We start from the raw sequence: 139,064 nt of genomic DNA on the forward strand, positions 1-139,064 counted from the left end.
ACTGCAGTTAGTGATTGTGAGAGGAAAGATCTTGTAAAAATAACACAGAATCAGGAAACAACAACTCAATCATTGCAAGATGACACAAAGAAAGATAATTTAAGAGTGATAGGTGTAGGTGTAGAAGCAGGGGTCAACACAAAAGAAATTAAAAGGATATTCACAGAAGTAATAGAAGAAAACTTCCCAGACATGGGAAATGGATCTGCCATGCAGATAAGTGAGGCATATAGAACTCCAACTAGCCATAAGCAAAGTAAATCTATACCCAGACATATAATAATCAAGATCCCAGAAATTCAGCACAAGAATAGAATATGAAAAGCCATTAGAGAAAAGAGACCGATCACCTATAAAGGAAAACCAATCAGAATCACAGCAGATTTAGCAACACAAATCAAGTCAAGAAGAGTTTGGACTGAAGTGTTTCAAACCCTAAAAGAAAACAACGTCCAACCCAGACTGATCTACCCTGAAAAACTATCTTTCAAAATTGATGGAAAAATAAGATACTTCCATGATAAAGAACAACTGAAGGAATTCATGACTACCAAACCAACCCTACAAAGAGTGCTAAAGGATATGCTAGAGAGAAATAGATGACTATGGTTCCAGGAAGAGCAGCAGAGGAGGATCACCAAACAAGACAAGTAGTTGAATGAAGAGGAAAAGTGCAGAGCCAAGAACAGGAGGATAGCAGGGCAGAGACAAATCAAAGTATGCCTGTTGTAACCATGAAAGTAGATGGCCTCAGGTCAGCAATAAAAAGAAACACAATGAGAGTGGATCAAGAAACAAGAACCATCAATACACTGTATACAAGAAACACATTTAACTGGAAAGGAAATGCAGACAGAAAACCAATGAGAGAAAACAATTATTCCATGTGATAGAAGACCAAAAAATATAATAAGGCAAGAGTAACTTGCCCATCAACCATAGAATGGATACGAAAGATATGGTATTTTCATGCAGTGGAAAACTACCCAGCTATAAAGGAATAGTCTCAAGGCTCCTGTAGGTAAATGGACACCACTGGAGATCATGTCCATGATAAAACAGTTCAAATTCATATGGGTGAACTCTAGCATAAAAAACAGAAGGAGTTAATGGGGTCCAAAAGCAAAATAGTTACTGTAAGAGCAAACGGGAAGAAATACCTAGGAGGGAAAGGTTAAAACTACTGATAATTTCTTATTGTCTTATCTTGAACTCTTGCATTGTTTACACAATTTTGTTAGGTTTGGCTTTGTTCTGTCTTATTTTGTTAGATTTTATACTGTCAGATGGTAGGGGCAGGTATTTTGAATATAATGAGATATATTATGGTAATCATAGTTTCCTATTATATTGCTTTGAAGTCTTATAATGCTTTCATTCATTTGTTTAATTGGTTTTATTCTGTTCTGTTTGATTTTATTATGTATGATGGTGTGTTGAAGGAAACAAGACATTATGGTAGCCATTGATGATTTACTATCATCTTGTTTTGAAGTCCTACCATGCTTTTGTTCTTCTATTTTGATTGGTTGCATCCGGTTGCAGTTTATTTGATTTTATTATGTGTGATGATATAGACAAATTTTTTTGAGGAAAATGAGATACTATAGTAGCCATTGGTCATTTCCTGTTATTTGGTTTTGAAGGCCTTTAATGCTTTCATTCTTTTGAATGGTTTTATACTATATTGTTATGTTTGATATTAATGTGTATGAAGATATGCTCAACTATTTCGAAGAAAAGTAGCTACTGTTGCTGTCCAGTTGTTTTGTTGTGAAAAGCTCTGTTGCTTGCATTGTTCTGTTCTGATTTGCTTTGTTCTGTTCTCTTTTGTTATATTCTCTTTAAAATAAAAACTAAAATAAATAAATAAATGAGAGAAAGAAAGAAAGAAAAAAGAGAAAGACAAAGAGAAAGAGAGAAAAAATAGTTGGCTTCGATCTGGAGGCACATATATATTATCCCAGCACTAGAAGCTGAAGCAGAAGGATCACTGTGATTTCCAGGCCAGCAACTTAGTGCATTTAAGTGCAGCCCACACTATAAAAAGGAGATCCTGTTTCAAAATATGAGAGGGAAGGGGTGGTGTGTGTGTGTGTGTGTGTGTGTGTGTGTGCGCACGCGCAGAAAATAGCTAACTTGGAAGAGAACTTTGTGGGTGTTCATCTTGGTAGGGCCAATTCTTCAGTTTTTCCCCCATCATTATGTTTTCTGAGACAGAGTTACACTAAACTGTCCTTGAACTGGCTGTGTAGCCCAGGCTGATCTTGAACTCAAGATCTTCTCTCCTCAGCCTGGGATTACATATGTGTGACACTACAGCCAGCAGGTCATTTATTTATTTTTTGAATGGAAAAAAAAGGCTTTGAGTCTGCGTCTTGGTGTACAAGGGCTTTTATAGTAAGGAAGAGAAGGAAGAGAGGATATAGTGAGTGTTTTAGCATTCCCTTCTATCTCCTTTTGGCTACTTTCTGAATGGAAAGAAAGCCTGACCCTAACCTACTGGAGCATCTGCATAGGGTATTTAGCAGAGCTAAGGAGAGGATGGGGTAGTGGTTGCATCCTCCCTGTGCCTGCGGAAGTTAGGAAAAGTGGCTTGTCTCTAAGAAGGAAGAATTTAATGTTTCTTCTGGTTTTTTGGTTTTGATTTTTTTTTTCTTTTTGGTACCAGGGATCAAACTCACAGCCTTGTGCTTGTCAGGCAGGTGCTTACACCGATAAGCTAAACTCCCAGCCCTACATTTAGTTTGTTGAGACAGGGTCTCACTAGGTAGTTCAGACTGACCTTGAACATGCAGCAATCCTCCTGCCTCAGCCTCCTGAGTGCGAGGACTATAGGCATATATTACCAAGAATTTAACTTTTAAAATTCCATTTTGCCCAGCCAGTTAAAATCTCTGCAGCTCCAGACCTATCCCAGTTTCCAATTCTATTGGCATACTTAGAGTTGTCTGAGCTGGTTCATCTACTTCACACTGCTATTTTGAGGCTTAAATAAGATAAAGTATGTGAAAACACAAAGCCTATGATGGGTTCTCAATTTTTAGTTTCCCCTTGTTTACACAGCAATTTTTTTCTCTGAGCCACACATTATTTGCTTTTATTTAAAAATAGCCAGGTATGGTGGCACTTACCTGTAATCCTAACACTTGGGAGGCTGAGGCAGGAACATCACCATAAGTTCAAGTCCAGCCTAGAGTACATAATGAGTTCAAGGTCACCCTGAACTACACAGTGAGATATTGTCTCAAAAAACGAAAAGTCAAGCATGGTAGCACATGCCTGTAATTCCCGCTTGCCTGTAACCCCAACACTCAGCAGGCTGAGGCAGGCAGGTCACTGAGAGTTTGAGACCAGCATGAGCTACATAGTGAGATTAAGGCCAATTTGAACTACATGGGAAGACCCTGTCTCAAACAACAAAACAAAACAAAACAAAATGTATTAAGAATTGAACCCACAATCTCATACATGCAAGGCAATCACTCTTATCACTGAGCTACATCCCAAACCCTTTTCTTTTTTTTTCCTAGCACCCATGACAGTGTTAATAAATACTTTTACTTAGTCCTCTTTTTGATTCTTTTTTTTTTGTCTTTTTCCTTTTTATCGGTACTGGCGATCAAACTCATGACTGCCTGCTTCCAAGGCAGGCGCTTATGCCGCTGAGCTAAATCCCCAGCCCCCCCAACCCTTTTCATTTATTAATTTTTATTTTGAGACCGGGTCTTACTAAATTGCCTTGATGGGGCTGAAATTGCAACTTGCAATCTCTATCAGTTTCCCTTAGTGCTGAGATTATAGGTGTACCCAGCTTAAGAAGGCTATTCTTTTTGTCATGTTTCTTTTGATGTGTTATTTTTAATTTTAAAATTTGTGTAGTACATGTTTGCAGTACATAATGACTGTACATTCTTTTTTTTTTTTTTTTGGTACCAGGGATCGAATTTACGACCTCGTGCTTGCCAGGCAGAAACATGCCACTGAGCTAATTCCCCGGCTGTACATTCTTTTTTGAGGACATGTGCCTCCTTTTATTTACATTTTAAGACTAATATCAGAATCACATATCCTTATACCTATTTTCTTTTGTTGACTTCACCTAAACTTAAATGTATGATTTACTTAAAAACTGCAAACAAATATTTATCATATCTGTTACATGTAACACACAGGAACAACTTTTGACAGAAAGTCAACCCCTCCAACTTTTTTTTCTTTTGAGACAGGATCTCACTATGCAGTTCAGGCTGGCCTTGGGCTCACTTTGTAGCCCCAGATGGTCTCGAATTTGCAGTGATCCTCCTGCCTCAGCTTCCCAAGTGCTGGGATTATGGATGTGCACCACCATACCCAGCAGCCAACATTTTTTATTATAAATACAGTTATCAAAACAACGCTGAACATATTTTTGATACTACTAGTAGTCAGCACTCACACTGCCTCAAAAACTAACACAATTTGTGTCAATATTTATTCACTGTACCTGCTACTTTGAACGATTTCAAACTGCAGCTCTTTCACTAAGCAAGATGGATAAGCATGCCATTTCTGTCTTTCCTTTTTGAGATTTTACTTTTCAGAAACACAAACGTTACCACTGACATCTGACAATTCTTCCTGTTCTTTCATCTTGTAAACCTGAATTCTACTTGGAGTACTCCAGGTTCATGTTTAAATGACAGAGCCTTAACAAGAGAAAGAAAAATTATGCCACATTTTTCCTCTTGATAACCTGAAAACATAATGGGTAAACATATATTAAATATATTCCTACAAATGTCCAGGTCATGTTTATCAACTGGAACTCTTTTACTTCATGTATGGGTATTTTGCATTGTGCTATGTAATCAAGACCTTGGTATGAATAGAAGGTTGTTGATTTAAGACCAGTTTGAGATCCACTAAAACTAATTGTTGTATGTATGCTTGGCCTTCTGCTGGTTTTTTCTAGACATCATTAGATATCTTAGCTCTTCAAGTACGACTTTAATGCTATTTGAATCTTGCCATTTTGCTAAAACTGGTATGCTGCATACATCCACCATTCTACTGGAATTACTTATTCCATTCACATTAATTTTTGTTATAAAACTAACGGATGGAGGAGCTTCTGATTGTTTAGAAGCACCTTCTACTTTCAGGCTATATAGTCTGTTTTCATAATTTGTCCTTGATGGCCCAATAATCATGCCTATCCATCTTGTAAATGCCCTATTTCATCATCTTCAAGGCCCAATCTAACCATACCATCACCTACTCCTTTTTGTCTTTCTTTAAGTTCTTCCCACAAGCAAAAATGACCAGGAACTTTAACTCCTGTGGAGACCACCATCTTCTCTTGCAGCCCAACACAGCAGCCTGAATGCTGACTGTGCATTCATAATGCAGTTCATTCATTGTGGGGAGTTGGTACATGTACATAGTATATCTTAATTCTTTTTACTTCCCCTTTCCCCTTTCTTCCCCCTCACCCTAAAGGAGGCTATTCTTTTTTTTTTCTCAAATTCATTTTATTTCAAGGAGAAAAAGAAAGAAGAAAAAAATTTCAAACATGTCAATCAGGGGGCAACAATGGTACATATATTGCATATTGTCATCCCTAAATCATTCACCCAGGGCACAAGACAACCTCATTCAATTGTCCAAACAATACTGGCACAAATATCTCTTCAGCGAGCTCAGAGAAATCAGTAGTTCAACTCTTAACTATTTTTTTTTCAAGAAAATATAAAAAATTTAAACTATCTAAACTATTTTTACATACATGTACATACACATATGTTGTTTCTTTTAGCTTCTCACACTAGTGAGACAATATGATGTTTACACTGTGTCTTATTTTTTTCACTAATGAGTGTGGTCTCAAGTTGCAGCCAATTACCTATAGAAGTCTCCAGTTTATACTTCATTATGATTGAGTAGGACTCCATTGTATAAATATTCCACATCTTGCCTGTAATTCCAGCACTCAGGAGGCTAAGGCAGGAAGATCCTTGCAAGTCCAAGATCAGCTTGGGCTACAAAGTGAGTTCAAGGCCAGCCTCAATTGCATAGAGAAATCTTGTCTCAAAAAGACAAAAAAAAAAAAAAAAAACGAAACCAAAACAAAAAAAGCCCATCTTTTTTTAATTCATTCCTCAATCAATGAGCATTTAGGTTATTTCCAAGATCTGGCTATTACAAACTGTGCTGCTATAGACATGGGTGCACGTATATTGCTTGGGTATGATGCTTTTAATTCCTTTGGGAAGACACCCAGAAGAGGAATAGTTGGGTTGAATGGGGCCTCTAATCCTAGTTTTCTGAAGAATCTACACATTGGTTTCTACAGTGGTGTACCAGTCTGCATTTCCACCAACAGTGGAGATGGGTTCCTTTTCCCCACAGTCCCTCCAGCATTTGATATTGCTTGATTTTTTTATAATAGCCATTCTTTTTTTTTCTTGAATGTCCTCAAACTGAAATAATAGCCATTCTTTTGGGGGTGAGGTGAAATCTCACTGTTTTAATTTGCATCTCTTGAATGACTAGTGACATTGAACATTTTTTCATATATTTATTTGCTGTTTGTATTTCTTCATCTGAAAAGTGTGTATTCTTCTTAGATTCCCATATTTGGATTGGGTCTTTAAATATAAGAGGACTGATTTTTTTAACTCTTTTTATGTTCCTCAATGTAATCCTTTGAGGTATAGCTGGCCAACATTTTCTCCCACATTGTGGGTTGTCTCCTTACTATGTTGGTAGTTTCATTTGCTATGCAAAAGCTTTTCAATAGAATGAGATCTCATTTGTTCATTCTTTGTGATAGTTCCTGCAAAATCCAGATTTTGTTTAGGAAGCTTTTGCCTACACCACTGCCTTCAAGAGTTTTACCTATTCTGTCTTCCAGCAGGTTTAATGTTTCTGTTTTAATATTGAGTTCTTTAATCCATTCTGAATTTAGCTTAGTACATAGTGAAAGATATGGGTCCATTTTTAATCTTCAGCATGTGTAGAGCCAGTTTTTTCAGCACCACTTATTAAAGAGGCTATCTTTCTTCCAGTGAATGTGTTTGGCACCTTTGTCAAAGATAAGGTGGCTTAGTGTGTCTGGAGTTGTTTCTGCATTTTCTAATCTATTCCATTGATCTTCATGTCTGCATTTTTGTCAGTAACACACTGTTGTTGTTTTTTTTTCATCACAGTAGCTTTATAGTATAATTTAAGTCAGGGATTGTTATGCTCCCTATTTTGTCTTTGTTGTGCAGGATTGCCTTTGCTATTCTAGGTTTCTTCTGGTTCCAGATGAGTTTTAGGATTGTTTTCTTTCTGTGAGATATCCTATTGGAGTTTTGATTGGAATTGCACTGAATCTATGTAACAGTTTTGGAATGATACTCTACATAGAGCCATTTTCACTACACTGGTTCTTCCTATCCAAGAGCATGGGATATCTGTCCATTTTCTTGTCATTTTGAGACAGGGTTTCACTATGTGGTTCAGGTTGGCCTTGAGCTCACTTTGCATCCCAGGCTGTTCTTGAACTCACAGCAATCGTCCTGCATGCTGGGATTGCAGGCATGTACCACCATGCCCAGCTATCTCTCCATTTTCTAATATCCTCTTCAATCTCCTTTTTCAGAGTACTATAGTTTTCAAAGAGGTCTTTTACTTCTTTTGTTAGATTGATTCCTAGGTATTTCACTTACTTGGATGCTCTTGTAAAAGGTATTGTTTTCCTGATTTCTCTCTCAGTGAGTTTGTTATTTGTGCACAGGAAGGCCGTTGTAACAAGCTATGTTACTGAATTTGCTTATTATATCTAGAAGTCTTTTGGTGGAGTTTTTGTGGTTTTTCTATGTAGAGTATCATGTTATCTACAAGTAACGATAGTTTAACTTCTTCCTTCCCTATCTTAATTCCTTTTATTTCTTTCTCTTGTCTAATTACTCCAGCTAAAGTTTCCAGGATTATGTTGAATAAGCGTGAGACAGTGAACATCCTTGTCTTGTTCCTGATTTTACAGTGAAAGCTTTCAGTATTTGTCCATTTAGTATGATACTGGGTGTTAGTTTGTCGTAGATGATTTTTATCAAATTGAGATAAAGACCATCTATTGTAATTTTCTGTAAGGTTTTTATCATGAATGGATGTTGGATTCATTTTTATTTTAGATTTTAAAATAAAGTGTAAAAATCCTTTAAAAAAACCTAAATGATGACTGAAAAGCCAGGCGTGTTGGCATATATGGCTGTATCTTCAACACTCAGGAGGCTGAGGAGGAGGATCATGGCAAGTTTAAGTCCAATAGTGAGCTCAAGGCCAGCCTGAACTACATAGTGAGACCCTGTTTCAAAAAACTTTTTTTAAAGGGCCAGGCATATAACTCTGTGGTAGAGTGCCTGCCTAGCATAGGTGAAGCCCTAGGTTCAACCCCTAGTACCTCAAAAACACAAACAAGCCCTACATAGTGGCATATACCTATAATCCCAGTACAGAATCTCTGTGAGTTCGAGGCCAGCCTGGCTACAATTAATTCAACACCATCCTGAACTAAATAGCAAGACCCTCTCTCCAAAAAAAAAGGAATAAAAAAAAGAAGAAAAAAGGCAAATGTATAGCTCTGAAATAAAAATTTTTGCTGTGAAGAAACAGAGAAACAAAAAATTGAGAGCCTGTTATGGACTTTGTGCTTGATACAAAAACAAAGAAAAGAAAGGAAAGAAAAAAAGAAAAGAAAAGTGGCTGGTGAGCAAATACCGTGGAGTGCTCGCCTGGGGAGCTGAATTATACTTCAGACTTCTTTTAGTCAAGGTGGAAGGCTCACTGATCAGAATTTGCTGTATGTGGGGAGAGAGCTACCCCTACTGGTCTTACATGTGAAGCAAAGTTTGAAGCTTTTCATTTATGCAGTATTTGTTTTGCCTGTGGTGTGGTCCTAATGTAGGCTAGTAAGACAACAAGGTATAGAATATATCTATTTCCCCAAATTTCCAAGGTGAGAAAATAACTCTCATTTTTTTTCTGTAACCAAATATATCTATTTATCCCCTTTCCTCTGTCTTCTGACACTAGAAAAAGTTAATACTATAGGGATTGGGTCTGAAACTAGGGTGGTTGGGACCAGAGATATGGCTCATTAATACAGATGCTGCTTTCTAAGTGCAAGGTCCTGAGTTTGATTCCAAAAACAAAACAAAACAAAAAACCCCACAATCCCAAGTACTTCTAAATAATAAGATATAAATAAATAAAAATACAAAATGAAATTAGGGTAGTAATTAAAACTGTAAAGAAAATAGAGTATTTTTGGTTCTAGAGTATTTTTGGTTCGGTGATATATTGATATAGTGTTAATAGGGGGTTATACCTCCTCTTTAGCAATACTGGGAATGGAACCCAGGGCCTTTATTTTAGATTTTGAGATAAGGTCTTTTTAAGTTGCTAAATTGCCCAGGCTGGACTTGAACTTACAATCCTTTTGCCTCCGCTTCCCAAAGCTATGGGACAACAGGTGTGCTCCACCATGTGTGGCACAAATGTATTTATTGTAGATCATCTCTTACTTGAAATACTTGATTAATAAAATGTGAGTGGTGTTATAATTTTACTCATATAAAATGTAAGCCCCTAATTTGCCTATCATTGTAACAATATTAGAGAATTTTTGCCTTTCCTGAATAATAGATTACTAGAACAACTAAGAAATCAAGGGCTGGGGATGTTGCTCAGCAGTAGACTATTTACCTAGCATGTATGAGACCCTGGAGAAAATTTCCAACACCAAAAAATACTGCCTGTGTGACAGAAACTAGTAAATATTTCACATGCTTTTTAAAAAATTTAACCCCCACGTTGAAAACTTACAAAGTTCCCAGGCTTAGGAAGAAAGAGGACGAGGACTGGTTTTTGACTTCAAGCACTCTGACTTCAGAGCCTTGATTCTTAACCACTTCTCTGTACAGCAGACTCTGACTTGTCTAACTTCCTCTGTAGTATTAAGCCACTGTTTTGCAAGAAGGGATATTCATTTGCTGAGCCTATAGCCACAGACTCAAAGTAAGAGTGTCATGTTTCTTTGTTTCAACCTTGGAAATCTTTCTCTCTCTCTCTCTCTCTCTCTCTCTCTCTCTCTCTCTCTCTCTATCTCTATCTCTCTATCTCTCTCTCTCCCCTTTTACTACTTTGACAGGGAACATATATACTTCTCTGTCTCGCACTGTCTCTCTCTGTGTCTCTGTCTCTCTCTCTTTCCTTCCTTCCTCCCTCCCTCCCTTCCTTCCTTCCTTCCTTCCTTCCTTCTTTCTTCCTTCCTTCCTTCCATCCTTCATCTTTTTGGTCTTTTTGAGACAGAGTCTCATTGTGTAGTTCAGGCTGGCCTTGATCTCCCTTTGTAGCCCACGCTGGCCTCAAACTCGCAGCAATTCTTCTGCCTTAGACTCCTAAGTGCTCGGATTTCAGGTATGCACCACCACCTTGGGCTGTATTTTTATATCTTTTTGATTCAGGTTTGCTAATTCATATACATCTAGGAATCTGTCTATTTTGTCTGTGTTTTCCATCCTAGTAGAATACAGATTCTCAAAGTAGGAATAAATGATCTTCTGAGTTTCTGTAGGAATTCTTATGATTTCAAATTTTCAATCCTTTCTTCATTTTTAATGAGCTTTGTTAGGGAGGTGTCAATTTTACTTAATATTTCAAAGAACCAACTCTTTGATTTACTGATTCTTTGTATTTTTTCTTGGTCTCCATTACATTAATTTCTGCTCTGATCTTTATAATTTCCTCTGACATATCAGCTCTGTGCTTGACTTACTCTCCTTTTTCAAGAAGCTTGAAGTTCAATATTGTTTATTTGAGCTCACAGTTCTCTTAATATGGGAATTCAGCACTATAAATTTCCCTTGAAGGACTGTTTTCATTGTGTGCCATATGTTCCAATATATTGTATTGGCATGATTATTTAGTTGCAGAAGTTGTCTAATTTCTTCCTTAATTTCATCTGTGACCCACTGTTTGTTCAGCACATGTTACTTAATTCACGTGCTTATGAAGTTCTTGGGGTTTCTTTGCACTTGATTTCCAATTTCACTGCACTATGGTCTGATAATATGCACGGGATAATTTCAGTTCCTTTGCATTTACTTAAGCATATTCTATGAGCTAGTATGTGATCTGTTTTGGAGAACATCCCATGTGCAGCTGAAAGGAATGTGTATCCTGATGTTGTGGGGTGCACTATGTCCATTAGTTTGAAAGTTTGATTCAGTTCTGATATATGTTTGTTGATTTTCTGTCTGGTTGATGTATTTGTCACAGTGGAGTATTGAAGTCCTCCATTACAATCATATAAGTGCTTATTTGATTTTTCATGTCCGTTAATACTCGTTTCATACAGTTGGGTTTACTGCTCATTGGTGCATATGTATTTATGAGTATTATCTCTTCCTCTTGGATTGTTCCCTTTCAAGGATATAGTGACCTTTTTTGTCTCTCTTAATCAGCCTTGGTTTGAAATCTACTTGGTCTGCAAATAGAATAGCTATCCCTGCTCATTTTCCAGGTTATCATTGCTGAAATACTGTTTTCCACTCTTTGGCTTTCAGTCTATGAATTTCTTTTTGAATTCAATGCATTTCTTGTATGCAGCATATTATTAGACCTTGCTTCTTGATCCATTCTGCCACTCTGTGTCTTTTGATTGGTGAATCAGGATCATTTAAATTGATATGTATTGTTATATGATTGTTATAACTGATATGTATTGACTCACCCTTATTGTGTTATTTTCCTATTGTTGGTTCCCTTTTGCCCCCTCTGTTCAGTTCACTGCCTTGCCTGGTGGATTCATTCTGTTGGGGCTCATGGAGTTGTAACCCTTTTCTACCTCTTTCTAGAGTATCCTTCAGAACATTTTGGAACATTTGTTGTCTTGTGGTTTGCTGTTCATGAATTTCCTCAGGTGTTCTTCTTCATGGATGTATCTTATTTCTCCATCAATTTTGAAAGATGGTTTTTCAGAGTACATCAATCTAGGTTGGAGGTTGTTTTGTTTAAGGACTTGAAATACTTCACTCTGAGCTCTCTTTGGCTTGAGGGTTGTGTTATGAAGTCTATTATGATTCTTATGGGCTTTCCTTTATACATGATTTGTTTCTTTAACAGCTTTAAATATTCTGTTCTTGTGTTGGGGGATTTCTGGAATCTTGACTATAATAGTCAATAAATATCCCTTGGTGTAGATTTTTGTTTTTGATCATGTCTATTTGGATAGGTGCCTCATTTATCTGTGTGTCAAATTCCTTTTCCTTGCTTGGGAAGTTTTCTGGTATGACTTGTGACAGATTTTTTATGTTATTTGTGCTATCTCCTGCTTTTTCATTGACTCCAGTCAATCTTATGTTACTCTTCTTTGCATCATCTAGCAGCTGCTGGATTGATCTCTCATTGTCCCTTGCTATTCTTAAGAAATCTTTCTTTTCTTGATCACTAACCACAATCCTGTCTTGGGTATCTGAGATTCTATCCTCACATTGGCTCATTCTGCCGTGCATCCCTTCATTGGAACTTTTAATCTGTTGGATATCTGAATCTATTTCATGGATTCCATTTTTTCCTATGTTGGGCATTCATGATTTCCATCATTTTCCTAAGCACCTCTATTTTTAAATCTATATCTGCTCTAGTTCCTAAGCATGTCTTTTACTATGATCACCATCTCTGTAGTTATCTGAGAGATTACTTCCAATTTGATTTTTTTCTAGAGCCTCATTTATCTGCTTTGTTACTTCTGCTGTTTCCACTTCTGAGAGTCCAGGTGGGTGGCTTTCAAATTATTCCACCTCATTGCCCCCTGGGTTTTCCTATGGTGAGCTGAAAGTCTGGGTTGCAAGTTGCTTAAGTGTCTTGTCATTTTGTGCCTTTCTTTTTTTTTTTTTTTTTTAGTTAGTTTCTGGGTAGATGCTTATGAATTGCTTATTGCAGGTAGCTGTATTCCTAGTATTTAGAACTCTTAGGAAATGACTACTTCTGAGAGATGTCTTCCAGGTGTAGCTGACTTTTGTGTTTTGACTATATTGCAAGATCCTATGTCTTGAATTTACTGGGAATGAGGACTTTTTGCCTATTTGGCCTAACCCCTATTTCTTTGGCACTGGCCTATAATATTTTTAATGACCCCTAGGCAGTGTCTTACTTTGTGCTTTTTTTAAAAAAACAGGGTCTCTTTGTGTATTGCAAGCTGGCATTGAACTTGGTTATGTAGCCCAGGCTGGCAGACATCCTGCCTTAGCCTCCTAAGTGTTGGGATTATAGCCATTCACCATGATGCCCAGCCTCTTAGGCAATCTCAATCTTGGCATTCCAGGAAGAACACTTGATTACAATAATTATGTCACCTTGGTTAAAGTAGTGCAGTCAGCAATAATAATAGCATCCATCACAGCCCAGAGAATGGCAAACTGTGGTAACTATTAATTTGTCACCTTCAACCACATGAACTACATTTATGGTTTTATAACAAATTCTAAAACTGACCAGAAAATCATATATAGTAAATATGTCCTCAGGTGGTGATTCTACTCTCAGGAGAGAAAATTTCAAAAGGATTAAGTAGGAAAAAAGAGAAATAGAAGAAGAAAAAGAGATTAGAATCAAGGCTGCAAGACAAAAGAAGATTATATAAACTTTCAGGACAAGACAGGAGGGAAAGAGGAAAGGAGGAAATATAATTAAGAACAGAACAGAAGAGCCAAGTGTGGTGGCACACATTTATAATCTAGCACTCCTAAGGCTGAGGCAGGAGGACTACCTCAACTTTGAAAGCAGGCTGGGTTACATAATAAATTCAATGCCAGCCTAAACTGTATAGTGAGAACCTGTCTAAAATACAAAAACAAGGACAACAAAAAGAATAGAAGAATAACAATGTTTTCACCTCCCATTATACCAATGTTTTTAAAATTGGTTACTACTTACTGAATACCTGCAATACGTTAGCACCTTCAATACAGTATAGTATATCCAGAGTTTATGATGATTTAACATACATATCTATGTATATAAATGGTTTTTAGTTTTTCTGGGCTCAGGGCCACTTTTCAGAATCTAATGATAGTTTTAGATAATCTTTTCCAAAAAATTGACTTACGCACATATATATGGTATTGTACATGATCTCAGAGGAGGCTTCTGGAACCTACTGAAGCCTCTTCCCTAGAAGTCCACAAACTTCAAAGTAAGAATTTTTGTGCTATCTGGGTATGGTAGCACGTGCTTGTAATTCCAGTACTTGGGAGGCCAAGGCAGGAGGATCACCACAACTTCTAGGCCAGCCTGGTCTACATATTAATTTGAAGGCTGGTCTAAACTACATGGCAAGACCCTATCTCAAAAAAAGAGGATTCTTGTGCTGTATAACCTTTCCTAGCTGAGTCTTATAGGGTGTTAGGAAGACAAGTAGTATGGGAGGTATCTGGCCACTTTCCTCAAGAGAAATATCTGTAAATCATTGGCTCATTGGCTCCCTAAATTAACCAAGTATCATTGAACATTATTTCTCTCTTGTATATAGGACTACATGGGAAGAATTCAGGTGATCAAATTTGTGGTTGTAGGATATAGGGCTGTGTAGGTAATAACTGCCTTGCATTTGGTTATACAACAATTACCTTTTCTGAGGAGTATATCCCCATTGTCTTTGACAACTCTAGTGCTCAGACATCTGTGGATTGCCAAATCATTATCCTCAGTCTGTGGGATACTGATGGCCAAGGAACACTGTCCTACTGTAAGACCAACATTTTTTTCATTTGTTTTTACAGTGGCAACCCATCCTATTAGGCCAGTGTGAGGCATAAGGTGCATCCAGAGGTCTCCCACCCTTGCTCTAACGTATGTGTTCTGCTGGTAGACATCAAGAGGAACCTGCAGAATGTCTCTGAGACAGTAAAGAAGCTGAAGGATCAGAGCTTAGTGCCTAGTCCTCAATGAGGCACTTCTCTGACTAAGCAGGTAGGAGTTGTGAAGTATCTGTAATGCTTAACTCTGAAGCATGATGGTATGTTCAGGCTGTGCTTCACTCTGCCACAATGAACACGAAGAAATTTGTCATCTTATAGGTTTTGGGTGGTACTTGTGACTCCAACTAAAGAGTATAAAGGGAGATTCCTTTGACATCAGTTGACAGTGCCAACATGAGGCATTTGACTTTTCCCTTAGAAACCTTAGACTACTGGTTATTCCTTTTTTGGAGAAATGAGAACAGACTAGTTTGTACATGGCTGTTTTGATCTGAACCTTTTTGAGGAATTGTGAATGTGTGTGTGAGAGATATGGAGAGAGAGAGAGAGAGAGAGAGAGAGAGAGAGAGAGAGAGAGAGAGAGAGAAAGAGACAGAGAGATGTCCCCTGTCAAAATAGTAAGAAGAGGTGCCACTAAGTGCTGTCAGTGCTGTTCTTTCCTCTCAGGCCATGATTGAGTAGAGCAAGCTATACTCTTTTTAGGTGTTTGTCTGTTTTCAAATCAGTTTGGCTTTCTCTGCTGTATTAACCATCAAGCAAGTGCGTCACCAAAGGACAAGATCAAATTATTGCCTTACGTGGGTGTGGTGACATACACCTCTGATTCTAGCACTCAGGAGGCTGAGGCAGGAGGATCACCAGGGGTTCAAGGCCGGCCTGGACTACATATGAGACCTTGTCTCAACAAAACAAAACAACACAAAACACCCAAATCATTGCTTTAAAGTCTTTCTTTTCTTTTTCCTGGGTTTTTTTTTTTTTTTTGAGGCAGGGTCTCACTGTGCAATTCCAGCTGGCCTTGGACTCACTTTGAGTTTAGGCTGGCCTTGAACCCAAGTGATCCTCCTGCTAGAGCCTCTTGAGTGCTGGGATTACAGGCTATTGCCTTAAACTTTCTGAATACTAATTTCTTTTTGTTAGGGAAGGTTGCTGGGAATCAAATACATGGCTTTGCTCACACCAAGTGCTCTACTACTGAGCTGTATCCCCAGTCCCTTTTTTGTGCTCTTTTTAAAAAATATCAGTCATAGCTTTAATGCATACTTCGTTTTTTTGTTTGTTTGTTTTCTTGTGTTTTTGAGACAGGGTGTTGCTATGCAATTTGGGCTGGCCTTGAACTCACTTTGTAGCCCAGGCTGGCCTCAAATTTGCAACAATCCTTTTGCCTCAGCCTCCCACATGCTAGGATTATAGGTGTGCACCACCACAGCTGGCTCCTTTTTCTTATTCTTCAGATGACAGATTTTTGTAAAAACAGTGTTATGGTTTGTATCTGGATGTTTCCCTCAAAACCTCATGCTGTCATGAGGGGATGTAAGCTTTTCTGAGGCAGCTGAATCTAGAGTTTGTGATTGGTTCGTTGTCTAGCACTGGGGTTGGGGTATGAATGCTATAGCCTCCCTAGGGCAGGTAGCCTGCATACAATATAAGGGAGGAAAATTATATTGGAAGTTCCTCCCACTTTTTGCTCTTGTTACTTTGCTCTCTTCTACCATCATGAACAGTTGGTTGCCCTTCAGCTAGGCCGCCCTGCCTTGGAGCCAGCTGAGTATGGACTGAAACCTCTACAGACTGTGAGCTAAATAAATCTTTCCCTCTTTAACTTTGAGTGTTGGGTATTTTGTCTCAGCGATGAGAAAAATGACTAAAACAAATGGCGGACTTCCGGGAGAACATGGCGGACAGATAGCAGCAGCTACGGAGGCTCTCTGAAACACCCAGCTTAGAATTCAGGAATGGTGCTGAGTAAGGAATCATAAGCAAGAGGAGATATGCCCCGGTGACCCAAGAAAGAACTGGGCTGAGAGAAACCAACTGGGAATGCAATCCTGGTGCTATAACAGGAACAGATAAAGCCTCAGCATGGAAGCTGGAGCCCGCCCCATTGGAAGCTGCAATTTGGGTTTCCTGCCGCTGCCACTGCATCTGCATCGGCTCGGCAGGGAGAGAGACGCCCAGGAGTTCTGAGAACGGGAATTGGTGAATGGAGTTGATAGCGGGACGGACGGGGAGCCGTGCATCCACCTCCGGTGAGTGAGGGAAAACTGGGTCTCTTCCACGGTCTAGGAGACTCCAACAGAGGACATTCTGGGACCGGGCAGACTTGCGGGAACAGGGCACTGCAGTGACTTCAGTCACCAATCCCCCTCTCAAGCGGGATTGGTGAGCAGTGCCTAGCCCACGTGACGCTGCTGGCTGAGACCCAGTAGGCTAGCACAGCCCAGGTCCCAGCTCCTGAAGGTGACCTGGAGAGGTGGGCCCCGCATACGCTGCCTGGTCTGCAACTTCCTGGTGTGCTGCAGTGGGCGGGAACACCTAACCGGCGCAATTCAATTAGACTGTGACTGACAGGGAAGGAAGTTGGGCCTCCGATATATGCTTGCATATATAAGGAACAAAGAATATGGGAAGAGGCAGCAAAAAAAAAAGGGTCCTCAGCCCCCAATCCTGAGAAAGAGGCAACAGCAGACATAGCACCAATAGACATAAAGCACTATCTTGAGAACCTCATAGACAAGTTCAGGAATGAAGTTATTAATGACCTGAAGCTAGACATAAGCAGAATAGTTAGAGAAATGCTAAGCACCACCCAAGAAAAAACGGATTGTGGAATGGAAGAACAGAAAAAGAGGGGATAATTGTTTAATGGAGAAAATAGAGAAAGCACAGAATACGTGAAGCAAGTTCAAAGAGAATACCAGGAAACTAAAAACTCTATCAAAAACTGGCATAACAGCTTGAAAGAAACTAAGGGCAGATTATCTGAACTGGAGGGCAGATTTGTAATGTGGGAGCATGAAATGAAAAACTTCTTAAAAATAACAAGAAACAAACAGCAATAATGCAAAGACAAGAAGATGATAAGAGGGTCTATAACTTAAGAATTAAGAACATAAAAGAAGTAGAGACACAAACAAATGAACTACAAAAGCTACTCACAGAAATAATCCAGGAGAATTTTCCTAATTTAGCAAAAGGTAAAGATACTCAGTTGTATGAAGCATACAGGACCCCAGCCACCTACAACCCAAACAGAGCAACACCCAGGCATATAATAATTAAAATTCCAGAAATCCAATACAAGAATAGAATACTAAAAGCCGTCAGAGACAAGAAACAGATCACTCACAAGGGAACACCCATCAGAATTACAGCAGACTTCTCGGCACAAACCATCAAATCACGAAGAGCGTGGGGGGAAATAATTCAAGCTTTGAAAGATAATAATCTCCAGCCAAGATTGATATATCCTGCACAACTATCCCTGGAAATTGATGGAAAAACAAGGTGCTTCCAGGATAAAGAGGAACTAGGGGAATATGCAACCACCAATTCAACTCTACAGAGAATACTGCAGGATATTCTAAAAAAGTAAAATACGAAGAATCCAGAAATAGTGGCAGAGAGGCCACAATGAATGGAGCAGAAAACAAAATGAAGAAGACAAACTGACAACTAATGACAGAAAAAGAGCTCAACAGAAATGAGGCAGAGAAGATTAGATGATAGGAATAGCTATTTTGGAGAAAATGACGTCTTAAGAGGTAATACTGATTTAGTATCATCTTGTTTTGAAGTCTCATCAAGCTTTTGTTTTTCTGTCTCCATTGGTCTAAACAGGTGGTATCTTATTGGATTTTATTATATATGATAGTATGAGCAAAACCTTTTATAGACAAGGAGATTATACAGAAACCATTGTTTATTTTCTGTTAGTTGATTCTAAATACCCTGTAATACTGTCATTCTCTTGAATGGCTTTACATTGTTTTGATATATTTGATGCTACAGTATACGAAGTTACGCTCAAAGATTTCAAGGAAAGAGACAATATGGTAACTGCTTTTATGTCGGGATAATCTTGTGGTGAAACACTATATTGCTTAAATGGTTATGTTTTGATCTGCGCTGATTTGCTGTTATGCCCTCTTTTATCTCAATCTCCATTTTATTATTTACTTTTTTTTCCTTTTAATTAAGGGAAAAATAAAAAATAGCAGGATATATTATAGTAACCCACTTTGACTTTCCATTATCTTGATTTAAAGTCCTGTATTGCTCTCACCATCTTGTTTTGACTGATGTTCCTCTATTCTGTTTTGCTTGATAGTACCAGGTTCAAAAGTTTAGGCAACAGCTGTGCAGATAGTGGGATTCCTTATGACGCCCATTCTGGTTGACTATTATCTACTTTTGAAGACCTATAATGTCTCCAATGTTTTGGTTTTGTTGGTTTTGTTCTTTACTGTTTTGTTCAATTTTATTATAACTAATGATATAGGCAATTCTATTAGAGATAGCAGGAGGCATTATGGTAACCATTGTTGATCACCTAGTATTATGCTTTTACATTATCTATTATGTCCACCCTTCTGATTTGACTGACTGTTCTGTTACGTCACATTTGGTTTTACTCTCTTCCAAAAAAGTAATAAGAACTGTGGGAGCAACAAAACCCAAAATGTGTAATTGTCATTGTATAAAAGAGAGGAAAAGAAAGTGCTCTAAACGATATAACTGCATGTATATTTAAGTGTATAAGATAGATAATGATATTACTGAGTTTTGTTGGATCACTGAACGGAACTGTTTGCAGTCTCACTGTTGGAATGTCCACTTTGAAAACTTTAATTTTGTAACTTAAACAATTGTTTCTGAGATGACAAAATGTAATCCATTAACTAGTGATTTCCTACTGTTTATTTTTTCTGAAATTCTGTATAACTTGTACCCTTTCTCTGCTTTTTTTTTTATCTTTTTCTCCTTAAATAAAATAAAAAAAAAACGAATGGCTATACAGTTTTTCCACAGTTGTGTGAGATAGATGTTGTTTAAAAGAGTTTTGTGGTTACATAAACTCAGAAAACAGCAATTTAAGTAAAATTGATCAGGTTCCTTTACAGCAGGCCTGTTTTGTTTTGGTTTTTGATACAAGGTCTTGCTATGTAGTCCAGGCTGGCCTTAAACTCACAGTGATCTTCCTGTGAGTGTGAGTGCTGGAATTACAGGCATGTGCCACCACGTTGCCCGGCTCCCTCTCATGCTTTTGAAACAAATGTTTATCAGTCATGGATGGACTTGTTATTGCTGCTTCAAGAGGTAGATTTGGCATTTAGTCACGATTGTGCATTGGAGGTGAGGTCCTACAGTGTGCTCTATTAGATTCTTCTAGCATCACGGACTTGGTGACATGGAATTATTGATTCACAGAAAAGTTGTGTCTGAGGGGCTGGGGATTTAGCTCAGAGGCATAAGCGCCTGCCTTGCAATTCACAGTTTTGAGTTCAATCCCTAGTACCAAAAGCAAAGCAAAACAAAACAAAAAAGTCGTATCTGAGTTTTTCCTTTTTCCTCTGAGCCACTTCCTGATTTAAGAACAGCTAATTCAAAACTAACCCCCTGACTTCCGGGAGAACATGGCGGACAGATAACAGCAACTACCGGAGGCTCTCTGAAAAACTAGGCTCAGAAGCCAGATATGGTGCAGACTAAAGAGACATAAGCAGGTGGAGTTATGCTCTGCTGACTCAGGAACGAATTGGGCTGAGAGAAACCAACTTGGAATGCAGTCCTGGTGCTAAAACAGGAACAGAAAAGTCTCGCTGCTGAGGCTGGACCCTGCGCCATTGGAAGCCGCGATTTGGGTTTCCCGCCGCGCAGTGGCTGGCTGCCTCTACATCGGCTCGGCAAGGAGAGAGACGCGCGGAAACTCTGAGAACGGGAGTCTGTGAACGGAGTCGAAAACAGGACGGGCAGGGAGGCATGTTCTGACTTGTGGCAAGGTGAGTGAGAGAAACTGACACTCCACCACAGTTTGACTCCAGCGGACTTTCTGGGCCCGAGCAGTCCTGCGGGAGCAGGGCGCAGTGGAGACTCCAGCCACACATTCCCCTCTCGGGCGGGATTGGTGAAAAGTGCCTGGCCTGCGTGACGCTGCCGGCAGACCCAGTAGGCTGGCCCAAACCAGATCCCAGAGCCTGACGGAGGCCGGGAGGGGCAGGCCCCCGCGTAGGCTGCCTGGTGCACAGCGGTGAGTGGGAACACCTAACCGGGGCAATTCAATCAGGCTGTGGCTGACAGGGAGAGAAGCTGGGCCTCTCATATAAGCTTGCATATATAAGGAACAGAGAATATGGGAAGAGGCAGCAACAAGAAAGGCTCCTCGGCCCCCAATTCTGAGAAACAGGCAATAGCAGACACCGCACCATTACACATAAGGCACCATATAGAGAGCCTCATAGACCAATTCAGGAATGAAGTTATCAACGACCTGAAGCTAGAAGTATGCAAAATAGTTAGAGAAATGCTAAGCCCCACCCAAGAAAAAACAGATGGTGGAATGGAAGAACAGAAAAAGAGGGGAGAATTGTTTGATGGAGAAAACAGGGAAAGCATAGAATACGTGAAGCAGGTTCAAAGGGACTACCAAGAAACTAAGAAGTCTATCGAAGACTGGCATAACAGCTTGAAAGAAACTAATGACAGACTATCTGAACTGGAGGGCAGAATTGTAATATGGGAGAATGAAATGAAAAACTTCTTAAAAATAACAAAGAAACAAACAGCAATAATACAAAGACAAGAAGATGATAAGAGGATCCATAACTTAAGGATTAAGAACATAAAAGAAGAAGTAGGGACACAAACAAATGAACTACAAAAGCTACTCACAGAAATAATCCAGGAGAATTTTCCTAATTTAGCAAAAGGTAAAGATACTCAGATGTATGAGGCATACAGGACCCCAGCTACCTACAACCCTAACAGAGCAACACCCAGGCATATCATAATAAAAATTCCAGAAATTCAATACAAGAACAGAATATTAAAAGCTGTCAGAGACAAGAAACAGATCACTTACAAGGGAACACCCATCAGAATTACAGCAGATTTCTCTGCACAAACCATCAAATCACGAAGAGCGTGGGGGGAAATAATTCAAGCTTTGAAAGATAATAATCTCCAGCCAAGATTGAGATATCCTGCACAACTGTCCCTGGAAATTGATGGAAAAACAAGGTGCTTCCAGGATAAAGAGGAACTGGGGGAATTTGCAACCACCAGTTCAACTCTACAGAGAGTATTGCAGGATATTTTAAAAAAAGAAAAATACAAAGAATCCAGAAATAGTGGAGGCCACAACTAATGGAGCAGAGAACAAAGTGAAGACAAACTGACAGCTACTGACAGAATAAGAGCTCAACAGAAATGAGGCAGAGAAGATTGGATGATAGGAACAGCTATTTTGGAGAAAATGACATCTTAATAGGTAATACTGATTTAGATCATCTAGTTTTGAAGTCTCATCTAGCTTTTGTCCTTCTGTCTCCAATGGTCTAAATAGGTTGTATCTTACTGGATTTTATTATGTACGATAGTATAAGCAAAAACCTTTTAAAGACAAGGAGATTATACAGAAACCATTATTCATTTTCTGTTAGTCGATTCTAAATACTCTGTAATGCTGTCATTCTCTTAAATGGTTTTACATTGTTTTGATATACTTAATGCTACAGTATACGAAGTTGTACTCAAGGATTTCAAGGAAAGAGACAATATGGTAACTACTTTTAGGTCAGGATTATCTGGTGGTGAAACACTATTCTGCTTAAATGGTTATGTTTTGATCTGTGCTGTTTCGTTGTTATGCCCTCTTTTATCTCAATCTCCACTCCATTATTTACTTTTTTAATACTTTTTAAATTTTTATCCTTTTAATTAAAGGAAAAAAAAATAACAGGATATATTATAGTAACCCACTTTGACTTTCCATTACCTCGATTTAAAGCCCTGTATTACTCTCACCATCTGGTTTTTAACTGATGTTCCCCTATTCTGTTTTGCTGGATAGTATTAGGTTCGAAAATTTAGCCATCAGCTGTGAAGATAATGACATTCATTATAACACCCATTCTCGTTGACTTTTATCTACTTTTGAAGACCTACAATGTCTCCAATGGTTTGGTTTTGTCGGTTTTGTTCTTTACTGTTTTGTTCAATTGTATTATAACTAATGGTATAGGCAATTCTATTAGAGATAGCGGGAGGCATTATGGTAACCATTGTTGGTCACCTTGTATTATGTTTTCACATTATCTATTATGTCCACTCTTTTGACTTGACCGATTCTGTTCTGTTATGTCACATTTGGTTTTATTCTTTTCCAAAAAAGTAATAAGAACCGTGAGAGCAATGAAACCCAAAATGTGTAATAGTCATTGTACAAAAGAGAGGAAAAGAAAGTGCTCTAAACTATATAACTGCATGTATATTTAAGTGTATAAGATAGAATATGATATCACAGAGTTTTATTGGATCATTGAACAGAACTGTTTGCAGTATCATTGATGGAATGTCCACTTTACAAGCTTTAATTTTGTGACTTGAACAATTATTTCTAAGATGACAATATGTAATCCATTAACTAGTAATTTCCTACTGTTCATTTTTTTTCTGCAAATCTGTATAACTTGTACCCTTTCTCTGCTTTTTTTTTTCTTTTCTCCTTAAATAAAATTTAAAAAAAAATTAAAAAAAAACAAAAAAAAACTAACCCCCTAAATAAAATAAACTGTCCTGTCAGTGATTGTCTGGGAATTCTTTGCTTTCCTCAGAGCATCTTCTGCCTCTTATTGTGCTTAGCTGTTCTGAGTCTGTGATGGCTGCCTTGCTCACTTTCTGGTCTTCCTTCCTCAGTACAACTTCCTGTTTATTCAGCCCTGTGTGCCTTTTGACTGTTCCAACTCCCGTAAGTGCTCCAAGTATTGGAACATGTTGGACCTCTAGAGCCAGACCCTTGTGATGACAAAGGACTTCTACTTTTGATAGAGTTGCTCAGTTTGCCATCTCTGAGTGGTACTACTCTGTGTTCTCCATGTGATAGTTTTGACTTTCCTTTGACATGGAAGGAAAACTTCTTTACCTGGCAAATGTGGATAACACCACTGTGTACACATCTTCCTATCCTGCCAAATAGCAGTAGGTTTTTGAGAATAGGGGAATGGAAGCTAAAGAGATGCCATTCCTTCCCCTTTGCAATGGGTGAAATACCTGTACTGTGGTTTACTCTGTGGTAATTTCTCTATTGATCTTTGATAAAACAGGTCAGAGTGGCCTCAGGCTAAGAAATAACCTGAATGGGGTTGACAAATAAAATATATAATGCTGTGATGAATTTGAACTCAAAAACATTTTTTCAGTACTGGTCTCTAAATTCTAAGGAGTTGTAGAACGAGGGGTGTTGATCTTGTCTAACCAGGGTTTTGTTTTGACTGATCTAAAGGAGACATAGGAATATTGGGGTTTATCTTTCAAAGAAATGTAATCTTTTGATAGTCTGAAAAAGAAGGCAAGGACATATGAGATATTAGCCCACAACAACAATGAATCATGTGACAGACAAGAATTTTAATGTCTATTATAGGCAGAAAAATGAGGATTTTTTTTTAACAGGTTGTTTCAGGGAACCAGGATTTTGCCAGTTATTAAAGCTTGTGGCAGAGCCTGACATTATAATGATTTGTGAGTATACATCATGTAATTAGAGGACACATTTGTAGAATTGTCAGAAATGTGCACACAACATTTTTTGATAATGGCACACATTTTACCTTGTATTGTTATATTTAGGGCCATTTGATTTTATAGAATGGCATCTACTTATTTATTTACTTTTTTTACAATGACTTTTTTAAAAAGGTACTTATTTTTATCATTTTTGTTTTTGAATTTAATAATTAAATATCTTCTGAGTATAGTAACTTTATGTGCCATATTATAATTTGAAGTCTTATTTGTGGAATAAAGATAGTGGCCAGATAATTATATCAATGGACAACAGATATAGTCTATGTCTCAAGACCAAGAGGTTAGCTGATCTATGGCTTTAACTTAGTACCCTTGGACCTCTGTATATCTCTGTTTTTGTTTCCATTTGGTTTTTGAGACAGAGTCTTGCTATATAATGCAAACTGGCCTTGAATTCACTGTGATCCTCCTGCCTCAGCCTCCCTAGCCTTTATTTATTTATTTTTTTAGTTGCTAGAGGCAAGATATCAGCAGTATATATGTTCAGACTGATCTTGAACTCCCAGCTATCCTCTTTAGCACTCATCAATTTAGGAAACAGTGTTAATGCCTGTATAGGCTTATTACCCAATGTATAAATGAATTTTAATTATATAATAACAAAATGTTTGTTTACTTAAAGTCAATAGATGTAGATTAAGTTTTAACTGGCAGGACCAAAATTTTACAGGACCAAATTTAAAGAGTCGTTAAAATATTTGACCACTCTGTTTAATATTTAGATATATATTATATAAAAGAGAGCACTTATTAGTTTTTTGTATGTATTAAACTTACATAGTCTTAACTCTGTATAAACTTCAAACTAGAAAAAAATTTAAAGCTTAGAATCACAGCATATTTTTAATGTATCTTTAGTTTTAGATATACAGATTGTCATAAGCTAAATTGTTTATTGAACCAATTATAAACTGATTGAAAACATTTTACAAGCCAAAACTTAATCTTTAGCTCTTAAAACAATTTAAGTAACCAAAAGCCTAACAATGAAAAACATACACAAAAAACTTAGTAAAGTATATAACTTTTGCTTTTTTAGTTTTATAAATTTAACCAAGGGTACTTTAATATTTTATGAAAACCTTATTGTTTTAAGACATAGAAAGCTTAACTTTTTAATTATAGCTAACTTAAGTATATTTTAACATTCTTTTTTGTTTTGTGCTCCTACTGTCTCACTCCCCAACCTGTTTGTCCTAGGATTTAGCTTCATATCCTGGTTCTCACTAATGACAAGCCTGCCCGGGCTACATTAGCAGTAAGACCGTGTCTCAAAACAAAACACAGTAAATAATTAAGCTCCTATTATGTTACAGGCATTACTGCACTTGGACTGGAGTTGTAAAAAACACATCATTCGGGGCTGGGGATTTAGCTCAGCGGCATAAGCACCAGCCTTGCAAGCAGGCATTCGTGAGTTCAATCCCCGGTAAAAAGACAAAAAAGCAGAGAAAAACACATCATTCAATGTTGCTTCCTCTTCCAGTTATTCTAGTAGAGTAGCTTTCCTGTTACAAAAAAATTAACATGGTGGGGTGTGGTGATACTTGCCCATAATCGCAGGACTCTGGGAGGCTGAGATTTGAGTATTGCAAATTCAAGGCTGGGCTGAGCAATTTGGTGTGATCCTGTCTCAAAGAATAAAAAAGGGCTAGGGTGTAGCCCAACCTAAAGGGCCTAGGTTCAATCCCTAGTACTGTTACTGGGTAGCTCCTTCTAAAAATAGCTCGCCTATTAAATGTTACCGTTTTGTGTTGCTCACCTCTCTCTGGAATTAGGTTATAGGTTCTTCTTGTCTAGAACAAAGAATTGAACAAAATGAGCCAAAAGCAGTGCAAAGTTTATTTGAAAAATACACCTCTGTAATTTCAGCACTTTGGGAGGCTGAGACTGGAGGATCTCTGAATTCAAGGCCAGTCTGGACTACATAGTGAGTTCAAGCCCAACGTGAACTACAGTTAGACTCTGTCTCAAAAAAAAAAAAAAAGTAAAAATGCAGAGTGAAGGAGAAACTGGCTCTGCAGAGCTATTTTGGGTTGAGTAAATAGGAAAAAGCAAGGTAAGAGAATACCTTGTAGAAAGCAGAGTAAGCTATCCTGGAAAGTCATAAGAGCAAGCTCTTTGTAGCATCCCTGTCTTTTATGCAGTGCAAATCTCAAGGAAACTTTAACAACTTCTATATTCGCGTCCTAAGAGGCAGTGCTGGGATCCCACGCCTCAGGCTGAAGTCAAGTCTCTGTCATCCTATTGAAAACCTGCTGGAATTCTCGCCAGAAGTCCATGTACAGAGCTTTGGGAACTGTTCTGTGCACATGTCCAGGATCTTGTAATTAACTGTGTTCCTCTACTTCCCCAGCCAGTTTTTTTGTAGCCTATTCTCCTACATCAGTACTACAATAAGTAAATAAAAACAAAAATTGACTAATTAATTCCAGGTGGTAACTATATACAGTGCTGGGGCACTATTTGTTTAGGTACTGGAAACTGAACCTAGGCCTTCACACTGAGCTATATCCCTAGATCCTGGTTTTATTTTATTTTATTTCTTCCTTATTTTATTTTGAGATACAGTCTTGATTGCTTAAGCTGAATTTGAATTTGTGATTTTCTTTGCTTCAGACTCTCAGAGTGCTGGGATTGCAGGCATGCACCACCACAAAAGGCTTCTGGGGTACTATTAAATGCTCTAGTAAGAAGGACCAAAATCTCTTTATTTATTTTGGTTTTCTGAGACAGTGTCTCACTGTGTAGCCCAGGTTGATCTTGAACTCTCAATCCTCCTCCCTCAGTGTCCCAAGTGCTGGGATTACAAGCGTGTACCACCATGGCTGGCCAAAACCATGTTTTCCTTTAAATCAAAATTTTTGGTCTGGGGATGTAGTTTGGTGGTACAGTACTTGACTAGCATGAGGCCCTGAGTTCAATCTCCAGTACTCCCAAAAGAAAAAAAAAGGCATTGGAGCTGGCAGTGTAGCTCAGTTGTTGAGCATGTGTTTAACAGGTACAAGGCCCTGAACCACAAAAACAAACAAACCCTAACACTATCAAAGTATAATTTACATATTATAAAATTAACTAGTTTCAAGCATACAGTTTAATTTTTAGTAAACTTACTCAGACATTATCAAATTGCAGATTGATTGATTGATTTTGTTTTTTGAGACAGGGTCTCACTATGTAGTTCAACTTGGCCTCAAAATCACAGCAGTCCTCCTGCCTCAGCCTCGAGTGTTGGGATTATAGGTATGTTACCACACTCAGCCAAATGGCAATTATGGAATATTTCTATCACTCCAAAGATACCTCATGTGGTTAATTCCCATTCCTATCCACTGCAAGCCCTAAAAATTTTTCTGACTTTTACATGTCTTTTCTGGATATTTCATATATATAGAATTCATACAGTATTTGGTCTTTGGTAACTTACTTTGTTTAGTGTAATGTTTCCAAAGTTCATCCATTTTATGTCACAGATCATTACTTAATTACTTTTTACTGCTAAAAATATTCCATTGTACAGATAAACCATATTTGCTTATTGGTTTACTAGATGAGGGTTTACTAGGTTCAGTTTCCAGTACCTGTGCTTTTTTTGTGATACTGGGGATTGAGCCCAGGGCCCTTGCACTAAAGTAATCCTCCTTTTTTATTTTGAGACAGTCTTAGTAAATCAGGAAGTTATCCTAGTGGGACTCTAACTTGCAATCCTCCTCCCTTAGCCTCCCAAAATGAAGTCCTGGGTCACCTGGTTCCTCTTTTTTTTAATATGGTTCCTCTTTTGATTATTAAAAATAACACTGCTATAAGCCTTTGTGTATAAGGTATTTTAGGGATGTGTTTTTAATTCTCTTGGATAGAGAACCAGGAGTGCAATTGCTGGGTCATATGGTAAATTTATTTATTTATTTATTCATAATGCCAGGGTTTGAACTCATGGCCTCGAGCTTGCCAGGCAGGCGTTTATGCCACTGAGCTAAACCCCCGGTGGTAAATTTATATAAAATCATGTGTGTTTGTTTTTGTTTCTGGGGACTAAACTCAGGGTCAGTATATACTGTGCACTACCACTGAGCTATACTCCCAACTATGGTTTTTTTCTTTTATTAACTTAATTTTATTGATACCTTTAATTTTTGTCTTCTTGAGACAAGGTTTTACTCTGCAGTTCAGATTGGCCTTCAACTCACTTTGTAGTCTAGGGTGGCCTCGAACTTACAGTGATCCTCTTGCCTCAGCCTTGAGAATTCTAGGATTACAGGCATGCATCACCAAGTCCAGTTATTGGTACATTTCAGATATACATAATGACAACATTCATCATTGAGAATTTGTACCAGTACATGATGACTTTTGCTGCTTTTTTTCTCATTCTCTTCCCAACCACATTTTTCTTTTGAGACAAGATCTCACTGCAGTTCAGGGTGGGCTTCAACATACTATGTAGCCCAGGCTGGCCTCAAACTTACTGTTATCCTCTTGCCTCAACCTCCCACGTTCTGGGATTACAGGCATGTGCTACCATGCCTCATTTAAAACCATGTTTTGGGCCAAACTTTGTATCTTTACTATTAATAGTATCTAAATTCCTCCTTCCTTATCCTGGAAACCTTCATCTACTTCTGCTTTTTCACAAGGGCAAGTAGCCAAGAGGCAAAATAGTATATTAAATAACTATTAGAATATATATATATATATATATATATATATATATATATATATATAATTTGAGACAGGGTTTTGCTAAGTAGTTTAGGCTGGCCTTGAACTTGTGGCAATTCTCCTGCTCAGCCTCCTGAATGCTGGGATTACAAGTATACACAACCATACCCAGCTAGAAGGTATTATAGGCAGCTAAATTAGATAAAAATTAATAATACAGTTAGAAAGAGACTGAGCTGTCAAGAAAGTCAGTGAAAGGTAAACTGTGACTTCAGGTACATCTGAAGAAGGCAAAACCTTGAGATTAAAGTCACCAGATTTGCATACTTCCTTAAAGGATGAATGGAAATTTGAGATTATACTGTAATTGGTATCAACCTTTTGGGATTCATTCTTCAATTTCAGGAGCTATAATCTCAGCACATCTGACATCTTGCAAGTTGGGAACTGTATTTCTCTTATACCAAAGTACACTTAATCATATTCCAGGGGCCAGGGATATAGCCTAGTGGCATAGTGCCTGGCAAGTGCAAGGTCCTGAGTTTGATTCCCAGTACTGGAAAAAAAAAAACCATATTCCAGTAGCTGAGGCTATAACTCAGAGTGATTGCCCAGCATTCATGAGGCTCAGGGTTCAATCCCTAGTACTGTAGGGAAAAAATTCCATTTTGTGACTTTGTTTTAAATATTAGAATAGCAAGAGTATTCTAATGACTATTCATTTCTATAGTGCAGCATTTCAACTACTTATACAAGTTTTGGCAGAATAATTTCTGGCCTAGAAATGTGACTACTGTCCCATTTTTTGAAAGTTGGCTCAGAATTAAACTTCTGGCTATGTGTAGTGGACAACATCTGTAATCTCAGAATTTGGGAGGCTGAGGCAGGAGGATCCCTTGAATTTGAGGCTAACTGGGGCCATAAAATGAGTTCAAAAATAATAAATAAAATAAAATGAGTTCAAGTCCAGCCTAAACTACAAAGTGAGACCCTGTCTCATCCCCCTAAAAAAACTAAAACCAAAAAAATTCTTTTATATGAGAAATCCAAAATATATAAATAACATAAATAACAAAATAAAAAGTTAAAATAAAACAGAGAAATGGACTTTCTGTAAACTGAAAAGTCATCTAGAAATGGGGGAGGGAGGGGAACAGAAGGGAAAGTAAAAAGGAGTAAGATGGATGTATATATGTACCAATTCCTCAGATGAACATATTCATTATGTATTACAAATGTGTTAAAAAAAAAGATGTGCTTGCAAATAGAACATAGTATTGTGCCTTGTATATCTTGAATTGGGTATGGTCTTTTAAAATTTTTATTTTTAGGTGGGCATGGTGGCATATGCCTGTAATCCCATTGCTTAAGAGACTGAGGCAGGAAGATTGCCAGGAGTTCAAGGCTAGCCTGGGCTAACTAGTGAGTTCAAACCCAGCCTGAACTATACTGTGAGATTCTACCTCAAAAATTTTATTTCACTATATATATATATATATATATATATATATATATATAGCACATAACAGATCTTAATTCTTTTATGTCCCCTCCCCTCCCTTAATAGAATATAGTCTAAGGACAAAAACTTCAAAGAACTCCTGAACTTCCTTGGGTTTATTGTTGCAATGGTATTGGTCTGTAATTTTATTTTTTTTTTGAAACAGTGTCTCACTGTGTTGTTTAGGCTGTCCTTGAACTCACTATGTAGCCCAGGCTTGCCTCAAACACATGGTGATCTTCCTGCTTCAGCCTCCAGAGGTCTGGGATTATAGGCATGTGATCCTGTAACTTTGAAACAGTAAGTATATTCATTTTGGTAACCAATGTTTTTATTGTATGAGAAGCAAATGAACTTAGACACAATACTCAACAAGATGCTATCAAACAGAATGCAATAATTATCGAAAAGAGCATACATCATGACCAAGTAGGCATCATCCAGGGATACAAAAATGGTTCAAATACACAAATCAATAAATATAACAATCACATAAGCTGAAGGACAAAAATTACACCATCATCTCAATAGATAACAGAAAAAAATCTTTGACAAAATCCAACTTCCATTCACAATAACAGCCCTGAAGAAAATCAGTTTGTTTTATTTTATTCTGTTTTTAGAAAATAGGTTTAAAAATCACTTAATCTGATAAAAGCCATTTACTACAAATCTACTGCCAATATCACATTAAATGGGGGGAAAACTGAGTTTTTCCTTTAATATTAGAAACAAGAGAAGAATGTTTATTTTCACCACTCATGTTCATTATAGTACTAGACACATTAGCTAGAAGAGATAAAAAGGATACATACAGGAAAGGATGAAGTCAAATTATCATTATTTGCAGATGACATGATCCTTTACACAGAAGACCCAAAAAATTCCACCAAAAGAGTCCTAGAATTAATAACCAAATTCAGCAGTGTAGCAGGATACAAAATTAATACACAAAAATCAATAGCATTCCTGTATACCAATAATGAACTGAGAAAGAAATTGGGTATCATGGTAATGCTTGCTTCCAGGAATGAATTTGGGAGTATTGCTTCCCTTTCAATTTCATTAAAGAGCTTAAGAAGTAGCAGTATTAGATCTTCTCTAAATTTCTTGTAGAATTCAATAGTAAATACATCATGAGAAAGAAATTTGTAATATATCATGAAAAACTAAAAATTAAGAATTAAACTGGGCATGGTGGTGTTGTCTGTAATCCTGGCACTCAGGAGGCTGAGACATGAAGCTTACTGTGAGTTTGACGCCAGCCTGGGCTGCATAGTGAGTTCAAGTTCAGTCTGAACTACATAGAGAGACCTTGTCTCAAAAAAATTGGAGAGATATCTCTTGTCATTGGATAGGCAGAATAAATACTGTCAAAATGGCCAAAATACCAAAACTAATAGATTTAATGTAGTCTCAGTTAAAATATCACAGCATTCCTTACAGAACAAGAAAATATTGTCCTAAAATTTATATGGAACCACAATAGTAAAAGTAATCCTGGGCAACAAAAACAAAGCAGAAGGCGTCACAATTCCAGATTTGAAGTTATATTACAAAGAGTCAGTAATAAAAACAGCATAGGGCTGGGGATTTAGCACTTGCCTTGCAAGTAGGCGGTCATGAGTTCGATCCCTGGTACCGATAAAAATGAAAAAGACAAAAAAAAAAAAAACCCAGCATGGTACTGATACAAAAACAGATATGTACATCAATAAAACAGAATAGAAGATGAATAAATAACCCCAGAAACATTTAGCCACCTGATTTTTACAAAGGATCACACTGGAGGAAATATAACTTCTTTAGTAAATAGTGCTGGAAAAACTGGTTAGACACTTGTAGAAGATGAAATCTAGACCCATATCTATCACCAGGAACCAAAATAAAATCAAAATAGATCAAAGATTTGAATATTAAAATAGAAACACTTAATTTTCTGGAAGAAAAAATAGGTAAATATCTTTAAGACAGAGGCACAGGAAAGGACTTTGTTTTTGTTTTTGATCCTGAGACAGGGTCTATGTGGTTCAAATTGACCTTGAACTCACTGTGGTGCCTAAGCTTGGAATTGAACTCAATGAGATCCTCCTGCCTCAGCTTCCTAAATTTTGGGATTACAGGCTTGTACCATCATGCCTAGCCATAAAAGGACTTTTTCAGAACCCCACCACACAAAGAAATAGATAGCATTGGGAATCAATAAATTGAATTATATCAAATTAAAAAGTTTCTGTACAGGAAAGGAAAACTAGAATGAGGAGAATATCTATAGAAAAAGTTTTTTCTAGCTACTCCTCTGCCAGAGGAATAATATATAAAACTTACAAAAAATTAAAACATCAGACCCCTCCCAAAATAAAAGACCCAATTTAAAAAACAGGCAACTGACTAGATACTTTCAGAAGTACAAATGGCCAGCTGTGTGTGATGGTGTACCCCTGTAATCCTGGCACTTGGGAGGCAGAGGCAGGAGGATCACCGAGAGGTAAAGTCCAGTCTGGGCCACACAGTGAATTCAAGGCCAGTCTGAACCACACACTAAGACCCCCCCCCCCACAAAAAAAGCCAGTTATAAAACATGTTCAAAGTGTCTGGCTATCAGGAAAATGCAAGTTAAAACAACACTGAGATTCCATCTTATTCCAGAATGGATATCATCAAAAAATCAAACAGTAACACTGTTAAGGAGCTGGGGGTCACCCTTCCACATTATTGGTGGGAATGTAAACTGGTACAATCACTATGCAAATTGTATGGAGATTCCTCAAAAACTTAAAAATAGAAATTCCATTTGACCCATCTATTCCTCTTCTAAGTATCTTCCCAAAAGTGTTAAAGATATATACCATAGTGATATATGCACACCCATGTTTATTGCAGCACAGTTCAGAATAGCTAAGTCATGGAAATGGCCTATACGTGCATCAAGAGATGAATGGATAAAGAAAATGTGGTATTTATACATAATAGACAACTACTCTGCCACTCTTAAGAATATATTTGAGTAATTTTTAGGAAAATAGATTTACCTTGCAATCATAATATTAAGTTAAATAAATCGGACACAGAAGCTTGAACATCATACAACTTCCCATATGAGAAACCCAAAGTACAAATCCATAAAAACAAAATAAAAGACACCAGGGAACCAGGAGATAGATCTTTCAAAATGGGAAGGGGATCTAGTGGCAGAGGGAGAAAAGAAAGGGAATAAAATGAATTAAGAGGTTAGAAATTAAGATGTTAAGAATTAATAAGTACATGTATCTATTCCCTAAGATAAATATAACTATTATGTACTGCAAACAAAAAAAGAAACAGTAAACCAGGTATGGTAGTGCATGCCTGTAATCCCAGCACTTGGGAGGCTGAGGCAAGAGGACTGCTTGATTTCGAGGCCAGCCTGAGATAAACAGTGAGACTTTGTCTCAAAAAAAAAAATGAATGGAAAAAGCAGAATACTAATATGAAGTAGAGGCCAGGTGTGGTGGCACACACTTGTAATCTCAGCACTCTTGAGGCTGAGGCAGGAAGATCTTTGCAAGTTTGAGACCAGCCTGGGCTACAAAATGAGTTCAAGGCCAGTATCAACTGCATAGCAAGATCCTGTCTCAAAAAAAGACAAAAAAAAAAAAAAAAAAAAAAACCCACAAATATGAAGTAGGGAAAGATGAGAAAAAACTGCAGTGTTGGAACTAATGGTAGGAAAAAAGCCTCACTTATTTAAACTCTCCACTGAAAAGGCCTACCAGCAGTGATACTCCCAGATCTTAGTCTCTCTCTCACTTATTCTCTCCCCGCCCCCCAGTCCTGGGGATTTAACCCAAGGCTGTTATTGTGAGCTACATCTCAGCCCACCCCTCTTTTAAATTTTGAGACAGAGTCTCCTTAATTTGCTAAGAGGACTGTTCTGGGCTCATCCTGTCTCAGTCTCCTAGTGTGCTGGTATCACATGTGTGCACTATCATGCCTGGTCTGGATCTTAGTTTCTGAACCCCACTGCCCACTAAAAAAGAGCTGGGCTCCTTGAAAAAAATGGGTATCAGTTCCAAAGCAGGAATACACAGAGAAAACTTGGTACATCATATGCCAAAAGCCAGGGAGATGCTCAAAGATTAATGATCAGGTCAAAAGCACACAGGAAAGCTGGGTGCGGTGGTATGCATGTGGAACCCCATCAGTTGGAAGGCAGAAGAATCACTTTGAGGCCAGCCTGGGCTACATAGTGATTTCGTTCAAAGCCAGCCTGAACTACATAGCATGATCCTGTCTCAAAAACAAAAGGTAAAAGACAGAAAACAACATACACATCCCACTCCCACACACTAAAACTAGTGTGAAGTGGTTCCTGTTGGGAAAATTTAGAACATCTGGAGCATCAAAATAACAATGGTGCTATGTTGTAAGATAAGAAAAATACAAGAAAGGAGGTAACACAAAAGTTCTTTACTGAGTAATTCCAATTAATACAAATAAATTTAGAAAGATTTAGGAATTAGGAAAATCACCCTTTTGCACTCTCATCAATAAATATGGAAATCTCTGGGTGTGTTATGGAAACAGACTATTTAGATAATGTCAAAAGGCACTCATAGATTGTTTATTAATTACAAAACCTGGAAATGTACCTTGGCAATGGAGAAATCTGGCAGTCACCACTGTATGATCTAAATATAGAATCGCCTATATTGGGACAATTTGATATTGTGTCTTCTTATGACTGATAAAGTATTTAACCTTAACCCATTTGAAGAAAGAAAAAAAGCCATATTTAGAACATGGAATGTTTTCAAGAAAATCTGCCTGGATTCTTTTTAAAAAATTATATAATGCAAAATAATATAAAATACAAAATAAAACAAAAGGCTTGATGAATTCTGAACTTTAGTTAATCATCCCTTTAGGGGGATGATTAAGTTCAATGCATTACTACTGAATGTATACTGGGTTGAGTAAGATGTAAAATGCCCCCAATTAATGAAACTGGGGAAATTAAATATTTACTACGTTAAATAATATCAACTTAATTTTTAAGATGTGATAAGGGTTCATGTAGTAAGATATCCATTTTAGGAGTTAAGAACCATGTTACTCCATGTATTATTTATTGTAACTGTTCTACTAACCTGTTTTGAAACAGTTTTTTTTTTCCTCTTTAAAAGAAAAAAAAAAGAACCATATTGCTGAGTGTGTTGGTGCACACGCCTGTTATCTCAGCATGCAGGAAGGTGAAGCAAAAGGATCCTGGTGAATTTGAGGTCAGGATGGGTGGGGGTACATAGTGACTTCAAGACCAGCTTGTATTACCTTTTAAAAAAAAATTTTTTTTTGAGACAAGGTCTCGCTTTTCTGGGCTGGCCTCCAACTCCCTGAGTTCTTCCTTCTTCAGCCTCCTAAGTGCTGTGATTTACAGACATGCAGCACCAAGCCTGGCTCAGCCTGTATTACGTACTAAAGACCTTGTAAAGAAGGAAGAAAGAGGGAGGGAGGGAAGGAGGGATAGAGGTAAGGAAGGAAGGAGAAAGACACTATGATGTTTGTAGCCTCCCTCTTTTGTCTTGGTGGTGTGGTTATCCTACTACACAGTCCCTCATACGTGCTGAGCAAGTGTTCTACCAATGTTCTAAATCCTAACCCTGTAACGCATTTTCATACGGTTTAAGGGAAAAAAAAAAAACCAAAAAAATGTTAACCATCACGAATCTAAAGAGAAGAGCAGTTATTGATTTTACTAATCTTTCACTGAAATAAAATGCTGGTAGCACATGCCTCAAATCCTAGCACTCTGGGAGCCTGAGACAGGAAGATAACAAAATCCAGCTTAATATGAGCGATTCTGTTAGAAGCTGAAATAAAAAATGAGTGTTAGGGCTGGGGATTTAGCTCAGCGGCATTAAGCGCCTGCCTTGCAAGCTCATGGTCGTGAGTTCGATCCCCAGTACCAATTTTAAAAAAAATGGGTGTGGCAGACATGGCAGCGCACACCTGTAATCCCAGCACTTGGCAGGCTGAGACCAGGAGAACCACCGCGAGTTCAAGGCCAGCTTGGAATACATAGTGAGTTTAAGGCCAGCCTGACCTATAAAGGGAGGCACTATCTCAAACTTCCTCCCCCGCCCAAAAAATGGTGTGCATAAGTTCAGTACAAATGCCAGGGTTCAATGGGTCGGGGCGCAAAACGTTGGGGGAAAAATCTATTACTATCGGGAAATACCACTTCGTAACAAGTGATTTGCAACGAAGACAGCTTTGGCACAGTTAAGCTGCCTGCACAACTTAAACTTAGGTTGCCCTTTGAGAAGAAGTGATGAATCCGCAGACAACACAAACGAAAATAGTAATAGACCTAGTCCCCCAAACCGCGGTAGCGCGGAAACCCGCGGGTTCCAGGCATAGCCACGTGACTCCAGCCTTTCCTTCTGATTGGAACGCTGACAGGCAGTTCAAGAGGTGGGATCGAACTTTCTTGACCAATCGCTTTTCAGCTGTTCAGCCTCCTGATCGCATATGGCCCAATCAAAAGCGGTTAGTAAAGTAGTGACACCAATAGTATGTTCTCGTAGGGTAGCCGGTCTTTCCGTTGATGCCTTACTATTCAACTTCCGGTAGGGGCGTGTCAGGTTAAGTAATTCTGCGTGTCACTTCTGTGCGACTGATGTTTGTATTTCCGGCGTGGTAGGCGCTAGTGTAGGCCTTAAACCACTACCGGTAATCTTTGAGCCGTCATGTCTGAGACGGACAGTGATGAAGATTCTGCTGGAGGAGGCCCATTTTCTTTAACCGGCTTCCTATTCGGCAACATCAATGAAGCCGGCCAGCTGGAGGGGGAAAGCGTCTTGGACGATGTGAGGGGGAAGGCGTGGGGATAGGGTTGGGGGTGGTGTGGCTAAAGAGAGTATATAGAACTGTAGTATAATTGCTTACGAGAGATTAGAAGGCGTATGGCTTTCTGAGAGAGGGCGCAGTGAACAGTACAGGATATTATCCTCAAAGCTTTGGAGAGTAGTGTAAAGTGAGAGGACCCAGTTCTGCCCAAGGAAAGGGAGGAAAGAGGACAACGGTGGGCAGGGTTGGGAGGTGTGGGACACGGGGGTGGGTGCCGGCGGAGCTGACATGTTTCTAAGCCGGACAGTAGAAAATAACGGCCGGTTTTAAAACGATTGCTGTGAGAACCTTCTTAGAGATTCTCGAAGCTGTGTTACTGACCTCGCTGGGCCGAGCTGGTTTTAGAGCCAGAGGGCTAGACAAACACTGCAACAGTCATTGGGTCCTCGGGCTACCTCTGATCTATGCAAGGCCTAGGCGGTACACCTAGTGTGTGCCCGCGTACGTTCACCACACGGTTTCCTGTACCCGGCTGACACCTTTCATTTCGGTTCACTTTTCAAGGAATAAAGCTGCTGACCAGTATTGCCCATCTCCTGCAATAGCTACACACAAAAGAGTAAATGAGACCAGGACTTGCCTTCTCATCCAACTGAGCTCATTTGCCTTTATTCAGAGAACTGCTATCCCATTCATTTAGCCTTGGTAGTGGTTCTTTGAGTAATCTTTTGTTTTCTTTTTTGAATAATCTTTCTTATGTTACTTTTAGAGTGTCATAAAATCGAATATGGCCTAACCAATGAATTCGGTGAAATTTGTCATACAGTTTTTTAATGTGAAATTTTTTTTCCGCACACTGCAGTCATTTTTCAGATGGGCTTATGACTTTGTTGTGAACCAGGGAAATAACCCTTGTGTGGGACACGCAGGTTTAATTGTTACTTTGGTGCTGTCCCTTTTTCAGGAGTGTAAGAAGCACCTGGCAGGCCTGGGCGCTTTGGGTCTGGGCAGTCTGATCACTGAACTCACGGCGAATGAAGAATTGCCGGGGACTGATGGTGCCTTAGTAAATGATGAAGGTGAAGCCTGGGTTATGGGAGTGAGGCGGGGAAGGAGGCTAATTGATAGGGTATATGTGTTTTTTTTTTGTACTGGGGATCAAACTCAAGACCGCGTGCCTGCAAGGCAGGAGCTTATGCCACTGGTGCTAAATCCCGGGCTGCGGTATATGGACTTTTAAATGAGAATTGAGGGAGTGGGAGTTACTTGCTCTTTCTTGTGATTCCCCCCACCCTTTATTCATAGGCTGGATCAAGAGTACAGAAGATGCTGTGGACTATTCAGACATTAACGAGGTAGCAGAAGATGAAAGCCGAAGGTATCAGCAGACAATGGGAAGCTTGCAGCCTCTTTGCCACACAGGTGATTTTTTTGGTATTTTAGAGCTTTCAAGTCCATTTTCATGCTATTTAGTTGTTTTGGCTCTGGTTTCTATGTTTGCTTTCTGCCATTGTTCTTGATTTCTCTGCCTTTTCTCTGCTTCTTCTTTATCAATTTAGTTCTAAGTGACTATTGTCCTCTTTGTTTTGGGGATGACTTAACATACTCAGGCTTTAATTCCACTTAATTTTTGTAGATTTCTTTCTTTTTAGACAGGGTCTTGCTATGCAGTTCACTCTGGCATTGGACTCACTATGTAGCAAAAAGTTGGCCTTGAACTGGCAATCCTGCCTCCTGAGTGCTGGTATTACAGGAGTTGCCACTTCGCTTGGCGTTTTTGTGTGTGTGGTTTTTTTTTTTTTTTTTTTTTTTTTTGTCTTTTTCCTTTTTATCAGTCCCAGGGATCGAACTCACAACTGCCTGCTTGCAAGGCAGGCGCTTATGTCGCTGAGCTAAATCCCCAGCCTCTCGCTTGGCGTTTTTAATTTTACTATTATTATTAATAATTAATTATTTATTTTAAGACAGAGTTTCACTATGTAGTTCAGGTCAGCCTTGAATTCACTGTGTAGCCCAGGCTGGCCTCAAACTATTGATGATGATTCTCCTGCATCCCAAATGCTGGGATTATAGGTGTATGGCACTAGGCCAGGCTAGAATGTTATATTTAGTTTTGATGAGCTGCCAGAATTGCTAAGTTAGGTTCCATAGCTGTTATTTTTGGGCACCCTAGCTTAATTAAGGGGAAAGTGACAGCAGTTTTGATTTTCAGTTGGAGTCATCATTTTCAGGTTTGAGTTGTTTTGACCCAGGATGGTAAGAAAGGAGATGGAGGGAGGATTTCTAATTGGCTTTTGTGTGTTAGCTTCTAGGAAAAGGACAGTGGCTGCAGTTAATAGAATCTCACTGCTTTGGGATTCTCATTATTGGGTTCTTTTTTCTCTGGGAGTGCCTTAATAGTTTCCTTCTTCCCTGGCACTGACTTCCTTGCATGGTTTGATTTACAAAGATATTTCTTTGGAATAACTGAAAGTGGGTTGAAGTCATTGAAGAAGGTTTCATAGAGGTGAATATTGAGCAGAATTTTGAAAGCAAGATTGTTTAGTAGAAAAGAAGCAGGACATTTGGTTTGGAAATGTAGTTTGTATAAAGCTTTGGAGAAGTCAGGCATGGGGACATAGACCTGTAGTCCCAGCAGATAGGCAGTTGAAAAGAATGAAAAATGTTGGGAAGCTGGGCATGGTCGTTAAACCAGAGTTGAATGTGGCTTGTATTTAAAGCTATATGATCAAATCATTTAATTTTTGTGTCTCAGGATAATTCCTATTACTGGGAAAGTTAAATATAAAATAGCTAGCCGTGCCTGAAACATAAAGGGAGTTCAGTGAATGGAGTATCTTGTATTACTACTGATAATGAGTGGAAAACACATTGAGGGCTAGGAGATTGATGGAGACAGGCTAGTCATAGGCTGAGAAAAGGAGTCTGGATTTGGTAAAGGAAATTTAAAAGAACTGGAGGATATTTCAGTGTTTTAAAAGATAGAGTTGAATATTTGACTGCAAAGGCTCTTAAGACAGAAGATGTGGTAGAATTGTACAGGGGCTAAATCAAGGCAAAATACATAGATTTGGGCTTAAAACTAGTAAGGGTGATTCTTGAAAATGGAAATCAGGAGTATATAGGAAAATAAGTTTCAAGTGTAAAAGAATGTTCTAGGACCAAATATTAAATGTTGCTAATGGTTAAAGAGTAGTAAAATGAACAAATTGTAGAAGGTATACAGAAAATATGTATTCAGTACTTGGGAGATGAGAAGAAAATCTAGCCTTAGGGGAAACTGACCAAGAGAAGAATATTTAATTTTTAAAAAACCAGCGAATTATCAGGAGAAGGAACAAAAGATTGCAGATAACTTTTGGAAACTCTAGGAAGCTCTCTTGTCCTGTATGATACATAAGCATTTTTTTAAAACTGTATTGCATATTCTCTAAATAGTTGCTCAGACTACTGACCCCAGGCTTTCAAAGTCAATCAAACAACACAAATGTCAGGTTGCTTCAGTACTTCAGTTTTTATCATCTTAGCCTGTGTTGCATCCAGTTGCTTACAGGTGGGAGAGTGTAGAGGCGGCTTCTTTGGCTCTTGGCCGGCAGGGCCTCCACTGCCGCACAAGGAGGCTGTATGGCTTCCTTGCTGCTTCTCCCTGGCTGGAAGGACCTCTACTGGCACACAGGGAAGCTGCATAGCTTCCTTGCTGCTTTACTGGCTGGCAGAGCCTCTACCAGTACACAGGCCACACAGCTTCTTTCCAGCCAGCAGGTCCTCCACTACCACATGGGGAGGCTGCACCACTTCCTTGCTGCTTTTCCCCAGCCAGCAGGGCTGCCGCCCCTGGTTTTCTTATTTTTGCTGGATTCCAGAATTCTCTCTCTCCATGGGCTTCAAGTCTCAGTTCAGAGCCTTCCTTTGTCCATGGGACCCACTTTCCTCTTCCTTCTCTTCCTCATGTTGCTATATTCCAGGCTCTGGACACCAAAACTTGGAAAAGTTCTTTCTGTGCTGTTCACTACTCCACCAATTTCCTGAAAGTCTGACATGAGCATTTTTGTATACCGTGGTGTCATCTCTTTCTGAAGGCAGAAGCTGCATCTTTTGTGTATTCTGTTTTTTTCTCTCTAGTACAAGGGATGAAACTCAAGGGTGCTTTTCCACTGAGCTATAACCACAGTCTTTTTTATTAAATTTTGAGATAGGCTCTTGCTGACTTGCTCAAGTATGGGATTCAAACTTCTTGTGATCTTGCCTCAGCCTTCCTCAGTGCTACAATTGCAGATGTGTACCAGCATGCTCAGCCTGTGTATTCTTTTTTCTTTTTTCTTTAGTCTTGCTGTATACTCTAGGCTAGTCTCGAATGCACTGTATATCACAGACTGATCATTTTGAACTCATACCACTCCTTCTGCCTCAGTTTCCCAGTTGCTAGAATGGATTACAGGTGTGTGCTACCTCACCTGGTGCTTGTGTATTAAGAGACATGGACTATACTTTCTGTGGTGCTTTAAATTCTTGAGCAGCAAGACAGCCCAAAGATACTACGTAACATTCTGGATACTGAGATCACCTTATTCATTTTATTAGATTATGATGAAGATGACTATGATGCTGACTGTGAAGACATTGATTGCAAGTTGATGCCTCCCCCACCTCCACCCCCAGGACCAGTAAAGAAAGAAAAAGACCAAGATGCTGTTACATGTGGTAAGCTGATACTATTTTTGTCTAAGGAACAAGTTTTCATTCATAAGTCCATGATTTTGGCACTCTATGCATAAAGGACTATTAAGAAAATTAAACTGATGTAGAAAACATGATGCTTCCAGAAATTATTTAGTATTAAATTACAAGTGATTTTAATGAGTTTTACTTTTAAAACAGCTGGGTGTGGTGGCACACATCTATAATCCCAGCACTCAGGAGGCTGATGCAGTTGGATCACTGCAAGTTCGAGGCCAGCCTGGGCGACATTGTGAGTTCAAGGCCAGGTTAACTACATAATGAGACCTTGTCTCAAAAAAAGAAAAAAATTTGGTAACAGTATTTTAACATGTACTTAAGAGTAGCAGTTTGGGTCACTGATTCAAATCTGGCAGCCCATCAGAATTACCTCAAGTCTCTAAAATGTAGAGATATCTGATTCTCACTCTTGGAGAGTTTGATTCAGAAGATATGGGGTAGAGCCTAGGACTTGAGTTCCCTAAGAATTTCTGATACAAATAATCTGCATACTGGTATTTGGAAACTACCCATTTAAAAAAGACTCTAGAATGTATAAATTGTCTAGGGTTACTTACCATGTATTCAGAGATTTCAAAAGTTGATAAGGCCATCAATGAATGTCTTACAAATTCTATCCTTGTAACATTAATAACTATAACATAGACTTGAAGATAGGAGAAGAACAGTGTCTTTGAACTCCTGTATTTTTTGTTTGTTTGTTTGTTTTGGGGGGACAGAGTCTTCCTGTGTACTGTAGGCTGTCCTTGAACTCAAAGTGATCCTCCTATCTCTGCCTCCCCTGTACTGGGATTCCAGGTGTGTGTTACCACACCCAGCTTTGTCTTCTGTATTTTGAAGCTTCTGTTAATTTAAACTTGAGCCATTTCCTTCTTTAGGCTACAGGCTAAATACTGCTGTCAAATTTGGATGTATAGATTTTATTTATTCTGTACACCCTCCTTGTTATCCTGTGGCCTAAAAAGAATTATCTAGTGTATGAATTCTGGAACTGGACATGTTAAGGGCCTTACTGGTATAAGTACATAATCCTGCTATTATTGGTCACAATGTTGGGTACAATACTTGTTGCTTATGGAAAGTAGTGAATGTAGTAATAGTGTTTGTTTTCTTTCATCACAACCCTAGGGTACCCAGGTACAAGGTGAGTTGGGGATGGTGGGAAATAATGAGTTTGAAGAGTTTTCTGGGTCGCATACTAGTAGTGTGGGTGCTTGGGACTACATCCCCTGCCATTAAGCCATGCATATAGCTTAGAGTGGGTGTTGACAAAATGTGAATAATTATGTTTACAGTTACATGCCAAAGGGGTTTCTCTTCCTTATTGCAGTGTCTGAAGATGGAGAAGGCATCATCTTGCCCTCCATCATTGCCCCTTCCTCTTTGGCCTCAGAGAAAGTGGACTTCAGTAGTTCTTCTGACTCAGAATCTGAGATGGGACCTCAGGAAGCAAAGCAAACAGAATCTGAGGATGGAAAGCTGACCCTACCTTTGGCTGGGATTATGCAGCATGACGCCACCAAGTTGTTGCCAAGTGTCACAGAACTTTTTCCAGAATTTCGGCCTGGAAAGGTACTTTCTAGAGAATACCCATATTGCAAACCACTGACCTCTTCCAGATACCAAGTTCTGTTAAGATGCTGAATGGATAAAATCTAAATCTATGGGTTTCTTTATTAAATATCATATAGTCTTATTTAGGAACTCTTTTTGCTACATTACGATTTTTTTGAGACAGGGTCTTGCTGTATATTCCAGGCTAACCTTGAACTTACTCTTGTGCCCTAGGCTGACTTTAAATTCTTTTTTTGTTGTTGTTATTTGTTTGTTTTTGAGACAGGGTGTCACCATGTAGTTTAGACTGGTTTTGGTCTTACTACTTAGCCTAGGCTGTCCTTGAACTCATGATGATCTTCCTGCCTCAGCCTCCCTAGTACTGCGATTACAGAGGTGTATTACCTCGCCTGGCTCTTTCAGAATTTAAAAAAAATTCTATTTTGAAACAGAGTCTTTTTGTTTTTTGAGACACGGTCTCCCTATGTAGTTCAGGCTGGCCTTGAACTCACTGTATAGCCCATGCTGGCCTTGAACTTGTGAACTTGTGCCAGTCTTCCTATAACAGCCTCCCAGGTGCTGGGATTGCAGGCGTATGTCACCATGCCTGGCCCTAAGATAAAGGTTTATAAATTGTTCAGTTTTACAGTCCTCCTGTCTCAGCCTCTCAGAGTGCTAGGGATTACAGGTATGCACTATCAAGCCCAATTTAAGGGTCACTTCTTTACCTCTGTGGTAGATACTAGAAATCTGAATGTATACTCCTTGAATTGCTCCCCATTCCATCCACACCCCTACTCCACCCACCCCCTTTTTTTGGTACCAGGAATCAAACTCATAATGTTGTACTTGCCAGGCAGGCACTGAGCTGCTGAGCTGTATCCCCAGCCACCCCCTGATTGAGTGGATCCTTTAAGAGAGTTTTAAAACTTGAAAGCTGCTATTTTCCTAGCTGACACTTGAGTCTCTGATAAAGTAATATGTCATGTGTTCTAGGTGTTGCGCTTCTTACGTCTTTTTGGACCAGGAAAGAATGTTCCATCTGTTTGGCGGAGTGCTCGGAGAAAGAGGAAGAAAAAACACCGTGAGCTGATACAGGAAGAACAGGTCCAGGAGGTGGAGTGCTCAGTAGAATCAGAAGTCAACGAGAAGTCTTTATGGAACTATGACTATGCTCCTCCACCACCTCCAGAGCAGTGTCTCTCTGATGATGAAGTAGGCATAATAGAGACCTGGGATTAAGGCCTACAGGGTGGACAAATAAAGGTCTCCCAATAAAGGTGTCAAATTGGAAATACTTGAGCAGGCAGAGTTCTGTGCTAATTATCATTAAATAATCACAAGTCAATTCCAGTGGCTGTCCCTTTCCTGTTATAAGTACAGTACGTGGTAGAGGGTTAAGATGTGGGATGAGAGTGGTGCTGATGGTGATATACTGCGGAATAGGAAGGTTCAGAAAATAGGCAGAATGTACTGTCATAACAGCTTTTTTTTTTTGGTACTGGCTCAGGACCACATGCTTGCCAGGCTATCTCCATTTTTTAAAATTTTGCATCTCCAGAGAAAGATTCTTATTCAAGAATACTCTTAAATTTTCCTCTTGATGCTGGGTGTGGTGGTACACGCTTGTAGTCCCAGGACTCAGGAGGCTGGAGGGTTACAGTGAGTTTGAGGCCAATCTGGACTACAGTGAGTTCAAAATCAGCCTGCACTACGTAGTGAGACTCTGTCTCAAAAAAACAGAAAAAAATTTTAGTCCCCCAATAGCTTTAGGACATCAGATATAGGGAACTACCCCGCTTTCTGATTCTCTGCTTTGTTATAGATCACAATGATGGCTCCTGTGGAGTCCAAGTTTTCCCAGTCTACTGGAGATACAGATAAAGTGACAGATACCAAACCAAGAGTGGCTGAGTGGCGTTATGGGCCTGCACGACTGTGGTACGATATGCTAGGTGTCCCTGAAGATGGCAGTGGGTTTGACTATGGTTTCAAACTGAGGAAGACTGAACATGAACCTCTCATAAAATGCAGAATGATGGAGGTGAGCAACACTGGTATGTAAGAAGGGAATCATCAGTGTGCCCAGGGCTCTATTGATTCATGTTTTAGTTGGAGACACTAGGGTTTCTTTGGTAAGATTTAGCTGGTTAAACCTTTTGTTTAGTAATGGTATGTTACCTTAATAACTAGGCCCCATTCTAAGGGTTTTATTTGCAAAATGATGAATAGAAGAGCAGATATCCTTTTATTATCAGGTGATTTTCTCAAGTAAAATAGCAAAACTATTTGTTTTGTTGTTGTACTGAAAATTAAACCCAGGGCTTTTTCACTGAGCTATAGCTCTAGACCTTTTATATTTTGCTTTTTAGACAGTCTCACTGTATTGCTAAATTGCTAAGACTGGGCTTCAACATGACTAAGCATGACTTTCCATGTGTCTCATGCATCTGATGTTCAATTTGGAGTGGGAACTCATACTGTTGATCAAAGATTTGTTCCTTTTGTATCCTCCTCCTACAGGAGTATAAGAAACTCGAGGAAAGCAGTGGCACTGATCTTCTGGCAGATGAAAATTTCCTGATGGTGACACAGCTACATTGGGAGGATGATATCATTTGGGATGGAGAAGATGTCAAACACAAAGGGACAAAACCTCAACGCGCAAGCCTGGCAGGCTGGCTTCCTTCCAGTATGACTAGAAATGCCATGGCTTACAATGTTCAACAAGGTAGCCATCAGTTTCAACTGCATCTGGTGCACTACCATTCATATGAGCCATCCTGAGTCATCCTAAATGGCTTTGGCTTTGATCTTTTGGGCTGCTGAGGAATAGTGGAATGTTTGGATCTGAGTCTTGATTCTAATTCCTAATAATTATTTATCCTATTAATGTGTTAGCCAAACCCTTGTTAAACATTTAGGCTGTGCAAGTTTCAATTATTGCAAGCAATATTGCAATGAGCATTTTATCTACAACAGTTTTATTTTTTTGTTTTGAGATGGGGTCTTGCTATGTATTTCAGACTGGCTTTGAACTCACTAAGGTAGCCCAAACTGGCCTCCAGTTTATGGCAGTCCTCCTGCCTCAGCCTCCCAAGTGCTTGGATTATAGGCATGGGCTAGCAACAGTTTTCTCTCTCTTTTTTTTTTTTTTTTTTGTTTTGGTCTTTTTGACATAGTCTTACTATGCAGTTTAGGCTGGCCTTGAGCTCATTTTGTAGCTCAGGCTAGTCTCCATCCAACTATCAATAATCTTCCTGCTTCAGCACCCTGAGTGCTTGGATTACAGGCATGCGACACCACATCTGGCTCTTGCAACGGTTTTTAAAGGCGAGAAATACCTTTCCATAGCTGCACGGATAACTACTATTTGTTCTTTTTTCTCTTTGCTAGAATCTTGATTGAAGGTGGTGTAAATGTTTTGTCTATTACTATTTCTTTCTCCTGCTTTGACTGCATTATTTTTATTAAACTAGGTTTTGCAGCCACTCTTGATGATGACAAACCTTGGTACTCCATTTTTCCCATCGATAATGAGGATCTAGTGTACGGACGCTGGGAGGACAATATCATTTGGGATGCTCAGGCCATGCCCCGGCTGTTGGAACCTCCTGTTTTGACTCTTGATCCCAATGATGAGAACCTCATTTTGGGTATGTTACTCCTAAGCCTGTGTTCTTTTTCCATTGTACTCTTTCCAGTAGTACTGAGGATTGAACCCTTGCCTTTTGCATCATAGGGAATCACTCCTAAGCTACATCCCCATCCCCAGCCCTCTCTCTGACCGCTTGTTGGTAGTGGCAAGGAGCAAGAGGAAATCAGAAGAGTTGGAGAAGGATAAAATTAAGAAACTCCTAGGTAGCAGTTTGAGATAGCAGAATTGTGACTGTCAATTTCTAGTATTTGTGTATTGTTTAGGGGAAAACTCAGGAATTTTAGAAAGTAGAACCTTGTTAAGATACCAGGGTGGAATTGGCTTATAGGTACATCAGTAGATGAATAGGTAAAGAAAATGTAGTATCCACTGGAGGACTGCTTAGCCAAATGGAAGGATAAATTTGAGTCATTTGTAGAAAGATGCACCTTGAGAATGTTAAGTGTAATAAATCAGACACAGAAGTTTAATACATGGATTGTCATATAATTAAAATCCTAAAGTATGAATAAATTATTTTGTTGTTTTTAAGACAGGGTCTTGGGATACAGATCAGGTTGGCCTTAGCATCTACAGTGCTATTTACAAGAGTGCAACCACCATACCTGGGTCAAAATATAAATAACTTAAAGAGCAAACTAAAAGATAATAGCAAACAGGATGATAGACCTTTTGCAAATGGGAGGGGGATTTGGAGAGACCCTTTGCAAGTGGGGAGGGAGATCTAGAGATGGAGGGAGAGAAGGCAAAAAGAAGTAAAATGTGATATAAAAATGTACCAATATTCATTATGTATTATCATGTATTCATTATGTGTTGCAAACATGTACTGATAAAAAAGATGTCAGGCATGTCACTTTGGAGGTTGAAACAAAAATCTCACAGGTTTGAGACTAGCCTGAATGTCAAAAGAAATGGTTGGGGATGTAGCTCAGTGCTCAAATATCTCTGGGTTGGAAAAAAGTGTCAGGCATGTAGTGAATTGCAGATTAGAAGTGTCTAGGGCAGGATGAGAGATGTAATTTGCAGTTGTAAAGTTGTCAGTGGAAAATGTGAATTTTCAGGGATAGCAGTTCCAAAGTCATTTTTGTTCATCCTCAGAGATTCCTGATGAGAAAGAAGAGGCCACTTCTAATTCCCCTTCCAAGGAGAGTAAGAAAGAATCATCTCTAAAGAAGAGTCGAATTCTTTTAGGGAAAACAGGAGTCATCAAGGAGGAACCACAGCAGGTCTGTTTAAAGGGGCTTAGTGTTTAGAAGAACAGAGAAAGGTAATAGAAAAGGGTAGTCTAAGGTTAATTTGATGATCTGTCTTTAGAACATGTCTCAGCCAGAAGTGAAAGATCCGTGGAATCTCTCCAATGATGAGTATTACTACCCCAAGCAACAGGGTCTTCGAGGTACTTTTGGAGGGAATATCATTCAGGTACAAACAGCATATTTGCTCTGGTGGCAGGAAACCCACTCTTTTTGTTCTAATGGAGAATATGGATAAATCTTGCCGGGGCTGGAGTCAGTATTTAATTTTAAATTTTTTGTTTCCTGTTTCAGCACTCGATTCCTGCTGTGGAATTACGTCAGCCCTTCTTTCCCACCCACATGGGACCCATCAAACTTCGGCAGTTCCATCGCCCACCACTGAAAAAGTACTCCTTTGGGGCCCTGTCTCAGCCAGGTCCCCATTCAGTTCAGCCTTTGCTAAAGCACATCAAAAAGAAAGCCAAGGTATAATTTAATCCTGGTTAGAAGAAATATAGTTATAATTGTGGTAGAAGGTAGGGAAATTACTAGATGTTAGATAATATTAGGGAAATACAGTTTGTCATATGTAATGTTAATTTTTTTTTTTAAGACAGGATCTCACTGCGTAGTTCAGGCTGGCCTCAAACTCATGTCAGTACTCCTGCCTCAGTCAACTGAGTGCTGGGATTACAGGTGTGCGCCAACATACCCGACATAGAATGTTAATTTGGTCACTAGGAGAATGTCTTTATTCTTATGAGATGCATATGAAAGTACTCAAAAGTATCATCTTGATGACAGTTTTCAAAATTGCCGCAGTGGAATCCATGAAAAGATAATTAAATTTATCATACGGAAAAGTATAGTTATACCTAGATAGTGGGATAATAAGTCTTCATAGCGCTGTTTTTTTTTTTTAATTTTGAAAATTTTTCTTAGTATATGTTTGCAGTCATTCATCATGGGGAATTGGTACATATGCATAACATATCTTCCCATTTTATCACATCTTTTTACTTTCCCTTCCACTACCCTTTCTCTATAGTACTGTTCTTTCAACTTTACTAATGTGGGGCTGGGAATTTAATTCAGTGGCATAAGTGCCTGACTGGCAAGTGTGAGGTCGTGAGTTTGATCCCCGGTACCACCAAAAAAGAAAAAAAAAAGAAGTTACTATGGCTCAACTTTACTAATGTGTTTTAGAAGTTCTTATAGAGCAGCTGAGAAATCTTTTTCTGGTGTGTTTTTTCTCAGAGCAAATGATACCAGTTTGTGTAGTTGCTGTAAGGAGGCATATTTTTCTTTTTATCTGGACAGATGAGAGAACAAGAGAGGCAAGCTTCAGGTGGTGGAGAGATGTTTTTTATGCGCACACCTCAGGACCTCACAGGCAGAGATGGAGATCTTATTCTTGCAGAATACAGTGAAGAAAATGGACCCTTAATGATGCAAGTTGGCATGGCAACCAAAATTAAAAACTATTATAAACGAGTGAGTCTCTACCGAAAAAGCTTTGTTACTATTATAGCTGTAGTTAGATGTCTAGTGTTAACTGTGAACATGCATTTTGTCTTGTTATAAATTTGGGAGGAGAAAATTGATCTTTGTAGTAATATTGGTAAATGCTGTACTAGTGGAATTTTATGTGTAGGCTTATTGATTATGTTTTATGATAATAATTGAATTTGCTGTGTTTCTCATAGAAACCTGGAAAAGATCCTGGAGCTCCAGATTGTAAATATGGAGAAACTGTTTACTGCCATACATCTCCTTTCCTGGGCTCTCTCCATCCTGGACAGTTACTACAGGTAAAGGATTTTTTTTCCTCTTTTTTAAGGAAATTGACAGATGAGTGAGTCTAGAAAGAACCAATTCTGATTGATTGAGATACAATTCATACATCAATTTTGGGTATATCAGTATAATCCAAATTTTCTTAAAATCTTGTTTCTTAAAACTGATCCTTTGGACAACCTATTTGGGACTCCTTGTGTCTCTCAGGAGCTATTCCTTTTCTCTATTGCTTTTCTCCAATAAATGTGCCTACTCTTAAAAGTAAAATGAAACAAAAAACTGGCCCCCATTGTATTGTTCTTAGGCTACATATAAAATAGCTTTTTGAAAATAGACCCTGGAAATCACACTAATATCTAGGTGGCATAAGGAAGTAAACCTAACAATAATGTATACATGGTTAAATCCTGTGCGTAAAATTAGTACATTTTCATTAAAATTACCTGTGGTCTTGTGAGTATTGACTCATATTTCCTTGGATTTACTGTGTTGGAGATCAAGCTGAGAGTTTCACACATGCTAGGCAACTTTCTGTCACTGAGACATGCTCCCATCTCTGAGCCACACTTGAACTGTGCCATGTACAGTCCTGCCATAGTGAATGCTGCTTTTTGCCCTTTGTTCTAATAGGTATAGAGAGGTCCTTTGGCAAGAGGCTTTACATTTTATTTTTAAAATCCATTTTATTTCAAAGAGGGAAAAAAAGAAAAAAAAAATAAAACAAAATTTCAAAACACACCAATTGGGGCAACAATACATTGTGAATTGTCATCCCCAAATCATTCACCAAGAACACAAGACATCTACATTCAGTTGTCAGAACAATAGCAACACAATTATTTCTATTCTGTGAACTCAGAGAAATCAGTAGTGTAACTGTCTTAAAAATAGGTAAACATATGTTGTTTCTTTCAGCTTCTCACACTAGTGAGACAATGTAATGTTTACCCTTGTGTGTCTTATTTCACTTAATGAGTATGGTCTCAAGTCGCAGCCATTTACCAATAAAAGTCTCGAGTTTATCCTTCATTATGGCTGAGTAGTACTCCACTGTATAAAAATGCCACACCTTTTTTTATCCCTTCTTCAGTTGATGGGCATTTAAGTTGTTTACAAGATCTGGGTATTACAAACTAGGTTGCCATAAACATGGGTGCACATACATTGCTGTGGTATGATGTTTTTAGTTCTTTTGGGAAGATACCCATAACGGGAATGGCTGGGTCAAATGGGACCTCTAGTCCTAGTTTTTTTTCCCCAAATCCCATTTTATTCCAAGGATAAAAGGTTTTTTAAAAAGACAAAAAGAAACTACAACAAAATTTCAAAACACATCAATCGGGGCAACAATGGTATATACATTGCACATTGTCATCCCTAAATCGTTCACCGAGTGCACAAAACATCTGAATTCAATTGTGCAAACAGTACCAGCACAAATCTGTCTCTTTAAGTGAAGAGAAATCAGCACTTTAACTATTTTAACTTATTTTTATACACATATACATATACATGTTTTTTTCTTCCAGCTTCTCACAATAAAACAATACCATGTTTACATGTCTCTTGTTTATCTCACCAGTGAGTATGTTCTCAAGATGCATCCATTTATCTATAAAAATCTCCAGTTTATCCTTTATGGCTGAGTAGTATTCCATTGTATAGAAATACCACGTCTTTTTTTAATCCATTCCTCAGTTGATGGGCATCTAGGTTATTTCCAAGATCTGGCTATTACAAACTATGCCGCTATAAATATGTATGTACATACATGACTGTGGTATGATGTTTTTAATTCTTTTGGGAAGGTACCCAGAAGGGGAATACCTGAGTCAAATGGGACCTCTACTTATAGTTTTTTTGAGAAATCTCCACATGATTTCCACAGTGGTTGCCCCAGTCTGTATTCCCCTCAACAATAGAGATGGGTTCATTTTCCCTCACAGCCTCTCCAGCATTTGTTATTGCTTGATTTCTTGATAATAGCCATTCTTTCTGGGGTGAGGTGGGATGTCAATGTTGTTTTAATTTGTATCAAATGACTAGTGATGTTAAACATTTTTTTGCATAATGTATTTCTTGACCTGAGAAGTGTATATTTATCTCAGATGCCCATTTTTGGATTGAGTCTTTAAATCTGGAAATACTGATTTTTTTTTTGAGTTCTTTATATGTTTTCAATAGTAATCCTCTGTCTGAGGTACAGCTGGCAAACATTTTCTCCTGCATTGTGTGTTCTCTCTTCACTAATTTTGTGGTTTCTCTTGCTGTGCAAAAGCTTTTCAATAGGATGAAATCCTAATTGTTGTTCTTTGTGATAGTCCTGTGTGGTCTGGATTTTGTTCATGAAGTCCTTGCCTACACAAATGTCTTCAAGAGTTTTACCTACTCTATCTTCCAGCAGCTTTAATGTTTCTGTTTTAGTATTGAGTTCTTTAATCCATTCTGATTTTAATTTGTAACATGTTGAAAGATATGGTTCCAGTTTTTATCTTCGGCATGTGTAGAGCCAGTTTTTCCAGCACCGTTTATTAAAGAGGCTATTTTTCTTCCAGTGAATGTGTTTGAAACCTTCGTCAGAGATAATGTGGCTTAGTGTGTCTGGAGTTGTTTTTGCATCTTCTAATCAAGTCTGTTTTTTGTCAGTAATACACTGTTGTTAACACAGTAGCTTTATAGTATAATTTCAAGTCAGGGATTATGATGCCTTTATTTTGTCTTTGTTGCCCAGGATTGCCTTTGCTATTCTAGATCTCTTCTGGTTCCAGATGAATATTAGGATTGTTTTCTCTAGTTCTAAGAGATATCCTATTGGAATTTAGGTCGGAATTGCACTGAATCTGTATAATAGTTTTGGAAGTATGGCCATTTTCACTATATTGGTTTTTCCTACCCAACAACATGGGATATCTCTCCACTTTCTAATATCCTCTTCAATCTCCTTTTTCAGAGTACTGTAGTTTTCAATGTAGAGGTCTTTTACCCCTTTTGTTAGATGGATCTAGATATTTCATTTTTTTGGATGTATTTTTGAAAAGTTTTATTTCTCTGATTTCAGTGAATTTGTTATTTGCATACAAGAAGACTATTGATTTTTGTGTGTTGACTTTGTATTCAGCTGTGTTACTGAATATGCTTATTAAATGTAGTAGTCTTTTGGTGGAGTTTTTTTTTTTTTGATACCAGAGATCAAACTCAGGACTTTGCACTTGCCAAGCAGGTGCTTGTGCTACTGAGCTAACCCTCCGACCTTAGTGGAGTTTTTGGAGTTTCCTATGTAGAGCATCATGTCATCTGTACATAATGATAGTTTACTCTATTCCTCTATTCCTTTTATTTCTATCTCTTGTGTAATTGTTCCTGCCAAAGTTTCCAAGACTATGTTAAATAAGAGCAGGGGCAGTCGACATCTTTGTCTTATTCCTGGTTTTAGAGAGATTGTTTTGAGTTGTGGTCCCTTTAGTATGATGTTAGCTGTTGGTTTGTAGTAAGTGGCTTTTATCAGATTGAGTTAAAGACCATCTATTCCAATTTCCTGTATGGTTTTTATCATGAATGGCTGCTGAAGTTTGTCAAAAGCTTTTTCTGCATCCATTGTCCTTAGCTCTGTTAAAATGATGTTATTTTTGGGTTTACATATTGTCTTAGTTACTTTTTACTCGTCTCTGAGAAAAGATACCTGACGCCGTAAGTTAGAGAAGGAAAGGTTTGTTTCTTACAGTTCTTGGAGGTTTCAATCCATACTCAGTTGGCTCCAAGGCAGGGTGATATGATGGCCATCATTCATGCCGGCTGCAAACAGCAAGGCGCGCACTGGTAAGAGAGACATCTTTCCACTCCTGCACAGGTGAAACACTCACACCACCAATTTGAGTACTAGACAAGAAACCAATCACAAACACTAGATTTGATCAAGTCTATCATTGCATGAGGCTTGAAGTGGGGCCACAGGAACACCAACCACAACATGTGTGTTTGAACCATCCCTGCATCCCCAGGATGCATCCTACTTGATCATGGTAGGTTTTACATTTTACATATTCATGTAGTGAATGGCAGAGGTAGCCTCATCTGAGTTAAAATCCTATATTCTCAAATACCCTAAATGATAGTTGGTAAAAAAAAAGTCTAATTGTGGTATTCTATATCGTAATTCATTTATTGGATAGACCTTATGAGATAGCCTGATGAAGGTGGAGAGCAACAAGCATGATCTTCCTTTCTCATTAGCTGACTGAACTTCACAGAGTTTCTTTGTAATTTTTATGGTTTTACTTTTGTTAGGCATTTGAGAACAACCTCTTTCGTGCCCCGATTTACCTTCATAAGATGCCAGAAACAGACTTTCTGATCATTCGGACAAGACAGGGTTACTATATTCGGGAATTGGTGGATATATTTGTGGTTGGCCAGCAATGTCCCTTGTTTGAAGTTCCTGGGCCAAACTCCAAAAGAGCCAATACACATATTCGAGACTTTCTACAGGTAGGAACAGGAGTTTGGGGAGTGGGGGGGGGGGGTGGCCTGGATGTACGTGAAAAAAGTGTATGGATTTTGGGGGTACATTAGGAAAGATTGGTGCTTAGCAGGGGAAGAGGCACCAGTGGGAACTTTTATCCTTTTACCTAAAATATGTTTGTTTGTTTGTTGGACAGGTCTTTATTTACCGCCTCTTTTGGAAGAGTAAAGATCGGCCAAGGCGGATACGAATGGAAGATATTAAAAAAGCCTTTCCTTCTCATTCAGAAAGCAGCATACGGAAGAGGCTAAAGCTCTGTGCTGACTTCAAACGCACAGGTCCTCAGTGTGACCAGTTATTTGTCTTCTGTGTAATTCTTTTATTTAAAAAAATTATATGAATTTTTCTTAAAAGATAAGCATGCAACTAAAAAGATAGAAATCAATAACTGTTAAAAGGAGAAGGCAGAGGGCTGGGGGTGGTAGCACACACCTGAGATATCACACTCTGGGAGACAGCGGCAGGAAGGTTACAAATTTGAGCCATCCTAGGCAACTTAGCAAGACTCCTGTATCAAAAATAAAAATTGATAAAAGGGCTAGGGATGTGGCTTAGTGTGAAGGCTCTAGATTCAATCCCCAATATTGAATAAAAAAAAAAAGAAAAAGGTAGCAAATCTTTTAACTATATGGAGGCTTTGGTTATTTTTTTGGTAATTACTTGCTAGGAAATTCATTTTGATTGTTGGATATCTATATATGAGATGTAGGAACCTAGCATTGGGGGTTTGGATGACCAAACAGTCATGCTTAACTGTTGCTACATATTTTTTTATCTAGGGCATTGCTTTTGTTTAGTCTCTGTTCTCCTTCTAGTGTTAGTGAATGTTGGGGTCTGTAGAATTGAAAACTCTGTGTGTCTTTTCCAGGGATGGATTCTAACTGGTGGGTGCTGAAGTCTGATTTTCGTTTACCAACGGAAGAGGAGATCAGAGCTATGGTGTCTCCAGAGCAGTGCTGTGCTTATTATAGTATGATAGCTGCAGAGCAGCGACTCAAGGTGAGAAGCTTCTTTGTAGACACTGCTTTTGCCTTAGTTTCAGAAATAAAGAAGATTCCTTTTCATTGGCTTACAGATGATGTTTACTAGATTATTACCAAGTACTAAAAATTCAACCTGTATGAGGTACTTTCTGTGTACATCAATTCTGGGGAAAACTACAGTGTATATTAGTGTCAGTGGGAAGCTTTAATGAGGGAGTATATTGTTTTGCTTTGAAAATGATTGCTCATCCAATTACTCTGTTTGCAAGAGAAGCATAAAATCTCAGAAACAACACAAATGCCCATCAACTGAGGGATGGATAAAAAAGATGTGTTTTTTAAATACAATGAAATACTACTCAGCGATAAGTAAATGGGCTCAACTCAAGGCCTTACTCATAGGTGAAATAAATCAGACTCGTGTAAGCATCATATAGTTTCACTAGTGTGCGAAGCTGAACAAGTAAATATTATGAATTGGGAAGAAACTTTAAAAGAGAAACTGATGGACAGAGGAAGGGAAGGAAAGGAAAACGGAAAAAATACATATGTAAGCTAAGATAGATATACTGTTAGTTTCTTTTAGTACATTGCAAAGAAAGGTTTGTGCTAATATTTTTTGGACAAAGTCTTGTCTTATATTTTGTACCTTGAATAACTATCCTGAAGATAACAGTGTGTAATGTACTAATTATTGTTACTCACTTATTACCTTGTTTTGAAATTCTGAAAGTTTTTTTAGCAATAAAACTTTTTTTAAAAAAGTATAAAAGCGGAGAAAGTACTTGTCAGCCTCCCAGGTGAGCAGAGATGATGATAAGTGCTGGAAATATGGTTGGGATAAGGACAATATCCTTGTAAGGCCAAAATAGAAAAGGTCCAGCATGGGAGACACAGGATAGCTCTGTCTTACTACGTCTCTGCTTAGTTTTTACAGGCTTTAATTATCCATATATCAGCTAGTTAAGTTCCTTGGAATGTGACAAGTGCAGTATATTTTCCCACATACAGTGGTGAAATACAGTGGAGATGTTATAGAATCCATTCTCCTTGCAAAATGTGCTTTGATATTCTATACTTGGTATTCAGTAAAACCTATGTTTTATGTTTTTCAATTGATTTTTGTGTGGGATTGTCCTTTTCCAGGATGCTGGCTATGGAGAAAAGTCCTTTTTTGCTCCAGAAGAAGAAAATGAGGAAGATTTCCAGATGAAAATTGATGATGAAGTAAGACTATACTTACTTTTTTCACTGAATGAGTAGGTTAATTTTTTTGGTGTGTATTGGTCATAGAATAGTCATTGGTCATTTTGACATATAGTTCAGGCTGGCTTTGAACTCACTATGTAGCCCAGGCTTGCCTCAAACTCATGAGGATCCACCCAATTCAGCTCCCAAGTGTTGGAATTACAGGCATGTGCCACTATGCCCAGCTATACTTTGATCATTTCTACTTCCACCTTATATTGTGCCAAATAACATCTTAGTTACTATCTCCCTTTTTTTTTTTTTTGTGCTGAGGAAATAATCCAGGGCCTCATGCCTATTAGGCATACACTCTACTGCTGAACTCCATCCTTTGTCCCATTTATCTTTTTTTATTTTTAATTTTTTAGATTTATTTTCAATTTTTGAGACAGGGTCTCACTGTATAGATCAGTCTGGCCTAGTTTAAGGTGATCCTCCTGCCTCAGCCTTCCAAATGCTGGAATTACAGGCATGTTTTATCATGCCCTGTTCTTTTTTTCTTTTTTTTTGCTGTTGTTGTTGTTGTTGTTGGTACCAGGGATCGAACTCATGACCTCGCGCTTCCCAGGCAGATGCTTATGCCACTGAGCTAAATCCCCATCCCTCCAGTTCTCTTCTTAAAGGAAACAGCTTTACTGAGGTAAAACTGACCCATAGTAAGTTGCATATGTTTAAAGTATATCATTTGACATATTTTGGCATGTGCTTAAACCTGAGAAATGAGAGATCTTTACTGTGTGGTAAGCAGATTTGTCATTTTCAGTTTTGTTTTATTTTGGTGGTACTAGGGATTAAACCCAGGGTCTTCACACAGCTGCATCTTTAGCCCCTTTTAAAATTTGTGTCAAGGTCTTGCTAAGTCACAAAATTTCTCTGAACTTCTGATCCTCCTCCTTCAGCTTCCCAGAGTGCTGGGATTACACACATGTGTCACCACACCTTCCCTACCCTCAGAAGTTTCTTTATGGCCCATTGTAATCCAGTGTCATGCCTCCTCCTTTCTCTCCCCACTACTTATTCCCTGGTAAGCACTGATCTATGTTGTCGGAGTTTTTTGTTTTTTTGAGACAGGATCTTACTATGTAGTTCAGGCAGGGCTTGAATTGTGTATGTAGCCCAGGTTGGCCTTAAACTCATGGTGATTCTCCTGCCTCAGCCTGCAGAGTGCTGGGATTATGGGATGTGTGCCATCACACCTGGCCTGATCTGATTTTTGTCACTGTAGTTTACTTTATATATTTTAGATCAATGATGTTGTACACTTTCTGCTTGCTTTTTAAAAATACGTAAAGTATATGTAGTACAAAATTTAGCATCTTACTTTTTTATTTTGAAGAGAATAAAACCAAATGAGACAAAACAAAATGAGGTCACTCAAAACAAAAGGATGGACATAGTACATGACTTAAAACCACAATAGAAGGTGATCAACAATGGTTACCATTGAAGATACTCTTGTTAGCTTCAAAAGAGTTGTCCACGGGGCTGGGGGTTTAGCTCAGCGGCATAAGCACCTGCCTTGCAAGCAGGCGGTCGTGAGTTCAATCGCTGGTACCGATAAAAATGAAAAAGACCAAAAAAAGAGTTGTCCACATCATCAGGCATAATAAAATTGAACAAAACAGTACAGAACAAAATCAATAAAAACTGAACGTTGGAGACATTATCGAACTTCAAAAGAAGATAAAAGACAAACCAGAGTGGGTATCATAGTGGATCTTACTGTCTTCAGACTAGTTGCCTATACCATCATACTTGATACTATCAAACAAAACAAATTCAAGTGAAATCAGTCAAAACAAGACAGTGAACACAATATAGGACTTCAAATTAAGTTAATAGGAAATAAAAAATGGTTGCCATAGTATATCCTGCTATTTTTGGAGGGTCTTGTGCATGCTGGGCAAGTGCTGTACCACTGAGCTACACCTCTGACCAAACATCTTCATCTTTACTTGTACGGTTTAGTATTGTTAAGTGCATTCACATTGTTTTACAATCAGTCTCCGCAGCTCTTTATCTTACCCACCTGAAACCATACCTATCAAATAACAACCTTTTTAACAACCTTTGGTTTTTCCTTCCTTCAATCCTCTGGCGACTAGTACTTTCTATTTTTGTGAATTTCTCAAAGGTACTTGTCATTTCTGGCTAGTTTTTACCCTTGATAAATAATGTAGTGTCCTATAGCTTCGTTCATAGCATGTTACAGTATTTTTTTTTAATTTTTTGTGTGTTGAACCCAGGCTTCACCTATGCTACACAAGTGCTCTATGACTGAGCCAAGTCACCTAGCCTCAAACTTTCTTTTAATATTCCATTGTATGTATATACCATATTTTATTTATCTATTCATTCACTGACATTTGGGGTTTTTTTGTACCGGGGATCAAACTCACGACCTTGGGCATACCATGCAGGTGCTTGTGCCACTGGCCCATTCATTGACATTTGAATTGTTTCCATTTTTTGGCTGTATTTTCTTCAGTGTTACAGTTTTAGCTCTTCCATTTAGGTCTTTGTTTTAATTTTGGTATATGTTAGAATGTAAGGGGCTAGTTAACTGTTTTCTTTTGCATTGACTATCCAGTTTTTTTAGCACCATTGGTGAACAAAATGAATTCCTCCAGGTTCTTGTGTGTTCAAGTAGTTTCTTCTTATTGTTAATACTGTTCCATGGTAGGTACTACTATCACATTTGGTTTAGTAACCTTTGAAGAACATTTTAATTTCCAATTTTGGGCTATTATGAACAAAGCTATTTTATATTCTTTTTCTGTTTGGATAGATACATGAAAGTGGAATTGCTGAGTGACGATACAGTAATTCCTTGTTTAACCTTTGGAGAAACGTTTTCTGCAGGGGTTATATTATTTTACATTTTTGTCAGCAATGTGGAAATGTATTCAGGTTTCACTACATGTTCAACAATGTTTGTTATTTCCTTTTTTTTAATGGCCCACTTAGGTATTATGTGTTCTCTCACTGGTTTTAATTTGCTTTTTATTCTTTTTTTGAGACAGGGTCTCACTATGTCGTTAAGGCTGGCTTTGAGCTCACTGTGTTGCCCAGGCCAGCTTCACACTCACAGTGATCTTCCTGTCTTAGCCTCCCAAGTGCTGAGTAATTTATATTTTTCTAAGCAGGTATTGTGTTATGTGACTGCAGTCACATTTACTGGGTAGGCTGTGGCAGGAGGATCTCCTGAGCCTAGGCTTTCTGCACCAGCCTGGACAAAATAGTGAGACCTCAACTCAGAAAAAAGAAATTATTTGCATTTTTCTAACCACTAAGGATGTCTTTTCATTTGGTTTTTTTTAACCTAGATAGCTCTTCTGTACATTGCTTTTTTTCCACTTGTAATTTGCTTTGATGTACATTGTTTTTAACTGCTTGATTTTTTTTTTTTTTTGAGACAGAATCTCTCTATGCAATCTAAGCTGGCCTCGAACTTACTATGTAGCCCAGGCTGACATTGAGGTAGGATTGTGGCAATCCTACCTCAACTTCTCAAGTGCTGGGATTGTGGATGTGCACCTCCATGCCCAGCAAAATTGCTTGGGGTGTGTGTGTGTCTATTAGAGATTGAACCCAGAGCCTCACACTTGCCAAGATACTGTGCTATATCCCTAGGCCAAGGGTTCTTTTTCTACATGAATCCTTTATTATCTAGATGATTTTCAGAGCTCCCAGTCTGTGGCTTGTCTTCTAATTGTTTTAACAAAGACTTACGAACTGGGCATGGTGATGCACACCCTGAAGCGCAACACACTGTATGCTGAGGGAGGAGGATCACCACCAGTTTGAGGGCAGCCTGGACTATAAAGAGAATTCAAGGTCTGCCTGAACAACATAGCAAGATCCTGTCTCAAAAAAGCCAAAACACAACAAAAAATGTCTTATGAAGAGCAAAAGTTCAACTTGTCAGCATTCTTTCTCTTTTGGTTTGTTTTGGTTTGATTTTTTGTTTGGTTTTGAGACAGGGTCTCACTGTGTAGTTCAAGGTGGCCTTGAACTCACCCGGTAGCCCAGACTGGCCTCCAACTTGCCTTGATCCTCCTACCTCAGTTTCTGAATGCCGGGATTGTAGGCATGCACCACCATACCTGTCCTCTTTTGTTACTTTTGGCTTTGGTGTTACACCTAAGAAATTTTTGTCAGACCCTCAGTTACAAGAATTTTTCTGTGTTTTCTATTATATTTTTAATTTTTTTGTGTGTGTCAACTGCAAGAGAGCACGTGAAAGAGAAAGTTGCATTCTATAGATTTTAACCTTTAGATCCAATTTGAGAGCTGGAGATGTAGATCAGTGTTAGAGTACTTGGCCAGCATGAAAGAGGCCTTAGGTTAAATTCCTCATACACATATGCAGAATAGACTGAGTTTGCTGATATATGCCTGTAAACCTAGCACTCTGGGAGGCTGAGAAAGAAGAATTGCAAGTTTAAATTCAGTCTAAGAACTTAGTGACTTAGACTCTGTCTCAAAAAAATATGTAGATCCAGTTTGAGTCATTTCGAGGTAGTTACAAGGTACAGATTAAGGTTCTTTTTTACCATGTGACTGTCCCTTGTTTGCACCCCGAAGAGCTGAATGATCTCTCTTAAAACAAAAATTTGATTATGTAACTTTCCTATCCAGAAACTTTCTCTGTCTTCTATCTCATCCTTTTTTTTTTGATAGGGTTTATACAGTCCAACCTGACCTTAAACTCATGGTAGTCCTCCTGCCTCCATCTTCAAGTGTTGGGATTGCAGGCATGTGCCACCATGTCCAATTCATTTTTTTAAAAAAGATATTCTTGATATGATTTACAAAGCTCTACATGATTCCATCTCCTGTCATTGCCTGTCTGTAACCATTAAACGTACTGAAATTTGTTTTCTGAATTTCTTTCTCCTGCCTTTGAGAGTTTTTAAACAGTTACCCCTTTACCCGAAATACTTTTGTTTCTGTATTATATGAACTTCATCTGCAAATTGTATTCTTCTAGAAGCTTCCCGACTTTTGGGGGAGGGTTTTTTTTTTTGAGACAGGATCCCCTTGTGTAGTTCAGAGTGGCCTGGAGCTTACTGTGTAACTCAGGCTGGCCTCGAACTCATGGCGATCCTCCTGCCTCAGCTTCCCAAGTGCTGGTGTTACCAGTGTACAACATCATGCCCTTGATCCTGACTCTGGATCTTATTCTCTGGGTTCAGATCGGATGATTATCCTTCCCTTCTTTGTGTGCATATTGTATCTCTTCCTTCCTTTTTTTTTTTTCCTTTTTGAGACAAATACTAGCTATGTAGTTCAGGCTGGTCTTGAACTCAAAATGATCCTGTACCTCAGCCCCCAAATATGTACATCTGGCCCACATCTACTTTCATCATGGTGCTGATCATGTAGTATTATTGAACTTGTTGTTTTCCCTCACCTCAGAATAAGGTCCATGAAAAAGTAATCCCTATCATATAGTAGTTATTCAATAACCATTTGCTAAAGGAGTAAATGTCTATAAAAAGAAGCACAAGATGAGGTCAGAGTGAAGCTAGAAGTATCTTGATTGTTTTCAGTGTACAGAAATGATAGATATTTGAGGAGATAAATTTAATCTAAAACATTACACAATACATAGATATATCCAAACATCATGATACCCCATTAATTTATGCAGCTTTTTATTATATATCAGTTAAAAATAAAACATCTTATACTTTTGAGATGAAAATGAAAAGTTAGTGGAAGAATTGCGTAAATTAACAATTATTTTGATTAGCCTTCATAATTAAATCTTGAATAGAGAGTTAACCATTTTCTAGCCAATCAGGTATATTTCTTTTCTTTCCCCTGTGCTGAGGATCAAACCCAGGGCCTCATACAGGTCATGTGTGCTTTTGACTAGTCTGTGTAGATAAGCACATTGACCCCTTATTTTAATTCTCAAATGTTTTTGTAGGTTCATTAATACTTTTTTTTTTTTTTTATCGGTACCAGGGATTGAACTCACAACCACCTGCTTGCAAGGCAGGTGCTTATGCCACTGAGCTAAATCCCCAGCTCCGGTAAATACTTTTTGACCAGACCAGTGACAGAGGTAGAATGGGCATTGGTTTAATGCTACTAGATTTGGGACCAGTGCTTTTGAAAGCAAACTATATTTTAAAGAATCTACCTGAACAATTAGATAATCCAATGCAGTTATCCTTCTAGCTGTGAGCATGGTGAATATGGGGGCAATACTATGATTGAGAGTGCTCATTCACTTAAGTTTTAGGGATATAGGGCTGAAAGGCACCACTATTCTTTTTTTCGGTACCAGGGATTGAACTCATGACTACCTGCTTGCAAGGCAGGCGCTTATGCCGCTGAGCTAAATCCCCAGCCCCAACACCACCATTCTTATTCTTTAACCTGGTTGAACTCTTGATTTCTATTTAATATCATGATTTGATTTCTATTTAATACCATGTTTTAAGTACCACAGGGAAGAAGAAAGCTGAGTACTACATAGCCATTAAGAAAGTATGAAATTATTCATTGTAATTATTCTACCTTTCTAGGTAATGGCTAAACATAGAACAGTGGTTTCTTATATCCCTCAAAATTTTTTTTATACAGGTTCGTACTGCTCCTTGGAACACCACAAGAGCTTTCATTGCTGCCATGAAGGGCAAGTGTCTACTGGAGGTGACTGGGGTGGCAGATCCCACAGGTTGTGGTGAAGGATTCTCCTACGTGAAAATTCCAAACAAACCAACACAGCAGAAGGTAAGATTGTCTGGATTTCTAGGAGGAGAAAATTTAAAAAGTACTTAGAAGTGGAGATGGTGTGGAGGATCTGGAAAGCAATGGAATTGGTAGAATGAGTTAGACACCTAATATGAATAGTTCAACTTCTTAGTGCTGGGTATGGTGATACACACTTGAAATTCCAGCACTCTAGGAGGCTGAGGCAGGAGGGAATCACAAGTTCAAACGTAATCTGGGCAATTTAGGGATTTAGTAAGACCCTGTCTCAAAATAAAATGTAAAAAGGGCTGATGATGTAGTTCAGTAAAAGGGCCTGGCTTCAAACTCCAGTTCAACTTTAGGATACTAACTGGGTTTTGTTTGAGGTAGGATGATAAAGAACCTCAGCCAGTAAAGAAGACAGTGACTGGAACAGATGCAGATCTTCGTCGCCTTTCTCTGAAAAATGCCAAGCAACTTCTGCGTAAATTTGGCGTGCCTGAGGAAGAGGTGGGTGTGGAAGAGGGAAACTTGGGAACTCTTGGAAGCTTTGAGTATGGGGGGAGAGGCTAGCAGGCAGTTGTAAGGAACTATCTAGAGAACTTTGTGGTATGGATTATGATAGGTTCTAGATACTTTTCAGGAGTTACCTTTCTTGAAACTTTTCTGTTTACTCTGCTTTGGATAATTTTTGTTTTATCTGTCACTAATCACATACCTCATTTTGTCCTTTAAAATCCCTAATACATATATTTTAATTTGTGCATATGTCTCATAGATTAAAAAGTTGTCCCGCTGGGAAGTGATTGATGTAGTGCGCACAATGTCAACGGAACAGGCCCGCTCTGGAGAGGGCCCCATGAGTAAATTTGCCCGTGGATCAAGATTTTCTGTTGCTGAACATCAAGAGCGTTACAAAGAAGAATGCCAACGCATCTTTGACCTACAGAACAAGTATGTTATTTTAATGTACTGCAGAAAATTCAAGCTGGAAAGGAGAAAGGTCCCAGATACTGTTTAGTTCAGTTTTATTTTTGTGATGTTGAGGATTGAACCCAAACGCTTGGACATGCTAGGCAAGTTCTCTGCTATCAAGCTACATCTGCAGCCTCTGTTCCCTGTTTTATAATGAAGAGAAGATCACTTAAGAATATGACTAGGTAATCTGGTATCTGAGATACTACTGTAGTATATTTTTATTATAGTGCTGCTAGAATGCCTGTTCCCTTGAAAACAGTTTGGCATAAATTGTGTGAATGTCAAGAATTGATAGGCTTGAGGTCTAGGTTCCAGGGCAACTCTTACTGTCTTCTTGGTCTGGACCTCACAGCTGTGTAACAACAGTAACAGGTGACAGAGGTTTTTTTCTGAAAGCTTAGTTGTGAGATAAATAGTGATGTGCCATTAAAAATGAGCATTGTAAAAAAATTTTTTTTAAGTGACTGGTATGCTGGTATCTCACCTCTCCAGGAGTTGTACAAGTTATAGCAATGTTGTAAACTTTCCTCATTGACTAAATATCTGTGAAAACTATTAATAAAGTTTTCCTATAAAGGGTCCTATGGTACTTCTTAGTGGATTTTTATTTATTTATTGTTTTGTTTTGTTTTGTTTTGTTTTGTTTTGTTTTGAGACAAGGACTCACTGTGTAGTGCAGGCTGGCCCTGAACTAGCTTATGTATCCCAGGCTGGCCTTGAACTCACAGCAATCTTCCTGCCTCAGTCTACCAAGTACTGGAATTATAGGCATGTGCCACCATGCCCAGCTTCTTAGTGGACTTTGAGTATGCTTTTTTAAGGTTGATTCTCCAGTTTTCTACTTTTGCCTACAACCCTGTTCTCTCTAGCTGTCTCTATACTTTTGTGGTTTTCTTTGTCTTAATTTAATATTTTTTAGGGTTTTGTCATCAACTGAAGTCTTATCAACTGACACAGACAGCAGCTCAGCTGAAGACAGTGACTTTGAAGAAATGGGAAAGAATATTGAGAACATGTTGCAGAACAAGAAAACCAGTTCTCAGCTGTCACGTGAACGTGAGGAGCAGGAGCGGAAGGAGCTACAGAGAATGCTACTGGGTAAGGATAGTGACTTCACAGAGGTAAAAAAAAAGGATCAAAAAGCATAAGATGTTTAGTGTGGTAGTACATACCTGTAATCCCAATGCTCAGGTGGCAGAGAAGCAAGAGGATCACCAGCCTGGGCTACCTAGTGAGCTCAAAAGCAGTCTGTACTACATAGTGAGATCTTGTCTCAAAAAAATACAAATTTTGAGAAATACATAGTAGGCCTTAATATTCTGGACATGTATTTATGATGTCATTTTTCTTCTCTGGGTACTCACTTGGGTGTTTTTATCATCAACTTCTTGCTTGGAATTTTCTATTGCCCTGTTACTGAGAGAAATCAGAATGTAACTGCTACTTCTCTATTTCCTCTTGCAGACATGTAGTTCTTTGAGGATTTTTGGTAACTTTTGTGTTTATAAAGATGAAAACTAACAGTGGTAAAATGAAACCAGGAAAGGACAAGTCAGTCTTGTTGGACTGAGCTGGTAGTGACTTTGATGCCTTTTTTTTTTTTGGGGGGGGGGGATCCTGAGGATCAAACTCATGACTTTAAGTTTGCCAGGCAGGCACCAGGCCACTGACCTTTATCCCCAGCCCCTGGTGCTTTTTTTTTTTTTTTTTTTTTTTTTTTTTTTTTTTGGTGCCGGGGATCAAACTCACGACCTCACATTTGCCATGCTGCTGAGATAAAGCCCTGGGCCCTCCCCCCATGCTTTCTTTAAAGTCATAGTTCTGTGGCATGTTGAATTCAATGTCTCCATTCAACACCAAGAAAACAGCCACTTAGGTGGAAGGAGAAATGTTTAGAAATCTCTTTCTGCCTTGCAGTAGCAGGCTCAGCAGCATCAGGAAACAATCACAGGGATGATGATACAGCTTCTGTGACTAGCCTTAACTCCTCTGCCACTGGTCGCTGTCTCAAGATTTATCGCACATTTCGAGATGAAGAAGGGAAAGAGTATGTTCGCTGTGAGACAGTCCGAAAACCAGCTGTCATAGATGCCTATGTGCGTATACGCACCACAAAGGATGAGGAATTCATGTGAGTTTTGTTTACCACTTTCAATTATGATAGTGAGAATAATAATGGAGAAGAGATCATTGCTTGAGTTTTAGGTACAGGATTCTGCATAGTTGTCCCTAGAAATCTATCATAATTGGGAATCATATATATCTTTGGGTTTGAACAGAGCCATATCACCAGGAAAATTCATGTTTGCTACAAAATAAAGGCATATCATATTTTGCCAGTGTTTTTTGCATTTGGCTGTTTGGTTTGTAAAGTTAGGGATTGCTTAGTACTTATTATAAGAAGTAACTATGCAAGGTAGAAATGTAATAGGCCCATGAGGAGATGAGAATGCATTAGGACTGTGGCTGAAGGCACTTCTGAAGATTAAAATTCAGTGTTTTATATACCTCCCTAAAGGATGAATGGAGACTTGGGATTATTGATGTCACCCTTTTGAGATTTTCCATTACCCTATTAGGGGTGGGCCATCCTCCCCCACCTACTAAGACTAAGACCACTAGGACTAAGACTAAAAACAAGACGTAACACATAGGTTATTGGCCAAGGTTAATGATGTCACCCATATACCCTTGCTACCATTAGATCAATGTTGCCTAAGCAACTATACTTGTAATTTTAATTGATTGATCATAATTTTGACCTACATTGTACCTGCCTTATGATTTTGCTCTTATAAAACTTCCTTTGAGAGAGAGGCTCATTGGCAACCCATGTAGGACACCTCCTGTCTCAGGAGCTATTCCTTTTCACAAATAAATTTTCCTACTCTTAAAAAAAAGTAATTATTCAGATGAAGGGCTGACTAGCAAGAGTGTTGAGAATGACAGATACTCCCTTTTATTTCAGCCTGGTTGATTATTTTAATTCTGTGATGTTAGCTATTAGGACAGTTTTCTTGGTTTAGGTTTCTTATGGTCCTATGATCTTTCCCCTTCTCTTCAGTCGAAAATTTGCCCTTTTTGATGAACAGCATCGAGAAGAGATGCGAAAAGAGCGACGGAGGATTCAAGAACAGTTAAGGAGGCTTAAGCGGAACCAGGAAAAAGAGAAGCTTAAGGGTCCCCCTGAGAAGAAGCCCAAAAAAATGAAGGAGCGTCCTGATCTAAAAGTAAGTGTAATGTGGGATAAATCACAACTAACAAAACAAAACAAAACAAACACTAACAAAACCAAGCAAGCATACCTTTTTCCTTAGCTTGCTTTCTTTCTTCTTTCTTTCTTTCTTTCTTTATTGCCTTTTTGAGACAGGGTCTCCCTATGCTGTTCAGGCTGGCCTTGGGCTCACTTTGTAGCCCAGAATGGTCTCCAGCTTGCAACAATCCTCCTGCCTCAGCCTCCCGATTGATGGGATTATAGGAGTATGCCACCATACCCGGATTTCCTTAGTTTTCATTATCCTCCCTTACTGAGAATGACAGCGGTATTGTGGGAAGCTAGTTTGCATTGCTGTGGCAATTTGGATGTTATCAGTGATAGTGTGAGTGGTTCCACTGCCACCAGACCCAGCCTGGTGTCACTGTTTTCATCAGATGTCATTTATACTTTATTTGAAAAAAATTTTTTTTTGCCTTGGAATTGTCTGTTGCCCTGTTAGAGGAAGCAGAATAAAACCGCTGGTAAAATCTAGGGGCTCATGTATGTTAGGCAAGCATGCTACCATTAAGCTATATCTCCTGCTTTTTAAAAAACTACACATATTTTAAAAAGCAACAATCCAGGCACCATGAGACACACTTGTAATCCCAGCTCCTCAGGAAGCTGAAGCTGGAGGATGACAAGTTTGAAGGGCCAGGGATAAAAGCTCAGTGGCATAGCACCTGTCTGACAAGTTTGAGACCAGCCTGGGCAGTGATCTCAAAATAAAAAATGAGGGCTGGGGTCGTAGTTCAAGAGTGTCCCCGGGCTCAATTCCCAGTATTATGGGCAAAAGGCAACAAAACTAAAACATATAGGATTTAAATTGTTTTGTACTTAGGGAGGACTTCTGCATGGTGGTACATGTCTAGTCCCAGCATTCTGGGAAACTGAGGTAGAAAGATTGCAAATTCAATCCCAATCTAGGCACTTTAGTGATTTAGCAAGATCCTATCTCAAAAGATAAAAGGGCTTAGAATATAGATTAGTGTGAAGGCTCTGGGTTTAATCCTCAGTACCAAAACAAAACAAACAAAAAGCAATTTAGGACTTTAGGCATTACTGTGCAGTGTGACTGTAAAGGGCACCATAAGATGAAGCCACTGTGGTACAGTGGAAAGAGCCATGAATTTGGAAACAAGATCTGGATTCAGTTCTGGTTTGCCACTTAGTAGCTTGGTGACCTTATCTGTCTAAACCTGTTTTCTATAAAATAATAGTCTCTCACCAGGTGTGGTGGCTCACACCTATAATCCCAGCACTTGGGAGGCTGATGCAGGAGGATTGTTTCAAGTTCGAGACCAGCCTGTGCTACAAAGTGAGCTCAAGGCCAGCCTGAACTGCATAGAGAGACACTTGTCTCAAAAAGAAAAATAAATAGTCTGTCACAGTATTGTATTAAAGTAAGTCATGGAAAGCACTTTTTGTATTCAACAAATGTAATATGCAATTAACATGTACTTAAGTCATTAAATGTTTAATGTTCCTTTATATATGTGATATTAGATTATTGTGATATGAAGTTGGTCCCATTTTATAATGAAACTGAGTTGTAGTATACCAGAGCCACTTGATTGAAAAACTGAGACGGAGATTTGATACCATTGAGCCTTTTCCTTTTTAACTATGAAATTCTACCTTGGATAGCTCATTGTGCTTGGATGTCAGTTACCATTGACCTGCAGATTTAATATTTCACAGTTCATCAAAATCTTTTTGGTTTTATTCCTCACTTGATTTTTTTTTTAAAGAAATATTTAGTCTCTGGATTTTATCTTTTATGTGTCATTTCCATTATTAGACTTTTGTCCAGTGGCATCTATATAGATGTATAACCATTCTATTGGAATGAAAGTTCTGAAACTGTCCTTGTTTCTCTTTTGCCTTTACTTTTTCTTCATCTGCTTACCTCTGACATATTTTAGCCTGCTTATATCTTGATATGTTGATATTTTTCCTTTTATAGCTAAAATGTGGAGCATGCGGTGCCATTGGGCACATGAGGACAAACAAATTCTGTCCCCTTTATTACCAAACAAATGCTCCACCTTCCAATCCCGTTGCCATGACAGAGGAACAGGAAGAGGAGTTGGAAAAGACAGTCATTCATAATGATAATGAAGAACTTATCAAGGTTGAAGGGACCAAGATTGTCTTGGGGAAACAGTTAATTGAGAGGTAAGAGCAGCAGGAAATTGTATGGGAGAGATATGTTAGAGGCTGATGATTTTGGGGAGTGGCAGGGATAGATGTGATAGTGTTCTCTGAAGTGGAACTGATACAAGAACTTTGGAGTTTGCGCAATAATGTTTGCCAGTAATGAAAATAGCAACATTCACTAGGTTGTACTACTTGCCCTGGGGCATGTTACCTAACATTTCTGTCTTAGTTTGTAGATAAAAATAAAACCACTCTTTACCAGCTTAGTTAATGAGGTATGATGAGAGGGTAAAGTACAATATTTCAGTGCCTGGCATATAGTAGATGCCAGTAGATGTTAATTCTCTTTTCCTATTCTGCTTCTAGGCATTTGTAATAATTGCAGGATCCCTAATGTCTGTTCTAATAGATTGTCCAAAAAGGTTGAGAAAACAAAAACTATATATACATATGTCTTTTAGCCTCAGGGAGTTTGACAATAAAATGGAGAAGTTTTAGGATTTTTCTTGCTTAGTTTGAAAATTCCAAACCTATAAAAAAGTTGAAAGAAAACAATTTTGCTGGCCACAGTGGTACATACCTGTAATCCAAGCATGTGGAAGGCTGATGCAGGAAGATCACGTATGGCTAGCATGAACTACATAACAAAACCCTGTCTCAAAAACACCAAAATACCTGCAATCCCAGCACTCAAGAGGCTGAGACAAAAGGATCCTTGCAAGTTCAAGACGAGCCTGAGCTACACAAATGAGCTTAAGGGAAGAAAACCCTGTGCAGAAAGAAGCCAGACAACACACACTTGTGTGAACCACCAGATAGTTTAATAGGCAAAAATTTCAAAGTAGTTTTTTTTTTTTTTTTTTTTTGCTTTTTCGTTTTTACCGGTACCAGGGATCGAACAGGCACTTATGCCACTGAGCTAAATCCCCAGCCCCCAAAGTAGTTATTATTAATAAGTTCAAAGAACTAAGTTAAATTATGAGTAAAGTGAACAGTAAGGTGAATATACAGTAAGGTGATTATGCATATAATCCCAACACTCTGGGAGGCTGAGGCAGGAGCTGGGTGTGGTGGCATACACCTGTAATCCCATCAGGAGGCTGAAGCAGGAGGATTATTGCCAGTTTGAGATCAGCCTGGACTATACAGTGAGCTCAAGTTCAGCCTGAATGACATGGAAAGACCCTGTCTCAAAAAGAATAAATAAATAAATAGTTTTTTAAAAAACACCAAAAAAAAAGAAGAAAGAACACAATACACTAGTCTTCTAAATTTAGTAGTTCACTCATTGATGATTGCTCCCTCAGTTATTTCACTGAGGGTTAAAAAAGGTGGGTTTTCTAAATCCAACATTTCTCAACAATAGCTGGAATTTTTCTACAAAGAAAAGCTTCTATCTTTCCCTTAAAGTATTACTATGGGTTCTGAAATTTTTCCTTTAATTTAGTGTACTATAATTAGCATCTTTTGGTTTTTTTGTTTTTTGAGAAAAGGTCTCATTATGTAGTTAAGCCTGTCCTTGAGCTCACTGTTAGCCAAGGCTGACCTTGAACTCATAGCGATCTTCCTAAGCCTCCCAAGTGCTAGGATTATAGGCATGTGCCACCACTCCTGACAACATCATTAATTTTGGTGTCTAATGTCCTAAATTTGACTTAAAGCCAAATCCTGTATTCTTTTGAAATGACCCTATAAATCTTTGAGAATGTCTGCTTCCTGGAACTGTGGATTTTCCTTGTCTTAGACCTAGAACCAGCTGTTTCTCTTAAGGAACCTTGTTCTTTTTTTGGAGGGAATGGTATTTAGAGGTATTTTAGATCTGATCTTACCATTGAGATGTCATTATTTCTAAGCTTTTTTGGTGAACAGAACTAGGAAATATATGTTTGTTTTAGTTTAGTTTATTAGTATATGCATATAGTATATAATGTTTATATTCCTTGGGGGAAGTTTGTCTCTCTCTTCCCCATCTCTCAATCCCCCTTTGTTGGTACATGCTTACATTGCTTGTGTGGAGTTGATATGTAACACAACTTAATTCCTTTTATTATCCATGCTATAAAAATTTTATTAATTGCAGTGCTGATGAAGTTCGCAGAAAATCTCTGGTTCTTAAGTTCCCTAAACAGCAGCTTCCTCCCAAGAAGAAACGGCGGGTTGGAACTACTGTTCACTGTGACTATTTGAATGTGAGTGTCTACATTGCCTCTTTCTAATCAGATAGGGTTTCATTAAGGTCTCTCTCCTTCTGTGACATGGCTTTGACAACCTGAGGTACTCCTTGTAAACTTTCCCTAAGCATTATGCATGTTATTCACTATATGATTTCTGAATATATCTACACAGAAAATGTTCAGTTTTTGGTCAAAAGCATTATGATTCCTTGTTTCTTAGAGACCTCATAAGTCCATCCACCGGCGCCGAACAGACCCTATGGTAACACTGTCATCCATCTTGGAGTCTATCATCAATGATATGAGAGATCTTCCAAATGTGAGTTCATTGCATCAAATATGTACAGTTGGGATAGCAAGGCCTTTTTGTTTTACCTGTGATTTCAGATATATAGAGGGCAATAGCATACTTCCTGATTTTTTGGGATATAGTTTTTTGGTGTTTGTTTTTTGTTGTAGTTGTTTTCAGTAGTTTAGTAGAGGAAATGGACCTGTTCCATATAAAAAGATTCCTTAGAGTGTTAATGGCCAGGTAGATGGGTGAAATGTCAGTCTTCCAGTATTGGCTTTGACAAGTGTTCTTGCTCATGATTCTGACTGTTTTCACAGACCTACCCTTTCCACACTCCAGTCAATGCAAAAGTTGTAAAAGACTACTACAAAATCATCACTCGACCAATGGATCTGCAGACACTCCGTGAAAATGTACGCAAGCGTCTCTACCCATCTCGGGAAGAGTTCAGAGAACATTTGGAGCTAATTGTGAAAAACAGTGCAACCTATAATGGTAAAGCTCATTCGTTCCTTTGGTGCAAAAGTCACTTCTCACATCCTTAATTATCCCTTACTGGTCCTAAAATCAGACTAGATCAAACTGAGTGAAAGAACTACAGTGTACTGGTGTGATTGTGTGTATGAAAATCAGGTAATTTATTTACATTTTATGTCATTTATTATATATTGCTTCTTTTTGTGATTTTTTTTTTTTTTTTTTGGTACTGGGAATTGAACTCATGACCTTGCGTCTGCCAGGCAGGCACTTGTACCACTAAATCCCCAGCCCTATATTGCTTCCTTCTATTCCTGGTATTTGTTGCTGTATCCTCTAGAGAATTTGGAGCCTATATTGAATGTTGTGAACTCATAGAGAATTGTGGAATAAAGAAATAGGCCCAGGTAAGTAGAAAAGAGATGCATTCAGTGGGGAGAGAGTCTATGCATAGTACAGTATGTGCTTGTGATCATATTTGCTGTGTATGTCTGATTCACATTCACAGATTTGGTGTAGGAGAAATTACATGCTTAGTTTTCTCAAAAGCTGAAAAGGTTGAAGACCAGGGATATAGCTCAGTAGCATAAGCACCTACCTGCCTGGCAAGTGCAAGGTCCTGAGTTTGATTCCTGGTACCAAAAAAAAAAAGCTAAAAAGGCAAAGAGGAAGAAAATCTGAGATTTTTGGTGGGAAGACTTTATACAGGGTCTCATTGTATAGTTCAGGCTGATCTTGAACTCAGTAATCCTCATGCCTCAGCCTCTGCTTGGATTACAGGTGTGTGCCACAGCTACTTGGGAGGCTAAGGCAGGAGGTTTGCAAGTTCAAGACCAGCCTGAACATATAGTGAGACTCTGTCTCAAAAATCAAGTGGAAAAGGACTGGGTTGTAGAATGCTTGCCTAGCATGTATGAAGCCCTGGGTTCAACTCCCCAGTGCTATCAAAACAAAAAACACCAATTTCAACATGTCATCCAGTCTCAAAAATCAAGTGGAAAAGGACTGGGTTGTAGAATGCTTGCCTAGCATGTATGAAGCCCTGGGTTCAACTCCCCAGTGCTATCAAAACAAAAAACACCAATTTCAACATGTCATCCATATAAATAAAGTCAATATTTTATTTTCTTATATTACAACATAATATTTCATTATATAGATAGTACCACATTTTACCTGTTCATAAGTTACCTGTACTTCTTGGCAAAATTTTAAAACTTTATTATAGAAACTTTTAGACATGGAAGTAGAGAGAAAATAAACCTCAGTGCACCTATCAACAGTTTAACAATTTGTCAGCAGTTGGCCAATCTTTTTTCTTTTTAATAGTTCTAATAAATTTTGTATTAAGAACCAATAAGTCAAATCCTTTATACTGCACGTAAATACCATGCAATTCCAGCCCTTCCCATGACAGTACAACACTGCAGTGGGGTTCCTAAACATCCCTAACAATTGCTTTATGTTTACAGGTGAGAAATAGTTCTAAGCTCAAAAGCACAGAATACTCAGAAACGTGCTCTTATCTCTTCTGGGGAAGCAGCAATGAAATCAGAATTCAGTTTTAGTCATTAAACGTGTTGAATGAATAATCAAATGAATGCTGAATTAAATAGTAGTTGAGAATAAGCTTGAGGTTTAGGTTCTGGAAAACATTAACATGAGTAAAGACTGAAAGAAGTAGAAATACTGACTAAATAAATTGTTTTAATTATTCCTAAGATAAGATTAACATAGGACAAGCATATTCAGGGAGTAAAAGATAGGTCAGATGGTTCAAGGATTTTCTGAAACTATAAGGATTTCAGGGAAAATGGAATAATAATATGACACATGAAGAAAGAAAATTATTTTATAATAAAAGCTTTGGTTTAGCCAGACTTGAGAACATCATACATCACAAGTTTTACAAATAAATTGCAATTATAAATTGTATTAAGTGTGGAAAAATTATAAATCAATCATTGATTTTTTTTGTCATCTTTTTAAAATTTTTCATTCCCATGTGCACAATCATTTTCAAGATATTAAAGGCAGTTATAGGCCAGAGATACAGCTCAGCAGCACAGCGCCTACCTAGCAAGCATGAGGTCCTCAGGTTGATTCCCGGTACCCCCCCCCCCAAAAAAAAAGTTAAAGGCAACTGTAATACTATGGGGTTATGGATACACACAAATAATAAAATTATTTATTTATGTTATGTACTTGTTATGTGTTAGACACTGAAAAATAGAGATAATACTGGTGTATCTGTGTAACCCAACAGCTAAACTTAACTTCTATGTATTAGGTAGGGGTTTTTTGTCTTGGTTTTCTAGACAGAACTACATAGTTTGCAACTATGTAGTTTTCACTGCTGGCCTTAAGCCCAGTGTAGCCCAGGCTTCCCTCAAGGCTAACTTGCTCTAAGCATCACAACTATTAAATCTGCAGTGATCCTTTTGCCTCAACCACAAGAGTGCTGGGATTATAGGCATACACCACCACACCTGGCTTCACCTCTATTTTTAATGGGCTCATTTTTTACTGTTTCTTTAGGGCCTAAACATTCATTGACCCAGATCTCTCAATCCATGCTGGATCTCTGTGATGAAAAACTCAAAGAGGTAAGATTCATAGAATGAGAAAAGGAGTGGTATATGAAGGAGTGGTGGGTAGTAGAGTTTAGGTAGTAGAGAGTTTGACAGAAGGAAGAGTATGTGTGGGAGTGCTTGATCTTAATACATGAAAGCTGGAAGGTGCCTTAGAAATTATATAAATTAATCCTTTTGTAGATGGGAAAGATAAGTCTTTAGAGGAAAATAACTTGCTCTAAGCATCACAACTATTAAAACAGTAAAAGTAGGATTTTGATCCAAAAGAAAGTGATTTCTCAGAAATTCAGCAGTAGCTAAAAGAGGCTAGTCAATGTTTTGGCAAGGAAGGATTTTAATTTTATTTTTTGAGACATTCTTCCTATGGGTGAACTCGTGGCAGTCCTCCTGCCTCAGCCTCTTGAATGCTGGTATTACAGTTCATGCCACCATAGTCAGTGGGATTTTAATTTTTAAAAGATAATTTATATCTCATCTTAATAATTTGGGTACCTTAAAAGTTTATAGAAATACATTTATATTTTTTATATTTTGAGAAAGGATCTTGCTGTGTAGTCCAGGCTGGCCTCAAGCTTATAGTAGTCCTCTTGTCACAGCCTTTGAAGTACTGGGAGAGTGTGCCACCATACATGGCTAGAAATATAATTATGATGATAATATTGAAGTAAACATTTCACAATAGAGTAAACATGCAAAGATTTTCAACTTGATTGATCATTGGAGAGACACATATTTAAACCACAATTAGATGCCAAAGTGTACTCACTAAAAAGGCTAACATTACTGGCAAAACTAAATGTTAAGGATGTAAAGTAATAAAAACACAAAAATTTGTCCAATACGGAATCAGAAATGAATTTATTGGGTTGAGTTCACTTATACAGAAGTCACTGGTCAATAGTAAGGTTCAGTATTTTCAGTAGTAGTTTTACAGAAAGACAGCATAATAGTAAAGCCTAGCTTGCTGACAATATTTTTGTTGTAGGAGGTATTGGTCAACCAGATAGAGTTTTTTTTTTTTTGTTTTTTTTTTTTTTTTGGTACCAGGGATTGAACTCAAAACGTTGGATTTGCCAAGCAGATGCTTATGCCACTGAACTAAATCCCGGCCCTCAGAGACAGATATGTTTGTGCTATAGAAGAATAGAATATAGTAGAATACCTAAGGAAGTTGTAAACACAATGCTTTTGACCCTTTTACTGCAATGTCATTTATGTAGACTTTTGTGTCTAGTACTGAATAATAGATGATTTAGAGTTAAACTTTTTGGGTCAAAAGTCATAGAAAGCTAGCTAAACTTTACATTATTCATAGCTTTTCTTCAGTGACCACACCTCAGGGAAATCTCTGTCTCAGCTTCTTTTGTTGGTTTTATTTCAGAAAGAAGACAAATTGGCTCGCTTAGAGAAAGCTATCAACCCTTTGCTAGATGATGATGACCAAGTGGCATTTTCATTCATTCTGGACAACATTGTCACCCAGAAAATGATGGCAGTTCCAGATGTAAGTTGTCTCTGTGCTAAATATTGTAACAATAGTACAGGGGAAGGGAAAGACGTATAGGCTGTGTATATGTATATGTTAATGATTCTGAGCATTGGTATATGTCAGTAAAAACAAATAATCGTGTATAATTTTAAATATCAGCCTTTATGCTGTATGAATACATTATTGTTGAAATAGTAAAGGCCAGGAGTCTTTGGATATAGAAAAGTTCTTGCCTTCTGTTGTGTTGTTGACATTCAGTATTTTGATGCTTCTGAATAGACATCTAGAGAGAGGATACCTCATAACAGAAAGGCCTTTTTGTTTGGTACCAGGAATCAAGTTTAGGACCTGTCACTTGCCAGGCAGACACTGTGCTGCTGAGATATATCCCAAGCCCAGAAAGCTCTTGATTTAGAGGTGCTTGTATTAAAAATAACACTTTGATAATTACCCAGTATTTGTTGTCTTTTATTGCTTTTTTTCCCCTCCATTTGCAATTTTATGGCAGGACTTACCTCTATGGTGTTGATTCTTTGGACCATTTTGTTGTAATGGTACGTCCCAGAAATTCAGAACTGTAGTTGGGTTTGTTTTTTGTCCTTTGTATAATAGACATATGTTCTATATAGGTCATGCTATAAAACTTTTGAATGGGGTGAGTACTGAACTGGGAATGAGGAATTTCAATGTTAAATGTGGAGTTCTTACCCTACCAAGGTATAGGAACTCTCAAAGGAATCCATGGACCATTTAAATTATAAACAAATTTTTATATGATTGTGTATTTTTTTCAGGGAAGGTCTATTGCTTTTGTTAGGAACATTTGTGACCCAGCAGAGATTGACAATATTTTGTGTAAAGAATGGTTTTCATTTAATTTCCCATGCTTTGTTTTTATTAGTCTTGGCCATTTCATCACCCAGTTAATAAGAAGTTTGTTCCAGATTATTATAAAGTGATTGTCAGTCCAATGGATTTAGAGACTATACGTAAGGTGAGTAATGTGATCAAAAGTGATTTTTTTAGCTGGGTATGATAACACACACCTGTAATCCTAGCACTTGGGAATCGAGAGTCGACGATCAACACAAGTTCCTAGGCCAGCCTGGGCTACATAGGGAGTTCAAGTTCAGCCTAAACTACATAGCAAGATCTTGACACAAAAAATAATTTTTTAATCGGTGTCTTTTTATGTTTGTATCTGAGTACCTAATGCTTTTCATCGTAGAATATCTCCAAGCACAAGTACCAGAGTCGGGAGAGCTTTCTAGATGATGTAAATCTTATTCTGGCCAACAGTGTGAAGTACAATGGTGGGTATTTTTCTGTTTTTTTCTCTCTCTTAACCATTCTTCATGCAGCATTAGTTACTATTATTAAAATTTAAGCACATAAAGCAGACTTGAGCAGTGACAACTAAATCAGTCAAGTGAGTTAGTCTGCTTTTGTCTTTATATTTTTTCTGTTTTTGTCTTTAAAGCAGACATACAAACAAATTGATAGTTAAATGAGTACTTGTTTATTGTACATACAATATTCAAAACAAAGAAATGATCAAAAATTCCAGCTTGATGACTTTGTTTCTATTTGCATAACTCTGACATAAAGTATAACAGAACATAAAACTACAGTACTATACTGTACAGTACAATCAGCAAAAATGATAGTACTGTATAAACAAGGTATATTGTACAAAAAAGACATTGAGGCTGTATAAACAAGATGTAAAAAACTGTGCAGTCCACCTCGGTTAAAATCTAAACAGTCATTAAACAAATGGGTCATTAAATGAGGAATATCTGTATTTTGGTTTATGTTCTATAAAGTTTGTTACTAAATGTTTAATGATAAAGTAGTCTTATGCTTATATAATTTAAAATTCTGCAAAGCACAAAAACGAGATGTGAGTAAAAAATCAGGTGGGTATTCCTTAGGGTTTTGAGGCACTAGTATATTTCCATAAGATGTGAAAAGGTACCACCTATACCCCAGGGCCTAAGATGAAGCTAAGGGAAGTGTGTGGCTGTATATGTGCCCTTGGTGCATAGAGTTTTGCTCAGTATGTGAATTGATTGAATAATATACACTAGGCTCTGTGCTAGCTACTTACCCTAAAGCGCGCCTGCCTTGCAAGTGTGCAGTTGTGAGTTAAATCCCTGATACCAAAAAAAAAAAAAAGTAGCTTGACAAGGTCTGTAAGAGAAGGATGCACAGGGCTAGGGAATATAGCTCAGTGGCACAAGAACCTGCCTGGCAAGCACAAAGTCCTGAGTTTGATTCCTGGTACCAAAAATGAGAGAGAGAAAGAAAAGGATGTACAAAAGGCACTAGAGGAGATTAAGGAGTATCTTGACCTAAGGGTTAGGGAAGGTTTAATAAACCAATGAAGCTGGGTATAGTGGTTCACACGTGTAATCTTAGCATTTAGGAAGCTGAGGCAGAAGGATCACCACAGTTTAAAAAAGTCATAAGCAAGCCAATAAAGTTCAGTTTTTGTTTTTTGTGGGGTTTTGTTTTTGTTTTGCAGTACTGGGTATTGCACCCACGAGTATCCTACAAAGAGCTACATGCCCAGTCCCTTTTAATTTTGAGACAAGATCTTGCTGTTACTCCAGCTGGCCTTAAACTTGGAACCCATCTGCTACAGCCTCCAAAGTAACTAAGATTATAGGTGTGTGACCCACCCTGACTAAAGTTATTTTTTGTTGTTGTTGTTGTTTATTGTTTGTATTTTACTTTATTTTTATTTTCTGAGATAGGATCTTGCTTTGCAGTTCAGGCTTGAGCTCACTTTGGTAGTCCAGGCTGGTTTGGAATTTGCAGCAATAGCTTCCCAAGTGCTGGGATTACAGGTGTGTGCCACCATATCTTGTTGAAGTTCAATTTTGAATGACTCACTGGTTAAGCATACATGAATTGAATAATCTTATGTGTACCTGCTACAAATAAAAACAAACTACATAATGTTCCTGCCTCCAAATTGGTTGCAGTTTAGTTGAGAAAACAAAAGAAAAATTGGAGTATTTAAATACGATGTTAGAAACATATACACCTGCCACAGGATAGGAGTCAGTTTTTTTCTCTTTTCAATTTTTTATTAGTGTATTATTGTGATACACAATGGGAGAATTGTACATACACATTGCCTCTTTTTTTTTTTTTTTTTGAGAAAGACACGTATGCAGTTCAGGCTGGTTTCTAGCTCACTTTGTAGCTGGTCTTGAACCACAGTGATCCGGGAATTGCAGGTGTGTTCCACCATGCCTAGTATACATTGCATTTTGATCATTTTACTTCCCTTGCCCCTCCCTCTCATCTCCCTTATCCTCAAATTCCCTTCCCATTCTTTCAGAGAGCCAGTATTAGGGTTCAGTGATCCTTTGTATTGTTTTTTTTAAATTTCAGTTTCATTCATTTTGCTCTGATCTTTATCATTACTTGTTTTCTATTAGTTTCAGATTTGGATTGTTCTTGTCTTTCTATGTCCTTGAGATGTACCATTAGGTTATTTATTTGAAGTCACTATAATCTTCCCGCTTAGAATGCTTTTATGATGTCCCATAGGTTTTGGTATGTTATGGTTCTACTGTCATTTTATTCCAGAAACTGTTTTATTTCTTCTCTGATTTCTTCCGTGATCCACTGATTATTCAATAACATATTACTTAAACTCTGTTTGCATAATTTCTGTGGCTTCTTTTACTGTTGATTTCTAGCTTCATTCCACTATAATATTCATTGGATTATTTCAGTTCTTTAATATTTATTTAAGCATGCTTTGTGACCTAAGATATGGTCTATTTTGGAAAAAGTTCCATGTGCTATTGGTAAAAATGTTTATTTTGTTGTTGTTATTGTTACTGGCAGGTCCATTTGTTCAATAGTGTGGTTTAACTTTCATGTTTCTTTGTTGATTTTGTGTCTGCATAATCTGTCTTATTTTGAGACTAGGGTATTAACATCTCCTTATGATTGTTTTGGTGTCTTTTTAAGTCCAGTAATTTTTGTTTTAAGACATTGGATGCACTGGGATGGGTGTGGTGGCTGGGCTAGGTATGGTGGCACATATACTCAGGAAACTGAGGCAGGAAGATCACATGCAAGTTTGAGGACAGGCTGGGCACCACAGTGAGCCCAAGTCCGCCCCATACTGCACAGTAAGATCCTGTCCCAAAAAATAAAAGAAACTAGGACCACTGACAATTGGTCTGTAGATATTTACAATTCCTGTTGAATTGTTCCCTTTACCAGTAGTCAATCTTTCAGTTTCAGTCCATGTCTTTCCTTTTGGATGAGGTGTATCTCTTGTAGGCAATTTTCAATTGTATTTGTTTGTTTGGGTTTTTTTGGTACCGGGGATCAAACTCACGACCTCCTGCTTGCAAGGCAGGCACTTATGCAGTTGAGCTAAATCCCCAGCCCCTTCAATTGTACTTTTATCCAGACTGCCAATCTTTGTCTTTTGATTGAGAAGCTGAGACCATTGACATGGAGAAGTATTACTGTAATATTGTTTCTAACACTGTCCTCACATTGGTCAGATCTGCTACCTATGTTTTTCATCGAATTTTTCACATCATCTACCTCTGCTTGCTTTGTGTACTTTCTCTTTTCCCAAGTAGCCATTCCTGCTTTGCATTGTCTTGCTTAATTCAATTGGCTTACTGTATGTTTCTTCTTTAATCTCATCTAACACTTCAGCAGTAAAATTCTTTACCTATTTAAATCCATTTTGAGCTTACTGAAAATTTTATGCATTTGCTTATTTTTCTTTTATCTCTTCAAATATTTTAACCATTTGGTTTTTGAATTCTTTGCCTTGACTTCACTGCCCATAAGATCAGCTTTCGGGGAGCTAGGGGTTTGGGGGGACGTAGTACCTTGCTTTCTCATGTTTCTATTGTTTTTTGCACTATGAGCTAAAGATCAGTTGGAATAGAGAAGTTTTTTATTTTGTTTTGTTTTGTTTCAAAATGACCTTGAGCTCACTTTGTAGCCCATGCCATCTCGAACTCGCAACAATCCTCCTGCCTCAGCCTCCGGAGTCCTAGGATTATAGGCGTGAGCCATCAAGCCTGACTTTCAGTTGGGATAGAGAAACTCTGGCACTTCTATGAAGAACTCGTTAGTTAGGTTTGGTCTTCCTATGACATCTCCTTGTATTTGGTTATGTTTTGGTGTTTATACCCCTCTTGAACCTCCTATTCAGTGTAATATTTGAGGGTATTCTTAGTGTCCAGCCTTCTGGGGGCTTGATCTGAGCACTACACAGAGAGAAGAAACAAACTAAAATACTTGTATCATTGGAGACAGGTTCCCTTCCATGAGAGCCAGGGTTGGCATTCCCTGATGTTTTCTTTTCTTTTCCTTCTCTCTCTGTGTCTCTCTCTGTCTCTCTGTCTCTCTGTCTGTCTCTCTCCCCGTGTGTCTCTGTCTGTCTGTCTCTCTGTCTCTCTGTCTCTCTCTCTCTCATGTCTGTGTGTGTGTAAGACAGGATCTTACTATGTATTTCTGGTATTTTATGTGGGCTCTTTTTTGATTCATAGACCTCTACTTCTCTTTGCTAAGTTGTTTTTTAAGTGTCTTGATTCCAGGTCTTACAGAAGCTAGAAGCTATATTTTGCTATTAGTCTCTACTCTGTCATTTTTCAAACTTCCAAGTCAGAATTTTGTTAAGCATCAGTGAGTTCCTTCAGTTCTAGAAGATCAGTAGTGTTTGCTAGGCAAAGAATGTGGAGGAGAAAATGTTCTAGATGAAAGCAGCAATATGTAAAGAGATAGAGGTCTAAAATTGCATGATAGCTTTAAAAAATAAGAAGTGTGGTTACAATTTAGACAGGTAGATGGGAGTCAAATTATATAGAGCCTTGAGCCAGGGATTTAGCTCAGTGGCATAAACGCTTGCTTGGTAAGTACAAAGTCATGAGTTTGATCCCCAGTACTCCCCAAAAAATTTATATAGAGCCTTGTATGCAGTACTCAAAAGTTTTTACTGCTGTTTGTGGTAATGCAGTCTGTACCTGGGAGGCTGGGGCAGGAAGATCACCATGAGTTCAAGGCCAGCCTGAACTACATAAGCAAGACCCTATCTTTTAAAAAAAAAACAAAAAAACTAAGAAAGTATTTACCAAAGTGGGAACACACTGAAGGAACCAAGCAGGGAAACAGCAGTCCTATGTAGCTCTTTAATGAAAATAGAAGAGGAATATAAGGACATTTGAAAAATTACTTATTGTACTGAGGTCTCAACAAAGAATCCACATGATTATGTCACTCAGTAATCGCAGCCCAAGTAATGGGGCTCTAAGTCTGCCAGAAAGAAGAGACAGAATTGGAGGAAGGAGATAAAAGATGGGACAGATGAAAATGGCACATTCTGGGCAGAGAACCAGAATGTTCAATAGCATAGAATAATGAAAGAACAGGGCAAGTTCAGGAAACTAAAGTTGTATAGAACACATATAAGTCATTAAAGAAAGTGGTAGAGCCAGGGATTTAGCTCAGCAGCATAAGCGCCTGCCTGGCAAGTGCAAGGTTGTGAGGTTGATCCCTGATACCAAAAAAAAAGAAAAATAAAAGTGGTAGGATGAGTCTTTTACTTGGTTTTCTTCTTCTTGGTTGGGTTGAAAGGATCTGATTTCTTCTTGGTTGGGTTGAAAGGATCTGATTTTTCCTTTGTGCTCTTATTAGTCATTGGAAATTATAGATGAGAAGTGCCTCCTTTCAGGTCAGTTATCTAGTGTTGTTTCCAGAAAATACCTAAATCTAGCCCACATAATCCCATCCACATACCTAAAGGCACACACCTATAATCCCAGCTACTTGGGAGGCTAATTTAGGAGGTTCAAGTCCAGTTTGGGCAATTTGGAGAGACCCTTTAGATAAAACAATAAGAAAAGCTTAGAAGATACTCATAGAATAATAAGCAGAGGGCAAATGAATGACTCAAAGAAGAAAAATAACTAATGAATATGAGTAAATATTTCAGTGTATAATCAAAAAACAAATTGAAACAAATACCTCTTTTTTTAACCTATTAGCTCAATTTTTTTGAGACAGGATTTTTTTTTTTTAAGACAGGATCTCGTTAAGTACTTTAAGCTGGCCTCAAGCTCATGGCGATTCTACTGCCTCAGAAAAAACTTGATTCCTAGTATACCCCCCCCAAAAAAAAAGAAGAAAAAAAGAATTGATAAGGAATATTAGTAATCAGGGAAAGCCAGAATGTAAAGTAGTTGGAGTTATTTGCAGTAGTCCCAAAAGGGATAGCTGTTTGTTTGTTTGTTTGTTTTTTGCAGTGCTAGAGATTAAACGCAAGATTTCACACATGCTACATGCCCAGATCCTCCATGTTGGTTAAGTACAATGTCATAGGATAGATCTCTCTTCTGAAAAGCAAAACCCAATCTTTTACCACTTTCAACAAAACCATAAGCAGTTGGTGGAAATCTTAGTACTTAATGTTCAGTTAAACCAGTAGAGACACTAAGCTAGTCATCATGAGATCCTCTTTCTCAAAGACATCATCATAGGTATCTCATCTAGTGTTTCAGAAACTAAAAACCAGCCAGGCACAGTGACACATGCCTTTAATTCCAGCTGTTTGGGAGGCTGTGGTGGGAAGATTGTACATTTAAGCCCAGCATCAGTAAAATACAAAAATAAAATGTCCTGGGATGTAGCACAGCCCTTGGGTTCAATCCCCATTGGAATGAGATAGACAGAGAAGGGAAGAAAGGAAAAGAAAAGCTACAGTCTACTGGGCTTGGTGGAATATACCTGTAATGCCACTGCTTAGGGAGTCTGAGGCAAAGAGATCATGATTTAAGGCCAGTATGTACAACTTAGCAAGACCCTGTCTGAAAAAAATAGAAAGCTCTGGAGGTATGGCTCAGCGGTAGAGCATTAGCCTAGCATGCATAAGGGCCCAGGTTTGATCACCAGTACTACAAAAGGAAAAAAACCTGGAAATTGCTTCCACTAAGCAAACCACCTTTCTTTGGGTCAGACCTAGGCTAGTTAGAGCCTGAGCACTTGAAGTCTGTTTTTTTATTTAAGGGGCTTTAAATAGTTTCTGTATTTAACTGTAACACCATAAATTGCGTTCCATTTGTTTTTTGATACATCTTTTTCCCATGGTGATTTACAGAATCTTCAAGCCAATATAAATACAAGTATTTTGCCATTTGAGTGTATACACCTACACAATCCCTCACATAAGAAAAGCATTGAAGAGTAAAGATCTGACTTAATTAGGTACAGACACTGCTCCAAAAACTTGTTTCTCTGAGGTAAGGACACCACATACTTGTTTAATTAAGAAAACAATTCCATACAATTCAAGATGCTTTTTTTATTTTTAATCAGGGTCTAGAGAGTGATAATGAACCTTTTAAAGCTTTCAGTGATACCAAACAGCTGGCTGAGGCAGGAGGATCAGAAGTTCAATCCCAGCTTGGACAATTTAGTGAGACCCTTTCTTAAAATAAAGGTTCACCACCACTGGCCTAGACCATCTTAACTGCTATTTAGGTGCTGAATAGCAGAACTCCCCAACTTATGCTATAAATTTATAGGGAACAAGTTCCAGCAACTCATACTCCTTCCCATTGGTTCGTACAAAGTGTGCTTCTCTGGGCAGGGCAGGCTGTCACTTCAGTTGAACCCAAGTACCTTTGTCTTTGGCTTTTTTTTTTTTTATTACAGAACTTTAATTAAATGCCTTAAACAACAAAACACCACCCAACACAGACAGTGAACTGGCAGCATACAAACGCTTCAGGCTAGAGGTTATGTCTGTTGTTGATCAGTTAACGTACAATAAATTCTCATGGCATTGATTCCAAAATGAATGCATGGATTGGGCTGACACGATTAAAGCAAAATATAAACATGAGGGCAACCACAACATTAGCATTGATTTTAGGAGCCAGCTGAAGGTCAGTGACTGGAGAAGTACGCATTAAAACAAATCTTTAGTAAGCAGCCCTGGGCCTCCCGTCACCAAGGTCAAGGGCTGGCATTACACTCTTGACAAATGCCACTAGGAAAAGGATGTATAACATCTACCACACATCTGTTTCAAAAACAGCATGTTTCCCAAACCGTACATTTCTTTACAAACAACGTGACTTATTAGCAACGAGAGAGGGACCATCAGGAGGGACTCTAAACCACGCTCCTCTCACAGGCTCCGGAGCCATATTTGAAGGTGCTCACTCTAATCCTGGGGCTTTAAGAACATCTTTTTCGTTTTAATAGGCTTCATGTTTCCATTTTCATCTTCCTCATAATTGGCACGGTCTCTCTTCTTGGCAAACTTTTTTCCAATTGTCCCCACCAAGGTTTCGTATCTTCTAGCCATTTCTTCATCTGACACATCAACTTCCACGGTTTCATCTTCCTCTTCCTCCTCGGCTTTGTTCTTCGCATTCATCTGAAGCATTAATTTCTCAACTTCAGGATTGAATCCTCTGAATGACATTCTTCCATAGAGAAGATCTTCACATAACAAGAAGCTTTGCTCTTCTATTATGAAACTCCTAAATAAAGATCCTTCACCACTGCAGAAAAGTCAGTTTTCCCAGGCCAGGTAACACAGGCTCCAGAGAAAATAAACTGGATATTATCTGGGAGACTTTTCTAGTTCTTTCTCTTTAAGCTCGGGCAAATCCAAATACCAATATTCTTCACTAATGATCTTCTTTTCTTCCTCTTCTAGTTGTTTCTTGGTTTCTGAGTCCAGTCCTCTTTGCATGAACTTCATGCGTAGCAAGTTCTTGGACAACTTGGTCTTCCGCTCGGCCGCCATGCTGGTTCCAGACCAGGACAGCGTTCCGGCCGTCTTTGGCTTTCTTTTCTGATCATTTTCCTTGATGCATTTCAGGATGCTAAATCCATTCTTAGTGTGCTTAATGTCCTCAACATGCACATTTAATTATCTTGGCAAGTATCTTGGCCTTAACTTGCTTGTTTACAGCATGCTGGGTTAGCATTGTAGATTCTCCCAGTTTTGGCATGCTAACATTTGTGTGGCCTTCTGTTTTGAACAACTACCATTCCCTTAATGTCCACATTTTTTGTAGAATACGTGGCCAAAGGAGCAACCCCATGTTTTCTAAAAGGCCGAGAACATACCAAGTTCCTCTCCTTTTTCGCTTTGTGTTTGTCATTTTTGCAAATTACTGGAAGATGATGGTTCCAGCCAAAAGGCAAGAGCTTAAAATTTTAGAATGTTCAGTGAGATTCCATGATTTAGACCTAAAATAAATTTATAAAACATAAAATAGGAAACTCATAAGAAGTTGTTTTTGTTTTTGATACTGAAGATTGAACCCAGAGCCTTTGTACTGAGATATATTTTGTGGGACTGGGCACTGGTTCCAGGTGTTTGCATGGAGCTATATCCCCAGCACCCCTCTCCCCTTTTTGGAGACAAAAATCTTAAGTTGCCCAGGCTGGGCTCAAATCTGTGATCTTCCTGACTCAGTTTCCCAGTGTTGGGATAATAGATGTATGCCACCATTCTTAACAAGAAGTTGTGTTTTTCACCCACTTTTGAGTAACTCCCAGTCCTATGTGAACACTTTTTAGGACTCTGCCTGACTTTGTAGAGTTTTACCCTATTTGCATGTAGCTTACTATTCAGCCAGAGACTAAAGGGAGCTTCTACAGATCTTGTTATTTTTCCATGGAGCTCTCTCCTCTGCAGCTCTGCACTGCAATTTCAATCTGTGTCAGCTTCCTCACACTCCAGTATCTGTGTCTCCCTGGCTTGGGTTCAGCAGAAACCGGTTGTTTTCCTTCTTTTGGGGGCCACAGAATCTTGCATTTCTGTGTTGGTTAGTGTCTGAAAACAGTTGTTTTATAACTCCCCCTACCACCACCACCAGTTTTCTGGTTATAGTTGGAGGGCTAATCCAGTAGCAATTGCTGTCATGTTCAAAAAAGATCTTAATTTTTAAAATTTATTTATTTATTTATTTTGTCTTTTTCCTTTTTATCGGTACCGGGGATCGAACTCACGATCGATCGCTTGCAAGGCAGGCGCTTGTGCCGCTGAGCTAAATCTCCAGCCCCCAATTTTATTTAATATTTTCCATCATACAGAAACTCTGTTTTTTACATTGCTAGAATGGAACCTAGGGCCTTCACACTGAGCTACTTGCACTGCCAACCCTTGCTTATTTTTGAGATATAGGGTCTTGCTAACTTGCCTACTCTGTGTTCAAACATGAGATTCTACTGTGTCAGCCTAAGAAATTTTAATTTTTATGTAGTTGTTCTTATCAGTCTTTTTATTATCATCTTTGGTATCTGAACTACCTTCAAAACAACCAATTATATTTTCTTCTAATACATGCTATGATATTTTAATGATTTAAATATCTGTTCATTTTAAAAATATAATTAAGATATAAGATAAATACCAGTTTTTCTTTTCCAAATGTTCAGAGTGTCCAAGTTTTATTTATGTAATAGTTTGTCCTCCTTACTAATTGAGAGTCTGCATTTATAATATACTAAATTGGCTGATTGTGGTTATGCACACCCATAATCCCAGCATTTGGGAAGCTGAGTCAGGAGCATCATCATGAGTTTGGGGCCAGCCTGGGCTACCAATCGAGACCCTGTCTTAAACAAACAAAAATGTGTAACACACTAAATACTTAGGTATTCTTGATCTTACTTTAGGTTTCTCTATTGTTTCATTGATTTGTCTCATCTAGTGCAATATCACTTTATCACTAAAGCCTTGTAAATTATGTATTTTAGCCATATTTACATAATTATTCTAAATCAACTCTAGAATCATTTTTGTTAGGTTATCACTTATCTTTAAATACAGTTCTGAGAACTTAACTTATGGATTAATTTGCAAAGTGTCTATCTTGGGATGTATCTTGGTAATAGAACAAAGGGTCAAATGTACAAGGCCCTGCTTTCAACTTCTAATACCACCAAAAAAGTGTGAGTATTTTATATTTACAGCATTATATTCTACCATCTAGAAACTTAATGCTTACTTACATTTTCTTTTATGTCTTTTGATAAAGGCTTCTAGTTTTCGTCATAAAGTTTCTAGGCACCATTTAATTTATTATTTTATAATTTTTGTTGCTGTTGAACATTTTTACTGTTTATTCCTATGTAAATTAAAAGTTGTTGCTGTGAACTTGTGTTTGTTTTTCTAACTGGTAATTAATTCTAAAGGTTTCAGTTAAGTTTGAAGAATATGAATAGAAGGGTTTAGTATTATTCATAATCTCAATATAATTCTTGAAGTATTTCTATAATACAATACTAGTTTCTAAGTATATTTTGCGAAGCCTTTACTCTAAGTTTGGCTACTAGTAAATACTGAGGGTTAGCCAGGCATGGTGATTCACACCTGTAATCCCAGCCCTTGGGAGGCTGACATAGGAGGATCATGGTGAGTTTGATACCAGCCTAGGCTACAAAGTGAGCTCAAGGCCAGCCTGAACTGCATAGCGAGACCCTGCTCAAAAAGACTAAATAAATAAATATTGAGGGTTTTTTCTGTCAATGAGTAGGGCAAAGATAAAAATATTAACGTTTGAAACTTTAAATCTCATGTCATTAGCAAGAATGAAACACCCCCTTTATGAATGAATGAAATGCCCTACTTTAGCTTTGTAAGGTCATCTTTCTCATTACAGCTAGATTTATTATATATCTGGAAATAATATATTGTTTTTGCAAAAAATCAACATACATTCTTATTATTTAAGTTAGTTATTCATTGTATTCCCTTTACCCAGAGGACTACCTCTTCCTCATATTTACACTTTAAATTGTCCATGAAATCTGGGGCTCTGAATTCCAGGTGGCTCTGTCCTGTGTCCAAACATTATAGAGAGGTAACTGGAGAATGTGCACAGTTTGTGATTGGGACATCATGTTCTAAGTATTCAGTATCTGATACTTCATGATGCTATAGATACTTGCAGTGAAATAAAGGATGCCCACCCTGTCTGATTGGTTCTAATTCCACCACTGAAGAGACAGGATTAACTTCTAGGGATTTTCAGAGAAATTCTTCGGGAATATGCTCAGTTGGCGTATCTCTTGTTAATGTATGCCTGATTAAATAATATTAATTTAAAAGTTTAAGCATCTGTCTACCCTTCCACTCCGGTCTCCTATCATTTCTTTTCCAGAGGATGACATTTGTCATACATCTATTTTTGGTCATATATCTTTAATACTTTTTTCGTGCTTATATAAAATGTTTTAAGTTACATAGTTTTAAAAACTTTTTGTTAAAACTGTCATTTCATACATAATTATTCTGCAATTTTTTATTTTTGAGACTTACTATGCAGTTCATGCTGGCCTTGAACTCACTGTGGAACTCAGGTTGGCCTAGAACTCACAGCAATCCTCCTGCCTCAGCCTTCCGAGTGCTGAGATTCCAGGCCTGAGCCACCAGGCCTAGCAGCTGTTTTTGTTCTTGAATATATCCTGATACTCTTAACTATTGAATTATAGATTTACGAAATTGCAGAAGAGCAGTCCAAAGTGTCCTGTGTACCCTTCACTTAGCTTTCTCCAATGACAATCTTTTTTTTTTTTTTTGTACTAGGGATCAAACTCACAACCTTGCACTTGCCAGGCAGATGCTTATGCCACTGAGCTAAATCCCTGGCTCCAGTGATAATCTTTTAAGTAGCTATAATTCAGTATCAAAACCAGGAAATTGATACTTGTATATTACTGTTAACTAGACTACAGACCTCATTTATAATTGTCACCTTTTGTTAAAAAAATAATCTATATCCAGCTGGAGGTGTGGTGCACCCCTGTAATCCAAGCACCAGAAGGCTGAGGCAAGAGGGATTGCAAGTTTGAGCCCAACTTGGGTAACTGAGCAAGACACTGTATCAAAAAGTGAAAAGGGCTGAGGATGTAAGTCAGTAGGAAGGCTCAGAGTTCAATCTCTAGTGTTAAAAAAATTTTTTTTTTATTTGTGTGTCTGTGTATATGTGTGTGTGTGTGTTTCTGCAGTTTTAATGCCACATATGTTTGTGTAATCACTGCTGCAGTCAAGATTTAGAACTGTTCTATCACCTCAAAAGAATTCTCTGTGCTTTGTATTTGCATTCCCCACACATGCACCCACCAGTGCCCCTGTCCCACATAAGTGTTCTCCATCTCTAGGTTTTTGACATTTGAGCTTGTTATGTAAGTAGAATAATATATGTAACTATTTGATACTGACTTTTTTGGCACTGGTGTCATTCTGGAAACTATTCTTTGTAACTTAATTATGATTCTCTGTATAATAACACTTGGGGCCTTGGGAAATTGGGATTCGATTTCTACTTTTTTTTCCCCCACACAGTTGCTACTCAGCTCCAACACATTGGTGTTTGACCCAGTATTGCCACATCTTTTAATTTTTTTTAAATTTTGTTTTCATGGTACTGGATTTTAAACCCATAGCTTTCTTAGTGGGTTACATTCCCAGCCCTTTTTAAAATTTTTCATCTTAATTTTTAAGGGCAGCCAGATATTTGAGTTTTTGTGTGAACTCTTCCAGCTGTTAAATGTTGTCACATAATAAATTTGTAGAAAACCTTGAAAAAGTGCAGGCAGACAGCACAAGTATACAGCTTAATCTATTTTTATAAATGGAACCTTCTTTTGTTTTTGATTTTTTGTTATGTACTTCACACTGGCCTTGAACTTACTATATAACCCAGGGTAGCCTTGAATCATGGTGATCCTTCTACTTCAGCCTCCTGTGTGTCACCACACCCAGTCTGAACTACTTTTTTATGTGACCCAAACAAACTGGACTAACTTGCAAGCAAATCAAGTTTATAACTTGAAAAATAAGCTGTAGAGAGTTCATCTTATAGGTAAAGTGTCTGAAGGAGATATATCAGCTGAATACAATGTATGGGCCTCATTTGGGTTACAATTCAGAGAAATCAAATGTAAAAAACATCTATAACTGAATGTGGTGGTACACACTTATAATCCCAGTACTCTGATAGGCCAAGGCAGGAGGATCACAAATTCAAGCCTAGGCTGGATAATTTAGAGAATTCGTGAGATGCTATCAAAATATAAAGGTGGGGGATGTAGTTCAGTGTAAAAGTCCTGGGTTTAAACCCAGTACTGCAAAAAAAATTTTTTAAGTTAATTTAGATAATGATAACATTTGGATTTTTAAGTGGGGTTTATTTTCAAATAGACTTTAATTTTTTTAAGAGCAGTTTTAGGTTCATGGTAAAATTGAATGGAAGTTACAAATAGTCCTTTGCCTCACATATGTGTCTTTCCTACCATCAACACTATGTACTTGGTTGTACCAGCCAGTCAGTCTACAATGATGGATCATTTTCATCTGAAGTCCATAGTTTATATAAGTGTTCATTCTTGGTGATATACATTCTGTGGTTTTTGTTTTGTTTTGTTTTTGATACCTGGGACCGAACTCATGACCTAGCACTTGCCAGGCAAACGCTTATGCCACTGAGCTAAATCCCCGGCACATTCTGTGTTTTTGACAGGTGTATAATGATTTTTTTTAACCATGATAATATCATATGGTTATTTTTAAAAAGTATCCTTAGCAGCACATACTGAGCAATTAATGCAGAAATGATACGATGCTGGAATTTGCTTCAAAATAATTTGACAATAGTCTGAAAAGTTGAAGTATAAATGAAACATGATTGAGTGTGTGTTGAATTGTTTTGTTTTGGTACCAGGGATCAAACTCATGTCCTCACACTTGCCAGGTGGGCATTGTACCATTGAGCTGTATCCCCAACCCCCATGTGTTGAATTGTTGAAGATGACTAATGGGTACATTGGAGTTTATTATATTAGTCTGCTTTTGTATATGATTGAAGTTTTCCATTTGTAAAAGTGGAATAGAAATCCAAACTAAAGATGAAGCATCATTTTTCTGAGTCCAGGCAATGGAACATACTACTGGTGATGATATAAAAGTAATGGCATTTTCTTAAATGAAACTTGTTTCATTTATAGGCCCTGAGAGTCAGTATACTAAGACTGCTCAGGAGATTGTGAACATCTGTTACCAGACATTAACTGAGGTAGGTGGTATGCAGGAGGTCCCTGGCATATAGTTCCCTGGAATCCTTTTGTTCTTTTGAGTGAGGAGCCATCCCACTCTACCCTCACTTCAGTCCCTGATTTCTTCTCTGCTTTATTTATTTTGGTTATCTGTGTCCATCAGGATAATAGTATAAAATCTCCATGACGACAGGGATACTTTTGTCTGTTTTGTTTACTTCTATATTCCCAGTGTCTAAAACATACATTGAATCTATTCGTTAATTATCTTTATTTCTCAGTATGATGAGCATTTAACTCAACTTGAGAAGGATATATGTACAGCGAAAGAAGCAGCTCTGGAGGAGGCAGAATTGGAAAGCCTAGATCCAATGACCCCAGGTCCCTATACCCCTCAGGTGAGTCTAAGGATTAGGAACTCCTCATATTTTTCTTGTTGGTTTGGGAATTGGGAGCATGTTAACAGATTTATTTACTGAGATACCATTCTTCTCTATCCTTCCTCTTCATATGGCTTTCGTGTGCTTTCTTGTCTTCTCAAAGGCTAAGGTGAGTGAGGGCCATGGGTCTTGGTAGCCTTGTTAAATTTGGAAGAGGCTGAATGAGTGGGATGGGGCCTTAGTTGTTTAGGAATTTGAGAATACCAGATTTCTGACTGCTTTAGCCAGAGGCATTCTCCAAGTTTTTCCGGTTATCCTGTCCATAAAGTTTGGGATTCTATGACATCCCCAAGAGTATAGGCTGTTCAGTTATAGACGTAGCTCTTAATATTTCTATTTCTGACAGATAATGGTGACTCGTTCACTTAGGGGTATCTCAGTATGTGCAGATGTCACCATTTTCTTAGTTTGACTCCCCCCTTAGTAAATAATGACAGGTAATATTTATAATGTTCTTAAATTTACATGTCAAAGATTACAGAGCAGGATAAATAAGAAATTTCTGGTGTTTCTGATCTGACTACACCCCTGCATATACTAAGTGTATTTCCTCTATATTATATTCTTAAAGGGTTGGCATATTTTGAATAATAGTACTTGGCAGAATATACTAGTAACTGGTGCTTGGTTTCTGTGTTGAAGATACTATGGTAGAGTGGGAAATACATGAGGTTTGACATAAAATAGGTCTGGGTTTGACTCTTAGCTCTGCCACTGTCTAGTTTTGTGATCTTGGGAAGTTATCCTCTCCAACTCAGTTTCCTTTTCTCTAAAATCTACTTTTCAAGACTGTTATAAACATTAAACAAGTTAATTTTCCTGGCACATAGTAGAAATTTGGTAAATACTTGTTTTATCCTCTGTATGAAATTTGTCTACAGAGAATTTCAAATTTGACCAAATCTTTAAATGAAGAATTCTCCCAACACCTACAGGAATTTTTTTTTTTATTCTACTCAGTTTTCACTTAGAACCAATGCCGCCTATCTGATCTCTGTTGCATTATTGCTGTCTCTGTGTCTCATTTATATATGTTTCCCTATCTGTCTTTTACTCTCTCTTTCATTCCAAAACCTAGGTTACTGAGGGGCCAGGTATAAAGAACCCTCAGATACTTCTTCAAGGTTCAGAAAAAGGAAAGGCTCTTGACTTGGAGTATGTGGGCAAATTGGGTCAAGGGGGATTGGGTGAGTGATGTTGCCCAGGAAGGCCCTGTTTGCTAATAGGCCCACAGCTTCTACAAGGTATTTTCTGGTAAGTTAAAGTCTGGGTATTAGCCATCATTCTACAGAGGAGTGTAGGCCTTGAATTACACATGGTTTGCTGAGATCTAGGAAGATCTGAGCCTAGTGCTCTGGTGAGTTAAAGCCTTTGGTCTAAAAATCATTTTCCTTCCCTACCCCTCTCATACTACCTCAGATGGCTGAAGAATTACTTTTTCTGCTTTCTGAGCAGTAGCTGTTGGTTAGTACAGTTAGAATGTTTCCTATACAGAGGAAGGTATGAATACTGCATCATTTCCTCTACTCATAACATACACATTTTAAAATAGTCCACCTCATTACCTCTTAACCTGTGAAAGGTACACGAGTGGACTATTCTTACTCATTATTATCAAAACTACAACATTAGAAAAGGTTGCATGAGTTTAATGTGTCATAATACAGTTTGGGTTTATATAGAAGCATGGCAGTACTCATACCTGATTTATGAATTCTAAATGGTGTTAGTCAATAATACATTTTCACTTGACTGTTTCCACCTAGTTTGTATTGTATCATTTATTCAGTAATACTTCAAAATTGCTCACTTCACAGTGTCCTACACAGTCCTTACTTTCTATAGTAGGCTTTAAAAGTTTGCAAAAGTTTCATTCCCTCACTTTCCCTTCTGTTCCACAATGGATTATTTGCTCTTTAATGCTTTGAATTGTTTTACGCTTTTCTCCAAAACTTTGTACTCAGTCTCGTTTATTTACTTTTTTAAAAAACACAAAAATAACATATTTGGGTTTTCTGTTAATAGATGTAACATTCATTGGGAGAAATTGGAAACACAAAAAGTCAGTTACCATCAGTTTCACAACTTAGAACATCAGTTATTGGATATAATTTTTTTAAAAGTGTGGTTCATGTTTTTGTGTTTATAAATACTTTTAAAATGAAATTGAGCCAGGCATGGTGGTACATGCCTATAATCCCAGCACTCAAGGAGGCTGAGGCATGAAGATCATGAATTCAAGCCCAGTCTTGGGCAACTTAGTGGCTTAGGAAGGCCTCAAAATAAAAAGGTTGCAGATGTAGCTCAATTTCAAAGGCCCTGAGATCAATCCCCAGTATTGCTTAAGTAAAGAAATGAAATTGATTAGTATGGTTTTGAGACTTGGTCTTTTCACTTTATTGTATTACAAGCATTTTGACTGGTTCCTCCTATCATTGAATAGTCCATTTGTTAAGCCCTCCTTTTTGTTTTTACGGGAAAGATGAGCAAAAGGATCTATAATTTGTTGGATGCTGTGCATTGGGTGTTCATATCTTTTCTCACAACCCTATAAAGTAGATTATCACCCATGTTTTACACTTGAGGAAACCAAGGGGTTAGATTAATTTGTTAAAATTACACAGTTTACAAGTGGTAGAGTTGAAACTCAAACTCAAGGCAGTTTATTTCAAAGCCCATGGTTTTTCACCCTGCTGTTTGTAGCATCCTCTGATGAGCTCATAAATTGTCAAAACATTCCATGCTTTTGTTGAAATTGAAATTTCTTTATCCTATTTCCTCTTGAATGTCTCTAAATCAGACATTCAAAATAGCACTGGTATGAAGCCCTGGGTCTAAAAACAGTAAGATAGGACTTAGAAAAATGTAGGTTATTGGCCAGAGAGATTTATTAGAATATAAAATTATCCCTTAATTTCAATATATTTCTGCTTAAGTTCTCCCTCTCTCATTCCTTCTCTCTCATTCTATCAAGGTACACACACACACACACACACACACACACACACACATATATAATGTAGAGCTGGGTATGATGGCACATGCCTATAATCCAATAACTCAGAAGCTGAGGCAGAGGATCATTGTGAGTTTGAGACCTGGGTTACAAAGTGAGCTCAAGGCCATCCTGAACTGCATAGCAAGACCCTGTCTCCAAAAATAATAATAATAAATAAAATAAAATCTGCTAGAATAGACAATATGTGTAAGATTCTAAAAAACAATTGTGCATAGAGCTGTGCCAAACTTGTTTTCTCTTTAACTGGATTACTCTGTATGACCTTTTCCTGCAGTGAATGCTCTAAAGGGGAGTTCTCCGTATTTTTCCTTCCCTTGGTAGAGCCTGAATTTTACATTTTGTACCACAGCCTCCTGATTTGTATGATACCAATACATCCCTCAGTATGTCTCGAGATGCCTCCGTATTTCAAGATGAGAGCAATATGTCTGTCCTAGATATTCCCGCTGCTACTCCCGAAAAGCAGGTAACACAGGTAGGACATTGTTTTTCTGTTTGTGAGATTGGTAATATGCCTGGAGAGTGAGGGATGCATCATGGATGTCTCAGCCCCCTGGCCTTGGAAATGAAAGCTTAGATATGTGATTTCAGGTGGAGGGGGAGAAGGATTGGCAGGTCACATGACTTGCATAGTCATCTCTCTCCATGTGGGCAGAGTCTACCACAGCAGAACTCAAGGTGAAAGTACAAGTGTATACAAATATATGAGATGTCAGAGCATCCTAACAGGTAACTAGAAAAGCCAACTACATTCAGAGTCAGAGGTAAAAATAATAAAGCTACTACTTTAAGTTACAATCCAAACTGAAAATTTTATAAGGTTAAATTTTTCAATTTTTTAATTTTATTTATTATTTTTTGTCTTTTTGAGACAGGGTCTCACTATGCAGTTCAGGCTGGCCTTGGGCTCACTTTGTAGCCCAGGCTGGTCTCAAACTTGCCACAATCTGCCTGCCTCAGCCTCCCAATTGCTGGGATTATAGGAGTGCACCACCATGCCTGGCTTCAAATGGGCCTTTTAGAAGAAGTATCAGAAGATGATTCTTAGTCTGAAGCCTGAAATCCTATAGCTATTCTTAGTTAGGGTTTCACTGGAGTGTAAAACCCAGGAGAGTTTTTCCGTGCGAAAGAATCTAACACAAGCTATAAGAAAAGCTTGGTGTAGAGAGAAGATATATCCTTGTGATATAGTAAGAGTAGACCAAGGACCTGCCTGTTCTTTGTTTTTCTTACCCCTGGCCTTGATTTCCAGAGAATGACTGGGGGAAAATACACATGCCTTGAGCTGTGTAAACAGCCCCCACTAACAGTGGAGTTGGCTGAGATATCAGGGAGGAGCATCTGTCCTGGGTGAAGAGCCCTTGATTCACTCCTCCTACAGGCACGTCCCTCAATGATATGCTATTTGTGTTCCTTACTCAGATGCGCCAGGGCCGAGGTAGGCTGGGCGAGGAAGACTCTGATGTAGATATTGAAGGGTATGATGAGGAGGATGGGAAACCTAAGACTCCAGTCCCAGTGAGTATGCTTACAGAAAGATTATGGTTGTGTTATGCCTTTATGCACTAGGAACCCCAACAGTACAGGGCAGGCCAAATCCCCAGGCAATGTCATAGGGTCTCCGTAGTGAGCCTCAGTCTGACTTTAATCCTTGGGACCAGCTAAACAAGTCTTGTCTACCAAATTACTTAACTTCTTGTGAGGCAGCAGGGGGTGGTGGTATGGGGCTGGTGGTAGCAGCTTCTGATCTCCGTACTTGATCAGTTAATGGGACTTTGACCCCATCTGGTCTCATGCAGGAAGGTGAAGATGGAGATGGTGATCTTGCAGATGAAGAGGAAGGAGCTGTACAACAACCTCAAGCCAGTGTGTTGTATCAGGATTTGTTGATGTCTGAAGGAGAAGATGATGAAGAAGATGCTGGAAGTGATGAAGAAGGAGATAATCCTTTTTCTGGTAAGTCATACTTCTTTATGCCTGCTCCTGCATAGCTCATTATGGAGCCATCAGGATTGTATAGGAAACTCTTGGTCACTTTTTTTTGTCTTTTTGAGACAGGGTCTCAATAGGTGATTCAGGCTGGCCTTGGGCTCACTTTGTAGCCCAAACTGGTCTCGAATTTGCGACTATCTGCCTGCCTCAGCCTCCTGAATGCTGGGATTACAGGAGTGCACCATCACACCCAGTTTTTGCTACATATGTTACCAGAATTTGCCTTTTTTATTAAAGTCTCATTAATATATCTGAAAGTAATAAGCACTTGATCATGTCCATGAGCTTTAGAGGAAGTGAAAAAATAACACAAGAGGTACAAAAGATGACAATGGAAAAGGCAATGCCTAAGTAGCAACTTTGATTTGGATACTTGGTAAAGAAGAGAACAAAGTGTTATGAGTGGCAATAGGGAAGGAAAAAGATCCTATTTGGAGATACTTTCTAGATTAATGGGGGTAAAGTATTGGAAGAGATGAAAGAACACGTAAGTTGGACTGAGATGGAGAAGAGAAATTGTTACTTGGATTCAATCTAAAGTATAGATTTTGCCACTGTTGACTCCACACAGTTTACAAAAGAGGTTTCTGAAGTGATGGATATAGGGGACTATTTTTGGAAGACAAATATAAAGATGTTAATTCTGTTTGGGCACCATGACACATACCTGCTCTGTAACTCCATCAGGATCACGAGAGTTTGAGGCCAACCTGCACTATATAGTGAGGTGCTGTCTCAAAATAATGTTAATTTTCCAGGTATGGTGGCACTCCTGTAATCCTAGCATTTGAGAGGTTGAGGCAGGAGGAGCCATAAGTTCAAGGCCATCCTGAATTACATAGGATACCCTAGCTCAAAAAACAGAAACACAAAACAAAAAGTTAATTCTGTCATACCTCTCTCTTTTTTAGTTTCTATCTTAATCAGAATCTCGTTTTTACAGCTATTCAGCTGAGTGAAAGTGGAAGTGACTCAGATGTGGGATCTGGTGGTATAAGACCAAAGCAGCCTCGTGTGCTACAGGAGAACACAAGGATGGGCATGGAAAATGAAGAAAGCATGATGTCTTATGAGGGAGATGGTGGGGAGGCTTCCAATGGTTTGGAGGATAGCAACATCAGGTAATTGGTAACCATATGCTAAAGGGCTTAACATTAGATCACTTTCATCATCAGACATTTCCTGAGCACCTACTAGGGCCAGGCCCTGGGGATGCACAGAGGAGGAAGATATATCCTGCCCTTGAGGAGCTCTCCTGACACAAACAGATCATTACAATGTGATAAGTACTAAAGCATAAGAAGTACAAAGTCCCAAGGCAACACTGAGGAGTGAACATCTCACTTTGTTGAAGTAATCAGGGAAACTTTCATAGACAAGGAAACATTTGAACTGGGCCTTTAAGCTTGAATAGGAGTGTACTGAGTAGATACTATGGCAGCAGGTGAGTAGATGAAACAGCGTACTGAAAGACACAGAAATACAACATGAAGGGCAAAGGGAAGTTCCAGAGCAAAGGGAAGTTGTTAGGGATTTGAGATTGTAAAAGCAGCAAGGGATTATATTGTAGATGGCCTTAACTAATCTGCTTAAGACATTTGGAGTTTGTCCTATAGGTAATAGGAATCATCACTTTAAAGAAAGGGAAGTGACATCAACTTTGGATGTTAACTTTCTCAAGAGTACAGTAGGACAGATTATGAAGATATTGACAGGGATCTGCAGGAAAGGAGGGAATGAAAGGACATTTATTTAAGAGTTATGTAAAAGGTCGATAATTAGATTTAGGAAGTAGTCAGAAAAGAAGGGAAAAATGAATTTGGCTTTGGGCACGTTGGGTTTAATGTATGTATAATAATACATCTAGCCAGCAAGCAATTACAGAGTTTTATTTATTTATAAGTACAAAACAACTAAGATATGATTCCTTTCTTGAAGGAGTTCACTCTGGCAGGAATCTAAAACAGGTAGACAGGCCTCACAGCAGAACATGAAAAGGCAGGCAGTAAGTTTTTCTGGGACTTGGAGAAGGTTGGGTAGGGTAGCTGGTTAGGAAACTGGTCGGAACATAATTAGTAATTAGCTAGATGAAGAAGAAAGCAAACTACATTCCAGAGACCAGGAACAGTGGTTCAGACTGGCCTTGAACTCACTTTGTAGCCCAGGCTGGCCTTGAACTTGCTGTGATTCTCCTGCCTCAGCCTCACAAGTGCTGGGATTATAGGCGTGCAACACCGTGCCCTGCTCGCGTGAGTCACTTTTGAGAATGTAATTTAGTGTGGCTCTTGCTTTGATTGATCCATGTAAGATCCACGAACCATGTGATAGAAATGATTTAAGGGTTTGACAATATAGTTTCAGTAATAGAGTGTTTGCATAGTGTATATGAGGCCCTGGATTCAATCCAGAAAAACATAAATATTTTTAAAAATCCTAAAAAATGAGCTGGGCGGAGTGGCTTACACCTATAATCCCAGCACGTGGTGGTGGTGTGGTGGTGGTGGGGTGCTGAGGCAGGACAATCGTGAGTTCAAGACCAGCCTGGGCTACAAAGTGAGCTCAAGGCCAACTCAAACTGCTTAAAGAGACCCTGTCTAAAAAGAAAAAAAATCTTAAAAAATGAAAATTGAAAGAGATAGGTAAGGACCAAATTTTGAAGGACCTGGAAATTTGGGGCAGGAATTGAATGAGAACTGATTTACATCTTAGAAAGATTACTCTGTGCAGCTAGACATAGTGGCATATACTTACAATCCCAGCACTGGGGTGGCTGAGGCAAGAGGACTGTTGTGAGTTCCAGGCCAGCCTGAGCTGCAGAGTGAGCTAAAGGACAGCCTGTACTACATAGCAAGACTGTCTCAAAAACCACAAAAAAGAGGAAGATTACACCAAAGAAAAATGGGCAAAAGACGTGAACTAATAATTTACAAAAGAAATGCAAATGGCCAATAAATCTATCAAAAATATAACTTCCTAATAGTCAAAGAAATGCAATGAAACAGTGAAGTACAGTTTTTTAATCTATCAGAATGGTAAACATTAAACTAAATCATAATACCTAGTGTTGGAAAGTATATAAGAAAAAATTAAATTGATAAAATAGAGTGGGTGAGAGAGAGGTTTAGCAGTTTATCACCATAAATAAAAAATGTTTTCAAACGTGCATCCACTTTGCTCCAAAATATCAACCTAGGAAATTGTTCTATGGGAATAAAAGCACCTTCATTAAGATATTTATATAAGGCTATTTATCACAGCATCGCATTTCATAGTGGAAAAATTGGAAATAGCTTAAATGCCTTAGTGAGAGAGTGGTGAGTCACATTATAGCCACATTCCAGAATAAATACCATGCAGCTGTTAAAATTATTATAGGCATATATTTATTGACACAGAGATCTCATTATAATCATTAATAAAAATGGCAGAAGGATATTCTGAAGAACATATAGAGTATGTCATTTGTAAATAAAAAAATGTTTAAGTATCTAAAATGCATAGAAAATTTGAAGATGATATACCAAAGGATTATCTCTGGATTTTTTTCTTTTTCTTTTTTTCTGGTGTATGTTCTAATTTTTAAACCACTGAATGTGCATTATTTGTGTGGTTTCTTTAATAAAATTAAAAATAAAGAGCACTCTGGCAGACGTGGGAAGAATTAATTGGAAGAGAGCAGACTGGTGGCACGAAGTGTTATTTCAATAGGCAGACCAGAGATAACAAAGGGCCAAGCCAAGGCAAGCAGGGTAGGGATAAAAAGGAGGGGATAGAAACAAGATACATTGAAGAGAAGACTCTTCAGCACTGTTAACTGGATACATAGGACTGTTAATTCTGGATACATAGGTAAATGAAACTCCTAAGTGACAGATGAAATCATGAGGTTCTCAAACCATTTGTGATCATGTTAGCTAATAGTGTGTGTTGTTCAGGTGTAGGGAACTTTGTTTTCTATGTTGTGAATATGAAGTTAGCAAGGGATGTTTTCAAACAGAATGATTTTTCTCTCCAGGACCTGTAGAATAGTCCAAACAGAATCAGTCACTGTAGCATACAGGGCAGATGAGATGGGCTGATCCTCTGGTAGCAGCTGAGAATGGGAATGGTCAGCATGAGAGATGACATGTTTCTCTTCTCAGTTATGGGAGCTATGAGGAGCCTGATCCCAAGTCGAACACCCAAGACACAAGCTTCAGCAGCATCGGTGGGTATGAGGTATCAGAGGAGGAAGAAGATGAGGAAGAGCAGCGCTCTGGGCCGAGTGTACTGAGCCAGGTCCACCTGTCAGAGGATGAGGAGGACAGTGAGGACTTCCACTCAATTGCTGGAGACAGTGACTTGGACTCTGATGAATGAGGCTTCTTTTGGGCCTCCTTGTTCAGCTTCCCCTGTTTACTAGTCTAGGTTCTTCACTTTTCCCCAATTTGTTTGTATTTCTACAGTGTCTGATTGTGAAATCATCAGATTAACTAACATCTTAGCATTTAATAATAAGTAAATAATAAATCACCTCTACTGATCTTTGAGCAATGTCACCTTTTGATTTAAAACCAAGCTAACTCTTTCTGCCATCACTACCAAAAAGAAAGGGAACAAGCTCACTCTTCTCCAGCGCTGTCCTTTAACTTCATTTGTTGCTCTTCGTATGTTTTTTTCCCTGGGGAAAGAGGAAAAATTACGAAAAGACTAGTAACTTACGTCCCCCTAGTACATTAGAATTTTTCTAAGCATGGTATCATTTCAGTTTCCTAATTTGCAAGCTGGAATAGGTGAGAACACCTCTGATAGAGCAGAGAATTGGATTCCAGCTCTGTGCCACATGTACACCTATTGGACAACCTGCCCATTAACTTTATTACTTATTTTGTTATACAATGCCTTGTTCCTAAATGGATTTGAGATATGTGACTATAAATCTTTGAAACGGGCTGTATGTCAGAAATTCTATGTTTCCATGTAAATGTATTCTGTTTCCTCCCACATGGAGAATGGTAGGAAAAAGTTCTTTAGGACAAAAAATGTTTGCTGTTTCTTTTCATGCTTAAGATATGGTTCTGTACAAAGCAGGTACTCAATAAATGTTTTAGAATCATAAAATCCTCAGCAGATATGTTATTGAGTGAGTGTCTGCTCCATGATAAACACTCTATCAGATCCTTTGGATGCAAAAGTGAATAAGGTGCATCTCTTACCTAAAGAGATCACCATCAAGTTGAGGGGGACTCAAATGTGTATCATTAAGTACTGTGAGATAAGTGCAATTAAGAAGCTAGCTATAAAGTAAAAGGGAAAATAGAGGAGTCATCACATTTTTAAAAAGTCAGGGACGTTTTCCTAGAGATAATTTTTAAAGCTGCTTATTGAAGAAATAATAGGAGCTTGCAAGATGGAAAAGTCTAGGCAAACTGTAATGTGAAGTAAAAAAGCCTAAATCTAGAGATGGCAGAGTGAGTACCTGGTCTGTTTGTATCTGCCTTATTTTGGAAGGTATTTAGGTGATTTATGTTCCAGTCTTTTAATACTGGGATGGCTTGAGATGGGCAGGAAGAATATCAAGAGCTTTGCACTTGATACTAATGAATGAATTTTATGTTATGGAACATGGAATCTAGAGGAGTGATATAATCAGATTTGTGTTTAAAATTTTTCTGTATTTAATGAAATAAATTGAAGAAATATGTAGCAGACATGTATGATCCCACTTTTGTAAAAGAAAAAGCGTGTGTGTGTGTGTGTATATATACACACACACATATATATACACATATATTCCTGTATGTGCAAAAAGAAAAGGTCTGAAAGGATGTGCACTAATTTGTTCACAGTGATGACTTCTGGGGAATGGGAGTGGATGGGAGGGAGTTTGAGTAGTTGTACATATACAGGGTAGATATTGTGCTTTTATTTCTATATTTGCACTTTTTTACAAATATGTATTATTTTTTGTAATAAACTTTTAAATTCCAGCAGTAGTGTGGAGAATGGTTTGGAGGGGAGCAAATGTAGTTGATGTAAGGGGGTATGGAACCTGAAGGAGAGCTATGGCACTGGGATAAGGAGGAAAGGGATAGATATGATACATCTTTAGAGGTAGTATGATTAATAGAACTTGGTGACCAGTTGGCATTTGGGGGAAGAGAAGGAAGAATGGAAGGTTATATCTAGAATTTTTGTTTGGGAGACTGGGTGGATACATGATGTGCATTCATTTCAACATTTATGAAACAACCTATTTTTATCAAGCAGTCTACCACATGGTAATACAGACATAAAATATACTTTCTGATTGCAAAGTATGTAAAGTTTGAATGAAAGATATGTAAATAGATAAGCTTAATAAAAAGTGATTAATATAAGTTATTTATAGAGTTCCAGAAATGGTTCACAGAGGAGACTTTTTAAAAATAGGCTAGGTGGTACACACCTATAATCCCAGTACTTGAGATTCTGCTAAGGCAGAAGGATTACTGTGAATTCAAGGCCAGCCTGAACTGCGTGAAACCCTATCTCTAAAATAAAATAAAGATAGATTGTGAAGAATAGGGAGGAATTTACCAGGTAGTCATAGGGGGTTAGAGTAGGAGGACATTCTAGGCAGAAGGAACAGAATGTTCGGCAGCATGTAACATTCATGGACTGACAGGTAACTGCATGACTGGAGTGAAGAAAATACATGTAATGAATCTACAACAAAGGGTCAAATGTTCACTTTAGAGGGACTATTCTGGAAGCAGAATGAATGTGGGTAAAGAGGAGTGATGACAGATGGGAGATGATCGAGACCTAAATGACCAGGGCACCAGCAGTAGGGATGGAATGAGATATATCTTAGTGACTGGACAGTGTTAAGAACAGATAGAGCTTAGGTTTCTGATTTAGGTGACTGAATAGTAATATTCACTGAAAATGTTGAGAATAGAAGGTAGAGGAAATGGCTATGGTTGGAGGCATAAAAGTATTTTAAAATTTAGAAAAAGCCAGGTGTGGTATCACTAGCCTGTAATCCCAGTACTTGGGAAGTTGAGGTAGGAGGATCATTGTGAATTTCAGACTAGCTTGTGCTACACAGCTCAAGGCCAGCCTGAACTGCATAGTGAGACCTTGTCTCAAAAAGACCAAAATAAAAAAAAATACCTGAAGAATGTTATTTCTCAAGCTAAGGAAGCAGTTTTACAAGAAAGAATTCAAGTATGATGGCACATGTCTGTCATCCCACTACTATGAGAGACTGAGGCAGGAGGATCACAAGTTGGAGCCTAACCTGGGCAATTTAGTGACTTAGCAGTATCCCATCTCAAATTTTTAAAAGGTCTGGGGATATAGCCCAAGGCCAAGGCTCTGGGTTCAATGTTCAGTACCAGAGAGACAGGAAGTGAGCAAGTGAGAGAAACACCACAGAGAAGTAAAATCAGACCTGACAAGAAAAATGTTTTTTGAGACAGGGTCTCCTTATATAGTTTAGACTGATCTTTTTTTGTCTTTTTGAGACAGGGTCTCTGTGCAGTTCAGACTGGTCTTGAACTCACTTTGTAGCCCAGGCTTGTCTCGAACTCGCAGTGATCCTCCTTAGCCTCCAGAGTGCTGAGATTACAGGTGTGAGCCACCACTAGTTTAGACTGATCTTGAACTCACTACATGTCCCAGGTAGGCTTCAAACGAAATGATCCTCCTGCCTCAGCCTCCCAAGTGGCAGGGTTAAGGCATGTACCACCACGCTTGTCCCGATATCCTGGATTTGGTGATTAGGAGGTTCCTGATGATCTGAACTAGCAAAAGTAAGTTTTGGAATCCAGATAGGGGTACAGTGAGTAACAGGAGGTGAGGAAATGGTAGAAATTGACTATTTCAGGAAGCTAGGCTCTGAATAATTAAAAAAAGTTTAAAAATGTAAGATAAATATGCTACAAGCTTAGGGAAAGAAATCATTATCGAGGAAGTTGGTAAAAAGCAAGAGAGTATGTGTTTGAAGGACTTGTGAAAATAGGAGGGGGTGTTAGTCAATTTAGGTAGAAAAATTTGCCTTAGGAGAGATCTCTTCTGAGAAGAAAGAATGGCTGATGTTATAGATCAGGGTATAGATAAAGGACATAGGAAGCTGGAGGAATTCATATTTCATAGCTTCACTTTCCTCTGTGAAATACAATCATCTTTGTGTCTAAACCCTTTTTTTTAAGTATTTAATACACAAGTGAGAGAGTTAATTTAGTACCGATTTAGTGTGTGTGGTGCTGGTTTCTCCAGAAGTGCTTAGCAATATAGCTGTCAAGGTACAGAAGCAGAAAAATTAGTTTGGTGAAGACTTGGTTATAAAAGATAGATTGGTGTAATTCATTTGAGTAACATTTTTTGACTACTCTGTACCAATCTAGTGTTGGAAAAGTTTGCATGAGTGTGATAAATGAGAAAACACAGCCAGCTTATTTCAAAGGTACAGAGGAGGGCATGTAACTTTGCCCTGAAACTAAGGAAGAGCTTCTCAGAGAGGACTAGTAAGAGCCAAACAGACATTGGGGATTGGTCATTCCATGTAGAGAATACAGCATGTACAAGCAATATGGGACTGTAAATAGCAAGGGTTGATTAGAGCATGGTATACATGGAAGAAGCTGACAAAAACTGAAAGTTCAGAGTTAGCTACGGTTCAGATCCTGGAGGTTCATGGGTTTTGCTAAAGAATTGGGATTTTAGGGCCAGAGATTTAGCTCAGTGATATAAGTACCTGCCAGGGAAGCATGAGATCATGAGTTCAATCCCAGATACCAAAAAGAATTTGGATTTTATTCTAAAGCAGTAGGGATCTGCTGAAGGACATAAATCACTTAAATTCTTTTAATTAATTTCTGTACTGGGAATCAAAGCTCATGACCTCACACTTGCCAGGTAGGTGCTGTCCTGCTGAGCTAAATCCTAGGCCTCATGGATCACTTTAACAGCAATTCAGAATGTGAATTATATGAGAATAGGACTGGAGATGGTTTTGACAGTTATTTGGACAAGGCATAATGCAATTGAAAGGTGGGAACACTGGGTAGAGATTTGAAAGGATTTAGGAGGTAGACTCTGTAAGACTTGGCTACTGATTAGATGAGTATATTTCATTGAATTAATATTCATTGAGTCTAATGAATGTAAGGCATCATTTTAGATGCTCTGAATATAGCAGTAAATAAAACACAGTCCCATCCCAGCTAAGTGTGGTGGCATACTCCTGTAATCCCAGCACTGAGAAGGTTGAGGCAGGAGGATCACTGCAAGTTTGACACCAGCCTTGGCTACAAACTGAGCCCAAGGCCAGTCTGAACTGCATAGCAAGACTCTATCTCAAAAAGACAAAAAAAAATTATTGAGGACATAGTTCCTTCCTTCAAAGAGCTTAGAATTTAGTAGGAGAAGTACACAAGAGAAGTATTGTGAAAATAAAAGTGCAGCAAAAGTGGGGTGGCATAAGGATGCTAGTTTAATGGTCAGAGAACCTTTCTGGGTAGCAGCTATTGCCATATAAATGTGTATTACCTTGGGAAAATAAAAACACCTAAAAATTTTAAAAGGAAACTGGATGGATATTGCATCCTCTAATACCATCATTCTGAGGCAAGAGGGTCACAAATTCCAGCCCAGCCCAGACAGTTTAGTGACTTAGCAAGACCCAGTTGCAAATAAAAAAGGGCTGGGAATGTAGCTTAGTACTAAGGCTCTGGGTTCAATCCCCAGTAGTGAAAATGAATGAATGAATGAATAAACGAATAAATGAAGAAAAGGTTAGGCTGAGGGTGTGAGTTTGATAGTCCCATGTATGTTCAGGAGCCTGGGTCAGTCTCCAGTACCATAAAAAAATGTATCTTACAATTCAGGAATTGAAACTTATAAGTAATCCTGGCTGGGCATGGTACCTTATGCCTGTAATCCAAGCACCCAGAAAGCTAAGGCAAGAGGATTACTGCGAGTTTGAGGCCAGCCTGGGCTATAAAGTGAGTTCAAGGTCTGAACTGCAGAGCAAGACCTGGTCTCAAAAAGGACAAAAAAAAAAAAAAAAAAAAAACCTGACTGTGGCCAAGCATGGTGGTGTATGCCTGTAATCGCACCATTCTGGGAGGCTGAGACAGGAGGATTCTCAAATTCAATCCCTGCCTGAGCAATTTAGCAACTTAATGAAACCCTGTCTCAAAATAAGAAAATAAAAAAGGGCCGGGGATATAGCTTAGTGCAAAAGCCCTCAGCTCAGTCACCAGTAACACAAGAAAAAGAAAATGGTCACAAAGTATGTGGAAATCAAGGTAAACTGCTTTAAGAGAAGCCAAAAGAGTTTCAAAGAATAGAGTGGTCAGCTGTGTCCACTACTTTCACAAAGGGTAGTCAAATAATGCCTTAGATCTGTGATTTGAATTTAGCAATTGTACCAGTCTGATAAGAACAACTTCTTTGGAACAGTGGGTGCAGAAATCAGATGGCAGGTATGTTGAAAATGGACTGTGAAGAAGTAGAAAGTTTCTGGGAGCTTTATTTGATAAAATAATAGCTATCATTCATTGTGTCAGCCTCACTGCAGAGAACTCTCAGTTAACCTCATCTAACCTTCAGCCATCTGTGAGATGTAGGTATTATTATTTCCATTTTACAAATAAATAAACTGTTTAGGGTAACACAGGGAGAGCTATTAGCCTTGGACTGGAGAAGCACTAGTATTAAGGCCAGAAACTGATGTAGTGACACACACCTGTAATCCCAGCACTCAGGAGATTGAGGCAGGAGGACAGCAGCAAGTTTGAGATGAGTCTGAGCTACACAGTGAGTTCAAGGTGAGCCTGAACTACATAGCAAGATCCTGTCTCAGAAAAAAAGACATATAAATTGATCTATTACATTCTCTCTTGTATCTCTCTGTCTGTCTGTCTTGTGTGCCTGTAGTCTCAGCTACATGGGAGGCTGAGCCAGGAGGATCACTTTACTCCAGGTGTTTGAGATCAGCCTGGACAACATAGCAAGACCCTGTTTCAAAAAAAGAAAAAATGTGTAATCTATCTTTCTCCTCTCCCTACACATTGAGGATGAACAACTGTTGTACTTGTTAAAAAGCAGTAATAACTAGGCCTCAGCTCAGCCTTCTGTACTCCATATTATGTATTTGACAGAAGCCCAGGTGATTTTCTGCTTTGCTGAGGATGTAACTGAGACCTTCACTCATGCTAGGCGTGCACTCTACTACTGAACTACATCCCCAGTATTTCAAGTGATTTTTCCTTGAAAAGTTTGGGAAACAATCTAGCAACACTTCCAAATTAATGTTATGTGATGAACCAGTTTTTAAACTAATGTGTATCAGGATGGGATAAGGATTACTTTTTTTTTTGTCTGTTTAGTCTCACCACACAGTTCAAGCTGGCCTTGAACTCACTTTGTAGCCCAGACTGACCTTAAACTCACAGCCATCTTCCTTCCTCAGCCCCCCAAGTGCTGGGATTACGGACGTGAAATAACACACCCAACTAGGGTTACTTACTACGCTTCAGTTCGTGGAATTGTAAAATGAATTTATAGTGTGTACACTTATAAATCTCATACAGATAGTCCATAAAATAATAGCAACATTTTTAATCCTAATTCTTTGGTAAACATAAGTACTTTACAATCATAATTTTTTAAATGATCAAGTGTAGTGCATATTTAACCCTTGCTTGTTGGTTCATAATAACATAATAGTGATGTTTTTAAAAATAATGAATTGTTCTTAATATTTTGTAGTTTATCCAGGTATAAATATGCATAAATTTAATATTACATATAAATTCTAAAAATTGATTTAAATTGATACAAGATTTTCAAAATCATCTCTTCTACATTTTGCCTGTATAGGTTTGGATTTTCAACATTTTGGGGACTCAGAATCCAGTGTTTTCAGTCAGCACCATATTACAGCTTTTCAACTTAAATATACTTTCTCTCTGATTTACATTAAAATAAAAGTGTGTGCTTAAAGCCTGTGTTTGTGACTATCACTTTGTCTTAGTTACTTTTTCTCATTGATGAGATAAACTACTCAACACCCAAAATTAAAGGAGGCAAGGTTTATTTGCCTCACAGTTTATAGAGGTTTTAGTTCATAGTTGGCTTGCTCCAAGGCAGGGTGGCATGGCAGAGGGGCACTGTAGAGGAAAAACAGTTTATGGCAAGCAGAAGGCAACAAGGCAGCAAGTAGCATGTGACAAGCAACAACAGCAGCCCTCTGTCTCATTTTATCCAAGCTACTTGCCCTTAGGGAAGGTAGCATTTCCACCCTTTATCCTAGCATTGCATCACAAATCAATCCCAGCATCACATATCTCAGTTCCAGCCACCTCCAAAAAACTCCACCTGTGAAATGAGACTGGGGGGCAACTAGACGCATGCCATACCATTTCATCTTGCCCCTCCCAACAGACTCATGTATATTCTTTTATGCAAAAGGCATTGAGTCCATCTCCAAGAGTTGACAAAGTCTTAACGTTTTCAGCATTGCTGAAAAGTCCAAAGTCTCTGAGATTTTTTTTTCTCCTCTAAGATTTGAGGCAAACTCTTAGTTGTTAGCCCCTGTACAAATGAAAAGAAAGTTAAACACTACAAACATGCAATGGCGCAACATAAATATTACCGTTCCAAAAGGTACAAATATGGAGATGGGAAGGAATGGGACCAAAGCAAGTGCAAAATCCAGCAGGGCAAACGTTAAATCCTACAGTTCCATGTACAGCATCCAAGGCATTTGGTGACAAGACATGAACTCCGAAGAGCTTGGGTGGCTCCACCCCTACACCACTGCAAATGATTTCAGCCTCCATAGCCAGCTTTGCTCCCTCCTTGCAGTTTTCCATAAATAATCCACATTCTTGGCTTCTTCAAACTTCCACTGCACCTTTGGCTTCACACAGCTTTACATGCTGTATACTCTCAGAGGCACACTGATCTCCAAGATCTGAAATCTGGGTTGAACCTTTCTGACCCCACAACTGTATGCGCCTAAAACCAGCACCATGTGGATGATGCCAAAGTCTGCCACTGGCTGGTGCCATAGCCAAACTTCCTTCTCTCTTGGCTGTAGGTATCAAGTGCCTATGAACCAAGTCTTGAGGAACTTCCCTAGGCCACTGCCATTCTGGAACATGGTTCCCTGGGGCTCAATTCTCAAAGTCTTTCATTTTTGCAATTTTGAGGCTGCAAAAGGTGGAGTCCTGCTGGTTCTCATGATATCCCTGGGCCATCTTTTCTATTGCCTGCTTCTGAAATACTTAAGGTTTTCTTGCTAGTCTTTTCAATGACCAGTTTCTCTGTTCCATCTTTGTAGGCCACAGCTTTATTGGAGCTTTCTTTCTGGCCAAACTCAGAATGTTTCAAATCATTCTGCTGAGCTTTTTTCTTTATTCTGAACATAAATCTGAGTAAAAGCCCTCAATGGTAGCCATATCACCTCCCTAACATTAAACTCTTGAAATTTATTCTGCCAAATTAATTAATCTACCACCCTCAATCCCAGTCTCAGGCAAAGTCTCTGAACATGAGAAAAATGCAAACAAATTTTCTGCCAAGGCATAACCTATAATGCGGTCCTTCTTCCCAACAGAAACCTCCTGAGCCTGATCTTTACCAGCATTATTTCTATCAGCATTCTGGTCCTTTGAGCTCTGACCAGAGTTACCCATCAAATACAGCTTAAAGCATTCCAGGGCAGCTTATTCATCTAGCATCTCCAAATCTTTCCAAATTTCACACAAGCCAGTTCCAAAGGCTCCTGCACCACTTCGTATTTTATAGGATGTCAATTTTTTATAGGATGAGTCCATTTTACTCACTTTGCAATCCATGTGACCTCAAACTCACAGCAGTCCTCTTGCTTTAGCCTCCCAAGTGCAGGGATTACAGGTGTGAACCACCTTGCCCAACTTGCATAGCTTTTAAAATAATGTTGGGGGGCTGGGGATTTAGCTCAGCGGCGTAAGTGCCTGCCTTGCAAGCAGGCAGTCTTGAGTTCGATCCCCGGTACTGATTTAAAAAAATAATGTTAGTATAAGCTAGGCACCTATTAAGATCATCTGGGCAACCATTTAAACTACTACGCCGCAGTGTTGGAGACAATCCAGGACCTGGGCACATGCTAAGACATGCAGTAGATGTTTTGTGGTTTTTTCCCCCCAACACCCCTCCAGGTTAAGATAAACTTTCACAGTAAACAGAAGTTCTAGATTCTCAAGGTGTGGGAGAGTATCTTTTAGATGTGTTTAGGGGAATTCAAAATGCAACAGAAAACTTTTTAAAAAATCTCCAAGTGATGGGGAAGCCTTCCCTCTGACCTTTTCCGATTCTTGCTTTGAACTTTCTGTGGTCCTGCTTAATTTCTCGGGACTTGACACTTAAAATCAATTGACTGCTACCAATAAGGAATTTTCAGCATTTTCCTTTTTGTGTTCTAGCAACAGAATAATGTGTGTTAACCTGTTTAGGAGGTATGGACAATTTGATAACTGGTAAAATATGATAAAATCTGTGAATCCTTCCTCCAGAGAATGTATACGTACACATAAAATTTTATATAATATTAGGCATATTTTGGACTTCTGTTTAAGACACTAAATTATACCGTGCATTTTGGTGCATGGCTGTAAACCCAGCACTCTTTGTGCTGAGGCAGGAGCATTGCATATTTCAGCTCAGTCTGGGAAATTGAGCAATTAAGACCCTATCAATCAATCAATCAATCAGTCAGTCAGTCAATAAAGCTGGGAATATAGCTTAGTGTAAAACCTGTGGGTTCAATTTCCAGTACTTCAGAAAATAATAATAAAAAGTTAGAAAGAGATATAGTCTGAGATTTAAAGTGATTTTCTCACCTGTGATACCAACACTCTGGAATGATGAGGCAGGAGGATCACAAGTTTAAGTCCAACCTGGGCAACTTACCAAAACCCTGCCTCACAAAAATAAAAAGGACAGAGGATATAGGTCAGTGCAAAGGCATGAGGTTCAATCCCCAGTACTGATAAATATTTTCTTTCCAAAGGTGACTTAAATGTTAAAGGACTGGGAATATAGCACAGTGTGAAAGTCCTAGGTTCAATCTCCATTACCATGATGAAGAAGGAAGGAAAGAAGAGAAGAAAAAAGGGTGACACATTTTCACCCTCTTCAGGTAAAACACCAAAAGAATTACCCAAGACTGTTCAAACTCCCATTCTTCCAGTAACTGTCCCCATGTTCACATTAGCTTCCACCATCACCCAGAGTTATATTATCCCGTTACCTAAAAATCAGTGCCTTGGTGAGCCATTATTGTAGATGAAAATGCATAAAGTGCCAGGCATAATGGCATAAACCTGTAATCCCAGTACACTGGGAGGCTTAGGCAGGAGGACACAAGTTCAAGTCCAGTCTGGGCAATTTAGTTGCTTATCAAAATGCTGCCTTAAATTTTTTTCTATTTGCTTTTTGAGATAGGGTCTTACTGTGTATGAGATAGGACCTCAAACTCAAAGCAATTCTACTGCCTCAGCCTTCAAAGTACTGGGGTCACAGACATGTACCACCATGCCAAGCTGTCTCAATTTTTAAAAGATTTTTTAAAATTTTATTTTAAAGAGAATAAAACCAAACAAAATAGAATAAAGCAAATCAGATCAAAACAGTAAAAGTCATACAGGACTTCAAAACAGGATAATAGGAAATCAACAGTGGCTACTATAAAACGTTGCTATCTTCAAAATTGCTGCCCATACCATCAGACATAATAAAATCAAACAAAACAGAACAGAAAAAAACCAATAACAGAACATTGTTTGTTTTATTCAAAACAAAACAATAAAATGGAACAAAACAACAATATTGGATTTCAAAAACAAGACGGAAATCTCCCATATTTGTTATATTGCATATTGTTATCCTAATAGATGCTCAGACTACTGGCTTTCGGCCTGCAAAATCAATAAAACAGTACAAGCATTTTTGTTTTTGTACCTCAGTTGCTATCAACTCAGCCCATCTTCTTTCAAATCAGCTGGTTGCTTGTGCTCTTGTCCCCCAGCCCATGCACCAGTTGGCTCACAAGAAGGGCTTCTTGTTTCTCCTTTTGGGACCTGCAATGCTTCTGCAAGCTCACAGTGTCTCAAAATTTTAAAAGGGGAGTGGGGCTGGTGATAAATACTGGTGTAAAGGCCCTGGGTTAAATCTCCAGCATCACCAAAAAATCATATATGTATAAGGGTAGGGAAAAACCTTCAGAACCACTTTCTGACTTTATCTCCTGATTCTGGCAGGGCTGTGAAATAAAACTTTTTAAAAAATACTTGAAGGGGCTGGGGATTTAGCTCAGCGGCATAAGTGCCTGCCTTGTAAGCAGGCAGTCGTGAGTTCGATCTCTGGTACCGATAAAAAGGAAAAAGACAAAAAAAAAAAAAAATACTTGACTCAAAGTAGGTCAAATAATCCCAGCACTCAGGAGGCTGAGGCAGGAGGATCCTTGTGAGTTCAAGACCAGCCTCGGCTACAAAGTGAGCTCAAGGCCAGCTTGAACTGCATAGTGAGACCCTGTCCAAAAAAACAAAACAAAAAGCAAAAAACCCCAAAACATTTGACTCTCCATACCACTCCTGGGTATATATAGTTGAAGGAAATGAGTCAGCATACAAGAGGTATCTGTAAGGCCATGTTTATTACAGCACTGTTCACAATAGCTTATCTAAGATAAGCTATCTAGGTAATCATCTTAGGTACCCATCAACATATGGCTGGTTAAAGAAAATATGGTACATATACATAAGGAAGTGTTACTGAATCATAAAGAAGAATGAAATGCTGCCATTTTCAGGAAAATGGATAAAAGTAGAAGACATATTAAATGAAATAAATCAGACACAGATATTACACGTTATTTCTCATATATGGAAGCAAAAGCAAAAAAAGATGACCTGCACATAGAAGAAGGTGTATCAGTTCAAGGATGGAAAGTGTGTGTGTGTGTGTGTGTGTGTGTGTGTGTGTGGTACTAGAGTACATCCTTTCCTATTTTTTGAGATAGGATTTTGCTACATTGCTGAGTGGCCTAAGCTGGGCTTGAACTTGCTGTTCTGCTGCCTTAGCTTTGCAGAGTAGTGGGATTGCAGGTGTGCACCATCATGCACAGTGCCCTCTTTCATTTCTGATTTTAATAATTTGAAACTTGTTTTTCTTTTCCTTTCCTTTTCTCTCTCTCTCTCTCTCTCTCTCTTTTGTTGTTGTTGTTGTGTATGTTTGTATGTGACACTGGAATAGAAGCCAGGCCTTCATGCTGGGCTGCATCCTCAGCTCTCTTTTTGTTATTACTTTGAAACAGGTTGCTCAGGTGGGAGTAGAATACGCAATCCTCCTCCCTCAGTTTCCCACAGTGTTGAAAGTATAGGCATGTACCACTGTTATGGTTTGTGTCTGGATGTCCCCCCAAAGCCTCATACAATCATAGAGGCAGGCTTCTAGAATTTGTAATTGATTCATGGTCCAATGCCAGAACTATAGGTGTAAGTGCTATACCCACCCTAGGGTGGGTGGCCTACATACAATATAAGGGACAAAAATAGTCTTCTCCACATGTGTCTCCCTTTTTGCTCTTGTTGTTTCTATTGTCTTCCACTGCCATGAATTGTTGCCCTTCTGCCATGCCAACCTGCTTTGGAGCCAGCAGATTATGGACTCAAACCTCCACAAACTGTGAGCTAAATAAACTTTTCTTTCCTTAACTTTAGGTGTTGGGTATTTTGCCTCAGCAATGAGAGAAAGGTAACCAAAACAACCACCATGTCCAGGCTCTCATTATTTTTCTCAGCCAATCTAGCTAAAGTTTTGTGTATTTTATTGACATTTGAGGGTCTGTATTGTTCTTCTATTTGCTGTTTTGCTTATCTCTAAACCACTATCCTTTAGTTTGTTCTTATTTATAGCATAATGTTCTTCATGTTTCTGGTGCTAGAGTTGGTTGGGATTCCTGGATCTGTGCTTGTAGTATTCATCAAGCGTAGGATTTCATCCATTATTTTTTTCTATCTAGCCCCTTCCAGGGACTCCAGTTACATCTGTAGAAGGCTGCTTGGAGTTGCTCTGCAGTTCACTGATGATGTGTTCATCCTTTTGTATCTTTTTCTCTTTATTTTCACTTGGTTTCTATTATTATGCCTTTAAGTTTGCTAGTCTCTTTTGCTGCAGTGTCTAATCTGCTGTTAATACCATGTATTGTATTTCTTACAAATATATACAACCAGGGTAGCGATAAGAGAATGTAAAAAGAATTATGATGTATTATGTACATGTACCAAATCCCCACAATGAATGTAATTATTATGTATACAAATATGTACTAATAAAAAAGTAGAGAATATAAAAGAAAATATATACACATTGCCTTTTTAAAAATTTACAAGCAAAACCTTCTATTGGAAAGTAAGAAATGATAGGGAAAGGACTCCAGCTTGAGTACTAGCTAGCAGAGGACATGATTTTGTTTTTCTTTTTGAGACAGGGTCTCACTTTGGTAGTTCAGCCTGGCCTTGAATTCACTATGTAGCCCAGGTTGGCCTCAAATTTGTGGCAATCCTCCTGCTGAGCCTCCTGTGGGCTGGGATTACAGGTGTGTGCCACCATGCCCAGCATAATGTTTTTGTTTTTCCTTGCAATGCTGGGGATGGAACCCAGAGCCTTGTGCGTGCCAGGCAAGTGCTTACCACTGAACTACTTCCCAGCGCCTACATAGTTTGTTTATCTCCGTGCACTGACCAATCCTCAGTAGAAAAGTTGACAGGCCGTCGCTGAAAATTTCCAGTGCTTGCTTTCTGTGCAGCTTTAATGCTCCCATTACCACCTCCCATAACTTTAGCCCCTTTGGCCTTCCTATGCTCCTAGCTCTGTCTTCAACTCAGAGACACTGCTCAGCTCTGCCTGCGTTCTTCCTCCTTGCACTGTGCTGGAGAATGTCTCCAGGGAGTATGTTAGGGCCATGAGGACTCCAGAGGCTGGCAAAAGTTGTTTCATATAGTTCATCGTTTTTTTGTTGCTGTTGTTTTAGATGGTAGGGTGGATTGCTCTTGGCTAGAAGTAGAAGTAGTTATGTCTCTTTTTGTAAAATTGAGGTTTAATATTTTAGAGATTTGCTGAGGATTTAGCTCAGTGACATAAGCACCTGCCTGGCAACCACAAGGTCATGAGTTCAACCTCTGGTACCAAAAAAAAAATTCAGAGATTTGGCTGGGCATGATGGCACATGCCTGTAATCCCAGCACTCAGAGGGCTGAGGCAAGAGGATCACTATGAGTTCAAGGCCAGGCTGGGCTACATAGTGAGTTCAAGGACAGCCTGAACTACATAGAGAGACCCTTGTCTTCGGAAAAAAAAAAAGAGATTTCAGAGATTGGGTTTTTCTGGACAAGCAAGAAGTGCAGGAGCCAGGAATGATGGCCTATACCTATACTCCCAGTATGCTGGGAAGCTAAAGCAGGAAGATTGCAAGTTCCAGTCCAGCCAGGCGTGGTGGTCCATGTATGTAATTTTAGCACCCCAGAAGGATCACAAGTTTCTGACCAGCCTGGGCAAGTTAGTGAGACTGTTTCAAAATAAAAAAAAAATAAGAAGACAAAAGGCCAGGGTGGGGCAGGGATGTAGCTCAATACCAAGGCCTTTGGCTCAATCCCTAGTACTGGCAATAAAAAAAGAAAAATAAAAGGAGCAGGAGTGGGGAAGGGAGAGGGAAAAAAGGAGGAGGGGAAAACATTGTATGCTCACCTTTTTGTTTTTTTTTTTGCACATTGCGTTTTCCACTTATTAGTATATCCTGGAGATCTTTCCAAGTCTGTCTATGTAAGAGAATTGCCCATTGCTTTTGTAACTGCATAGTATTATACTATGCTAGCTGTATTGTAGTTTATTTAACCAACTTCCTACTGGTGAACTTTAATAGCATTTCTTCTGCTTTTTGCTCTGGCAAACAATGTGTCAGTCAATCTTTTTAAATTTTCTTCTGAGATACGGTCTTGCTATGTATTCCAGGCTAGCCTCCACCTGAAAACAATCCTCCTGCTCCAGCCTCCTGAATGCTGCATATAGGTGTATGCCTCCACACCAGGCTCTCAGTGAATACTTTTGTATGAGTGTCATTTCAAACATGTATTTGTAAACTGTATCTAGAAAAAATTTATAGAATATGTAGCACAAAAAATTGTAGAATACATTCTTCAAAACAGAGTCCTTAAGGAACATAGCCCTTTCCTTTTGATGCCACAAGAATACTCTCCACAATCTCAAGCACTGTGGCAGCAAGCCATTTACTCCAGAGTCTCTGCCATGGCTGCCAAGAGCAACTGTTTCCACTTCTTTGTGTCTCCATTTGAAGAATTCTCCTTCTTCTTCTGTGGAGTGTGTGATAAAACATTTTGTATAGTGGGTCTTTATGAATCCTTGACAGATAATGCTTTGTATCTGTTGTGTAATGTGCCTGGTTCAACTTATTTTCTTTTTTTCTTACTAGTATATGTTTGTTGTGCATCATGAATACATTCATTGTGGACAGTTGGTACATGTACATGACACATCTCAATTCTTTCTACATCCCCTTTCCCTTCCCCCATCCTTTCAGCTCTTGGTCCCCTTCCTATTTGCTAAAGATCTAGTTCTCTATTTCCTATTGTCTTTTATTTCACCCTTTGAGTTATTTATACTTTGGGTTTCTCATATAAGAGAAACCATACAATTGCTAAGCTTTGCATCTGATTTATTTAACAACATAATGGATTCAAAGTACATCTATTTTTCCTGCACATGACTCACGTTTATCCTTCTTTGTAGCAGAGTAGTATTCCATTATGTATAAGTACTGTATTTTCTTTCTTTTTTTAGACAAGTTCTCTCTCTGTCATCCAAGCTGGTCTTGAACTCATTATATAGGCCAACCTGGCCTCAAACTAATGGCAATCCTCCTGCTTCAGCCTCCCAAGAGCTGGGGTTACAGGTGGGTGGTACCATGTCTAGCATCTCATTTTCTTTATCTTTTCATCAGTGGGTGATCCTGATGAGCACATAAAGATTGCTTCCAAGATTTAGCTGTAATGAATTGTGCTGCTGCTGTAAACATAGGTATTCATGTATCATTGTAATATGATATCTTTAACTCTTTTGGGAAAATATCTAGAAAGAAAATAGCTGGATTGAATGGAATTTCTATCTAAATTTTTTTGAACCCATGGCTTTCACATTGAGCTACATCCCCAGCCCTTTTTTACATTTTTATTTTTATTTTTATTTTTTTTTATTATTTTTTTTTTTTTTGGTGCCAGGGATCAAACTTATTACCTCATGCTTGCCAGGCATGTACTTATGCCACTGAGCTAAACCCCTGGCCTGTCTTTTTTTATTTTTGAGACAAGGTCTTGCAAAACTGCTAAATTGCTAAATTGCCTAGAGTGGGTACAAGCTTGCAATCCGTCTGTCTCAACATCCCAGAGTACTAGGATTATAAGCGTGTACCACCACACCGGCTCTTTTTCATTCTTTTTGCTGTTGTTGGTTTGCTTCAGTTTTTTGTTTTGTTTTGTTTTGAGACAGGATCTTGCTGTGAAGCCCAGGCTGGCCTTGAATTTGTAGTGATCCTTCTGCCTCAGCTTCCCAAGTGCTGGAATTACAGGTGTGTGCCAGCACAGGTGCCCCCTACTCCCATTCTTGTACTTATCATCATAATTTTGATTGTGGAAAACCCTCTGCTGACCTCCTGATATTTTCCTTGTCTTTTTCCACTTTTTTTCACATTTTCTTCTCTTTTTCTCCTTTCTTATTCTGCTTCTCCTTTTTTCCACATTCTGCTCTTCTCCTCTTCTTCTCCCTCCCCTTCCTCTTCCTCCTCTGCCTCCTCTTTGAAGGTCAGTTTGGCTAGTCTATAGTCCCTAGTTTTTAGTTATTCAATAAAACTACCCAGATGTTGCTATGAAGGTATTTTAAATTTTTTATTTGTGTTTATTTATTCATTGCACTGCTGGGCATCAAACCCAGGGCTTCACACATGCTAGACAAGTATAGTACCATTGAGCTCCATCCTCAGCCCTAAAGATACTTTCCAGATGTGATGAAAGCTGACTTTAAGTGAGGGTGCTTAGCCTGGATAATCTAGATGTGTCTCATTCCATCTGTTGACAGGCTTTCAGAACAGATTTGAGGTTTCCCTGAAGGGAAAAAAATGTCTTCTTATGAATGGCAGCTTTAGTTTATACCTATGAGCTCCAGCCTGCTCTTCTCTGTGGCTGCACTGTGGAGTTTGGATTTGCCCAGCCAACCCTCACAACTGTGGAAGTCCACTTCTCACAGCGAAATTATTTTTCAGTTTTATTTTTTGGTACCAAGGATCAAACTCACGACTGCCTGCTTGCAAGGCAATCGCTTACACCGCTGAGCTAAATCCCCAGCCCTTGCAGCGAATTTCTGATTACATATCTTCTATTAACTCAGTTTCTCTGGTGGAACCTCAACTGGTGACATCCTTCAAGTATTTTCTCTACCCCAGTCTGGGAACTCAATGAGCACAGGGAAACATTTCCCAAATCCTTTTATCTGTTTACCAATTTCACTGAGTACTTACAGAGCACTGTGAGCTGTCATTGCCTCTGACAAGAAGGAAAACATTCTGCAGGTCCCAGGGAGGGTTCCCCGGGGTCAGGAGTAATGTGCAAGAATTGTGAAACAGAACCACTCTGTTGATTGATTGATGCCAGACTGCTGTTAATTGCACACATACACAAAAAAAGATTGAGCATAAAAGTGAGTGTCAGTAAAGTATAAAATAAACATCTATGAGTCTATACTAATATAAATAAGTGATTGAATACATAGGTAAATAAATGAGGAAAAAGAGACAAATCTCCAGTGGAGGAGAATTCCAAATAATATATGGAGGCACTAAGCCCTCAAAGAAGCCTTGCTGTACTTACTCCTAGGCATAGGCTGCACAGTGAATTCCTTCTGAAGCCATCATGCAAAGGTAGATACAGGAGTAACTGTACCATGGAGAAGCCTGACAAACACTGCCTAAGACCAGATGAGCAAAGTCCACAGCACCAGGAGCATCGTGTCAATAGTATGTACACTAGTTATGAGGTCACAAAAATGGCCCTTTACGTCTATGAGCCTCTTCCCCACATAACTGCAATCTAATCATGAGAAAAAGACCAGAAAATCTCACTTGAGGGGATTATATAAAATACCTGACCAGTACTATAGAACTGTCCAGAAGTTCACTGACAATAAGGAAAGCCCAAGAAACTGCCACAGGCAAGATAAGCATAAGGAGAAATGGTGACTAAATGTAATGTGTCCTGAAAGTGATCCTGAAACACAAAAAGGACATAGGTAAAAACTAAGGAAATCTGAATAAACTACAAATCTTGGTTAATAATGATGCATCAGTACTGACTCATTGTTATAACAAATGTACCATACTAATTTAAGATGTTATTAGCAGAGAAAACTGGATGTAGAGTATATAACAATTCTTGGTACTATATTCTCAATTTTTCTAGCTAGAAAACTATTCTAAAAATAAAGTTTCTCTGTGGCGATACTAAAAAGATGAGTCCTTACTAGAGTTTTGGGGCAGGGGAAGATTGAACAGATGGAGCATGGGATTTTAGGCAAATGAAACTATTCTTTCTGTATAATAGTGTAACGATGGGTAGTTGTCACTGAATGTTTGTCAAAGCTCATAAATGTGCAATACAAAGAGTGTATCCTAATGTAAACTGGAGACTAATAATGCTTTAATGTTGATTTATTGCTGGACATGGTGGCGCATCTTGTAGTTCCAGCACTCAGGAGGCAGAGGCAGGAGGATAACTGTGAGTTCAAGACCAGCCTGGTTACAATGTGAGCTCAAGGCCAGCCTGAACTGCACAGAGAGACTGTTTCAAAAAAAGACCAAAAAATATTGATTTATTAACTATGACAAAGTTGGGCCGGGGATACAGCTCAGTGGCACAGCACTTGCCTGGCATGCATGAGGTTGTGAGTTCCATCCCCAGTGCCATAAAAAAATTATGACAAAGGTACCACACTATTGAACTTTATGTAATATATGCTCAATTCTATAACTCTAAACTTGTTGTAAGGATATTATGCCTACTAAATAAGTGGGTAAGCCAGGCATGGTTGCACATGCCTATAATCCCAGCATTCAGGAAGCTGAGCCAGGAAAATTTCTGTGAGTTTGGGGCCAGCATGGGCTACACAGTGAATTCAAGGCCTTCCTGAATTACATAGCAAGACCCTGTATAACAAAAAGAAAGTGAATAGAAGACTTAACAGACATTTTCCAAAGAAGATACACAACTAGGTAACAAGCACATGAAAAGACATTTAATATTACTGAGCCAAAGGTGGCACATACCTGTTATCCTAGCTACTTTTGAGGTAGATGAATTATTTGAGTTTGAGGCCAGCCTGGAAAACATAGGAAGACTCAGGGTTAAAAAACAAAACAAAAACACATTATTAGAGTTAGGTGCAGGTTTAGGGTTGTATTTCCCTAATGGTATCACTGGTCATTAGGGAAATACAAATCAAACACAATGAGATACAACTTCACAGCCATTAGGATGGATATAACATAAAATGAAAGAAACTGCCACTACTGCTAACTACAAGAAATTAACTTTGACACTGGAAATTCCCTGAAGGCACAAAGGGACAGGAGGAGAGGCAGAGAGGGGGAGAGGGGTAGGAAAGAGAGAAAAAAATTTATAAAAGGAAGCACCACTCAGAGCAGAATTATTTTTATTGCTCAGTTTTTTTCCTCGGTTCTAAATCAGTATTGTGCAGATGTTTCTTTTTTATTATTTATTATTTTATTTATTTTTGGTACCAGAAATCGAATTCAGGACTTCACACTTGCCAGGCAGGTGCCATGTCCCTGCGCTACATCCTTGGCCTTGTATAGATGTTTCTGATTGCAGCCTGTTACTTGACTGTGTCTAAACTACAAAGAAGGGCAAAGAGTTCTGGCTCTTGTATTATTTAGTTTGGCCTTTATGAAACAGAATCTTGCTCTGCGGTTTAGGCTGAGCTTGAGCTCACTATGTAGCTCAGGCTGGCCTTGAACTCGAAGTGATCCTCCTGCCTCAGCCTCCTGAGTGCTGGGATTACAGGTGTGAACCACCACACCAGGCTGAGTTCTCATTCTTAACACTGGGGAAGCAGGCGCTCATAATGTGAAAATTCCTTTATGCACAGAAAGGCTATTCAAATTTGAGTGGGGCACAGATGGTGATACCGTCAACTGATGTAGAGACTTCAAGAGTTTGGTGGTAGGAGTGAGGAGTTCCATTTGAACATGTGGAGGTACAAGTTTCTGTTGAATATTCAGATATAGGTGCCCAGCAGATGGTAGAATCTTTTAAGTTCTTAGTATCCAGTTAACAGTTAAAATGTGAGTGGGAGCTAGGCATAGTGGTGCTCACCTATAATCCCAGCATTCAAGAGGCTGAGGCAGGAGACTTTTTACATACCCTGAAGATATCTGTAGCCATTTTTCTGTCAACTTGCTCAAACCTAAGAGGATAATAAAACTTTTTTTATCTCCGAAAGAAATCCAAATGGTTACAATCAGGATTAGGTCCCTTGGTACCAGGAACACTATTCGCCTGGATATTCATGCTTCAAAAGAGATGAGGCCTGGACCCTAGAGATATCTCTAGGCCATAAAAAGCTGAAGATGAAAGGCCATTGGAAAGCCCTGTTTACAGAAGTTTTGGATAAGAACCAGTGTCCTAGTTTCTCATTGCAAGGACAAAATACCTGACACCCATAAATTAAAAGGAGGAAAAGTTTCTTTAGCTCAGTCTGTGGAGGTTACAACCCATAGTCAGCTGGCTCCAAGGCAGGACAGCATGGCAGAGGGCATTACAGAGAAGTAGTTCAGGGCATAGCATTCAGGAAACAGTGAGGCTCCCTTCTTCTTTCCCTTTCCATTACATCCAGGCCACAAACCCATTGGTTGATGCCACCTACAACCAGGATGGGTCTTCCCTCTTCATTAAATCCATCACACACACACCCAAAACTATGCTAAACCAATAGTGGACCAATCCAGTACCACACCCATGATCCAGTCACTCCCAAAAGCCCCACCTATCAGCACATGAGGTTTTGGGAGAACATCTAGATATAAACCATAACAATCAGGAATCTTTCAATCCCATCTCCAAGTAGCAAGAGTTTCTCTTTTCACAAGGAAGTATGGTCCTGTCTGTCCTGATTGTCCTCTATTCCTTATTTACATGGTGAGAATTGTCATTCATAGAAAGTTCCCGGGCTGGGGATTTAGCTCAGCGGCATAAGTGCCTGCCTTGCAAGCAGGCAGTCGTGAGTTCGATCCCCAGTACCGATAAGAAAGAAAAAAAGACAAAAAAAAAAAAAAAAAAAAGAAAGTTCCCATCAGTTCTCATTGTGTCACCTGTGAGTATTGGTGTACAGCAGTGTTACTCTGGCTGTTGGTCTAGTTGTATTAATTAAACTCTTTTCCTTGAATCAGGTGCCTCGTGTTTTGTTTTTCTCTTTTCTTCCTTTTCCTTTTCTTTTCTTTCATTTTTTATGGTACTAAAGGTGGAACCTAGGGTTGTGTACATGCCAGGAAAGTGCTCTGTCACTGAGCCCAGCCCTCTTTGTAATTTTATTTTGAGATGGATGCTCATTAAGTTGCCTGGGCTAGTGTTGAATTAGTCATTTTCTTGCCTCAGCCACCCAATCAGCTGGGATCCCTCATGTTTAGTAATCATATATATAAAATACTTTACTGTGCAAGGGGAGTAACATCCTAGTGTTAGGTTTGAGTCTGACCTGACTCTCCAAGCCTCCAGCCCACTTGCCAGCAGAAGTACTACTCTCCACAGGGAACTCGGCTCAGCACCTGAGGCTGTCATTTAGCAAGCACAGGAAAAAGGATAAGATAGGACAAGGAATACTGCAGGTTCTGGATATCTGGAGACAACTGAGAATTGACACCAGACACTTCAAGGACTCTGCCCACTGAGGTGCAAGATTGTCAGAGAATTTTGATCACAGATGTTTCCTGGATCGTCTACCTAAGATCCCTTACCTTTTTCTGTCCATTCCTATAAAAGGGACACATTTCTCTTTGTTGGGTCAGACAGTCTTATCACACTCTTTGCCTGCATCCAGGCAAAGTAACAATGAATTCAATGCCATATTGCCTTTACACAAGCCTGGTGGTCTTTGCTGGTTTTCCCTGTCCCCCTATATATTACATTGTCATACTCAGACCCTTCACAGTTCTTAATTGGGGGAAATTAACATTTAAAGTGGTGGATGAGGCCCCAGTGTGGTGGTGCACTCCTGTAATCCCAGTCCATAATCTCAGGAGACTGAGGCAGAAGGATTGTTGTGAGTTCAAGATCAGCCTGAACTGCATAGCAAGACCCTGTCTCAAAAAAAAGTGGTGGAATGAAGGAGACCAAAAAAAAACAGACAAAAAAAAGAGCTCAAACAGGAATGGTCTTAAAAGTCACACAGAATAACCCGGAAACTGAATGAATTCAATGTGATGGAAACCAAGGAACAAAAGCATTTCTAGGAGAAACTAAGTAAGGACCAAAATGTAGAACAAGTATTGTGAAATAGTAGGGAAATGTTCAAAAGAAGGTAAAAGTTTCTTTTTTAAAAGACATAAGGAAAACATGGAAACAAAGTTTTATAAATGGGGAGGGGAGAATAGGTTGAAGGGAAGGTAAGGGAATTGAAAAAAAGTTATATCATGTACAGGTACAAATTCTGTATGATACATATAATCATTATATACACCTAAGATGTACCAACAAAATCTAATAATAAAAAACATACATTCCAAATGGGAATGACCATGTTTCAAATGAAAAGTCAAATAATATCAAGAGTAAAAGGTAGACTGGATGTGTTGGGATGCAACTTACTACCAACTACTCAGGAGGCTGAAGCAGAAGAATAAATACCCTGATCCCAGGAGTTCAAGGCCTACTTGGGCAACATAGCAACTCTATATTAGAGAAGGAGGAAATGGAGAAAGAGGAGCAGGGAGCTATTAGTTTTGGCAGTTTGGGGGCTAATTTGCCAAAAGGACTTTCAATAGAAGTTTTTTTTGGTAGACTGAGGCAAGAATGGCTGTAGAGAAGGAAATAGAGGCCGTAAATATATACCACTACTATTTGTTTTTCTTTTTTTGGTACCAGGAATCAAACTCACAACCTCACACTTGCCAGGGACTATGCTCCTGAGCTATATCTCTGGTCCTATGCTGCTACTATTTATAGAAGCTTAAAATGAGAAAACAAGGAAAGAAATTGTCACCTGATGAAGATTCAAGATCAAAGGAGTTTCTAATGGGTGAGACCCATGCATGTTTGAGGCTGAGAAAAGGCACCACAGGATGAAATTATAGAAAGTAGGGATACTTCATTGTGTAAGGTTCTGAAGAGGTGGGGAAATGTGACATTTAGGGCACAGATCGATATGTAGGCTTGAACACAAAGATGGGATAGAAGTAAGGATGGATGAGTGTGATGGTTTATAGAAGTTCAGCTAAGGCTGAAGACCACATACTTGGTCTGATTCTGTGATTTGTATGGTTTTGTGGATTTTCTCTAGCAGGGTACGAACATCCAGCTGAAGCAGGAGTTAAGGGAAATTTAGGGTGGAGGTTTGTAAGTTGACGTGGCAGGCATGCAAAAGAAGTCAGAGATGCTGGTGAGAGAATAGTTTAGGAGATTGATTGGGCATGGGATTACAGAAAGTTGGGAAAGGAAGGAGGCAAGGCCAAGAGGAGCTGATGGTCTGGGAGCAAATGGAGGGCTTAGAGGACTGATGCCTCCAGATGAGGTAGAAGAACCTCTTCTTGTGGGGACAACTCGAGGGAGCAGAGGAGATGGGATTGTGATCAAAGTGGAATTTTAGAGTTAAAAGATGTTGTGGGGGCTGGTGATTTAGCTCAGCGGCATAAGTGCCTGCCTTACAAGCATGCAGTTGGGTGTTTGATCACTGGTACAAAAAAGAAGAAGAAAAAAGATGAAGAAGAAGAAGAAGAAGAAGAAGAAGAAGAAGAAGAAGAAGAAGAAGAAGAAGGGGAAGAGGAAGAGGAAGAGGAAGAGGAGGAAGAGGAGGAAGAGGAGGAAGAGGAAGAAGAGGAAGAAGAGGAAGAAGAAGAAGAAGAAGAAGAAGAAGAAGAAGAAGAAGAAGAAGAGAAAGAAGAAGAAGAAGAAGAAGAAGAAGAAGAAGAAGAAGAAGGGGAAGAGGAAGAGGAGGAAGAGGAGGAAGAGGAGGAAGAGGAGGAAGAGGAGGAAGAGGAGGAAGAGGAAGAAGAGGAAGAAGAGGAAGAAGAAGAAGAAGAAGAAGAAGAAGAAGAAGAAGAAGAAGAGAAAGAAGAAGAAGAAGAAGAAGAAGAAGAAGAAGAAGAAGAAGAAGAAGAAGAAGAAGAAGAAGAAGAAGAAGAAGAGAAAGAAGAAGAAGTTAGAGGGGAGCAGTTCTACAACAAAGATCAAGATATGGTGCTTTAGCTGTGTGTGACCAGAGTGGAATGAAATGGTAACTGAGGGAAGTGGGATTGAGAAGTTAGTGCTAGCTGTGTCATCTCCAGGGACAATTGGATCCTCTAGAAAGAGTGCCAGGAATTAGTGTAGAGAAGGAGATCATGGGCCAGGTGCCAGTGTCTTTACTGAAGTAGAGGAGCATGAAGAATATAGAAGAAATTACTAAGCAGACTGGAGTAGAGAGCATGGCCATATCAGCTAGAGGAAGATGATTTAGAATGCGTGGCTGGCTACTGGAAGCAGTCTGGTCTTTTTAGGGAAGTGGAATTGAATCACTGATGCCAAGTATGTGCACGGGGAGACTTGGCAGCCGAAGAAGCGGGATTAGTAGATGGAGCTGACATATGGAAGGCCTCACGCACTAAACTAGATGATGCACAACCACCAAGGCTTTTTAAGTGCAGTACTGTCTTATTTTAGGGTTTCTAAGGTCAAGTGTGGAAAGTTACAGTCACAGCTTCCATCCCAGAGACCAGTTGCAATGAGTTATAGTTGCCCAAGCCAGTCTGAGGGGAGTGGCATTGGCAGTGGAGGTGGAGGATGAATTGCAGGGTTATTTTGACATCTCACATGTGTTCCTGTAGCTATACACCCTTTCACCTATTTCCAGTATGCAGTATGGAGGCCTGCTAGGTTTCTCCTTTCTGTTTATGCTCTTTTTTTTTTTTTTTTTTTTTTTTGGTCTTTTTTCATTTTTATTGGTACCGGGGATCGAACTCACGACCGCCTGCTTGCAAGACAGGTGCTTATGCCGCTGAGCTAAACCCCCAGCCCCCACTGTTTATGCTCTTTTATGGCACAGCTCTTCACCGAAGGCAGCTGCCAGGAATTTTGAGGATAGGATCCCTGTTCCTAACATCTCTAATGTCCTTACTATACAAAGAAGGTGATGAAATTATCAAAGGCACTTTGGTCTCAGCTAGTGTCTTAGTTACATTTCTCATTGTTGCGACAAAGTATCCAACACTCTCAAATCAAAGGAGGAGTTTATTTCAACACACAGTTTGTAGAGTTGATAGTTGGCTCCAAGGCAGGGTGGCCTGGCAGAGGAGCATTGAGAGGAGAAACAGTACATGGCAGGGTAGGAGGTAGCAAGCAGTGAGCTTCCCTTTCCCTTTTATTCCATCTAGGCTACTCATCCTTTGTCTGGTGCTACCCACATGCAGGGTGGGCCTTCCCATTATCCACCCCCAGAAATATGCCATTCCAATCAGTGGACTAATTAGTAGTAGCACACACCTTTAATCTCAGTATCACACACCCTAGATCCAGCTGTCTCAAAAAGCCCCACCTAGGAACATGTGAGACTTTTGGGGGACATCAAGATACAAGCTTTATTTTTTTTTTAATTTTATTTAAGGAGAAAAAGAAAAAAAAAAGCAGAGAAAGGGTAGAATTTATACAGAATTTCAGAAAAAAAAAATAAACAGTAGGAAATCACTAGTTAATGGATTGCATATTGTCATCTTAGAAGATACAAGCTTTAAAGTTAGTTTACTTTTATTTGTTTGTTTATTTTTATTTATTTTTAATGTTTGCAGTGACAAGGATCAAACCAGGACTTCATGCACATTAGGCAAGTGCTCTACCCTCTTGCTTTTGTTTTCCTCTTTCACATCTTTCAGTTAAACTGAAGGGAGAAGTTGATACCTCAAACATTATGGAATTATCCATTTGTTTTTTTTTTTAAGCCAGTCAAATTTAGCAGTGGGGAGGGGGGTGGTATACCAACTTTAGTGACACTAATGTTAATAAGTTCTGATAACCCACTGCAATCGGACCAGCCGGAATTATCCATTTGTGTACATACATTTTTCAAACACTAATTTAAGCATGGCTGTGAATGGATTGTGCAGACATGTTTAAATTCCCAAACTTGCTGACTTTTAAAAATAGACATATTCCTTGGGTGAGTCTGACACAATCAGGTGAGCTGTTTAAAGGGACTAGGCTCTTCAGTCACAAAAATACTAACGTAGGCATGATTGGCATATCCCTGTTATTCCAGCACTCAGGAGGGGCTGAGGCAGAAGAATCACTGTAACTTGGGGGTCAACCTAGGATACATAGGGAGACCCTGTTTCAAATCTGTCCTCCTAAAATACAAATACTAGCTAGGTTTACTGGCACATACTTGTAGTCTCAGTACCCTGGATTACAGAGCAACACTCTGTCTCAAAAAAAAAAAATATATATATATATATATATATGTATATATTCTGAAGCTAGGTGTGGTGATGTATGCCTATAATCACAGCATTTGGAAAGCTGAGGCAGAAGGATTACTGTGAATTTGAGGCAAGCCAAGGCTACAAAGTGAGTTCAAGGCCAGCCTAAACTGCATCATGAAGCCTTATTTCATCTTTTTTTTTTAAAATCGGTACCAGGGATCAAAGTCATGACTGCCTGCTTGCAAGGCAGGCACTTATGCTGCTGAGCTAAATCCTCAGCCCCATGAAGCCCTATTTCAAAAATGACACACATAGCCGGGCATGGTGGCTCATGCCTGTAATCCCAGCACTCGGGAGGCTGAGGTAGGAAGATTTTTTTTTTTGTCTTTTTCGTTTTTATCGGTACCAGGGATTGAACTCACAACTGCCTGCTTACAAGGCAGGCGCTTATGCCGCTGAGCTAAATCCCCAGACCCTGAGGTAGGAGGATTGTTGCGAGTTCGAGACCCGCCCGGGCTACAAAGTGAGCTCAAGGCCAGCCTGAACTGCATAGCGAGACCCCGTCTCAAAAAAGACAAAAAAAAAAAAAAAATGATACACATACATAGTATGGTTCTACTTAAAATGAGGTATCGAAAGTCAGATTCAAGAAACAGAAGAAGATTGATTATCGGGAGTTGTGGGGAGGAGACAAGGAGATGTCTTTTAAAAGTATTTTTGTATTTTTTATAGAAAAGGTTTCCATTTTATAAAACAAAAGTTCTGGAGACCTGTTTTACAACAATGTTAAGATTGTGCACTTTATTGAACAGTATGGTTCCAGTGGTAAATTTTGTGTTCTGTAGGGTTTTTAAAAACTACAATCTAAAAGAGGAAGAGGCCTGGGCTCTTTATGGGGACACCCTACCTGAGAGGAATGTGATGCAAGGGAGAGTCCCCATTGGCGATTTAAAGGCCCGCTTCTAACAAGGAATGTGGGGATGGGGAAGTGGTCCCCAGCTGACTGCCAGCAAGACTAGGGGAACTGGAGTACCACAACCACAAAAAACTAACCCTGCACAGCCACAGGAATTTGGAAGAAGATCCTGAGTCCCAGGTGAGTATGAGCAGACAATTTAGTTAATCTGTACCTAGAGGACTGATCGATGGAAACTGTGAGAAATGGGTTATATCTGTTTACTTAAAGAAATTTTTATTTGTGCCTCATATGCAGAAGCAGATGTAAATCCTTAGACAATTAATTCCCAGAAATATACACGAAATTACTATTGTTTACAAACCAATGAACTTCAGATATTCCTGGGTGAGTCTGACACAATCAGACTGACTTGGAGGTCAATCTAGGTCAATGAGTTGAACTCATTGAGTTCAACTCAATGAACTTCAGATACTTTTATTTGTTCTAAGTATAAAATTGTCCACCCCTGCACCTGCCTTGCAAGCAGGCGGTCATGAGTTCGATCCCCGGTACCGATAAAAAGGAAAAAGACAAAAAAAAAAAAAAATTGTTCACCTCTTATTTGAAACATACAGAAAAAAGATTAACTAAAGCAGTCTGATTCCAGTTACCAATTTCAAAAACACACCAGTATGACTATAAAATTTCCTTTTAGCCAGGTGTAGTCCTTTAGACACCTTGTAGTCTCAGCACTCAGGAAGCTGAGACAAGAGGATTGCCATAAAGAAAAAAGATTGTCATGAGTGGGAGGGCAGCCTGAACTTCATAGTGAGAATCTGTCTCAAAAAAATAAAAGTTGTCTCTTCCTGTTTCCTATTATCTATTTTTTCCTCCTTCTCCTTTTTTTGTTTGCTTTTTGAGACAGAGTCTCACTATGTAGTTCAGGCTGGCCTTGAACGCTCAGTAATCCTCCTGCCTCAGCCTCCCAAGGCCTAGGTCTTTCTTTTTTATATTGAAACCTCTGGTTTTTTTTTTTTTTTGGTACCATGGATCGAACTCATGACCTCGTGCTTTCCAGGCAGGTGTTTATGCCATTGAGCTAAATCCCCAGCCCTCTGGTTTGCTTTTTTAAAAATTAAATTAAACTACATTTTATTGGGGGTTTTTTGGTGGTATTGGGGTTTGAGCACTGGGACTTTGCATCTCTACCTTCTTTTTATTTAGAGACAGGATCTCATTAAGTCACTGAGTTGCCCAGGATGGGCTCAAACTTGTGATCTTATTGCCTCAGCTTCCCAGAATGCTAGTATTACAGGTGTGCAACATCATGCCAGCTATGAAATTTCTTTATCTGGATGCAGTGGTGCATAAGTATAATCCTAGCTATTCTAGAGGCTGATGCAGGAGGATGGGATATAGCTCAGCATTTCAGGATTTAGCTTCTAAATAGCTGGGTCTTTTCCCAAAAGAATTAAAAGCATCATAGTACAGCAATATATGCACACTCATGTTCATAGAAGCACAGTTTGTGATAGCTAAATCTTGAAAACAACCCAAATGCCCATCAACTGATGAATGGATTGAAAAAATGTGACTTTTTTATACAATGGAATACTACTCTGTCATAAAGAAGGATAAGCATGGATGCACCTTGAGACCATATTCTTTTTTTTTTTTTTTTTTTTTTGTCTTTTTGAGACAGGGCCTCTCTCTGCAGTTCAGGCTGACCTTGGGATCACTTTGTAGCCCAGATTGGTCTCAAACTTGCAATGATCCTCCTACCTCAGCCTCCTGAGTGCTGGGATTCTAGGAGTGTGCCACCATACCCGGCTTGAGACCATATTAAATGAAATAAATAAGACACAGTTTTTTGACTGGGAATCAAACTCACCACCTTGTGCTTGCCAGGCAGGTGCTGTGCCACTGAGCTATGTCCCCAGCTGGTCACACATGTTTAAATATCATTGTTTCTCTGGTGTGAGAAACCAAAAGTATAAGTAAGGACCAAAATGTATAACAGATATTGTGAAATAGGAAGGAAATGTTCCAATGAGAAGGTGAACAAGGGAGAAGGGAGGAGAAAAGGAAGGAAAGGACAAGAAACAAAGGAGAAGAGAAGGAAAAAAATGGAAACAAAGCTTTTGAAAACAAGGACGGGAAGAGGGGCTAAACAGGGGAGGGAAATGGGAAAAAAGATATATCCTGTACAGGTACAAGTGCCTTATGATGAATGTGATCATTATGTGTATCTAAAACGTACCAATAAAATAGAAATAAATAAATAGTTGGATCTTTAACACATAGTATCTCAAGGAAAGGGAGTAAGCATGCTATGTCTGAATGATATGGTGGGGTGCACTATGACTTCAGAAGTAGTGCATAGAAGTGTTTCTAGAAACATGTGGTAAGATGTTTTAACATTTAGTATTAATATACACTGGCTCTTCGGCAATACTTGCTCTTTTATATATGTATAGGGACTTTTAATTTACCTTAGATATATTTTTAGACATTCTGCTAAAAAAGTAGTTTAAATATATCACATTAACTACACAATAGCCCCTAATCAATAGTTTATACGAACACTTGTACAATTACAACACACTCCATATTCCATCTTATTAGGTGACAAAAAATTAGTCTTCATAACAGTACAATCAACATTTTATTCCACCAAATCAAGTATCTTTTCCTCTTTAATCAAAATACAATATTATGGCTTTATGCCTTTCCTTGGTAGATTCTTTTTTTTCCCCCTTGGTAGATTCTTAGTTCTAACCTTAAAAAAAAAAAAATTAGAGTGGCCCTGGGAGTGAATTTCAGTGATACAGTGGGTGTTTAGTAGGGAAAAGGCCCTGGCTTCAATTCCCAGTTCTGAAAAAAAAATTGAATTACAAAGCCACTTACCTTTAACTAAATACCCCTATCTCCGTCTTTTAATGGGGGATAGGAATGGGAAAACTTCAAGTGACAAAAAAAGAAATATCTCAAGTTACATTTCATTGAAAAGGACACATTTTTCTTTAAGGCTGTGTATCTGGTAACATTTCTGGACTGGGGAATCCCTAAGCACTGTGTGATAGAACTGGGTAATAAGCACAAGAGCTACATTTTTTTTTTTTTTGTCTTTTTCATTTTTATCGGTACCAGGGATCGAACTCACGACTGCCTGCTTGCAAGACAGGCACTTATGCTGCTGAGCTAAATCCCCAGCCCCTACAAGAGCTACATTTTAAAATAATTGAAAAAGATGGACATGGTGGCACACTCCCGTAATCCCAGCACTCGAGAGTTCAAGGCCAGCCTGAATAACAAAGTCAGTTGAAAACCAGCTCAAACTGCATAGTGAGACCGTGTCTCAAAACCTGCCTAGCAAGTGCAAGGTCCTGAGTTCAATTCTTGGTACCACCAAAAAAATATCTGATATAAAAATTGAAAAGCTAAGGATAACCATTCCAAAAAATAATGATTCAGGGAAAAAATGATTAATGGTTCCAAATCACTTGAGACTTAGTTAAACAGAAACAAACGAAAACTTTTTAATGGTAGTATGTATAGCATACAGTAAGACTCCTGTATACCAAGTTTGGTGGTTCACGTCTATAATTCCAGTAATTGGGAGGCTGAGGCAGGAGGATCACCATGAGTTCAGGGCCAGCCTGACTACCTAGTACATTCAGTGCCAGTCTGAGCTACAAACGAAGACCCCGTCTCAAAAACAAACAAACAAACAAAAAAAACCCACCATTGACCATTACTTTGCACACTCATAAATTCTTACAACTACAGTAACTTTCAGAAATCTGATTTTTGTGTATGTTTCTTTTATTGAGACAGAGTCTGTATAGCCCAGGGTGGCATGGAACTGATGATGATCCTCCTGCCTCAGTCTCCTAAGTATTAGGAGCACCACCATACCTACTTCAACCATCTGAATTCTGACAATGGAGCCAAAAACATATACTAGAGGACAGATAACCTCTTTAACAAATGATGCTGGGAAAACTAAGTACATGCAGAATAATAAATCTGGACCAGTATCTCTCACCATGCCTTAAATTAAAATCAAAGTGAATCAAAGATATAAATATTAAAACAGAAGCACTTAATCAATCTGTTGTAAGATAAAATAGATGAAACTCTTGTAGACAGGTCTAGGCAAAGACAGAAGTCCAGTTGCAACTGAAATAATATTGAGACTCAACAAATAGAATTATATCAAATTATACAGAAAAAGGAAACAACCAAAAGAATGAAGAGATAACTGGCTACTCTTTGGACAGAGAACGAACAACTAGAATATATAAAGAACTCAAAAACATCAGAACTCTCCAAAATAAAAGACCCAATCAAAAAATGGGCAACTGGGGCTGGAGATTTAGCTCAGCGGCATAAGCACCTGCCTTGTAAGCAGGTGGTCGTGAGTTCGATCCCCGGTACCGATAAAAATGAAAACGACAAAAAAAAGGAAAAAAAAATGGGCAACTGAAATGAATAGACTCCGTTCAAAAAAAGTATAAATGGTCAATGTACACATGGAAAAATGTTCAACATCTTTGGAAACTGGAAAAATGCAAATTAAAACAGCACTGAGATTCCATCTGTTGCATTTGGGGGTTATAAGAACAATTATATACAGGACACAGAATCTATAATGTTACTTTATGATGGTCACCCAGAGTTAAACACAATGAAAGTACAGAAAATCTGTCCATAACACTAAAGACCTAGAAAATCCAGCTGAGGACCTGCATCCCACAGTAATGTCCTGGATGAATCCAGCTGAAGACCTAGAGCCCATGACAGTGCCTCCCACAAGACCAGCTGGAGGCCTAGAGCCCACGACAATGACTCATGCCAGTCTGTTTTATGGATCTGCACTGGGAAGGCCCAAAGGTCAGCGATGGAAGCCAGAAAGTCTATGCCAGCATGGTGAAGTGTCTGTGCCAGTAGGTTGAGTGTTCTGTACTGGAGCCAAGAAGCGATGCTCAAAATAAGGACCAGGCCCCAACTGAAAAGTACCACAACTATCCTCAGCGACAATGAGGTCCCAAGCTGCTCCAACGATGAGAACATATCAGGAAGTCAGCATGACAAACCTCCTGGAGATTCAACAGCCCACATCTCCCCCTCTAGAGGTGGGAAGTGATGCTCAAAATAAGGCCCAAAACTCCCCTAAATGAACCCCAGCCATTCTCAAGGTCCCGAGCTCCTCTGATGAGAATGGCCAAATTCATTTAGGGAAAGCCAGCATGACAAGCTCTTCCAGGGAAACCAAAAGCTCCAAACAACAACACTTAAAAGAACCTACAACACCACACTCTTCCTCTACAGTGTCCTTTTTTAGGTACCAGGTATTGAACTCATGACCTTGCGCTTGCCAGGCAAGTGCTTATGCTACTGAGCTAAATCCCCAGCCCTCCACAAACCCTTTTATGCTGGCAACTTTTCTCAGGTGGACCATCTACACTCAGTACCATGCCTATTTAATTCAGCTGGTGTTAAGTTGACCACCAGTTTTTAAACTATAACAAATTCTTACTCCAGAAACAATAACTATCATCCAGAAATCAAATAATATACCAGATGGTTTACATCTGCAATCCCAGCACTTGGAAGGCTGAGGTAGGAGGATTACCGAAAGTTTGAGGCCATTTGAGTTACATAGTGGGACCATTTTTCAACACCTCCTCAAAAAAGAAATCAAATAACAAATGCTGGCAAGGCTTTGGGGGGAAAAGGAACCTCTTTACATTGTGGGTGAGAATGTAAACTAAAGCAACCACTATAGAAATCAGTATGGAGGGGCTGGAGGTTTAGCTCAGCGGCATAAGCACCTATCTTGCAAGCTGGCAGTTGTGAGTTCGATCCCCAGTACCGATTTAAAAAAAAAAAAAGAAATCAGCATGGAAATTTCTCAAAACAAAAACTAAAAGTAGAAGTTCCATTCAACTCAGCTGTTCCACTTCTAAGTTTATTTATTTAAAAATTTTTTTGAGATAGGGTCCCACTATGTAGTTAAGGTTGGCTTTAAAATCAGGGTAGCTTCCTGCTCAACCTCCCAAGTGCTGGTATTACATGCCTGGGTCACCACACCCTTTTAGGTATCCTCCTGAAAGAGTTAAAGACAACAAATTCATGCCTATAATCCCAGAACTCAGGAGGCTGAGGTGGGAGTATTGTCATGAGTTTGCGGTCAGCCTTGGCTATGTGGTAAGTTTAAGGCCAGCCTGAAAACAAAAAAAGACATCATATTACAATGATACACGCACAAGCATGTTTATAACAGCACAACTCATAATAGCTGAATCTTAGAAGTGGCCTACACGTCCATCAAAGGATGAATGGAAAGCTAAGCATGGTGGTACATGCCTATAATCCCAGCATTTGGGAGGCTGAGGCAGGAAGACTGCCATGAGTTTGAGACCAAGCTGGGCTACATAGCAAGACCCTGTCTCAAAAAAGCAAAAATAGATTAAAAAAAAAAAACTACTATAATTCCTGGCACCAATTTAAAAAAAAAAAAAGCAAAAATAACAAATAAAACAAACAAAAAAACAGATAAAGAAAATCTACTTTCACACAATGGAGTACTACTTTGTTATAAAGGATAAATTTGAGTGATTGATAGAAAAATGGATGCACCTTGAGACCATAATATTAAGTGCAATGAATCAAACACACAAGCTTAAATAGCACATGGTTTTTCTTACATATAAATCTAAAATACAAATAAAGAGTAAACTAAAAGATAGATGACAGGAAACAGGGAGCCAGTTCTTTTTCAGATGGGGAGGGGGCCAGAAGATGGAGAGAGGAAGAGAAAGGAGAGAGAAAAAGGATGAAAAAAGCATTAAAATATGTTATGAAGCTAGGCATGGTGGTGCATGCCTGTAATCACCGTATTCAGGAGGCTGAGACAGAAGGATCTCCACAAGTTCAAGGCTAGTTTGGGCTACACAGTGAGTTCAAGGCCAGCTTGAAATGTATAGTGAGACACTGTCTCAAAAACAAAGGTGTGTTACATACATGTACCAATTCCCCATGACAAATATAATCATTATGCACTGCAAAAATGTACTGATAAAAATGAAAAATTTAAAAGCCCAATAAGTTCTGAATTCAAATGATAAACTGGGCATGGTGGCACAGACTTGTGATCCTAGACGTCTGGGACACTGAGGCAGGAGGCTTGCAGCTTTTTTTTTTTTTTTTTTTTTTTTGTCTTTTTTGAGATGGGGTCTCACTATGCAGTTCAGGCTGGCCTTGAGCTCACTTTGTAGCCCAGGCTGCTCTCGAACTTGCAATGATCCTCCCACCTCAGCCTCCCGAGAGAGTGCTGAGTGCTGGGATTACAGGCGTGAGCCACCATGCCTGTCAATGCTTACAACTTTGAATCTCACCTGTGCAACTTAGCAAGACATTGTCTCAAA

General features: G+C 38.7%; 2 protein-coding genes across 6 annotated transcripts; one reads left to right on the forward strand and one right to left on the reverse strand.

Annotated features, from left to right (window-relative positions):
• Nucleotides 1-37,395: 37,395 nt before the first annotated feature.
• Nucleotides 37,396-104,074, forward strand: Taf1 (TATA-box binding protein associated factor 1). Of its 5 annotated transcripts, none has more exons than XM_063246072.1 (39): nucleotides 37,396-37,604; nucleotides 38,549-38,663; nucleotides 38,890-39,006; nucleotides 42,166-42,285; nucleotides 43,652-43,893; nucleotides 44,872-45,090; nucleotides 45,701-45,919; nucleotides 46,399-46,606; nucleotides 47,355-47,531; nucleotides 48,635-48,762; nucleotides 48,851-48,958; nucleotides 49,084-49,257; nucleotides 50,092-50,265; nucleotides 50,478-50,582; nucleotides 54,853-55,053; nucleotides 55,224-55,365; nucleotides 55,956-56,086; nucleotides 57,217-57,297; nucleotides 63,919-64,068; nucleotides 64,420-64,539; nucleotides 64,808-64,983; nucleotides 65,927-66,105; nucleotides 66,925-67,138; nucleotides 68,072-68,237; nucleotides 70,230-70,441; nucleotides 72,504-72,612; nucleotides 72,818-72,916; nucleotides 73,207-73,384; nucleotides 75,905-75,972; nucleotides 77,342-77,464; nucleotides 78,351-78,443; nucleotides 78,678-78,762; nucleotides 93,476-93,543; nucleotides 93,805-93,921; nucleotides 97,332-97,457; nucleotides 98,405-98,500; nucleotides 98,782-98,938; nucleotides 99,918-100,095; nucleotides 103,117-104,074. In XM_063246072.1, exons 1-39 carry the CDS (start codon nucleotides 37,485-37,487, stop codon nucleotides 103,331-103,333), a joined length of 5,712 nt encoding a protein of 1,903 aa, XP_063102142.1. In that variant the 5' UTR covers nucleotides 37,396-37,484; the 3' UTR covers nucleotides 103,334-104,074. The 5 variants fall into 5 exon arrangements, with proteins under 5 accessions (XP_063102142.1, XP_063102143.1, XP_013009128.2 ...); XM_063246073.1 differs by having other exon boundaries at nucleotides 43,715-43,893; XM_063246074.1 differs by lacking the exon at nucleotides 98,405-98,500 and having other exon boundaries at nucleotides 37,397-37,604.
• LOC100729087 (M-phase phosphoprotein 6-like) lies at nucleotides 86,136-87,285 on the reverse strand. Its single transcript, XM_063246076.1, has 2 exons — nucleotides 87,088-87,285; nucleotides 86,136-86,991 (listed from the first exon to the last, which is right to left on the reverse strand). The coding sequence occupies exons 1-2, from the start codon at nucleotides 87,258-87,260 to the stop codon at nucleotides 86,670-86,672; spliced, it is 495 nt and encodes a 164-aa protein (XP_063102146.1). The 5' UTR covers nucleotides 87,261-87,285; the 3' UTR covers nucleotides 86,136-86,669.
• Nucleotides 104,075-139,064: the final 34,990 nt, after the last annotated feature.

This window comes from Cavia porcellus, unplaced genomic scaffold (genome assembly GCF_034190915.1).
Source record: "Cavia porcellus strain 051 isolate PalLab524CR breed Dunkin Hartley unplaced genomic scaffold, mCavPor4.1 scaffold_3, whole genome shotgun sequence".
NCBI lineage: Eukaryota > Metazoa > Chordata > Mammalia > Rodentia > Caviidae > Cavia > Cavia porcellus.

Bases quoted from the DNA above. Each gene is read 5' to 3' on its own strand.
- LOC100729087 (XM_063246076.1), bottom strand. From the start codon at position 87,260: ATGGCGGCCGAGCGGAAGACCAAGTTGTCCAAGAACTTGCTACGCATG. The intron at 86,992-87,087 runs GTCTCCCAGATA...ATCTTTATTTAG, and splicing joins AAAGAGAAAGAACTAGAAAA to GAGTTTCATAATAGAAGAGC.
- Taf1 (XM_063246072.1), top strand. From the start codon at position 37,485: ATGTCTGAGACGGACAGTGATGAAGATTCTGCTGGAGGAGGCCCATTT. The intron at 57,298-63,918 runs GTAAGACTATAC...TTTTTTATACAG, and splicing joins AGATGAAAATTGATGATGAA to GTTCGTACTGCTCCTTGGAA. The intron at 73,385-75,904 runs GTAAAGCTCATT...CTGTTTCTTTAG, and splicing joins AAACAGTGCAACCTATAATG to GGCCTAAACATTCATTGACC.